The sequence below is a fragment of the Chaetodon auriga genome, chromosome 17, assembly GCF_051107435.1.
Source record: "Chaetodon auriga isolate fChaAug3 chromosome 17, fChaAug3.hap1, whole genome shotgun sequence".
NCBI lineage: Eukaryota > Metazoa > Chordata > Actinopteri > Chaetodontiformes > Chaetodontidae > Chaetodon > Chaetodon auriga.
The window spans coordinates 2,949,023-3,082,596 of NC_135090.1; the positions used below are offsets into that span (position 1 = coordinate 2,949,023).

At 40.0% G+C, this 133,574-nt stretch overlaps 2 protein-coding genes across 6 annotated transcripts; one reads left to right on the top strand and one right to left on the bottom strand.

Annotated features, from left to right (window-relative positions):
- Positions 1–5,987: 5,987 nt before the first annotated feature.
- Positions 5,988–8,024, bottom strand: LOC143334792 (uncharacterized). Its single transcript, XM_076753701.1, has 5 exons — positions 7,847–8,024; positions 7,490–7,665; positions 7,284–7,380; positions 6,549–6,702; positions 5,988–6,323 (listed from the first exon to the last, which is right to left on the bottom strand). Exons 1-5 carry the CDS (start codon positions 7,958–7,960, stop codon positions 6,097–6,099), a joined length of 768 nt encoding a protein of 255 aa, XP_076609816.1. The 5' UTR covers positions 7,961–8,024; the 3' UTR covers positions 5,988–6,096.
- Positions 8,025–31,505: 23,481 nt separating this feature from the next.
- On the top strand, positions 31,506–116,301 carry phf14 (PHD finger protein 14). Of its 5 annotated transcripts, none has more exons than XM_076754197.1 (18): positions 31,506–31,604; positions 36,388–36,498; positions 37,830–38,593; positions 39,659–39,791; positions 48,192–48,351; positions 49,171–49,282; positions 50,620–50,757; positions 52,404–52,550; positions 53,688–53,958; positions 55,708–55,814; positions 58,758–58,853; positions 66,900–67,006; positions 67,228–67,359; positions 71,852–72,014; positions 78,728–78,790; positions 81,133–81,254; positions 97,235–97,352; positions 114,952–116,301. In XM_076754197.1, coding segments are annotated over exons 1-18 (2,823 nt in total). In that variant the 5' UTR covers positions 31,506–31,603; the 3' UTR covers positions 115,030–116,301. The 5 variants fall into 5 exon arrangements, with proteins under 5 accessions (XP_076610312.1, XP_076610314.1, XP_076610315.1 ...); XM_076754199.1 differs by having other exon boundaries at positions 71,852–72,002; XM_076754198.1 differs by having other exon boundaries at positions 31,514–31,604; positions 37,836–38,593.
- Positions 116,302–133,574: the final 17,273 nt, after the last annotated feature.

Sequence of the window (133,574 nt, forward strand, 5' to 3'; positions counted from 1 at the left end):
AATCTTGGGTTTTATGATCTTGAACACTGCACTAGTCCTGCTCCCACTCAGCAAGTCAGAGATTCTGGGGTAAATTGCTTCCAGAATTAAAGAAGTGACTGGTATACCTTAGTGTGCTGTGATATGAATCAGTCCACGAGTCCCAACATGTTCATCATCATCTCACTTGTTTAAAAAAATGTTTTTCTTTTTTTTTTTTTTGCTCAAATGTTCATGATATCTCTAATATCGATCATAGTGATGATCACATTATTCAAATTATGGAAAGTCATACAATCTTATAGTTTTGCTGGTTGTCTTCTTTTACAGAGGTCTCTTGGTTTTCCTAAGGTGCTTGGCCCCTTGGGACCATGAATACAGCAAAATTAATATTAATCTGTTCACTGGATTGTGAGATATCACATGTGTAAAGCAGACATTTTCTTCTGATGGGGGCACGGGAGGAAAGCTTCAAAGTATTACAATTATAATTAATTATCATGGAATAATTAATTCTCTCATGAGCATGCATGTAAAGTAACTCATGGCAATCTGTCCATTAGATATTTATAGTTCGTGTATACAAGAGGAAATTTTGACCTGATCCACAGCAAATCTTAGGAACTTTATTTTTCTGGGAATTTGGGGATTTTAGCAATCTTGGGGCAGTTAGGTACAGTGAGTACTAATTGGCAATGCCAACAATGCGAACAACAACAATGCTGATATTTACCAGGTATAATGTTTAGCATTTTATTTTAGCATGCTAATATATCATAAGAATAAAGTACAGCTGAGGCTAACAGGAATGTCATTTCTTTTGCTTGTATTTGGTCAGAAATCACAGTATTGGATAAATTTATTTCTTAACCTGATGGTGGCAGTTTAGCTGGCTGAGTTATGAGCAGCTTTGTTTATTTTTCTCTGTTGGAACTGCTCCACATAAATGCAACTTCTAGAAAATATAACTTAACGGCTCATTATACAAAAAATGATATCCTAAAATCATGATTAACTCCTAAGACGACTTGTTCTGGACCAAAGTGATGGATGAATGCATAGAGAGAACTCATGTGCTTTAGGCCCAAAAAACAATTTAGAGAGCAAGAGTTTTTTGAAATTGCAAATGCTATATGTACACTGCTTAATCATTACCATACTCATTCGGGGATTTGTAATACAATTACTGTAATCAAACAGATTATCACAATGACAACTGACTGTCTGGTCAGTTTAAACAGTTTAAACTCCATGTTAGCTCCTACCAAGATCCTACCAATATTTCGCAACATGGTCTTTTAAGCACATCTCAGTCATTGAATTTATTGCTACATGTTTCAGGGCAACCCACAATCATTGCCACACTCCTGATGATTAGTTTTTACTTTGCATCTGAACATTATTGTTCTATGCGATGGTGACTTTTTCCTTTGTTTGACTACAGATGTATCATTTCCTGTCTTTAATGCTGACACCCAACCCATCAAACACACAACCCACTCTTGCACTCTTAAAAGCCATGACTATAGACACTGCAGTCAACTTTGCCATTGTCTTTGCAGACCTTTGTAAAGATATGTCTTTCCCTGCCCAGACCAATGACTTAGTCTGCTGGTTTAATAATCTCTTTTTGTCAACCCTAGATTTTCTAAATGTGCATTTATGCAGCCACTCTTAAAAAAGCCAAACTTTGACTGCTCTGGCCAGGGTTTCAAGTGATATTTTAATGTGTACTGATGCAGGGGAATATTCAGGTGTGTTGCTACTTAAGCAAAGTGCAACTTTCGACACTGTTCATCACTCTGTTTTCCTTCGTAAACTTGAGCAATGGACGGGTGTAACAGGGTCTGCCCTCGCTGGTTTGCCTCTGATTTGTCAGACAGGAGTTTTTCAGTGACCACTGATCATTATGTCTCCTCATCTGCTCGACTGGTGCGTGGTGTACCCCAGGGATCAATGCTTGGTCCTATTGTTTTCTCCCAGTATATACTGTCCATTGGTTTCTTAATTTGTTGATTTAAGGGTATTTCTTGCTGCTGTTACACAGATGATACCTGATAACAAAGTACAGCATTTTATTAGTAGTTTGGCGGCTAATGTGAAGCGAGCCATAAAAAAACATAGGGGTGTTTTTAGGAGCGATGTCCCACCTGACAGCAGCAACCTCAGCATCCCTCCTCCTTCTCTTCGCCATGTTTAGCTGACTGTGCTCTAGAGAGAGCACCTGATTGGTAAACACTCAGGCACATGGCATAGGAGATGTTACACTAGGCGTGTCAAGACAAAAAAATTCCGACATGCTAGTGTTTTCGTCAGAGTGTCGTTGCAGATGCCGCACAACTGGTTGTTTATCATGTCAAACAATACGGGTATAGACGCCCAGTAGTCTTTCACGGTCGGCCATGACATTGGTAATTGGTTGGCCACAACCAAAATCTCAAAATCGGTCTAGCTTCATGTAGTGTGATCACAGCAACAATGCCTTTCACATTACACAAGGTAATCTGATGATTTTAAATAAGAAAATATTGAATAGTGCAGTTTTAAAGAGACAATAAAAGTTGTTAAGCTTGTTTTCCATCACCAGAAGCCTTGGAGTCATTACAAATGACGCTCCATATTGTTAATGGCTAATATCATATTAAAGTGGAAGTTGCTTTGTAAAGGTGCCTAGTTTTATGCTAGTGACATCAATGTTTAAAGCCATCACAGTGTTCACCACCCCTCTGTTCACACTGTTTCTGTTCATGCATAACCAGTGAAGATAAAAAGAAAAAAAAAACAGCAGCTAGAGACAAATTACTGCTCAGCATAATCCCTTTTCTCTGATCTCCCCCCTGATTTTTTTTGGTTATATACACACACACATGCACACACACACACACACACACACACACACACACATACATATATACATATATATAACAGGAAGGAATTATTCAAATAAAACTGCTCAGTGGAAGTCTGTTCTGTACCTGCGGGCACTTGGAGGGAAGCAGGGGAGGAGAGACGAGGGAGATAAATTGAAGGAAAGTATTGAAATGGCCTCCAAGGTTTCTCTCCCTGATATTTCCCTCTCACTCTTCTCTTACTTTCTCCCCTGCCTTCTCTCTCTCTCTCAGCCTTTCTTTTCCCGGTATGTTGGTGGAAATCTTAGCTACTTTAGCACATATCCTAGCTAAGCCTGGTAATTGACTCTGGGCTGTTTGGGTTGATCTTCTAAATCAGACACTAGAGCAGAGACCTTCAGCTTGCTGAGCTCACACCCGAGCTTTGAAGTAATAACTGATAGGCTGCTGATAGGCGGTCAGTGTGGTTAGCATTCATTTGGAGGAGCATCAAACCAACATCAACATGGTTCAGGACTCAGGCATGTCAACAGAGATAAAGAGCCGCTGCTAATCATGCAGGTACACTATGTGTATTATGTAGGAAATCTGCTCTGACAGGAATTGGTGTTATTCTATCGTGTTAACCACCACACATACAGCATATAAGAAAAATCTAATGTAATGTAATCCTTATGTATCCTAGCATATAAATCTATATAATCTAATGACACCTTGCTGACAGTATGAACGGATTAACTCCACAGGAAACTCCAGGGCAAAAACATTATGTGGGCCCACCTTAACCCTTGTTTACTGTTTGTTCCCTGTTTCTTATGATGATGTATTATCTGTTCAAAAAGTCAACATAAAGCTCAGATATCTTATGTCCAACTTCGTTCCTAGTCATCATATAAGTTCTACACAAATTCTTGGATTTTATAGTGTATAGACCTCTGAGTCATCTGAAATAATTGGTGGGGGGGAGTTTGAAGGAAACCCATAAAAATCACTTAAAATGACTATGACTAATTTTATATGTTCAAATGCCATTGTGTGGAGAGATAGGTACATGAAGCCTTTGGTCAGCCCAATGAAATTGCCATATTTATGACAGAAAGAAAGTTTTAATTGGCCAACTTTGCGTTACTCACAATGCGGCTACATAAGAAATAAAGTTTACTCACCATGCTGAGTACTACTCTGTAAAACACCTCCATGATGTCTTCTCTGGCTCTGGGGGAGCTTTATGAAGTTTGACAAATTACCCTAATGATGTCATCAGGGTTATTTTTTGCATTGGGTTTGAGGCGTAACATTTTTGACAGACAGCCTGTGAAACACATAGGAGATGTTTGAAAGGAGTGTGACTTTAAGAAGCAGAGAGATCTGCTGAAAGATGGCATTCAGTTGCATTACAGGAAATGCCGGATCCAGCATTTTTGGAAGTGAACCCAAGCTAGAGACAAAAAGCCAAGATATCTCAGCCTCCATAGCACACATTTTGATCATTTTTTATGTCTTGTGAGTCCTGTAACTTTATTTGCATGCTCTTTAAGTGAACTAAAGCCAAACATAAGGAACACGTTATGTTAGCCACATTTCCCTGTATGAACTGAATATGGGAAATGCTATGTTGTGCTAACGTGATACGTATCTCAAGCTAACATGATAAGTTTCTGGAGCCCATGTGATCTGTTGTCATGGTGACCAGAAACTTTTTTTTCTGCTTGTTTTCCTTTTTTTTCCCCTTCTCTTCATGTCCCTTTAGGGGCTCCGTACATTCGTTTTGTTTTTGTATACATACATTTGTGTCATCATTGTTAGCAATTTTACATGAATGACACTATTTCAGTTCCCCAGTCAGAAGGAAATAGAATAAAACAGACAGTGTACTGTGCTCTTCAGAACACAGCATAGACTAACAGTAGCATGCACACACAGAGGAGCACACCGCTCAACACACACACAGATGATGTGTTTAATGGTTGCTCTACATAAGTTAACTAATCATTTAAAAACTACAGTCTGTTCATGCAGCTGTGTGTAAACCTGGTGGAATGCTGCTGCTGCTGGGTGCACAATGACACTGGCAGCCAGGTACAGCGATGGTGCTGCTGGAAAGTCCTGCATAATCCCTCAGTGTGAAAAGCCCCGCCACTGGCAGCTCATTTTGCTTCTGTGGTATCAGTTTGTGCTACAGTCTCCCTCTGCAAAACACATATTGTCCCTCCAAAGCTGTTTATACAGTTAAAGCAAGTGACAACACATCCAAGCCAGTTCAGGATTAATGCAATCGAGCTAATGCCATGTATATGCTGTGATCTTTTTGATTATATTTGATGATGTTTAACCAAAAAGTAACAAGAAAGTACCTGACGGGTAAGATGGTTAGCAGGCAGTCCATCAACTTTGGTTTCTGTATTCTTCAAGTAAAGAGGAGTGAATTTCAACAGTAATATTACTTTAGATTACAGTATTTGTATGTTTCCACATACACACACACACACACACACACACACACACACACACACACACACACACGTGTATACACTCTTAGAACAGATGTGTTAAAAACAGCACATAATGTGTTAAAATTTAACACATGTGCTGCATCAGCTCAGGGACAACACATGTTGTGTCAAATTTGACAAAACTAATGTGTCCATTCTTTTAACACATCTATTGTGTTAAATGGGTCTACACAAATTGTGTTATTTTGACACAAAAAATGTGTTTAAATGGATTAATGATGTGTAAAAAAAAATTTTAAAAATCTACTTTGGTCACCAGCTAGTCACATTTCTCATCTGTTGCTTGTTATTGGACAGGCAATGGTTAATCAGATTTTTGATGAAAACAGAGTTCTTGATTTTTATCTTCTTGTCAGTCTTATTTTATTTATTACATAGACATTTGTGACAGACATTAAATTCATTTACTTTCAAAAAACAACAATGAAATAAAGGAGCCAAAACAAAAGCTTGCCAAACTCTAAATCAAGCTTACACAGAGAAGAACAAAGAAACATTTTGAACAATCAATCTACCAAATATTAACAAATTCTAATATTAAAGCATTAAATCAGGGAAATGAAAAGTCAGTAATGACCCAACTCAAACTACATTTAAGGACATTTATCAAGTGAATACAAATATGACTCAAAATTAATGATGATGCTGCTTTGTGTGTGTTTGCTCGATACAACAGTTCTGTCTGCTGACATGTTCACCATAAACGTTATAAGTAAAGCCTATTTGAGTTGAGTGGAGCTAAACAAAATGAACCACTACCAGGGAACTAAGCAGCCTACCAGACTCGGCATGTCCAAAAATCGTGGGTACTCGTTGAATATTTCTTCAAGTGTAGGGGAGTCCTTGGTAATCCAGGCTCTGCGACGGGTGTATGTTTTCTCCATGCCTGCTTTGATAGCCGAGAGATTCTCAGGAGAGGGCCGTAACCTTTTAATGAGGGTGACCCACTCATTTATGTTGCTGGCATGACCATCCTCCAGGCCTGTCACAATAATCAATAAAACAAACATATGTGAAAATGAACTCAATTTTGCCAGCCGCGATATACTGTCATTTGCATGCTTGTTTTATTACAGTGGTTTTTTGTTATCATAGACTGAAAGTCCATTTTATTTATTGTTTTGGTTGTTTTTGTTGTTTTATTTATTTAGGATATTTAAAATTACTTTTCCACAATCCAAAAACATTTCTCTTGTGACAGGCCTACCATCCTCCAAAGCATCAGAACTCTCGGGTTCGCTGCAGTCACTGGTTGCTTTTCGCTTCTTATAACGCCTCTGGCCTTGCTCAAGATTCCGTCTAAGGTTGCGCAGTTTTGTCTCCAGGAACCCACAGTGAGAGATTGGATCATAGAAATGCTCCTGAGGAGGAAAGGAGATATCAGTGAACAACAGCGTCTGGCCGTTCTCCTTAGTGGCATGTGGATCGCAGGCAACCAGATAAGACAATGCATTTTCCAGCTCATCCAGTGGACTTTTAGTGGAGCAGAAAGTGCAACATTTCCCTCTGAGATGTACTAAAGTAGAAGTATAACGTGGCATTAATTGAACATGTCAAGTACCTCCAATTTGTACATAAGTGCAGTATTCGAGAAAACGTACTTAGTTACAGTCCACCACTGTAACAGAGTTTTACATAATGATAGGTTTCTTTGGTTTTACACAGAATGGAGACTGATGCAAGAATTCAGAGGAAGATGGAGGAAATCTAAGATGATAAGAGTTTGTAGGGGAGACTGCAGGCTATTGTAACCATGTTCGGTTTTGAAGTCATTACTCAAAACACTCTGACTATTTAATTATATACAATTTTCATGTGGGTAACCTATATCTGTGTTTTACTTGTCCGAGTCATGACATGATTTTACAAGTAATGCCATAGTCAATATTTTTCACATGTCAGAGTGTCTGTCAATGAGCTGTCAATTGGTGAGTTCACTTACAAATCCTTCCCCTGTTCCTGCGACTTTGACACTCAAGGATGGGAAGGTGGTGATTATGTGTTTTGCCAAAGCAAGCTTCTCTGCACCAATAGGGTAACTGGAAAAATAACAAAAACGCAGCCACTTTCTCATTGCTTCAGTGCACTTAAAAAAATAGGTTATATATTTAATATATTTCAATTTTAAAGTCTGATAAGGTTACTTACAAACCACACCTCTCCACCAGATCTCCGACACAGGTCTTCACTAGGAGCTTCCTTGAAGGCACAGATAGGACACCCGTCTTTTCGTACTCACTAAGAATTTGTGGGGCCTTCTTCTGAAGCAGTGACAGTAGTTTGTCAGTGTTGGTTGGATCATGCTCTTCCGTGAAAGTGTTAGGCTGTGCAGAGGACAAATAGACACTTCATCTCACCAGTTCATCCAGACAGGGACAAGTCCAATTCAAGGACTCTCAAGTACTATTCAAACACTCATTTCTATTTTCATGGATGGAATTATTTTCTATATAACTATCTGCTGAAAGAGAATCGTGCTGGAAACTAAAGCAATACACACTATACCTGAATTTGATTTGTCTCCTCATGACCCTGGGACCCTCTGGCTGATTCCAGGAAGACCTGGAATCTATCAAAGTCCTTTATGTTCACACTGGTGTCGACATCAATATATTCCATGAAATCTGTGTTATATGTCAAAAATCGATCAAGCACACAGCCAGTTTGCTGCGCTAGGCTTTGATCTATTAGATCTCTGGCACTCTTAACATTGAGAAATTTTTTGCAAATCTCTTTGTTATCTTTAAAAGTAACCACAAAGACTTTGGTTGTCAGGTCTTCCTGTGTGTGCTGAAAAGAAAAAGAGGAATACATAGGTTAATAAGACGGTTAATAATGTCTGGTAAAAAACGGTCTTTGACTTGAAAATCTACCTAAGTCCTATATTTTGAAACCTCACTGGTCAAAAGGTCTGGTGGAAATAATTCCCTTTAACCCTTTGCAATGTTTCCCATACATAGACCGATGGGTGGCGCAGCGCCACAGAATCAACTCCTAGCACCACAAATTAATTCCGCTTTTTTTTCCCGACGTGATTTTGAATTACGTTGCGTTCAAATATTTACATGGCATTTTTTCCCGTCATTCACGCATCAAGCGTGAGACACAAGCATTTGACTGTCGTCACACGCCACACCGCCGATTTCTCACGTTGAAAACAGTTTATCCGCTGCTGCTGTGAGGCTCTCTAAAAGCGCCTTGATTATGGCAGGAATAAAAAACAGCAGTTGAACTATATGAAGGCTTGTCGACCGACAAACGCCCCCGCACCCGCACCCCCACTCCCCCTCCCAACTCCGCAGTGAAACCGGCGGTGTTGGGTGGCATTGACTTCAAACTTAGTTCGCTGTTAAAGTAAACTAGATGTGGGTTTCCACGGACTTTATGGAAACGGGTGAATGTTTTGCTTTACTGTCCTAAACTGCGTGGAACATGGTCTAATTTTGGTAACAAGCACGGTAGAACTTGAGCTAATGTTGGCAGCTAAGCTAGCTTACTGCTCGGCAGCCCTGCTCAACAAAACAGGAGGCCTATCTGGATATGGTTTAGCTGGTGGTTTATACACATGCCGAATTTAACAGAATAATAAACTGTTCGCTGAGACATATTAAAATAAACTGGTAATGGATAACTTACCGAACACTCCGACAGCAGCCCAGGCGAAGCAGCCTCCATCTTCCTCTCCTTTCTCTGTCCCAGAGGCGGGAGCGACCCCTTGCCGCCTCTTAAGGTAACACACCCATTGTGTTAAATTGATTGCCGCCACTCAAAGTAACACACACGTGTCAAACTGTCCAACACATTAAATGTGTTAAGCTTTCTGTGCATTTTTATACACATCTTGTTTTGAAATCCACACAAAATGTGTTACACATGTAACAACACATTTTTTTGTGTCATTTTTTAACACATCTCTTCTAAGAGTGTATATATATATATATTTATATATTTTTTCTTTGTGACCTTTAATTAGTACCAAATTACAAAGTTCTTTCAAGGAAATCCAAGCACAGCTATGCCTACGGCCGGTCAAAGTTGAAGCAGAACATGGGTCTGTAAGCTGTGATGGATGTTTGGGTCATCATTTGGTTAATATGGGGGTGTGAACCTGGGGCTTTGCCAAACCTGTCTGATCATCTGACGACTTGTGCTGCTTGTCTGACATTTTTTTCACAGTCGCAATATCTTAGCAGTTAATTTGGTGAGAACAGTGTTTTCATAACAAATAGAAATGAGTGGCCAAAGCATTAAAAGATTTGGAATAAACTATAATGTAGCTTTAACAATGCTCATTACTTTTGGTTCACAAGGGAGCATTTTCACAGCCATGTTGAAACTATGGAAATATATAACTATGGAAAACACAGCTGACCTCATAAAAGTAATGATGGATAAGTTTGATTTAGGGAAGCTAATGAGCAGATGTTAACAATAGTCAGCACTGTTTGGCAGCACTTGGCACTGGCACAGCTTAATAAAATCTTTCCATTATTGATTTGATTAGCTGCAGCTTTGATCATGGATACTATTTTTTACCCCCACACCACCATCTCAATCCCAGATAACTGTTCATTCAGTGTGCTAATTACAGTGGTTATTAATAACACTGCCAGCCACTATCTAGAGCTGTCTTGCCAGTGACAACCATGAGAATTATTCCCATCACCACCTTTCATCGCAGATGACATGAGTGTAACACAATGTGGTATGTACCCACATTTCATGTCACCTGGAAAGAGGGTGGATTTCATGTGAATATTGTAGCGTGTGGAATGAAGAAGGTTTGGTAACCTTTGCTGTGCAATCTCCACAGTACTCTATTTTCCACACTCTGTCGAAATGAATCAAGAGGGAGGACAGTGGCTTCCTGGGCATTTACCTCGATCTGATGCCAGGGCTGAGAAACAAGGGAATCAACTTCCTTTGGAAGAGCTGTCTAGCAGTCAACACATAAAGGGAGAAAACAAAGCTTAGGCTGAACCTGCTGCCAGCATCCAGCTTTGCTCAACCTGCCAATTAACTGATTGTGGGCAAGTGATCAGCAGCAGCTGGCACCACAACCACTTCCACCTCTTCCATGTTAGAGTCTGCAAAAATATTAAAGTTGTCAAGTTCAGCTCCATTTTACATACATCTGCCTTTTTATTTTGGGTCATATGCTGAAGCTGCTGCTCTTATCCAGATCAGCTGACCTGTCCAACAGAAGAATCTTCAGTCCATGAATCATCAACATACAAGCACATAACAAGTGCCTGTGTTGGCAGGTGTATTGTATGACATATTGTGTCCACACTATATGTTGTTTCAAGTGTTGCAAGATGTATAAAGATGGGCAATGCTGATCTTTTTCTTCAGGAAGCTCGATATTATTCACACTAAGCCAGTCAAAGCCACTGACTAACTGAGAGGCCACTTCAAACAAGTCAAACTCTTACTTTCCTGTTTATTTGTTGTCATAATCATAATTTTCTCCAATCTTATCATAGTGCATAATAGTGGCACCATAACCCATAATTTGCACCTAATTTGGGAGTTTGGGAGGACCATCGGGAACTGGGGGAAAGGAGAAAGAGAGTGTTTACCTTAAAGGTGCCATGTGGAATGTTTGACCACTACTACTACTACACTATAGAGTAATGTTGTGATGAGTGGGTCCCTGTGTAGTATGTATCTGGACCACATGCATGAGGATGCACATTCCAGTGATCTCACAATTGGTATTGATAATTGGTTTTAGATTGTCACCTTTCACAAAAAAATAAAAATAAAAGTGTTAAAATAATTAGTTGTGAGTAGTTTGATTTCTTAGTTTTCCTCATTTGAAGGATTTTCAGAAGCCCAAAGTGAGGAAAAGGAAGGGGAGAACAGTTTGCAAGAGTTGAAATAATCAATGTATTTTTTTAAGATAAATCTATTTTTTCATCTATTATCATCATAACATAATGTCGGGAAATACAATTTTGCAGAAGGTGTAACTGACAGGTACATGATTTAAATGTGACATTTTGTGATTTCTTTAAAATAGCCCTGACTTTAACTTTACCAGTTTTAAATTAATTTCCTCTTTGCAGTGATTTCAGTCAGTTGCTGTGCTGAACATTTGCATATTGCTAAGGTTATGTTAAAACTGTTTTCTGTGTGGTTTGCTGAACACTACATTCATCATGCAAGTAATGCTCTCTTTCAATATTACTCCAGATTACATTAAAGAACACTAAACAGCATTTTTTTAAAGCCCCAGAAAACTTTAACTATAAGGTTAGACAATCATGACTAGCAACAGTGTAAAAAAAAACATCTTTTGATGACTTTAACATTCAAAAACTCATCTTATCTGCTTCATCAGGACTGTGTGCGTGTGGTTTCATCAGATTTGATAAAGCAAACAGTCCACCAACTGTCATCAGTTTTTAACTCAGATGCCCTAAATCCTGAAGCAAGCTGGCATCACCTTTTTCTACCTGAGCCCCGCTTACTTAAAATCAGTGAGAGAAGCATAGAGTAAAACTGTTTTACAGGTCGAATTTTGGCAGAATATCTTGTGCTCATGTAGGATCTTTTTACTTGTGGTAAGAAGTTGATTGGGAAAATATGTTCTCAAGGCCTTGAAGGAGTGTGTGGATCAAATAAGCTCTGCTTAACCACCTGAAAAGATATTACCTAGTTTGAACATTGCCTAGTGTATATGAGAAACAGTTTAGGCCACAGACCACAGGGATAATGACACAATGTGGATTTTAGATGATATTTTACACTCTGTTTGCGTGTTTTATGATGTTAATATAAGGAGTTTACTGTTTATTTGCTCTGGCTTACAACAGCTTCTGTGTTTGCTGTTAGTTTTACTGCCCTCTGCAGGACATCAGTACAGGGCACACCACTCACATACACACACGCAAACAAACAAACAACTATGCCCTCTCACCCTCTTGGCAGTGGAGAGGTAGATGCACATCATCTGCAGGGTATTTGCAGTTGGATGACAGATTACATACATTAAATCACCGGTATTAGTACATAATGACACACTGCCGATCCTCTTTCCAGCGTAGATTAATATTCCAATCAACACACACAACACTCACGTATTCAGTTAACTTCACACACACACTCACACGTATACACACAAACACTCAATACACTTTTCCCTCTCATACTCAGTCTCATTCAAAGTTCTGCATAGAGGAATGACAATTAATCACACAAAGCAACATAACACACCCTGCATGGTGTTCCTTGGGCCTCTAAATGGGGAAAATAACTCCAGCACTCACCATGCAGGGAGACGTTTCGTCAAACAAATATGATCAAAACAAAACTAATGACGTGTAAATTGTTTATGATGTATTCTGAAATGAGCGGGCCCAGCCCGCTGTCTGAGAGTAATCACAGACACGAGAAAGACATAATCAGGAGGAAATGAATATGAACATAGCCGGAGCGCACTTTGACACTCAGCGCTGTGTGTTGGAGTGGTCTGAAGGTGTGTGATACAAATGTGTTGCGTTTGGCAGCAGGAAAACATGCTCTCTGCCATTTGCGCTCGATGAAAAAAAAAATCTGTTTGAAGAGTGAATGACTGACACAGATATGAAAAGTGTTCGTCCATTTCATAAAAGAGCAATCACAATGCTGAATGAGGTGTTATTCATAAGAGAGGGGAGCTCTATTGAATTTCCTGAACTGGCTGCTGTTGAACAGTGATTCAATAAATGAACATCAAGGGCATCATTACACTAAATTGCAATTAACCAACATACACTGGTTGTTCTAATGTGCAAATATGTACATTTTAGTTAGAGCCATTATTATTATTGTTGTTGTTGTTGTTTCTATTATTGGTATTGTTCTCATGGGTTTTCTCTCATTAACCTTGTTTTCAGCAGCAGGCAACTGTTGTGAGTGAAAACGTGAATTTACTGTACTTTTCCAGCACCAAAGAGCAGGCAGACAGAGTTAACAGCCATTGTGTGAACTATTTGATCAGGTTTTGAAATAAACATCTCTGAAAATCATATTTGAAAAATTCAGCAGCAATTTGTCTTTCCAGAATCAGCACCCCCATTACTCTGGTTAATCCACAGAACAAACTGTCAATAGTCTTCTTCTCTCTTTCTCTCTTTCTCTGGTAGAAGGTAGATGCAATGGAAATTGTTTGTGGTTCATTCAGGGTAACCAGGACAGTGGAAGGTAGCTGCATTTTAGATGCTGCCACAAATACGTATGAAAACATGCTTTGGTAAAACGTTATTTGAAGGGGTGTGCAAAAGACTGACATGACTCTCATGACTGTCATCTCCATGGCATGACACCTTATGACTGTTCATGAAGCGTTATTTGGTCAATTAGATCATTCTTAATGCTGAGTTGACATTATTTGAGGTGTTTATGGCAGCTTGATATTAGAAACATAGCCTGTCAGAAACATCTAATAGCAGGACTGATTATCAAAAATTATATATAATAGTTAGCTTTTTATGTTAACATTACATTTAGCTGTCATATCTGGTCAGTTGTCATGAGACCATTATAATTGTTTTATGAATAATTTCCCTTAATCCAAGCTTACAGGGTACATTCAGACCAGTAATTAAAATGTCATGAAATGGTATGAAGCCAGTTTGACGAAAGGGAATATATAAACTTTACTGAGGTGATTTACAGAGTTTCCTGATAGACAGACGTTAGCTTTACTAGTTGATAAGTAAGGTGACAGCTAAATTTTGCCAACGGCTTTGGGCTCAGCCAAGTGAATTTGGCTGGACTGGGACCAAACATAGCCTCAGAGCCAGTTTGACAACAGGGAATTTCAGCACAGAGATGATTCACAGTGTTTCTTGATTGACTGATATGTTCACTTCTTGCTAAAGTAAGCTAACTGCTAGCTGCTACTAGCCACTGTTAGCTAGTTAGCTCAGTGCAGATAGCACTCCTTTTAACATTAGCCAAATCAGCCCTGGAGTGCCAGGAGCTAAATCTTGCAACAAAACCACCTCAGTACTGTATGCTCTGTTGCCAGGCTGATATTCGTCAGTGCCTGAGGCTGTGTTCGGTCATAAAATCATGTCCTGCTCCATTCAGATTCACTTGGAGCTTTAAGAGTGCTATACAGTGATATTTAATTCAGCAAATAACGTGTTTCTATCAAAACAGGAAAATAGAGATGGTCTTGTTTCAGATATTGATTGCCATTTATAGTGTGTGACACCCCCCAGACATGCAGCTAGTGGTTTTATTAGCTGACTCTGTCCGGCAACAAGTCCCTCCCTAGCTTCCTGTTGTTACAGAAAACATGTAAAACGCAGAATCAAATAGTAGTCTGTAGGACACAGTCAGAATAGAGTCAGCCACAGTCCACAGTCCCCGACTGCAACGCAACCCCCCTGAATGTGTTAATCGGTCTACACATTTTCTTTTTCTACATTTTCTTTTATTTTAACCATTAAAATGCATTCTCTGTAAAATCCAAACCTTCCTCACAGTACCAGCAATACTATTCTGGTGGAGAAATCTGTTTTGGGCCTAAAACAATCAAATTCCAGAAATTTGTAATTTGTATGAAATTGTATGACTCCACCTCAGGTCACTAAAATGACATGATCTAAAACAATACTGAAGACATGCCCTCGATGTCCTCAGTTGTAGCTAAGTCCCTGGTGGCAGCAAAAGTAGCTTCGGTATTATTTGCCAAGAACCAAGGCCAGCCTATACCTCACTGTGAGTCCCCTCCCACAACCAATGCACTGTGGCACTGCAGCCGCTGTGAGACCTGTGCAAACCAAAGCCAGCCCCTGCCAAGGCAGTGAATAACCAGTGCTAATCCCACCAACTGAAGCTGAGGATCTTACATCAGAGAACAAAAGCTCTATTTCCACAGTCTGACAGAGGCGCAGACACAGCGGAGGTTTAGGGGGGTCCTCAGGATGCTGCCCAGGAGGTTTTCAGGACTGGATGAAGGTGCAGACATACTATGTTTTTGGAAGAGATGATAAGAAAACACTGTGGACAAGCAAACACAAACAAAAAAAAGCTGGTAAAGAATCAAAAGTCAAGTTAACTTTACTTGTTGTAGCAAGCAATAAATGACGACCCTCCCAACATACTTTTGATGGTATTAAACTTCCAGGACATGTAAAAAGAAAAAAAAATAATAGGAAACTGGATGAAAGTGTCTAATATAGAGAGGATATGTTTAGCCTAGCTTAGCCCAAAGACTGGAAGCAAGCACATCATATTGCCGCACTGGTTGCAGAGAGATTACAGTATTATCATACTTCTCGTTTGACTCTGGGTGGAGCTTAAGTATATTTACCAAAATGTTAGACTGTTCTTTTAAGTGCATAGGTAAACTTTATGGAAAAATATAGTACTTTTCTTTTATTGCAAGAGTAAGATAAGAGGATCATTGTCAATCTCATATCTGTATGTTACATACAGAGCTGGAGTCATGGCGCAGACCTGTCAACCTTTTGATTTTTCCTGGGATTATCCAGTATTTCACCTTTCTCTTCCTGTCCTCATATTTGAATATTAAATCTCCTATATTTATAACCTTTCTAAAGAAAAAAAAAGCAGGAGTAACATTAACAGAAGGCATAACTGTCTATTTGATATTTTTGCTACATTCCCCTCCAGTACATCAGGTGGCACCATGTAGAATATTACCTGTAACATCTATTGATGAGAAGCCATTCACTCAAATGGCAACAGCCAATAAAACAAGAAGAAGAAGATGGATGGAGTACCTGCCAAAAAGTATAACATTTTGTGCATGTATCTCACCAAATGGGAGTAGGCTTATCCCTGCTTAATGTAGTAATGTCAGAGTCACCCTTTTTGTAAAATATGTCACACGGATTTTAGTGGATCACACAGAGGAAAAAGTGACAAATCCACCAAGCATAAGCTCGCACAAGAGGTGCAGAAACATGCTTCGCCAATGACTGTATATTCACTATCTCTACCATTTTCATAATGATTCTCTCCTGACCAACCGTCTCCTTTGCCAGTAGCCTCTCTCAAAATCACAAGTGAATGTGATGTGTCAGTGATGTGTACACAAGTAATATACGACTTTATATGTCCCATTGTGTTTTAATTCATATAATGCAGGGATGCTCACAGCATTTCACTTTCAACCAGGTATCTGATTCTGACCACCAAACTGTAGTCACTTCAGTCACTAACCTAATCAGAATCAGAATCACCTTTATTGGTCAAGTATGTGTGCACATACAAGAATCTGATTCCGGTTTAAACATCACACTCAATGTAGTTGCATGGGAAAAAGAAAAAAGGACATACAAAAGACAAAAAACAAAAGGCCAAACAATAAGTTACACAGAACGAAATTACAAAATAGACAATAAACAATATTTACAAAGAATAATGAGGCCATAATCAATTTTACAACAAACAAAATTTGCAATGTGCAGGCATTTATGTTGACAGTTAAAAGGAATGACGAATGTACATGTTAAAAACTGTGCATTAATGGATTTTAAATGGCCAGTCAGTGGACGTTTTGGTGTCAGAGGGTTAGTGACACTGTATGACTTGCTAACTGTCCATCAGGGTGGTGGCTTGTGGGCAGAAACTGTTTTTGTTTCTGGTTGTTTTGGCATTCAGTTATTTGCAGCACCAACCACAGTGGAAAAGTTGGAACAGGTTTGTCCAGGATGTGAAGGGTCTGGAGTGATGCATCCTGCCTTTTTCTTCAGTCTTGGGGGTGGGTAAAGTCCTGAATGGAAGGCAGGTTGGCACCAGTGATTTTCTCAGCAGTCCTTATAGTCCATTGTGGTGGCACACACAGACCAGATGATGATAGATGTGCATAGAACAGACTGGATTATTCCTTAGTAGAACTGGATGGGCAGCTGTTGAAGCAGAATGAACTTCCTCAGCTGACACAGCTGCGCCTTTTTGATGATTGAGGCTATGTTTGAAGTCCACCTTAGATCCAGGAAGACACAGTGGAAACAGTCTTGTTGAGGATGGTGATAGAGCAGTATTGAGGGGCTTCTCCTGAAGTCCACTGTCATCTCCACAGCTTTGAGCGTGTTCAGGTCTCCTGAGGTGCATTTGTCTGTGTAGAGGGAGAATATCACACATCCCTGGGGGGCTCCCGTGTTGATGGTCCGGGTGCTGGATATGATTTTCCCCAGCCTCACCTGCTGCTTCCTGTCTGTAAGGAAGTTTGTTGTCCACTGACAGGTGGAGGCTGGCACAGTGAGCTCGAGTTTTGAGTGGAAGATCTTTGGGATGATAATGTTAAATGTCAAGCTGAAATCTACAAACATGATCCTTGCACATGTCCCTGGGTAGTCAAGGTGCTGTAGGATGTGGTTCAGTCCCAACCAACCTGTTTGTGTGGGGGTTCAGGGGTTTTTTTTGGTATTCTGCTGTGTTTCGGGTGTTTCATGATCTCTTTGTTTTGTGCAGGTTTGGAGGTGTGGCGGACAGGCGTGTTTAGCGGCAAGCAGCACAGCTGATCGGCATCCTGCAATTATCTCTATGAGTTTTTCAGCTCCAGTTTCTTGCCTCTGGTTGTCAGATCGTCTTGGTATCCTGAATTCAGATTGTGATCTCTGTTCCCTGTGTCATCATTCCTGGTGAGATTTGCGCTGCCATGCAGCTGCTGCTTATTGACTGTTGTGACTGTGGAGAGATTTTGGTTATTCATTTTGTTGTTACTTAATAAAACCGTTAAATGGATTACCTGTGTTTTGTGCCTTGGCATTTGAGTCATTTTTGTTGTGGTGAAGTGGTCTTCAGACCTAACAGTTTGCCCAGTGGCTTAATTAGAGGGGGGGCAGCAGGGGGCCTGTGATGTCTTTCAGCTGAGTCAACACCAGTTTCTCAAAAGATTTCATGACCACAGATGTCAGGGCAACAGGTCTGTAGTTATTTAATTCTGATATGGTGAGTATCATTGAAGAGTTTGAAGCATGAGGGAACTTCACACAGCTCCAGTGATTTGTTGAAAATCTGTGTGAAGGTGGGTGGGTGGATAATGGGTGTTGATGTGGGCCTATCAAACCTGCAGTAGAATGCATTCAGGTCATCAGACAGTTGATGTTTCTCAGCTGTGTGGGGGGATGGTCTCCTGTTGTTAGTAATGTCCTGCAGTTTCCTCCACACTGACAAAAGCTGTCTTCCAGCTTTTTGGTGTAGCATCTCTTTGCTAGTTTAATTTCCTTTGTCACTGTGCTGGCTTAGTTATACTCTGTCTCCCACCTCTGTTGGCCTCTTCCTTTGCCTGGCAAGGAGGAGGAGCAGAATCCTTGTTTTGCCGATATTTTAAAGTAATGGGTGCCAAGTGATGATTTAAGGATTTGCCGTGCGTACCGTTGTCTAAATGAAAGCGGCATGTGGACAGTGGTAATGGTGATGGGACAGCCCAGGGCAGAGCAGTGAAAATTCCAGCATTTTCAAATCCCAGTGTTGAAAGGTATGTCAAGCTGTGGTTAACCCATTTTTGCATAAAGATTGGAAACAGGGGAAAAGCGCTAGCTTAGCCCCATCCAAAGCTGATAATACCCCTAAAAACACCTTTTAAATTTTAAAACAGCTATGTGTGGTTTCTCTGTGACCGACAGCTTGGTACAGCAACTATGTCAGAGTTGTTCTGCTCGAAATGTTGCTAGATGTGTGTAAAATGACTTTTCCACTAGGTGTCTATGGCTCTATAGGTAGCTCTATGTGCTTTGGCTGTGACCAAGTGTTGTACAGTTTGGCAGTCAAGAACATATGCGACAATACATCTTTCAATAACTTTATAACTTATAACTCAGTCAAATCTTCAAACATGAAACACCATGTATCTTTCAGTGTGTTTAAAGTTCCAAAGGATGACATCTCCAATGTAAGTCGCCACTTTACACTCATATATCTACTTAGACATCAAAGAAATATTGTGCCTTAGAACTTGCCTGAGAATAATGACATTTTTAAGTCTTCTTCAGTATCAAAGTCATCTGCTAATAGCTTACTCAGCATACTCTTTAAGAGAGTACTTTTATGTTGTTGTGTAGACTGGAATTAATAGATTCAACTCACTTGGAAGCTCTGCATGTTGAGAAAAAAATAGTTACACAGCCAAGTTAAATCATTTTGAAGGAAAACAAGAAGTTCCCTAGGCAAACATTGAGGATCAGTGATTAGTCATGAATAGGTACATACATGCACAATTCATTCTCACACACATTCACACCCTAACAATGTGCCTCCAGGTGAGTATTTGTAGTTCATAGAATCTGACTGAAATTCATACATATTTTTTTAAGTGCTTGAGTATCCAATCATCACGTAATATATGTTATGCAAGCAAGCCAGTAAAAACAAATGGAACAAACAAAGTTGTCACACGACATGACATTTAAGGTCTGTCAGTTGATTCATGACCTCCGCTCATGCATTGAGTAACATGCAAGATAATATTCCACCTTGAAAGTTGCTGGAAGCTGAAAGTTTGCCTTTGAGCAACACTATAGCAAGCTAATGTTAACAAGTAAAGATGAAAATTCAGAAAAACATCCTCCTGATGGTTTCTTTATCAGTGATGTATTTGCAAAGAAATGTTCCAGAGCCAGGTTTGTACAGTTGGCCAGCTTGTTCTGCATCCACAATGCCGGCTGGAAATGAAAGCTTTATCTACATTTTCATAGCCTATATTGACCTCTGCCTGCACTGCAACTTCTCCTTAGAATGGATGCTTTGAACACGATTTCATTTGCTTGGCTACTTGTGTTCATTTGTCTATATTGCTTACAATTAATTACAACCTGCTGCCTAATACTACTTACTTTTAGTCTTACTTTTGTGAGTCAACATTTTGATGATATTCTGGAAGAAATCAATAAGGCCAAAATGAACATCAGATAACCCATAAGTGCCAGAGAATGTTTTTTGATCTAGCCAGTTATATCATATAAATGTCTCATATGTTGTATACCACAACAGTCAAGTCTTATCTCCAGTAATAAAAACTGATTCGGAGGGTGAGCCTGATTGCATCCCAGATGACCTTACTTCTTGATAACATCTTTATTAAGACTGTTCTATCAAACAGGGGTGCGTTTTTTTAAGCTCAATTAGAAGTCTCTCCACAATGTCATCTGTCATATTGAACATGAGGTCCCATAAATTTGGACTGATTGGCTGTCAGTGTTGCTTTCAGTCATCCAGTGACCCCAACGATATTGCCACTGTTAACATTGTAGATGAGGTGTGAACACGTCAATCTTCTAGAGTTGGAACTGTTTTTAAAATGATAAAAGTTTAGTTATTGTGACAGTTATCATCCTTGGTGTGTACAGCCCTTACCAGACCATTAATGTTTTCTTGGCTTAACATGAGACTGCTTGAGCCACTGCTTCAGCTTCAACCCTTTTACTGGTAAAAAATAAATAAATAAAAATCTTCATGTATCTATCAGCTAACATTTTGCAGAGTAATGACATCAATTGAGTATTTGACAGAAACCATCAAATAAGACACAGGTATTTCCACATATTTTCCTGTAACCTTCTCTGATTAATTTTGTCCGGCTACAGTTCACTAAAGATACAAAATTACAACAGTGATAATTAAAGCTGAGCTAAATTTGGGGCTATTCAGGGCTAAAGAAAAAATCCTCAGGGTTACAGCTCTGAATGACCATGCCAGGTGACGTCCATGTTCTCTCAACATGATGAAACTCTTCGTAATGTCAGTCTAACGTTTGACTGTGTGGACAGTTTCAGTTGAATAATGTATGTAAATTTTCCACTGCAGGAAGTGGTTACATATCCCTCAAAACAAACCACAATTTCACCATGTGTATGCACTCATGCATGCATGTGTCATATGTGTGGTCCAGTAAGTCTACTTAAACAACTAGCACTACACCCCATTCTACATCACTGTTCACATTTATGTCTGGCTGATGATTGGTCGATTGTAAGTGCTGTTGCCCCCCAGTGAGGACAGTCAGTCTAGAGCCATTGACACATGAGAGCACATGCACTCACAAACACTGACGACTCTATTCAAAGGAATGGAGGTTAATGGCTGGCTGAAAAGATCCTACATGCTTTGTGAAAAAAAAAAAAAAGTCTTATAAATTGCCAAATCTAGCAAGAAAATACAAAGTTGGCAACACTGGAGTGTGTGAAGCTTTGTGAACACTTATATTTACAGTGAGTTTACCAGGTTTGGTATCATTGTGCCTGCACCAGTTGTGTTCACTGAATGGATAAACTGTCCAATTTTTTTAACCGTATTGGCTACAGAGTGAAAGTACCTCAGTTTCCACCCTTACAATTGGAAGCCCTTTGTTCTGTGTTGCAGAGTGGAGCACACTGATGCTGTTTACCTGGGTGTCTTTTCACTGAAAATTTCAATGTTCTGCTTTCATTATCCTCTGCTCATTTCCTGCCTATCTCCACAAAGCTCTGAGAAGCCCATAACAGAATAGCACTGAGTAGCTAGGCAGTTCTCAGAAGACATTTACTGTAACCCAACACAACATCTTTCTATTAAATCATATTTGTAGGAAGAACTCAGTCTTTCCTTTTTTCGGCACTGTATAATAGAACATCCTCCTTATTTCACAGGAAATGTTTCACGTGCAGCATTGCCAGAAGTTAATTTACCATGGAGCAGATATCCCGCACTGCTCTACCTGTTTTGATGTCGATGTAAATGGCTGTGTTTGAGGGCTTGAGGAAACATGATTTCTCCATACAATCACTGAGTGCAACAGATGGATTTTCCCCTCCAGGAGCTGAATGAAGAAAAAGAACATTCAATATGTAATTACCTTCCATAGACATCGTCACGGTGTTGTCAGAAATTCAATATGCACCCATGACACTGGCAGTGTAACACGAAGGAAATAAATGTTTGTTTGGTTTTGTGGAGGAGGGTGAGAACCACCTTGGCTGTTCATCATGAGAAGCAGGTCGAACCCCCCATCTGACACTGGGAGATGTCTCACCATGCCAACGAGTTCTTGTCAAAGTACACACACACACACACACACACACTCCCCCCACCAGCTACGTCTCTGTGCAGTATTTGTAAGGGTTGTGTGAGACTCCGTCGCAATATATTTTTTATTCTTATTAACTGCATGGGTGCAATTTATTTTCCTCTCAGGCGATGGAGGTGGTTGGGAGTGAGGGCAACTCTGGTCGGAGCTGATAAGCTGCTGCTCACACGCAGGCCTGCTGGAGGGACCAGATTTACCAGGAAGACAATGTCCACGAGGTCAGACGCTCGCATGTGAAAAAACACACACACAGACACATAATTCATTTGTATAACTCTTCTTGTGAGGACATCAGCTACATTTCTAGCATAACCTCTAACCTTTACGCTGGATAAAATATTCCAGTGCTTTTCAAAGTGGGTCTGGGATAAAAAACAACAGGTAACTCAGAAGCTGCAGCGCAGAGATTTTGGAGATAGAGTCTTTTTTTATGTCTGTATGATTGAAAAAGCAGTTTGGGACAAATTGGATACAACAAATGAGGGAAATCATTGAAAGAAAAGTATATAGGCACGTAGGCCATACATTACTTACTATGTCAAACCTAGATGCTGGTCTTAAACTAATCCTTTAAAGAATTCTACACCATATTATTCCCCTTTTTATTGTTGTGATCTCATTTACTACTGTAACTGTTGAAATAACACGTACGTACACCTTACATACATGCTTACACACTGACATATATCCCATGCATGCGTATCACTTCAGTGTCATCAGAAACATGGAAGTCATTTCTGATGAGGTAATGAGTGATGACGATTACCTTACTTGGCATATGAGCTCCATCACCTGAGTTAAACAATTAAACAAAGTTAAACAAAGTCCTTTTTATTCAGTTGCTGCTTGTTTGTTTACATGAGGAGGCCAGAAACAGCAGTGTAACGATAAGGGAGAAAAACTACGGCTTGCAAGGCACAGTCAGGAGCACAGAGACGTCTATAAAGTGAAAGAAGCACTGCACTGTCAGAATATGACAGCCAATCCATCAGAGAAATGGAGGTTGTGTCTAAAGTGCCAAGGAGAGAGTGCCTGGAAGTTTTATAAATAGTTGTGCCTTTTAAAGAAAATTGGAAGTTGTCAGACATATGCCATCTGCATTTTTTTGAAAATATCTCCAATAGAGCCACTCTCTGAACATGACTGAAACATCATAACATACAAAGTGGCAGAGCTGAAAGCTTATCTGGAAACGATTGGATCTCCTGCTGCACTGAGAGGAGTCTATTCACATCCCACTAGCACAGTGTCAAGGTGCCAGGCCTGCCAGGGTTTCCATCACAGATATTAACCTTGCTTATATTATGCTGTGTATGTGATAGTGTGACTGATTCTGTATGTGTGACTGTGTTTTGTGAACATCTACCAGCTGACGAAAAACCTGTAACAGCCCTGATTATTGTTCAGCTAGAGGGCCCGTGTGAGAATGGGACTTAAAGACTTCGGGTCTCAGTCAAAGAATTGCAAGCTTTCAGCCAAATGGCCAGTTGGTAAATAGAGTCATGTAGATATTTTGACACCATGAACTTTTATTAAAACAAGATCAGGTAGCACCCGAAGCTGTGCCGATACTGTCTGTTTTTTTATAATCATAACATGACTGGAAATTAAGAAGAAAAAGAGAAAAATATGGAGCTGCAGAGGGTTGAAAGGTGACAGCATGGTCTGTCTTCACTTTTACGTCACAGCAGTCTCAATACTACACTTTTAGACGGCATACAGGAGGCCATTTTTTTTTACTGCAGCAATGACTTGCATTATTTTCCATGGATCATTTGGATGATTAATGGCATGTGCCAGTCACTTTTCAAAAATCCTATTTTTGTCAAACTCACTTTTATTCTTTCTAGTTTATTTCCTTTCTAAAGTCTCCGTCCATTAGATTGTGTTCAAAGCAATAAGCTTAATGAGCAGCAACTGCCAAATGGGAAATGTTAAACTATCGTACTAGAGGCTTAAAATGATCGAATTTTGAGGAAAATTATTATACGCGAGTCATGACAAATAGGTTTAATGTGTCATTTAGCAACAACAAAATCTACCCACATTAGGATCTTCTTGTTTGTTTTTTAAAGCAAGCTGACATAGCTTTGATGTGTGGAAGGTGGTGTATGTGTCCATAAGTCTGACAATTTTTGGAATAGCCTAAAAAAATGTAATTACAAGACAGCACAACTGGAAGCCTGTTCATATAACAGTTAAGGCGGTAAGCAAAGTTAATTAAACAAAGAAGTGGGATCGCAGGTGCATTAAAAACAACTCAGACTGAACAGAGACAAAAGGTTTTACTGTCACAGCCTGCAACAGGTTTTAGCCATCCAGCAAAATTGGGGTAGTGTTCCCACTCATTTCTGTATGTTTAGCTAAATGAGCATTGAGTCAAAGAGCCAGAGAGAAAATGACAGCAGTGCTTGCTCCATGTTGATCATCTTAGCCTATATATATGTGTGTGTGTTTGTGTGTGTGTGTGTGTGTGTGTGTGTGTGTGTGTGTCTGTATACACTCAACTCAGAGTCTTCTGAAACCTGAACCTAGGTTAACATCTAAGAGCAAATGTTTCATATCTGTTTGCTTTATTAACCTTACATTGTTTGTTGTTGTCCAGCCTCTTTGTGTTTATGTGTACGATTTTGGGTTTGAGTTTTGTTATTTCCTGTTTTATGTTGTAGAGTCTCATTGTATATTTTGTTCTACTTCCTGCCTTTGTGTCCTTCCCGCCCTTGTAATGTAGATTAGTTTCACCTATCCCTCAGTACTCTTCCCTCTCATGTATTGAGTCAGCGTGTTTTCCCTCTCTCAGTTGTCAGGTCGTCATCTGTTCTCTTGTCCTGCATTTATTGTTAGTTCTTCATCTGTATTCCTGCCGGTGTTCCTTATGCCATAATGTTTTGTTACTAGTTTAGTTATTTGTATTTCTTCTTTCTTTTTGGTTGCACTGCTTCCTCTATTTTTGTTGCCTGCCTGTTGTCTTTGACTGGAATCAGCTTTTGCTATTAAACCTCATTTTTTGTTTCTTCAACCTGCCTTTGTGAGTGTCTTTTGCATTTGGGTCTTTCGGAACTGCAAACATAACACCTGGACTTATTTTCATACATTCATTCAAGTTTCATACATTCATTGAACTATTTAGTGCAAAAATGTATTTTAGGAGCCATAATTGTGATTGTGATTCAGTACCTTCTAGATATGCCTGGTATCCATGTAGATCCTGGATGACCTGGACTCATCGTTTATAAAAAGGGCTTTTTAATCTTGAACATATGACTGCTAGATTAAGTGATACATTTTTATTGTGAAGAGTTAAAAAAAAAAAAAAAATCACAAAATTTCAACAAGATAAAACGTGAATACATAGCACATAATTAAGCCCTCTGAGTGCAACACTGCTTTATCTCAACCACCAGTCTCAGATATGAATCACAATCACTGTCAAATTAAAGAGCACAGAATATTATTAAAGATTCTACATGCTACACTCACAGTCTTTTCATCTTGCTGTCGTCTTGGAATTGATACTGGTCCATCCAGGCATTAGACTGTCCAACAGCTACTTCCCTGAAGCTGCTACAATTATCAATTATATGCCAGTCAGAAAAATTGATACATGATCTAATCGGTTAATCAATTGCACTTCAGTATGATATTTTCTACCCTTGGTGCCATATTTTTAGCATGCAAATGTAGACGTTTCTGCCCCCCACACAAATTTAAAGTAAGACTATTTTCTGTGAGAAAAATAACTCAGACCTTTGTAAATGAAAAGGTGAGATCAAGCAACAAAACACACCTCTGGTCAATTCAGACAGCACTCAGGGGTTTACAGCTACAACTGGTGTAACCAGTAGCTTATTGTGGCTAATGCTTGAAATATCCAAAGTATGCCAACACTGGATGTGTAATTGGGACAGCTGCCTGACTTTATTGACTCCACTCAACTTGTTCTATTGTAACACTACATGATCACATTGATCATCACAACATAATTGCCAGTTGGTCTGTGTTTCAACACTTTTGATCTTCAGTTTTTTATTCAAATGCCAGGATTCTTTTGGATTTGATGAAAAATTGTGTCATTGGATTCCAAATTATCTCAGTGGCAGAACACAAGCTGTTCTGGCTATGGCCATTAGTCCAGTTTGTCAGTCCAGAGTGTAAACAAAGGTGTGCCACAGGGCTCTAGTCTAGGACCACTATTCACAGATTTTTTAAATGAATTGGGTAAAAATGTTAGAAACAGTACAATTAATCTGTAAGATGCCATTCTATATACGACACCTCCCACACCCCTTCTCCAACTGAAAGATTGTCCTATTATAAATACCTTGGTTCCTGGCTGGATGCCAAGCAATGTTTCAACAAAAAAAAAAAAAAAAAGGCTGATTTTTGTAGAAACTAGACTTGTATTAGTCAAAACTGCAGACAACAAATTGTTCAGTCAACCTGTGTACCTGTTATGGACTATGGTGATGTAATTTCTAAGTCTCCACACTTAAACCCCTTGATGCAGTCTATCATTCTGCCCTTAGTTCATAACTGGGGGTGGTTTTAGAGCACATCAGTGTTTACTATATGAGCAAATTGGACAGCAGTCAGAAGAGAATGGCCCTACATTCTCTTCCTCTATTAAGCACTTGTTGGCAAACTACTTGGGTATCTCTCATGTCGTCTTAAATATAAATGAAGTTCACACTACATTAGGTCCCAAAACTATTTGGCCCTCATGTCAACACTGAGATTGGGAAACTGGCTCTAAAATATCTGCACCACACAAATGGAACAACCTCCAGAAACTCTTAAAACAAAAAAGTTGATCCCTTTCTAATCAATCCAAATTTCTTTTGATGGACTTAGAGCAGTGTGAATGTAGGTGTTGTATTTGAAATCACGTTATCTCTCATGTTGTTGTCCTTGGCCTGATAGTCGAGGAACTTGTTAATGTATCTTTCCTGTACCTTTATTGATTTATATGTATTGTAATTTAGTTTTATTGTTTTATATGTTGTAATTTTTAAATGTATTTTATATGTCATTATCAGGGCGTCATTGCAAAAGAAAGTTTGCTCTCATTAACTCACTTTAATGCCTTTTTTACATTTTAAAAAAGCAGCTTAATGTCACTGAGAACTGAACTGTACATGTGCAAGAGTTAGCATGCAAAGTAAAGTTTCATGTGTTGTCCCGTGCCAGATGTTAAAAATAAAAATATGAAAAAAAAAAATAAAAAAAATCACCATGCATTCTGAAAGTGTGAATCTTAAATTATGTTTTGGAGTTAATAGGAGGTTTTTGGTTGTTTGTTTGTTTGCTTATCTGCTTTTTTGTTTTGTTTCCTACTTCCAGTCTGCAAAGCAAGACAATGTCGGTTTTGAACTTCGGGTCACTTTGGACCACAATTTCCAGTATACAGTTAAAGTTACATGTCTATTTTTAAGCTAGGCTAAACAGGACGTACAACTATTTCTGCACTTAGTGCAGAGATTAAAGTTATCAGTCTTCTCAGTGTGATTCTAAATAATCTGAGTCTGGATTAATTTCAAGTACATTTTACAATCAGTGAAACTACAATTAACTAAATTGCTAATTGTCCTATCCCCAGGAACCCTCTTTCACAAAGGCTCCTTGAACCCCTGACGGACCCATGGGAGTCTCTGAGCCCCTGTTTGACAACCACTGTATTAAATAGTGAGCCATTTTATTCAATGTTCATCAAACTGCATTATCAGATTTATTTTAGTGAGAGCTGAAAATGACACTTCTTTAAATATAATTTGCCCGCATGCCTCAGAAGTAATTGGTTACTGGTGAACATTTTATTGCAAGACATCGTGGGGCACTGCCAGTGGGGTAATAATGCAATTCACTTTCTTCAGATGTAGAATGAAATGTAAAGGCAGCCCCATGAAAGATAAATGCAGAACATGGAGTCACATGATTTACACCATATGAACGGACAAATATTCCAATTTAAATGCAAAAGCTTGAGGTAGAGCGAGGCTGTAGATCAGCACAGACATTTTGGTACATTTTACCTCAGGATTCATAAATAACATCCAATGCAATTACTCCTCTTCAAATGAGGTTTTAAACCTTACTTGTCACGGTGTGTCCTTATAGTAATGTTTTTATTTCCTAAACCCTGTGTTATTCTTGCTCTCGATGTAATTGCTTCTGTCCTCTGGCTCATCAGACTGAATGATATCTGTGGTAGGACACTTTCTCAAGATCTCAGCTCTCTGCACCGAGCCTGCACAGTCTTTCCTACTGCTCCTCTTAAATCACATTAGAAAGCTGCATTTCATTCTACCTCGGACTAATGGGTTTAGGGTAATTTTCAATGTATACAGTATGTTTGTACACCTCATTTGTCCCCTTTAAATGACTCCATGACTTAAGTCTTGTACATCTGGCTTTGATTTTTCTTTTTTTCCACTACTGAGAGATTACAAACTCAAACCATTCTCCACAGGATGACAGGATGTCACTTCTTCAATGTCGCTTCAAATTATATTTGGTATTTACATTGTCCATCCAACTACAAAGTCAGTGATGGTGAAGAAAGCGTTCACACACGGGGAACATAAGACCCTTTATCGAGTTCTTATTAAGCACCATATAAATCATGGGAACAAAGGACCCTGAGCACATAGGACCCAGGCAACATAGGAATGACCATTGTTTACACAGACGCATTCAGGCACCGTATTGAATGTAGGTTACCTGTATTTTGACAACACACAATCACTGTTACTACTGCTACTTTTCAGTTTCTTCTTTTGTCATCACGCCTTGTTTTTTTAACTTCTTTTTTAATTACCACTACCTGTATCATTACTCTCTGCATCACCCACAATATACTCATACATCATTATCCAGCCCGCACTTCCAGTGATGTTTTACGTCAAAGGGATACAAAAGAAGAACAAAGAAAAGCTGTAACATTAGTGAGTTCTCTTGACTGACTGTTGTCTTTCTGTTGTTAAAGAACCTGCTTCATTCTCTTTTTTTTTAGCCGTATTAATTTCTTTGGGAGAGAAAAAAGCTGACAGATTTATTTTTCTGTTTGTTGTTCTGAGTCAGATTAAATGGTTGGATTTTAAAAGCAAGGAAAAAAATAAACTGTTGCAACTTTAAAATGCAATTCTTGATATCCAAATGCTTTCTCAGCATGATGCTTGTTCACAGATTTTACCCCTCAGGGGGGTACCCTCCAGTGGAGGTCAAAAACCACATAGTGGAATTAAATGTCTCATCTTACCTAATGTTTAGAGGTGTAGCTTTTCTTTTACTGCTCCATATCCAACTGTCCTGCTCAGGAGTTGTATGAAATGGGATTTGCTTGGAAAAAACTTACAAGTCAGTGAGTGTAATTCTGTTAAATTAACATTTGGTCTAACTAACATTATCAGTGCAATTTCAGACCCACCACTTGTCATATTCCTTCCAACACTATCTGGCTGCATCACTGGCTCTATGTTGATCAAAGCAGGGCAGGAGAGAAAACGATGAAAATGCTGATAGTGATGATGACAATGATGGCTACTGTGATATCCCCAAAGTGTTTTGATGCAAGGTGATAAAAAACTACCTCTTTCCAGCACAATACAGGGCCATTTGTCATCAAGCAAGGACAGTTGTAATCATCCCTTTTCCTTGCCTGCCCCATCAGTCTTCCCCTTACCATGTATCAGGATCAATCTAGGCTCATTTATTTTAATCGTCTCTTATTTGCTAAACTGGCAAAGTCAAAGGAGGACATGAGGAACAAAGCTCATTTTGAATATGAGCCAAAGTTCATTTTAATACAATTGCACTCTTTCAAATGAACTTCACTATTTCTTCATAAATCCAAAAGAAAGTCTAAATATAGTAACATTTGCAAAGTACTACAAACAGAAGGAAAAATAATTAGGGTCATTTTCAGCACTCGAAAGAATCCAATCTGAACTTGTTTTGGTAGCGAGTTGTTCCAAACATATTAACAGGATGAAAACAAAAAAATACATTATATTCTAATACATTTTATCCAATTTCATCATCTAGATGTTTGTATGAACACAGTTGAAAACAGGAACCATAACTCAATATGTTATTCCACACATGTTTAAATAAAACCTAGACCTTTTCATTTGGCTTTGTTCTCTCATTTCAGTTATTATATATTCAGTTTGTCTTTCTGCTGTTTTCACTGCTTTGGTTTTTACTCTTTTCTTTTACTCCTTTTCTCCATTTCTGCATGGCACAATTTTTTGTTAAAGTAATAGATCAGGAAAAACTAGCTGGCCCTATCTGAAGGAATGCCCCAGAAGCCTGGGCATATTATGTATTTGATTTCAGGGAATGGGATTTTAATGTGCTGACACCAAACACTGACTGCTAAAATTTCATCATATGTAGTTGTACAGATGTTAGGCCCTTCTACTTACACAATCAATGAGTCTATTCACAGGCTATGATTGGGTTTTTAAAGTCTCTGAGTTATCATATTCTCAGCAATTTTGGAAGAATGTGGAGCAATATTCAAGACAGTGCTCCACACCATCATCATCAAAACTCCAAATACAAGGGGAATACCTTTTAGAAGAAAGCTCTTCATTCCTCCAGAAGAATTTCACACACACTATGACAAGGAGCAGCGAAGCTGTTCTGGAGGCTCAAAGTGGAATAACACTTTACAGAGACACTTGATGTTGTTTTTTCCTGTTGATTTGGCAATGGTTGTGTTTTGCTGTCCATAACACCAGTTTGAAACTGATATAACAACAGTTAAGAGATGGTCTAACAGTAATAAGCCCTTTAATGAAACACAAATACTTTGATTCACTTTTCATTGTTTATCATAGATTTGCTTGTGATGCTTGCCACAGTGTTCTGGGTTCAGCTTTCACCCTTATATAACAGGTGAGTTCTGTCTTCTAAATACTTATAGAAAAAAAAAAACAGAAAGAAATGTTCATACCATACCAATGCAGCACTTCATTCAGGAAATCAATTACTTAAACTAAATTAAATAATACGTAGCATTATGCCTATTTATTTACACCCCCGTCTTTTTTTTTTTTTTTTAATTCTATTAATTTCTCTGTAGTTCAGCCACCCTGGACCTTCAATCTTAACTATCCCCATGGCAACAACATCCAGTCGTCTTTACGTCACTGCTGGTTTCCATTGTCCACATAGCATGCTGCTAAGGGGAGACCTGCCTCGTTCCTTGTAGTAAATACGAACTACAGAGTGAGTCCTGCATTCCACGTTGTAACTTTCCAGTGAGATTCGACACGATTTTGTTTAACAGGATTTGCCAGCACACCAATTTAATATTATTTGCCGGCGGAATAGCTACTAATTAGCAGCTATTCGGCTAAGATAGCCTAGCTACGCTCACAAGTATAGCGCTTGGTGTTGCTAACAATGCTAACTCTGGTTAGTTGTATGTGCAGTTTGGTACTTTGCTCAGTGTATTATTGCCAGTCTAACCGGGATCTTACCCTTCAATGATATTCTGATATTTATAGCTGGGCGAAGCTCACTGGAGGATTTGGGTAATAGTGCTGTAGTTTGACGTGAAAGACTAGCTAATGGTAGCTACAACCTTGCTCGATTGACATGGATGTGAGATGAGGACACAGCTACAGTAAATGTGAGGTTACTTGACGGAATTACTGCATACCGAAACTGGGCAGATTGCAGACAGTCAGTGTAGTTCACCACTGACCGAAAGAGCAATACTTCGCCAGCGTTACCGATCTCGGTAACATTAGCTTCAAAGGCGCAGCGATTCTCTTTGTTTGCTAACAGCTTGCTAATATCAAACGCAGTGTGCAGGTGAGGAACGTTCACGACTCTTACATGTCAGCATCAAGGTACCTATTATAAAAGCAGATGCTAAAAACAGATGTTTACAGTTTCACGTGTCTGTTGTCGCATCTTAGCATAATCTAGTCTTAGTGGCTGTGAAAAGATTTGCAAAATGTAAACAGATAGCAATCGCGAGGCCTTCTCTACAAGGAGGAGGGTGAATAAAACCCAAATCCGGAACGAGGACAGATGCAAAGAGAGCTGCTCTGTGTGTTAGTTTGTAGAAAAGCTGTATACGTCATGCTATTAAACAAAATCTTATAGGTACTATTTTCTTCTACAAACCCAGCACATAACTGTGTGTATATTAAACCAGGTTCAGTGGTCCCAGAGAAGTACTTTTTAGTTTCCAGTGAGATTTTGGTGGCAGACTACCCAAGTTTACTGCAATAGACTAAGACTAAGAAAATTAGAGCGATGCTGAAATCAAAATGTGACTGCTGTCATGCCTTTCATTTCATGCCGTATGTTAGTGGCATGTCACTTTTCACTATTGGTATTCTGCTGCTGTTCCACTGGCATATGGCACTTGTAAACAATACAGTATATCACTCATCATGTTCTAGTGGCACATACTTCTTGCCGTCACCATATACTGGCTCTTACTGACTCTTCCATATGCCATTACTGTTTATGGAATGTTCCTGTTGTGGGCCACTTGTGGGTAAATGGCATGTCATTGGTGTTAGACTGGTAGGTAGGAATTGTTTTCCACCGACATGTACTGATGGTGTGTCACCCTTGCGTTAGTGTCATATTCTGCTAGTTGGTGATATGCCACTCTTTGACAGGTGTTGTTCTGCTGCAGTTCACCTGGCAGAAAAAGTGTGCCACTTGCATTCCACTGAGAAGGGCCAAGTGTGATGTACAGCTGGTACCTCAGGATCAGGTTTATTGCCAATTAGGGTTTCACAGTTTTGATGCATAACAGCAAGCACAGTAACAGAAAATAACAAAGATCAACAATGCAACAAGCAACACCTTTTTGTGATGTGCATGTTGTCTATAGAACATGAGGGATGTGCTGCTTTCATGGATATATGCAAGTAGAACAGTCAGAGTGCATCCCTCGTTGAAGTGGCATAGCCCTAAGAATCCACATGTGATAATATCCAGTAGCAAATGTCAGGAAGTATTGCTGTGGGAGGTGGTATGTACCAGTGGAAGATAAGTGACATTTGGTAGTAGAAACCGGAGATGTGACGATACGTCGATATTAAGACCATGATTTGATTTTTAATGCAATATTCAAAAAAGAAAGAACAATTACTTGAAAAAAATGCCCTTTATTAACAAATTAGTGTATAATATAAAGAGCTGTTCCATCAGGTGACCACATCCATGATCAGTTTATGTCCTGGCAGATTTAACAGTCTCTGTTTAGTGGTCAGCTCAGCTGTGGTAGTTGAACTGCGGTGAAAAAGCGCTGCTGCTTGCCTCACTCAACCAAGCAGATGGCTGGAGTGGCCTATGTTCAAACGCGCTGGTGAAGCGGGGTTTAAAGTCTGTGTGAAACACTTAATGTGTAGGGACAGTGCGGCCTCTCTCACCGCTACATCCATATATCATGCATTGTCTGTAAAGACAGCAATACTGTGATGATTGAGCTCCCACTTCAAAACAGCAGATTTCAAAACCTCAGCTATGTCTGTTGGTCAAAGTTTTATATTTCACATTTGCTGGTCTTAACATGAGCTGTGCCTGTAATATAATACTGAGTAGCCCGTGACGTTCACCCATCTGTGGTTAATCAGATGCACTCTGCTCCTTTGAGGCTCTGTGTCACTTTAGCTTTCGTCTCTTGGTACAGAGCATACTTCGGCTCTAACATGTTTACTAACCTCTGAAATCCATCGTTGTCAACCACAGAAAATGGCTTTAAGTCTTTGGCTATATATTTCTCAATGCGTGGTGTTATTGTTTCAGCTGTTGAACCCTTACGCTGAAGCAGGCCTCCCAATGCTTCTTTCGGGCACCTTTAGCCTGGCTGAAGCCTTTTCTAACGGTATGTTGTTGTTGTGATTTGAGCTGGATGGTGATGCGCCAAATGGCTTCTCATGTTTGGTATATTGTCGGTATGGTGGTTGACTGTTGTCCGGCAGTATTTGTATGTTGATTTGCCTTTGTGAGTTTCCTTTTCGCCATTGTCAGTTCTTGAAAAGGGGAAACAGAAAGGCTGCACCACATCAGCTCTAAAGGTCGATGGAGCATCCTCAATTGCTTTTTTGTTATTGGCACGTTCATCCGTAACTTTCTATTTGGGTTTATTTTCAGGAGTGCTTGGCTTGCATGCAAAGGATGATGGGAGTCTTCTGGACTACTATGATTGCGCCTTTTGCTTTTCAAACAGAAACAATATCACTTTCGACAGGGAGAGATAGTAAATAACCATGTAACATTGTGGTCGATAGTGCCTCAGTTCCACGATGGCATGGGGCCATATTTCTATCATGATATCGCGAGAAATTGTTAAATTCCTAGAAGCAATTCCTGAGCGTACCACTGAAGTTTGATTTATAGCTGGACATTGAGATGTTACAGTGTATGCCAGGAGCCTGTAGCCTCTTAAGCTTGCACTGTTGCTGATGTTAGCCTCCTTAAAATGTAGCTACATGTTGGGGATACGGAGATACCATGTGGGGAACCGTAAGAACTGTGATTTGCTGTTTGTGTTTTCACCTACAAATTTCTGATACAGGCAGAAGTTGTTGATAGTGCAAACAATGTTAGGGACGTTTAAGACTCATCAGTCTCGGCTAAGACTATCCATGGAGACCTGCCTGCTCACAACGATCACTGCTTTCTATCATACAGATTGAATTCACGTAAACCTAATTGCATGGCAGCAGCCTCCTATTCAGTAATGAAACAAGGTAAAATAGAAGTTACCAGGATGTAACTGTTGCTCTGTATTCACAAAGTGAAGTGAAACAGTGACTGTGGGAATTATGATTAAAGCATGATACAGCTTGATCAAGTATGATACATCTTTCTGTGTTGTGGGGGTGCCATCAGAAGGTGAAATCTGAGGCTGAACTAAATATGAAAACCTATGACTCCCCTTAGCTCCTTATGTCAAGCATATACCTGGAAACAGACATCCACTTTTTTAGCATGGGACTTAAAATTCATGTACTTGTACTATTTATATGTATATTTTTTATGTCTGATTTTGCTTCAACACGTCTCCTCTCAGTGGTTTTGCTATTTTATTCTCTTTTTTTTATCTATATTTTCCTTTTAATACCCCGCCTTACACTTCTGGTTTTACTCACATTATTTATAGTGACTTTATTTCATTGTTTATCTATTATTTTATTAGCACTTATTTTATTTGGTTATTACAAAGTTTTACATTTTTATCCTACCTCTGGTGTTTCCCCCATGCAGATTCATGAAAGGTTATGGTAGCGTTTGCTCATTTCCTCTTTTTATTGAGTCAGTATTTCTAACATAGTCATTAAATGTTTGTGCATGGATCAGGGTGGTGTACGGGTAATGGATGTGTTGGGGGTTGGGGAGGGAATGTTTTTTTATTCTTATGATGTAAAGCACTTTGTATTGCTTTGCTTTGTGTGGAAAGTGCTATACCAATAAAGTCTGATTCATTGATTGATTGATACTGTTTCAGAAAGGGAACAACACGGTCCCGATAAAGTTACAAAAACTGATTAATGAAAAGTTTAATTGGTTTTTGAAATGATTTCCATCTATAGAAACCATCACGTAGCACAACGGCCAACCTGAGCCTGAACCAATACTTTTAGTCTAAATTTGCACATAATTTCTTTTTTTTTTTATTAGTCACTGTATGCATATATATAGAGAGAGGATGACAGAATTGATAGACTTTCAATAATTTTCCTTTGACAATCTGTATTTTATTTTTTCGTCATTGATGCATTGAGGCTAGGTCTGATTATAATATCAGTGAGTGGGAGTAATCATCTTTAGGCAACAGTTTAATTACAGGTTTTACATGATACAGAGTAACAGGATTTCTCTGATTACCTGCTTTGTGTAGGTAGTTTTTTTTATCCTTTTGTACTGCTTGTCACTGTACTCCTAAATCCACATTTGTTATCTTGCTTGATGGACATAATAGTATACTCAAATTATGTTTTCTTGTGTTGTGTTCTCTGCAACTCTCCTTTTTCAGTGGACCGCAGTTTGAAGCGCCGGCAGGTCAAGCCACTCGCTGCCTCCCTCTTAGATGCCTTGGATTATGACAGCTCAGATGACAGTGACTTTGAAGTGGGAGATGCCTCAGGTGAGCAGAATCTCTGTAACTTAACAGCCTTAAACCAAATAGTATTACATCCCAATTAAACAATTAAAGAAAGATCCAATTTAGGATTTGTTGCAGATCTTCTTAAAGTTCTCTTAGCGTGTACAACCCCCAGTATGTATGAACAACTTTTCTGTAAGAGAATATGTATTTTTCTCTCTTATTCCTTAAATATCTTATTAGCTCCTCACATTTATCTCAGACTCCTTGGGAGGGGATCCTCATCCCAGGGTTGGGAACCACTGCTATAGGGCTACATCTAAAGATTATTTTCATTATCAATTAGTCTGCCTATTATTTTTAGGATTAATCGATTAATCACATGGCCTCTAAAGTCTCTGTCAATAGTAACAAATGCCCATCACACTCACCAAAAGTGACATCAGTCCAAAATCTAAAGATATTCATTTAACAATAACACAAGAGAAAGAATAGCAGCAAGCTCTCACAAATTGTGTGGCTGGAATTATAGAATCTTTTGGATTTTTACTTGGAAAAAAATGAAAGTCAAAATAGTTGCGTGGTACCTTGGTACAAATTTGTCAAAGCCAACAGTCAAAGACTGAAATGATTGGTATTCTCAGTCTCTTCATTAGGCATTCATATGCACTCCTTTTCACCTGGGTAAGCAGCGGAATGTGAAAAATATTTTGGCACAAAGGTGTGAGTGAATGAGTTGCAGTGAGGTTGGAAAAATGCATGTATTTTTGTGTTCAAAACATTCATGTTACAGCTTCTCACTTTTAGCTGACACTGACCATCACTTTCACTGGCAGGTCATATCAGCTGTCGCTAATTATCTTTAATTTCTTGAGTAACTTGATGGCAGATCAGAATGAAACTTTGTGTCTGTGTGTATGTGTACATGCATGTATGCTTGCGTGTGCATGTGCGTGCACGCTCTTTCTCCTTGTGTGCAACTATGATGTTCAAACCAGTGTCGGACTGTGGAAGTGAAAGACCCCTGTATTTGCAAACCCAATTTCATTTGCGTGTGTGTGTGCACGTGTGTGTGAGGGAACTGGCCGTTGCAGTTCAAATGATAAGGAAACTGTTGGTGCCACCTCCCATACAGATATTGAGCCAATACTACTACTACTACTACTACTACTACTAATAATAATAATAATAATAATAATAATAATAATAAGTACGGTCCCAAAATCTTTACCAATAATTCATACGTACTGGGGAGCAAATACATAGACAAGTCCAAACAAATACCATGTCACTCAAAGTCCCTACAGATGCTATCAACCAGACCCCATTGTTCACCGTTTTGAATCTGTTGTCATTGCTTTGTGCTCTGATAGGATCAGATGGCACAGGCAATGGCAGTGATGAAGAAGGGTCTAAAGCGAGTGCTGCAGGTTCAGAAAGTGACTCAGACAACCCTGCTTCTGCCGAGGACGGTATAGATGAAGAAGAGGCCAAAGACCTGGCTGCTGAGGACAACTTGACGGAAGATGATGAGAAGACCAAACAGCAGCCTTCTTCAGACAGCTCCACCAAAGACACCCCCACTGTCACCACACCCAAAAGCAGGCGCAAGAGCAAGAAGACACCTGAGCCTGAACCTGCTGCAGCTGCTGGCACTGAGTCTACCTCAACGTCAGGGTCTGGCAGCTTGAACACAGAAGAGTCTCAGGCTGAGCCCAAGAAATGGAATTTCCGCAGGAACCGCCCGCTGCTGGACTTCACCACCATGGAGGAACTGAACGAGATGGACGACTACGACAGTGAGGATGATAACGACTGGAGGCCCACAGCAGGGAAGAAGAAAGGCAAAGCAGCTGCTCAGAAAGGAGGGACTGAGGAAGAGGACGGTGGCAGTGCTAGTGACGATGACGATGAGAACGATGATGATGACGACGACGATGATGATGATGATGATGACGATGAGGATGAAGATAAAGATAATGACAAGGAAAACAGTGATGACAACAACAACAACAACAACAACAGTAGCAGTGATAGTGACAAGGAGGTGAAGAAACCCAAGAAGAAAGCAAAGAGCACAAGTACTTTTGATGAAGAGCTGACTAATGACAGCATGTCCCAGGGAAAAGGCAATGAGGTGAGCGCAACTCCAGTCTCACACCTCTAGTCCAACTGAAATTAAATTACATATTTTCTACTACATACATTTTTGCTGTGCTCCCTTTGTGGAATCAATGACCAAAAGAAGGCTCCATGAATACACCCCATCTGTGCATTAACCGGTCAGAATGCCTCCCACTCACTGTCTATGCGAACAGATTTGTTGTGTATATGATGCTTAACATTAATGCTTCTTTGCATGAAGCATTAATGTTAAAAGTCTATCATTAGCTGCTCTGTCTTGATTTTAGCCGTAGAGTAGTCTGAGACATGACATGAGCCACAGGCTTTAAACTGCTGCTCACATTAAATTACCAGCTGATGGAAAATGATTCGGCTTCTATTTTGACTGTGTAAAATGCAACTGCCTTACAGTGTTAGCTTGCGAGGCAGACAAGCAAGTCAGTAATTCTGCAGTGTAGTGAAGGACTGGAACACATGGGTTGCTTTCAAATTAACAAAAAAAAAAAGAAAGAAAGAAAAAGAAATTATATGTTAGTTGTATACTAAGTAGAGTGGTCCTTGATCAACACCTTTGCTAATAAAAAACTGTGTGTTCTTGTTTGTAGCTACAGCTACCAGCATGAGTTTACATACACTGTGTCTGGGTGCCCCTGCCAGCTCAGCTGCCAAACGCATAAACAGTCATGGACTTTTAAGCTAAAAGGGAATTTCAGATGTAGCTCCAAAGGAAGAAAGTTTTTTTTGCTTTTCAAATGCAGTCTTCCACCTTGTCCTAGTTATGTAAAGCACTGCAGATGAATGAGGTATTCAGTTATCACTTTGGCTACTGTATGGCATTCCATAATACCAAACAACAATATGAGTCACAAAGTCACCATATAATCCAATGAGAGGTTTAGATGGTATCTGAGTGATTGCAAGAGAATTTCTGCCTTTGTTGTAATCGACTCACAGTGTCCATGAGCATTGTATACCGGATTTACTAACTGCCAGTTACTGGATCTGTGGTCAGATCCAGGGGGGGCGGCGGGACATAAGATAAGTGGCTTTACTGTGGCTCTGTCTCCTGATTCCCCAGGATGCCTTGCTGGACAGGTCCCAGACCTGGAGCACTCAGCACATCCTCATCTGCTGCGTCTGTCTGGGCGACAACAGCGAGGATGCAGATGAGATTATCCAGTGTGACAACTGTGGGGTGACCGTGCATGAAGGTAAGCTGCAGTTAGTCCAGTATATTAGTGTGCACATATATCCAGAGCTGCAAATGCCCAAACTGCCAGGCAACTGTCCAATGTCATGACTGCTTCATAGAATTATACTCTTCAGAACAACCATTAGGATCCCCAGTCAAAAACTAACAAAAAAGCTAAATTTACTAAAAAGTGAATTTTGAACTTAATCAACCAACTTTTCTGGAAGTACATTGTGCTTGGGGGCTTACTTTCCCCTGAAGTTGGCAGTATGTGCTCTCAGGCTGTGTATCACTGCCAGCAAACTCTACCAGATAGAAGTTATTTTGTACTTTGTGTATCTGCTTTACTACCACTGCATGTTAAAAGGTGATTCCACCGTACTTTTTTATTCTAAGCTACTCATTTACGTAGTGGAAATGATAATAAGACTGATGTCACTGTCATCATCATAGAGAGTTCTAGGGCCTCATTTAGCTTCAAAAGAAGTGCTTGCCTCCAATGTCACACTGCTTTCCAATATTAGAATAGAGGCAAAAGTGCAATCCAATATTGTAACTTTTCAGTGCAGACAATCTGACCATCATGGTCATTTTACCCAGCCACTGGCCAGGTGTGCAGAGGAGTTGCCAACCACTTCTGTCACTTTTTGTGTGTGCAGCCAAGTGCAAGACAGCTTCATGATGACATTTAACATAAAAATTAAGAGTTGGCCCTTTCTGACGGTGTAAAAACACTACTGGTGTGTGTCCTGACCTAGAAAACAATGTTCAGATGACGTGTCATACACTGTTGGTGGGTTTTTCCCCTTTAAACTGCATATTGTATAAGGCAAAATGGCTGCACTTGTATTGGGTCACCAGTGATCATCAGCTGGAGGCCTGTGGGCCACATCCAACCAGCCACAGCTTCCCATACAGAATATTAATGAATTCAGATAATGCACGCATCAACCGTTACTCACCAGTGGAAGAGGTCTGTCTGGCCAGTCTGTCCTGAGAATGATCGTCCGTTAGCTTGCCAGTCCCTGGCAACAAGCCAAGAAATCAGTTTTGCTCATACTTCATAGTTCACCCTCTCTACAGAAGAGGATTATTTTCCAACTCCATCCTCTCTACTTCCTGGACCCACCATCAAAACGCCTGGCTCCCAGGCTGGCCATTCCCTGGAGCTGACAGCAACTATACTACGGAGGGCAACTCAGGAGTTGTCACAGAATTACAAAGTTTGTCTAGTAGACACAAGAGGTGTCACTTGAGTTTCTTTTGTTGGCCAACTTTTGGAATGAGTCTCAAACTGAGTGTTTTTGTTTGTTCCCTGGGATCCTGAAGAGGAGTTGTTGTTGAGATAAGGACTCATTCATTGGCAGTTGAACAGTAACTTTTGTATTGAACACTGACTGCCTATTTGGTGGAGGCCTGAACTAATTTCCTAGTTAAGTATCTCATTAGTATGGATTTTACACCTTTCACACTCAACACTCATGTCGGCTAGCATTAATGTTGTAAGAAAGCGAAAATATGATACAAAGAAGGCTAATAAGGTTTAATAAGTGTTTTTTTTATTTCTTTATGCGCACCCCTAAAAAACATATTTTGGCCCTTGGACAAATGAAAGTTGATGACCCCTTTCAAAGACAGTGGCAGTTCAATGCGCTTTACAGATTTAATCATAAAATGACACTATATTACTGAAAGTGTTGACAGTTAACCAACATTGATTAGGCTACATAGTCAGCTACCCTGCTCACATATGCCTGTAATCACACATAACATCACACAGACTTGCAGCTTGCACTGCACTGGCACAGCCCAACTTCACTGTGATTGGCTGAAATGTGTCAGGGTTTAGCCTCGAAGCGGCGACCACCTTTGAGGTGCAAGCAGGACTTAGATAATCTCAGACAGTCTAGTTCGCACACTCTCTTATGATGTGCACACTCCTACAAACACACACACACACACACACACACACACTCATTCCTAATCACCAATTCTCCACAGCAGACTTGAGATATTAGAAGCAGGTCTTAAATTTATCTTGTTCCTTTGGTTGGTTGATATTTTCTTCCTTTGAGACATGTTTAATCTCCCTGAAAAGACACAGAACGGAGCCTAAGTGGTTTGCAGTAGAGGCTTGAGAGGGAGGAGGCAGTGGCAGCACTTGCGGCCAGTTCCTATCTTCTTCTCCAAGGACATCAATGGTGTTTCTTTTTTCCGTGGCAGTAAAATATGGGACTTAATTCTAGCAATATGTTTTGAGATCCTGTGTACTTGTGCTCAAATGGATAGATCTATTGTGCTATTGGAGGTTTAATTGTCATGATACATAATCTATCTGACAGCTTAGCAATTAATATATTCAATTTTCAATAGTTTTGCCAATTATTTGAAATGTATTAGTCATGTCAACATGTGGGAATAGATCCAGGAATTATAACTTTATTTTGGTGGATGGGTTTGTGTAGCTGCGTGTAGGGCTGAGAGCATTTTGTGTCATGAGGTATGTTTTTAAGTACTGCACTGTGATCTAAGGTATTGCTAACATTAATGAATTCAGGTTTTTCCGTGCATTTATTTTGCCGAGAACTGATCTGTAATCTTGTTACCTTGAGATGTAGCTATTTGATTATGAAGAACCGTGATGCCGATGCAGGCTAGTTTGACCTGGAACTGGTGTCCTGTCCTCCCATAAGCACAATTGTTGATGTGGCGACATATTGAGTAGACAGTATGTGCGCTTATATAGCGGGAGAATCTAGCTTCTCCATTAAAAATTAATTCTCCGTGTAAACGAATTATGTTGCATCATTTTTTATGTCTCTGTGCCAGCAACAGCTGTGGACAGACGCATTATGTTTTCAGGTGCCTGTTTGCCAGTTCTCATGAACGTCACATCTCACTAATGCCATGAAGGAATTTCCTCAGATTTGGCACAAACATTCACATGAACTCTAGAATTAAGTGAGCACAGTAAAGGTCACGGTTACTCTGACCTCACATCCATCCCATTATCATATATCTCAGACAGGTGCACTCAACTATGAACTGATTAGAGTTTTGTTGGTCTCATGAGACCCTAACGACTCATATGATGGCCAGCTGGGTCGGTGATCCTGCAAGAGGAGAAATGTGTTGGACTCTCCACCAGTCAGTTAGAACTGAAAAAGCTTCTTGGATGGAAAGCGTAACGTCCTCTAGAACCTCAAGCAAGTCTGGTTGCCTTTGTAAAGTACTTAGAAATGTCTCCTCATAAAATTGCCCAAAAAACACAACTCACATTTTGGATTGTTTCACTCACAATTCAATTTTCACAACAGCACATGAGCTGCAGGTGGAGAAGGCTTGTTGGTAATGATCTAGCCAGTGCAAACAGTCTAAACCAACATGATACCAGATGACATCGGCACCATCAAGTGTACTTACAAGCTTTTACAAAGTGATGGCATAATTATGCCTACATTAAGCAGGAGAGGGCACACCAGCATTTACAGGAATTGATATTGTGTGGGGTTATCTCTCCAAAAATCATAATCAATCAATATGTGGCAAAGGGTGAAATTATGGAGGGCCGCCACAAATAATGTATGTTCATTAAAAGTTAGTGTTGTTCCAGTGCTCTTCGACGGACAACGACATCAGGCTGTTGAGCTGAGCTGCAAGTGTAAAAAGTGACACTGATGTGACTTGAAACAGAAAGCAGTCAGCGTGCGCGGTGTCTGATGCAATTGACCATTACATTGTCATTGACACTGACACGAGACACTTTGAATTCCTGAAAGTGTACCTGGAAAATAGACAAGTCTGTGTTTTCAAAGAAAAACACTCTATTTATTGGCCAAAATTTGGTTTGGGGTGCCTCAGGGGTGAAATATGGGCCCTATTTTATTTTCCTTATGCATGCTGCTACTGGGCAGTATTCCTTTATTCACTGTAATGGCTTCTCATTTTATTTTTATCAAAAAAAAAACAAAAAAAAAAAACATGCTCAATGAAATAATCCTGCCCCATTAACAAATCAGTATGTTGACAACTTAATTTGGTTATTTGTGTACTTCCTTGCCAGATGAGTGATAGTTCTAAAGCTGGAGATAATATCATGCACCTCTGCTGAAAAGATGTACCTGTAACATGTGTGCTCATTTTAGAGATCACAAAGTACCTTGTTCAAGGTTAAGAAAAGGTCAAACAAGGAAGGACTTTGAGGCAGAGATGAGAGATGAGCCGTCAATATCTAGACCTCAAATGAGTCAGTCTTGCAGCTCGACTTCACTGTTCCTTTGTTCTTGCATTCACACCACTCTCCGGACACCATCACTCCCTCTCAGACAAGAAGAGAGGCTGACATGAAAGGTAGACACTCAAGACCTGGGTGAGAGATCAAAAGCTAGAGTGGGCAGAAATCCACAAAGCAAGAATCTACCCAGAGCACATAGAGGAGTCCTGTTCTTACCATCCTGTCTTTTGATTATCAGACTCTTGCCAGTCATACAGGGAGACATCATTACCAGACCACAAGTAATCCTCGATTTGCCTTTGACTGTAAATGCCAAAGAAGGCCATTTTTATTGCATACTGTATTCATGTATTAAGCTCTGCTGGTTTCTTTTAGTATTCTGTACAGCCAGGTCCCTTATTTTGTTTCCTCATATCACTGATATGTTACTTTAGAAAAGGTTAATGTTAATAGTACATCATTGTCAAACCGTCATCCTTTTCTGATCCGGTGATGTGAAAGTGATATTCCATTTTAGATAAAAATGTGAGGGAAATTATGTGTAAATGTACCGTAAATGTAATTATTTCCCCAAACATGCTCATCTCATTTATGCTGTCACCTTATTTGTTCAGTTTAACAAAATTGAAAAGCCTGATTTTATTTCTTAGTGTCAAGAAATCCTGTGACTAAGACAAAAACAGCTATGTGTCATTCTCTCAGTACGTTTGGACTTCCCCCATGTGTCTGTGGAATTCAGCCCCAAGGCCTAAATATCTATCATCTCTCACAGATTTTACTCAAATACTGCATTTGTTGGGGGCTGCTTTCAGTAGTTGATTATTAATTATTTGGTGCTTTAATGAGTATTTCTGGCAGCAGGACAGTGTATGTGGGATTGGATCAAAATAAAGTACAGTGTGTGTGATCATGGTAATGAAGGAAACGTAACCTAATGCATTGTGGCCCATCAAAATGTTTTAATAGTTTTTGAATAACAATGGAGCTCTGTGGCACAGAAAGATGGTGCATCAGGCTTAGGCATGGAATTTGTTAACAGAAAAGAAAAATATTGGGATTATTAGCCTTAAAATATTAACAAGAGTCTTTAATGTGTTAATGTGGAAAGATAGTGGGAGAAATCTACATACTCCAAAGGACCTCAGTCTTCTAAGCAGATAAAGATTCCTTTGACCCCTCCTGGACAGGACATCTGTGTTGTTTGTCCAGTCCAGTTTGCGGTTAGTGAACATCCAAGTATTTGTACACATCCACACGCTCTATGTTTAAACCTTGGATGCTGATCGGTTTAATCTGTGACACATTCCTGTTGAAATCTGTCACCATCTCCTTTGTCTTGCTGGTGTTTGCGTGCAGGTGGCTCTGTTCACATCAGTTGACAAAGTTGATGATGACTTCCCTGTATTCCAGTTCATTCCCCTGTGATACACGTCCAACAATGGCTGTATCACCGTATAAGTTGCGGATGTGCACTGTACCCTGCAGAGCCCCCATGCTGCAGACCACCACATCCGACAGCCTCATACTGTGGCCTGTTGGTGAGGTAGATGATGGTCCAGTCAGCCAGGTGACAGTCTACTCCAGCCAAATCTGTTGAAAAACAGATTCAGTTCATTTGCCCATTCCCGGTCTCTAGATTCTGGGCCCCTCCCTCTGTCACTGCTGTGGCCTGAGATGGTTTTCAGGCCTCTCAAATCCTCTCTGGCATTGTTCACCTGAAGGCGCTCCTCCAGCTTCCTGTGGCTGTCTTTATGAAGTGTAAGCATCCTTACAGTTCATTAAGTTGTGGGCCATCGATATGCTCTCAGGATAACAGATGGCTGGTACATTTATTTGAGGCGCTCATCAGTTTTCATTCCATGAAGCCCATGGGAACCCCTGTGCATTAACTTTTATCCTATGTTTTCATACAGCAGCCTTCGTTGATGGCAAGGAAACATTTCTCTCTATTAAATCTCAATACAGTTAAAAGTACTTCTTTTGGTTCAGTCAACTCTACCTTGCCCCCCCTTTTTTTCCTGCCAAGCTCGTCATTTCTGACAAGGATAATCTTTCCTTCAGGGATTATGAAGCTATCCTGTAGTCATCACTTTTTGTCAGCTTAGCTCATATTAGCCAGCAACCCGTGGCTTAACGGTCTGAGCTTTGTATCTCAGTTCAAAAGGAACACAGAAGATTTGTGCCACGGTTCAGCCATAAGTCGGTTAAACCAGCATGGTGGTCGTTCACAACCCCCCAGTTCCACGGTTCAAAGCCCAATCAGTGAAGATGAAGCGCTCAACTGTGGCCAGAGGTATTCCAGTAATACCTTTCTTTAAGAAAATAAACGCTAAGTGGAGCTATATTGGAGCTAGCAGGACTTAGCCTCCTGCCCTTTCCACATATTGTACTGTGGAGGAAATGGAGGTAGAAATCTCCAGTAGTTCTGTTCACAATTTCAGGTTGTTAGATTCCAAGTAGTTCTTCCATTTTGAAGGTCAGAACGAAGTCCAGCTGTGACTTAATTGCCCCAGTGGAATAATCAGCAACTTGATTGGTGTATCCTGCCTTTGAGTTGATCTCCAGAAGAAAAAAACAGTGGCCTGTAAAAACTGAAGATATATCCCACCAGCCTTGAAGGGCAGAGTTCAAAATTAGTGATTCACTGTGACACACAGCAAATGGTCTCTCAATCAGAAAAGGACATGCATCTACCAAACAAAGTGTAGAGCTGAATAAACAACTCCATCTGCCCCAGTGTTTGCTTTAGATGGGCTGCCTGACTCCCCAGTGTGGCACACAGTGACGGGCATGAAGAACATTGAGCTTTTGATTTGTGAGTCTTTCCCATTCCTCAAAAAGCCTGAAGGCTGGTTGACTGAATTAGGAGTTAGCGTGTTATCTCCCCAACGGAGGCAGAGTACTGATTGCTGCCCTCATTGGTAGTGAAGAGCACGTCTGCCTGGTGTAATAGCTGCCACATCAGCCAAGTAATTGTTTAGGCAACCTCAGAAAATTAAGAGGACAACATTAAAATTCTTTCGCTTGGCTTCTTCTTGCTTCATTTTTTATCAAATGTTCAATTTGGGGTGCTGCAATGTCACAGTAGATTGACAGCTTTGGACCAGAGCAGATCAGGTCTGTTTTTTTCTTTTGGCCTTCTACTTGTTTCCCAGAGTGCTAGAATAGCAACAGTACAGTCAGCCATAAGACACTGATTTTGAGTCAGTTGAATACAAGATATATAGTATAACAATGCTAGTACTGTATGTCCCTGTAGGCTGATTGGTGTCAGTTTTGTCCCTAAATTTTATAGTAACTATCTAAGAAAAGCTCTTGAATAACAAAAGCATCCTTTTGTACTGTTGGTTTTATACACAAAGCCACAAATCAAGAAATGTCCGATGGAGACAGTTTTTACCTTCTTATTGCTTTGTGTTGTTATTTCTTTTTGCAGTGAAGGGCAAAACAAATCTATGGCAGAGCCAGACGCATGTCCATGCAGTCATCTCTTCCCATTCAGTGTTGATGATTAATGGATTGTGTCATCCAATTGAAGAATGACATCAGTCAAGACAGCCTAATGTTTCTTGAAAGTGAATTCATCTGGAATGACTTCCAGAAAGAGGAAAACCTGCAGCTGTACTTTCTGACTATGGCAAATGTTGTATTTGCTATCAAGTTTCATTTTGAGCAGTGCATTTGGAGGCTTTACACCCATTCTAGAGACCAAAAAGTCAGGATATCTTGGCCTCGCTTGCTTTAGATCTGACCGTTCTTTTTTTAAATCCAAAGTCTTGCAACTTAACAAAAGTGCAATACTAAGTCATTGGTATAGCCCTTTAATTACTGCGAATGGCATTGAAATGCTGCAGCCTAAATGGAAAGATTACAATATTATTTTGAAAAGGATTAAGCATTTTTGGAAGAATGTGTAACATATAACTAAACTTTACAGAATAGAGTTGTATTTTGAGACTCCCAAATATTAGATTTTGAGGGGTACTTAGGTGTAGCCACTGAAAGGTATGGACAGTCAACTCATTGGCCTATATTTCCTGTGATTCTTGGAGGATAGTGACAAATCGTAATGTTCACGCCACTGCCCTGTATGAGGAGCGGCGACATGGACGATAAGATTACTGTTGTCTTAAATGAACAATACAGCTGATTTTACAATGTCGGTAATCTTTTCTGTGTTTCCAGGATGTTACGGTGTGGATGGAGAGAGTGACTCGATCATGAGCTCTGCCTCAGAGAATTCAACAGAGCCTTGGTTCTGTGATGCCTGTAAGAATGGAGTGACTCCCAGCTGTGAGCTGTGCCCCAACCAGGATGGCATCTTCAAAGAGACGGACGCCGGGAGGTGGGATACAGTAGCACATTGACCCGGTGGTCAGTTGCCATTTACTAGAGGCAGCGAGTGGAACGTGTTCAGAAACAAATAATGCCTTAGCTAATGACCTTAGCTGGTTAAATGCTGAAGGCAATATATGTACAAGCTAAATTGTACTTATATTCAGTAGTGGAAAGAAGAGGAAGTTGGATTAAGGAGGAGAGAGAGAACTGGCAGAGGAGCGAGAAAAGGGGATGGAGGGAAGAGAAGAGATAGAGGAAGAAAAGGAGTGAGAGAAAAGAGTGTGTTATGTGAAGCGTGGAGACTTCAGCCACGTTATCGCTGATAGTGCTCCTCAGCCAGGCTGCACCCGAATTTACTACTTCACTAGAGCATGAAAAACACAGCAAATTAAACTGTGAAGCTGTTGCTTGCTAGAGATGGATATCTTTATATTGGACTTCGGATTCCCTTCCCTAAAGTCCGCATTTGAAATTGTGTCACACCAAACTGTAGCTAGAGTCTGGGGCTACATAAATCTATGAATCCATTTCTTTTTGAAGTGTCTGAGCAGCCAATTTCATGATATTAAGCGTCTTATTGTCTGCAGTAATTCACTAGAATAAATGCAAAAATAACCGAAGCCATAGATTTTAATCAGTTTGATGGTATTCCTTGAAATCAGTGACCAGAAATCAATAAATTTTGAATGTCACCTTTTCAAAAGTACTTTTCATGTTGGAGCATTTTCAGGTCAGGATTTGTATAGTGATGTGATTTAGTTTGTTCTGCTTCTCTTCGACAAACCAGCATATCAGCTAGTCTGATTTGCTTTCTCTTTGATTTCAGATGGGTGCATGTGGTTTGTGCACTTTACGTTCCTGGAGTAGCATTTGGAGACATCGATAAACTACGACCAGTGACACTCACAGAGATGAATTATTCAAAATACGGGGCCAAGGCAAGTAATTTTACATTTGTTTTTGTTAAAGCATTTATGTAGATTGGATTCATCTTTAGCAGTTTAGCATCTTTCAGGAGCTCATTTTTAGATGTTCTTTTTGACTAGGGTATCCCTAATTTACATCTATCCAAATATATTCGTTATGTTTCATCATCATTCCTGCTTAATTATTGTTCACTAGAAAATGCTTATTTTTTCTGAAGGAAATCTAGGAGGCCCACTTCCACTAAAAAATGTTTAAACATTTCAAAATTTTCAAAGATTGTTTTAAGAACTTCCTTGCAAGGTGTTGTATGGCAGTTGATTTGAAGCTGAGTTAAAGCACTGAAGGGGTTTGAAGTGTCCATTGATGTGGAAGCATTAAAAGGAATTGAAATGTAATCACTTAAAATAATTGTTTGAAGAATGAGATGAAGTCAAAATGTCAAGTGAAGAGCAAAAGACGAAAGCAGTTGAAATGTCATTGCAAGAGCTCCAAGCAGGGGAATTGTCAGTTGAAGTGCAGCTGCTAGAGATAGTTGTTGACAGTTCATATGCAAGCACTGACAGCAGCAGATACTGTATGTCAGTGGAAGTGTAAGAGCTGAAAGATGTAGTAGTAACTGTGAGTTATAGAGGAAGAAACAGTTGTGTATACTGCTGAAATGTCTGTTGAAGTGAAAATACTGAAAGCAGTTAACAGAAACATCTTTGACAGTTATTGATTAGTGTATCCTGACTGAACTGAATATGAACTGTACTGTCCCTCTGAAGTTCTAGCTTATTTATTTCGGATGAAGTATATCTGGTACTTGGTACTGTGCAAGAACAAGTAGCATAGGAATTATCTAAACTCTGAAAGTAGTTGAGGTGTCAGTTGAAGTACAAGCAGTGAGGACAGTTGTCAACAGTCACTTCAAGAAGTGATGAAAACCCTTGAAATATCAGTTGTAGTGCAGGTGCTGAAGATTTATTTGCATCGAATGTGTCATGAGCAAGTATTGACAACATTTCATATGTCAGCAAGTATAAAAATCACTGTCATTGTGTCTTGTGAAGGCAATTTAAGTTGTGAAAGTGAAAGCACTGACTACTTTACAGTGACAGTTTTTGACACTTTTTAATGTTAAACACCACATCACTTAAAGTCAGTTTGGCCATATCGAAAGTCAGAAAGATGGCCTTTGTAAAGTCTGGCACTGAGGGAGATCTGAGCACACTTTTTAACATTTTAGCCATCCTGTTTTCACACTTAACACATTGTATTTGGTAGCTAAAGGTGATGCCCTCCGTGACTCATACATTGAATTGTTTTGGAGTAGATACACGTCTGTATTGTATTCTTTTGCATTTAGGAGTGCAGTTTCTGTGAGGATGCCCGTTTTGCCAGGACTGGTGTGTGCATAAGCTGTGACGCAGGAATGTGCCGCTCCTATTTCCATGTCACCTGTGCACAGAGGGAGGGACTCCTATCTGAGGCCGCAGCAGAGGAGGTAAGGAAAAAAACGGGATATTCAAACCACAGTGGCATATTATGACGTAATTACTTCAGTTTTCTGATGTAAGTGCTGAAAATATTCCCAATTTTAGGTGCTATGCAAGAGAAAAAAATAAACTGTTGTGTGTTTTTCCCGCATCTTATCTGTGTTCAGGGTTGAAGTAGTTCAAATATCACCCAGACTGGGTTGTGAGGCTTCATATCAAAACTTCTGCCAAACCCAGTCAAAGGTTTGGTAGATTTACATGTGACTTGTAACAAATCTAAAAATATATTTTTCCCTTTGTTTGACCATTTAAACACAATTATACTTCAACTTACAGAGACAGTTAGCTCATTTTGACTTTAGTGCGAGTTACTCATGGGTTGTGGTATTGAATCAGAATCAGAATCAGAAAAAGCTTTATTGCCAAGTACGATTTTACACATACAAGGAATTTATTGTGGTGAAATTGGTGTATGACACATGTACTAAAATAAGAGCACAAAATATAACCATTTAAATATATATACACAAGTCTGTTTTTTGTTGTTTGTTATTTTCCGGAAACACAGTCTGTTTTTTCAGAAAGAAGTCCAAGTTGAGCGTTAATGTAACACATAGAGTTGATGGATATTACAATGGCTCCAAACAGGCTAGAGCTAACAGATCGTTTCATAGCTAACAGAAACATTTTAAGTCCCAACAGCTCTGAATAACTAACAAGATGTGAGTTTTGCTCATTTTGTGTGTCAGGTCACTTCTGTTTCAGTCTGACCTGTCAAGCAAAGCAGTAGGCAGCAGCATTAGCTTCTAGACTGTAAGCAAGGCAGCACGATGCAGACAGGCTCCTCCGACGGCCTGAAGGCTCTCCAAGCAGAACAAATCATTGCAAATGCATGAGATGTCTTTTTTTGAGGATGGATAAAACTGACGTTTAAGTTTGAGCTAAATCCCGACACGCTAACCAGCAAGAGCATGCAAGCACGAATCAGTCACAGTAGCTCACCAAGTGGTCTGGCTTGCTAACTGCTAATCAGTCTCCTCCGAAATGTGACCTGACCATCAGATGGATTTATAGTATTTCTTTTAGCTTCAGCCTTTTTACTGCCATTGTTATTTGACAAACATTTGGTTTGCTAGATATCTTTAATTACAGCACATAAAGATTCAGATTATGTTTATGTCAATGCCACTACCCAGTACCATCATATAATGATATCAAAATTTAGCCGCTCAGCTTCATTATTTCACAGAATGGCTTGTGATACGCTTTTCTGATAGGGAATTATTAGCAAGAACCAGAGTATTTATAATCACTGTCATCACATACACATAACACACAATCACATACATCCTTTACTTCTGCACAAGAAAGCATCCTACACACTGCAAACCACTTAATCTAGTCAATCGCACAAAAGACTTCTATCACAATTCAAAGTGCTAATGGCCTCCACTGTGACAAGTTAGGTTTAAATGATTCCCAAAGACCAATAGTTGGAAAAACTGCTATTGCGTTTTCTATTTTTTTCCTGTGAAAGAGCAAAGAATGGAGGGGACTAGGTTGTAAAATGTCAATTTAGTAGAAGTTGTGAAATATAGTGTTCCCTTTCATTACGAATTATTCCAACTGTTGATGGCTGTTTTTGTTTCCTCAGGATATTGCTGATCCATTTTTTGCATACTGCAAACAGCATGCAGACCGCTTTGACAGGAAGTGGAAAAGGAAGAATTATCTTGCGTTACAGTCTTACTGTAAGGTCTCTCTGCAGGAGAGAGAGAAACAGCTTACTCCTGAAGCTCAGGTATGTTTCTTTCGTTCAAATCAGCGGCAGCAGCCAAATGTCAGAACAACTGTTGCACATGTGCATTAGGGTAAGGCGATGTGATGGTATATATGTGCGACAGTAGAAATGTGTCCATTGGTAGAGATTTGGCAATGCCATTCCACGGCGGGAGCTATCCCTTAAGCCGTATTTACACACTGTCATTCACAGTGTATGCACTGCTACCCTGCTACATAGCAAGTGAGTGGGTGTGTTGATGACATTACACAGAGTTTAGGTGCTTTGCACTCTCTTCTGCCTGCCTGTATATTGTTTTCCACGCTTTTGTTGATATTGTGGATACGTCCAAGTACATGTAGTAGTGATATCAATGCAAAAGCAGTCATCATCACTGTTAAGTCCTCCTCCTCCTGCACACTCTACCCAGGCGCCAACCTTTGCCTAACCCAAACAGAGTATTTTCAGTCAGTAAGAATGTGTCTTACGTGGACAAATGTGCAACATGTGTGAAAGGACAACTCTGGACAATGTCTGGACCTGATTCTGCTGACACTGTCCAGATTTCATATGTGAAAATGGCTTTAGTTTCTCTGCTATACATTCAGGGTGTGCAGCGTGATTTAGCTATCCAGACGTTCTCATGTGACGATGTGTCAAGTGGTGGTGGTGATGATAATGCACATCTGTTGCATCTCTGTTCTCATTTGCAACCTTAAAGTTCATTTTGAAAGAAAGTTAGTTTTACTGTTTCGAGTCTTTTGTTTTTCACTGAAGTGTTGTCTCATGCGAGGCAGCTGTTGTTTTTATTAAGTACGGTACGGTACAGTTATTTCAAACCATTTTTTAATTACAGTTGCACAACTATTGCTGTAAATTGATCTTTACCATGATTATGAAATTACATATACCGTGGTAGAAGATTTTGGCCATATTGGCCTTAATGTGCATTTGTGTTTGTGCCAATATTCCGATGCTGCTTCTTCAGTGGTGTGTTGAAGATTATATTATGTGTTACCTTTTTTATTCTTGATTTCATTTAGGGCTAACCAACCATGTGAAGACACTGGCAACATGCTGATGGTTTACTAACTTAAAAATGTGGATATTTATGTGTATGTATGCATGTATGTGAACATGTATGTGTCCCACCTGCAGGCCCGAATCACTACCCGCCTGCAGCAGTACAGGGCAAAAGCAGAGCTGTCCAGGAACACTCGGCCTCAGGCATGGGTGCCGCGGGAGAAGCTGCCTCGACCTCTGACCTCTAGTGCCTCAGCCATCAGGAAGCTGATGAGGAAAGCAGAGCTGATGGGCATTAGCACTGACATTTTCCCTGTGGACACATCTGATGCCAATGCCAGTATGGATGGTCGCAGGAAACATAAGCAGCCTGCCCTCACAGCAGACTTTGTCAACTACTACCTGGGTAAGGAAACTCATAATCAGATTGCTGAAGCATGCTTTTTTTCTCTCTGAGGTTGCAAAACTTTTTATTCAAACACTTGTGAGTTAAAGTGAGTTACAGTATGATAAAAAAAAAAAAAGGTTTCAACCCACCCAGTATTCCCAGATACAATTGATTTGATTCTAGTTTCAGAATTACAGGATGTGCGCGGCGTCTGAAAAAGTTTCTAAATCAATTTAGTCACAATTAAGACCCTTTAAAAGTATTAAAAAGTCTTAAACAGTATTTTCTGAGGTATTACAGTTTGTAGCTCGGCCGGCAGCCCTTAGAGAAACAGGCTGCAATGAAATCTTCACTGAAAGTGTTCAGATTGTTATTCTAAGTGTCTGACAACATTATGGAAAGGATCCTGACAAAAAGAGACCTTTTTGTGAAAGAATAAGATCCTTTTGATTAACCAGAAACAGCTGCTAAATTGCTTTTGCCAAAGCCACCAGACTCCATTTACAGAAACAATGATTTTATCATTGTAAAACATGTCATTCAAACTCAAACAAAGTAAAACTCACCAAAATCATCTTGGTTCATCCTTACACCATTCTAGCAACATTACCAACTCTGGTTTGCCTGAAATAAACCATTATTCACCAAATTGGGAGAGGAGCAAGAGAGAGGGCGGACATCAGAGAAGCAGCAGGAGAAAACAGCATGCAGTGCCAGATTTTTGTCAACGCAAGAATTATTTTCACTGGACATCAGGACTGGACAGACTTAAATATGTCGGACTTCAACAGATTTTCCCAGTGAAAAACCGTAATTAACAGATAACGGAAACCCTGCTCCCAGTCAGCGGTGATGAAGTGACAGGTTGTTGTGACGAAGCTTTTGTTAATGAGAGCTGTCCTGCAGTCAGTGATCAGAACTAGCTTGTCTGTGCTTGCTAGCTTGACTTTTAGCTCATCCTTCTCCTCCTCAAAGTGTTTTTCAATGATTGTAGTCACAGTAGCTCTTGGTGGCGCTACATACCCATCCTAAAGGTACAGGTCTAGCTTTTTGAATTCCTTGCCTTTTACCACACTGATTGGTACCGTATGGGTCTCAATCATACTGCACACCAACTGGATGAAGCCTTCAGACTGGCGTGCATCATACTGTGTGTGAATGCAAATTAAAATATAGACTGACAGGCATAACCCGTCAAAAATATTCATGGTGGTTAAACAATTAGCGGTTAACCATTGACATCCCTACTGCAAACTCGGTGTGTGTACAAGTAGTGGATGTGGTTTTGGTTGGGTAAGTCTCCAGGAAATTGATTTAATGTTCCCTTACACACCCACTGTCAAAAGGTTGCAGCCCAGAAACGGGTCAAACACAGCAAAATAAGAATGAAATAAAAAAATTCAGACAGAGGGCAGCACGAATACACTACCACACACTTCTAGTGGGTCATAAATGATGATTAAGAGGGATTACTTTTGTTTTTGTTTTGTCTATTATATTCTTTTTTTAGGAAAATCCTCAATAGTATACCCTTAACTAAGGGTTTTTGCATTTAGCTCCATATTCTCTCATGCTATATAAAGGTGCTCTTTTCCCAAATAATTGATTGTGATGCCAGATGTGTGAGGCACCATGCCGGTAACCTTGAGAGCATACTCCATTAGCCTGCAGCAGAGGGCCTATCTGCCATCAGTACACTCTCTCATGTGCGTTTTCCTGTACATAGATTGTGATCGTGCTATTGATTTTTGTCCCATTGATATTCAGAGCGGAACATGCGAATGATCCAGATCCAGGACAACATCTCAGAGCAGAAGAACTTAAAAGACAAGCTGGAAAGCGAGCAAGAAAAACTGCACGTGGAGTACAACAAGGTGAGCAGCACAATCCAAACACACAGAAAAACAGGTCGTTTCTCAGGACAGGCTGATTCATGAAATGTGCAAGTGCACTGATTGAACACATTTGTGCTTATACATTATAATATTGCATCATAATACATATGATTATGAGGTAGTAATTCAAACACCAATTATTAGACAAACAATAGACCACATGAACAAAGACTTCTCACCTCAGTAAAAAGCAACTGGTGTAACAGCACCATTTGTGATTTGTAGAAGTAAGCTGCAGCCACCAGTGTCATTCAAAAATCAAGCTAAAGAAAACTCTTACAGTGCTGTGGTAGATTAGGTTTCAGGCTTATCTTTAAAAAGGGGGTTTAATGTTCGTAAAAATATTAAAAATAAGTGTATATGTAAATACGTCAAAATATAATCCTTGCAAGACTGAATCTACAGCTATGGTAGCAGCATTTAACATTTGCAAATTAGCATTGAACTCAAAATACAGCTGAGACTGGTGGGAACGTCACTACTCATGCATGTATTTGGTCATAAATTGAGTTTTGGACAAATTTAGATTTTGACCTAATAATGGCATTAGAGGAAAATTCAGGGGATCACTGAAGTTGTTGCAGTTCATCTTTAGGGGGACATGTATGTCTGTGCTGAACTGCACCAATCAATCCTGTAGATGTTGAGAGATTTCACAGGATGGGTGAAACAGGGCAAGTCAGAGGATAACATAGTGAAAAGGATTCATCCAGAGGGAAACATGAATGTCTGAACCAAATTTCACAGCCATCCATCCAATAGTTGTTTAGGACCAGATGACCTAACAACATCCATCCCTAGAACCATTATGTTAAAATAGCATAACATAAAACCTACTGTCTATTAATAAGAAAAATAAAGTTCAAAATAGAGGACAGAGTGCATAAAATCAAGTAAAATACAACATTTTAAAAAAAGTCCTGCAGTGCATAAATGCAAGACTAAGCACAAATAAAAGATTCAGACCTGCATGAGGAAATTCAGACCAAGTTAAAGATGCATTTTTAGCTTTCTTTTAAAAATATTAAGTGGGGTTGGCTTCCCTGATACCTATAGGCAGTGTGTTCCAGAGCTTTGGGGTATAATCGACAAAGGCTGCATCCACAATTTTCTTCCGGCAGAAAAAATGGCTAATGACTTTTGAGTATCTCTGGAGTTTTCTCTTCTTTTTTATTTTCTCTTTTAGTTTTGAAGATATTCAATAGTACATGCATAGCTGTCCTCACCTTCACAGGACACCTGTGCTCCATAAGATTTTGAATGGACATTCATGATCCCCAGAGGACAAATCCTACTGACTTCCATGATTCTGCTGTACGACATTTGTGGTTCAGAGATGAGACATTCATGCCCCCCTCAGGATGAATTCTGACTAGTTATTCCATAACTTCTCATCCAACACAATCAGCTGATCAACATTTCTCTTTGTCTTATAAGTACTTTGGTTTTTGACTGAATAACTGAAAAATAACGATGTTTCCTTCAGCTTCAGACGTGGTTTGTGCTAATCAGCCAATATCAGCATGCTAGCAGACTAAACTAAAGTCCAGTAATCTTTTAAAAAGGTTAGCTGGCAAGATCAGCATTATCGCGGTGAGCATGTTAGCTGACAGTAGCCATTAGCTCAATGCACCCATGTGTCCCACAGAGCTGCGAGCATGATAGCAGAATCATAGTTTTATTTGGTAGAAATCTCTAAAACTGAAGCAGAACGAGCTTTTGTCATAAATTCATGAGTCATATTTTCATGCTGACAGTTGGCATGTCTGAAATTAGTGACAAATGTGTTTATCAGACAGAACGAAATCAATTCATGAATTTCAGGTGGTATTTGGTCATGTTGCACATTGTTTTATTAAGTAGGTGGCCATCCTCACTTGTTACCTCAGTTTTTCACAGCAATGGCCTTATGATGGTCTGTGCTAAAAACTGAATCTGTGCGTGCCTTTCTTTCATCCCTCCTCAAACATGTGACCGCTGTGAGGTCACTGGCACTCCATCCGTCAACATGAGGAAGGGAATACAACGGCAGCGTAGAAGTCACAAGAGTTAATGTTGCGTTCACTCTTCTGCCGTGCGTGTTAAGCACTATTAATGGACTGTGTGTTGCTAATTGCACTGCATGAGTTGCTCTTACATGGCTTTGGCCTTGGAGAAAATGTCCAGTGGAGGAATGTTACTACAATTCTTTCTTACATGGATGAATAAGTGGTCGAGTCCAGTACAAGGTTTACTCATGACACAAGGTTCAGCTCCATCATCATCATCATCATCATCATATGAAGTGTAGACAGTAAACAGTGACACTGGCTGCAGAATTCATTCAGAGGTTCACCTGCAGCATCAGTGGTGCAACTGGTTAGCAAATCTAGTGAACTTCAAGAAGCATTTCGCTGCTTTTCATAAAACTGTGCTGTCTGTGCTGTAGAAGGATGCAAAATTTTGAAATTGCAACATGACTAGAGAAAGCAGAGAAACAGGGCTGTGATACTCCCTTTCGCGTTGGACGGTGCTTGGTTTTGGCTCGTCCTTTCAAGCACTGGTCGCCTGGTCGTGAACTTGCTCGTATTACAGCTTCCCAGTACACTAAAATATCTTTCTGAGAACATTTCAGGTGGTAAATAGGTAGGTAGGTAAAACCACAAATAATGTTTTTTTTTTACATTTCTGCAGGTGCATGGGTCAAAGAAGACAAAGTTAAACATCATGTTGGTGTTGTTAGCCGTGTTTTTGAACTTTGAACAGAAGTCAACGAGCTGTCTCCCCCTGCTCTCAGTCTTTATGCTAAACTAAGCTTAGTGTGTCTGTGTGTGTGTGTGTGTGTGTGTGTGTGTGTGTGTGTGTGTGTGTGTTATGCCGCACGTACTCACTGATAGAAACTGTGGTGTCCTTGCCTCATGTTGTCTCCTCTCCCCCCTGCAGCTCTGTGAATCTTTGGAGGAGCTGCTGAATGTGAATGGGAAACTGCGAAGTGAAGGCCAGGCCATGTGGACTCTGCTGGGAGGCATCCTGGGCCAGGTACCACCACCATCACTGCCTCTTCACACTCCGTCTCCCTCTTTTCCTCTCCCCTCCAACCATCCTGCTCTCCATATACAGATTAATTATTTAAAAAGTTTGCGGAAGACTCCTGTTTGTAGATTTCCTTTTTTAGCATAGAAATGATTTGTGATGGAGAGTTATTCAGATTACGAGTCGCAACACACATGGCCAGCAGTGGGGTGGTACTGCAGTCTGTAATAACCCAGCTGTTTGTAAAAATCCTTTCATTTTGCGCTAACTGATTGACCTGTCATTTGCCATGAATTCAGACCTGACTGTGATGAAATAAACGCTGTCTCCCACTTCTCTTTCCTATGGCAACCAATTGCTAAGATGTGCCACTGTGGCTGATAGGTTATTAAATGAATGTGAACTGCAGTCTACAAAAATAGACTCAAATCTTTAGTTCTTTGTCGTGGCAAACTGAAACTTGAATTTACACACAAAGTCATTGTGAGGGGTTATAAGGAATGTCCCCCAGAAAGCAATGCTGACATGTAGAGCATCATCATCATCATCATCATCATCTTCCTCTTCATCCTCATCATCTTCTTCATATTCTATTTCTACTTCTTCTTCTTCTACTACCACTTCTTTTTGTGCCCTTAAAATATCTCGGTTTGTGAAAACGTAACAGCTACAGTTCCCAAACTCTGCAAATGGGTTGGAAATCTCAGACTCAGACAAAAAAAAAAAATGGATTAACTGGCCAAATTTTGGACCTATGACATTGAACTTTATGTTGTGACCTATTACTTTCTGTAAGTAATGGCAACAAATTCTTCTGTGGATCCAAATGAAGCTATGCATATAAGCCACGGCCGTTTGTGGCATGATACATTTCCAGCAACTTGAATTTCAAATCTGCTTTTTCACTACTCCTACAAATTTTTGAGCAATCGGCATTGTGGTGTTCCATATGGTTTTGACATTGTCCTTTTCAAACCTGTGTCTTTTAGTTCAATTTTACATAAAAGCTCAGAAATCAAAATTGGCTTAAGATATTTGAGCCAAAATTGCTACACTTGTTCAAATGCTTCTGCTGAGTTTTGCTGCCTGGTTCTGGAACATTCTGCAACTTGGGGTGGCCACAAATTTGAAGAGGTTAGATCTCATAATTAGCGTCACAAATTTGAGCAGACATTTTCTCCATTTTCTCAGGTCATGTTCAATTCATTGTATAAAGTTTGGTCATGATTTGGTGAAAAGGGGAGTGGTTTATTTGCATTAACTCAGATTTTCATCGATATTGCAGCTAAAGCCTCAAAAAAATCATTCAAATTTATCCAAGATATTTAATATATGTGATGGAATCTAGGAAAACCCGTTGGATGTCGCGCTGGCACTTTTCCAGGAAAACGTGAAAAAAGGGCGAAAGTTAAAATATTGGCGAAATTGGGTTTTCATTAAATTATTATTTTACAACATCTTGTCTATTATTCCTGAAAATATCTCATTATATTTCACTTGTTTAATATGTTAAAAACGTTATTTGAATTAGGCACGCTGTTTGTTGTTATCTCCTACGAATGAAAAACAAACAGCGCATGAAATCCGCCCCTAACGTGTTAGTCTACACAGCCTACGAAGACGGTTTATCTGTCATAGTTAGGTTGACCAGATGTCCCGCTTTGTGCGAGACAGTCACGCATTTCCATTACTTTTCAAATGTCCCGCAAACTGTGATGTTATTGTAAATTATTATTGACAGTGTCGCTAACGATTTGCGACATCACAATTTGCGGGACGTGTGAAAAGTAATGGAAATGCGTGACTGTCCCACATAAAGTGGAACGTGTTCACCCTAATCGTCAAAACACTATTTTGACACCTCAGTCAGATGCCACAAAATACACAGAGAGAGATGTCAAAGCTTCAGAGACGGAGAGAGTTTGAGGTAGCTGGTCGTGTTCTGATTTAGAATCCTTGTCTTTAAACCTGTTTTTCTCAAAATTCTGCTCCACAAAATCCTACTGATCAGCTGACGTTGAGTGATCATAACACTTAATACAAACCAGATATAAAAATAATGAAAACAGATTTGAAAAGAGCTTGAAATAAGCTTCTAGGTGATATTAAAATCTCCAAAAGGTAAAATTTCGATTGTGACTGGTTTTCCCAGATCCCATCACATATTGCTGTAAAAAACATTCTTTTTTTTTTTGCTCAGTGTTGAATCAAACTGCACCAAAATATTTGACAATATGCCCGAAACCACCAAAATGATGAGATTGTAGCTGGGCAACCTGTACAAATTCAAAATACAAATTGCTGGAAAGAAGAAACACTATCACTCAGGTTACTGTTACTATTACAAGGTGATGCTGTAACAACCAAGTTTACATTTTCACGATTATCTTAGAAATGGCTTGGCTTGGAGTAAAAACTCTTTCCTCATTTTATTCTCTCAAGTCATCTGCATCTGGTCCTCTGCTCTAACAATTTTCCCAAAATCATTTTTTCAGCATTTTGTCAGGAGCCACTTTGCCAATCATCCTACAACTTAGGCTCATCTAGTTGCTAAAGAAAGTTTGACATGTCCATCCATTTCAGAAAAACTGCATCAAAGGAAGATTTATATACCTCAACGGAGTGTCAGCGTATACCAATGGCCATGCTCAATTATTGTAAAGAAAATCAAGCGTTTACTTCTTGTCGGTTAAATAAGAAACAAGCATCCAAATGATCAGTTTGCTTGGAACCCGATCATTGTGGATTGCAGCCATATTTAATGACAATTTTTGCCACACAAATATAAGTGGTCAGTGTCAAATATATAACACATAAATCTTGAAATACACAATCATGGATAAATAGAGATGAATATATAAATGAACTAATACTTTGTTGAATAATTTTGGAAATTATTAGATCTCAACTCAGTTTCATGAAATCTTATTTACATACTAAAAAGCTTTACTATGAAAATGCTAAGATAGCTTTAGTTCTTTCTTTAATTATACAATTTTTAATTTCAAATTCCTTTCGCAAAAACATGTTTTGGATTTCATAATGTCACTTAAGCAGGCTAATCAACAGCTACCAAATTAAGCCTTGTAGATCCTGTTAGCTAGAACAGCAGCAATACCAATGTCATTTTGAATCAACCAACTTGCTGCTGCTTTGACACAATGCACATGTAATAATTGGCTCTTCTTTCAATTAGCTAGCTAACCAGCTAGCCATGGGTGTGAACTTGGACTTTTTCCCTTTGTATCAAAGTTAGCAACTCTTGTTAATGGCAACAGTAACATGAGATGACATAACATGTGAGATTAATGAGTTGAGATTGGGCTCATACAAGAAAGTCGGTACTAGGAAAGATGATAAGCAGCAGAGGTTACATCTCGCAAAGAACAGTCGAATAGTTCCCAGTGAATATCAAATACTGTTTTTGCAATGCAGTTTATGTCAGAAAGGATTATTGATTCTGTTTTATATATGTTTTACACAGCATCCCAACTTTTTTGGAAACAGGGTATTTAACATGCAGTGTACAACGAATCAGAAATTTTGTGCTCAAGGAGTAGAATGATAAGATAATACATCAGAGCCATGTGGTTCTAGAAGGTGTGCCTTATAGAGTCTTGTCTATAGCCATGTGTATTGTACTGTACATGCACAGGTGTTTGTCTTTTGTTGGGAATAATATTCTTAGTCGGTATTTTGTAGTCACTCATAACAATCATGTCGTGTCTTGTCCTCAAAGATTAGAGCTAACTCTGACCCCTTACCCAAAATCATTGAAGAATATTGATATTATATACACATTGGTCTCTGGACAGTATAGTCACTCATTTAAGGTTTTATGTGTATAAGTACCAGCTAAATCCATAAAAAGGCTTATTGAAAGTATGGTCGTTGAGAGTATGAGGCATGTAGATAAATGGTCAAATTATATTAATGTAGTGTTGAGGCCGCAGAATGGACAGGGACTAGAAGGAAAACTGGCAGTGAATCTGCAATGACCACCATAAATCATCTAATTATGAACACACACGGTTTAAGTAGCAACATCAGTCACAGCACTGCATGCTTTTGTGTCATCTATCTGCCACATTTTCAACTCCTATTTGTCATCCTGCCTGTGCATTTGCAGAAATTATTGATGTCCCCAACTGGGACTCTCATCCCTCTTCCAGTACACAGTCAGTGCATTTGTTCCTGATGCTCCTGGAAGTTTAGCACTGCTGGCAACTTTACAAGAAAACACTCATAAGACATTTCCCACCAACCTCTATAAAACATCATGAGGCTAAAACAGCTGCTAGACGCTAGATATTATAACAGGGATAAGTGTTAAAGTGTAGTTGTCAGTCAACAGAAAAATAATTGCACACCAGACCCACAAACAGATACAGTATATTGTACATAATTTAGAACTGAAGGTGCTTTGAGGGCACTGACCATCACAAGAGGCCAAGACCTCACTGAATCACTGAATAATGCTTAAACGGGTGATTTGTATGCTTGCTGAGACACCCTCTTGCACTCCACACTGTCAGTATTTCTATCAATGGTGAACGGTAAGGGCCTTGCAAAAACCTTCCATAGCTTCAGTAGTCAATCATTTTGCACCTGAGTCACAGGTGTTGAAGTGTCAGTTAGTGTGGTATGTTTATCAGATATACACTTAAAACCCAAAAGGAAAAAAGAAAAAGAAATCAGTTAAGAAAGCGGTTGGTACAGAAAGGATTGTGCAGTAGTAGTAGTAGTAGTTGTGAAGTTGACTTCAGCATTGAACGAAAAATACCCCAAAACTCAAAAAGAGCAGTGAATAACAGCTATTTTTATTATTGATTAATCTCTGTTATTTTATGATTGATCAGTAAGTTGGTCAAAGGGTCAGAAAAGTCAAAAATTAACATCATTCCAAAGATACTCAACAGCCAAACAATCAAGTTCTGAAATTTTGAGAAGCTGGAAATATCGTTGATAAATGACTCAAATGATTGATTATTGATGAACATAGTTGACAGAGGATTTTCTGTGGATAAAGTAGTTTAATTGACTGATTGTTTCGGCCCTAAAGTCAATGCGACAACACAGTTTCTTTCTGTTTGGTTGTAAATCTTGGCCCTTTGAGGGTTCAGTTGTTGAATCTGTTGCACAGAAGAGGCTGATGTTTGTTGGAGGCTTCAAAGATTACAAATGTGCAATTAATAACAAAATGGTAAGACTGCAAATGGGTTATGGCAGGTCAGAGGTTGTGAAGCCACTCTCAGGCAAACGTGGAAGCTAAACATACAAACATTGTGATGGACCAGTAGAGTTGGCAACTGGTTGCTCTGCTGACTGGGTTGAGCAGCACTGATCAGGAAAGGCAACAAAAAAACAAAAAAAAAATGGAAACTGGACATGGTTTAGACCACCTGTGGCCAAGACAAGTTAGAATCAAGACCTCCCTGCGACTGAAAGAGCCCAGAATGATTGTGTGCCGATTTTGCTGAGAGTGGCTGTCATTCTTGATGCCAGCCTCATGTATCCTCAGGACGTAACGCAGAGATTTTAGCATCCCTGAATCTGATATTTGATCAGAGAGCTTCAGGTGGGGCTTCAAAGGGTTTAGGGCCCAAAGGTGCCAGCAACAGTGGATTAGTTTTACAGCAGAAACACACAACTTGCACTCTGAGACATAGACATGAAAGAGCCTATGAGCTGTTTCCAAGTGACGTTTTGTGCCATTTATTGATATTCATTAATTTACTGTGTTGAATTTGGTGAACATGCTCTCAGCAGCAAGAAGTGCCCAGTTTGCTCCTGCACTGTAATGTTTTGATGAATTTTCCCTGAGGGAAGAACTGGGTGGCAAGAAGCCAGACAGCTTAAAGCTTGTCTGTGTACCTGACTGTTTCCACTCACTATTTATAATCTGTACTGCTAAACTCCTTCATCTGTCTGATAAAGCATGTTAACAATGTTGCAAGTGCTTCATATCAGGAGACGCTTCCTTGTGGCCGAATGCAGGCAGACTGCAGTCCAGGTTGAGGAGATAGCCCCAGCAGCCCCTTGTGCCTCGGTCACCCCGTCCCTCCATCTATCAGGCCTCCCTGCGGGGATGTTCCCCTGGCACTGCAGGCAGAGCGAACGCGCCCAGATTAGAACTTCTTCAGGGAAAACCTTGTCTGTTTAGTGACAGACTCAGTCCCTACGAGATAAGTTTTCTAATTAACCCGTGTGGCAGCAATGCACCTGAGATGCAGGGGAGAATAAAATGGCTGTCTGCTGCTGCTTTTCAGCTGCCACATACAACATGTTCCCTACGCCTGTCCTCACAACTCAGCTGTGAGGGAACTTTTACAGCTCTTCTTTGGCTAATACTTTGTTTGGACAGTCTAAGATCTCAGTCAACACAAAGCAGGTGTTCAATAAAGTGTCACAGGTCTGTAAGTCTGACTGCCCTTAGCAACACCAGCCTACAGTTCCATTTTTCTCTGTGGTGTAGTGGGTGTGTTAAAACTGTGGATGAATATGCTCAAAGAGAGAATAATGAACTAGGCTGTACCGTAGATGATTGACAATTTGCTCTTTTAACAACAATATGAACTCTTCATCAACTTGATTGGACGAACAGACCACTTTCTGGACTGCCGTTGGTCTGTACTTTGAAGCTGAAATGTTCTTCACTCTACATTTTATGTGTGACACAAAGTTTAAGAGGTTATCTTATCTCACTTACCTCTAGTGGTATTTAGTCATGCAGAGGTTTTATTCCCTCAGGTTTTGGGATTATCAACTATCTGCATCCACCACATTATAGGAGGTGAATGGAAATCCTGTTGTTGTGCTTCCTGTCTTGAAAGATGACGGCAAAAAAGGAAATGCTCAACATCTACGTTGGATAATCCACAGATCTCACTGTGGACAGTCAATCAATGAGGGACATCCCAATCAAGTTTTTTGGCCCTGATCTTTCATAATATGTATCTTTCAGTGTCTAATCTGACACTTCTGTTTACCCGAATGTTGACTAAATACTGTGCTGTGTGTATCTGATGCATTGAAATAGCAGCTGCAGCCTTCTAAATTTTCCAACCACTTGATCCAAATGCTGAAGTTCCTGATTCAAAACTATAAATCTGAAGTTTAAACTATTGATATGATTTGAATGAAAGATTAAGTGGGAGAATATAATTCCTGAAATTGCTGAGATGCGATCAGTTTGGGAGTTGACTATCACTCTGTTCGAGTTGTTGAAACTGCAGTTGTTCTACAGTGGTGTTATATAGTGATGCTTCTTTCACCACATAAATCTATCAAGTTACTTACACAATTAACATTCATCTACAACAGCTGACCTGATTTGCTGCCAGAAAACTTTGTCAATTTAATCTATGAAAGCAATGGTCAGGACTAGAAATCAGGACTGAAAATTCCCACATTCATACACTCTAATTTGTACTTGCATATGAAATGAAATGCTCACATTATAGAGCATGACTGTCATTAAGGAGAGCAGCACTGTAACACACCTGGCAGAGGTGGACAACACAGAGCAGAGTTCAGTAAGGAATGGATCAGATTTTGATTGGCTTTATTTTGCCAGTAGTGATCCGTAAAATATGCCCACATCTGCCCTGAGCAGCCCTAATTTCAATATTTTATAAAAAAAAAATGTTTTGAGCTGTCAAATGTGGTTTCTGATACTGGCCAGTCTCTTCTATTAAACGTCTTCTCAGACAGTGACAGATTTTAATTTAAGAACTACAACAGTAGTCCCCCCCCCCCCCGAAAGCAGTGAACAGTTCGCATACCGTTTATGTTCAGTTGTTAGGTGAGTTCGCTAACCAAAACAAAGAAAAATGTGATTTGGGGATATGTTGTTGTTGTTTGTTGTATGTTGTTTTTAACTTCAGTGTTGACAATGTTGATCAGAGCTACTGCCAACAGAAGAAACAATGTGAAAAGTGGCTCACAGCATGTTCTGTGAGTTGCCCAGAGGAACAGGGCCACTTTTTAGAGAAAGGAATGTTTCTGTTCATGGCTTTAACATGAAAACAAATGTGGAACTTGTTTTGGCAGAAACTAAACACCCCTGCTGTTCTGAAAGCCCCAAAAGAAAGGAAGCCCAGCAAGAAGGAAGGAGGAACCCCAGGGAAGTCTTCCAGCCTGCCAGCGATCCTCTACAGGTGAGCACACTGTCTGGAGAGATGCTAGGCAAATAGTAGGAAGGATTAAAGATGTAGGTTAAATCATAAAGAGAATGTTAAATATCATCAAATGCCGTTGGCGGAAATGGTGTGCCTGACTGCTCACCACTGTGTTCCAGCATTTCTACATTCCAAAGTCACGACTAAAAATAACAATAAGCAGCCTTTTCTCACTCATAACTTCACATGTTTTCCTGCAGCTGTGGCATCTGTAAGAAGAACCAGGACCAACATCTGCTGGTGCTGTGTGACACGTGCAAGCTCTACTACCATCTGGGCTGCCTGGAGCCACCACTAACACGCATGCCAAAAAAGACCAAGAACAGCTACTGGTAAGAGACATGAGGCGCGTTTGGAGGAGGTCATAGCCATACATGGGAAATTTGCTATGTAAGGACAAATGAGGATTTGTACTGAAAGTATGGGGCCTTTACCACTGTAAAAGCATGTAGGGTAAATTAATGTCAGTAGCTGACAATGAGTACAACAAAGTGTAAACTATCAAAGTCCACAGAATCACCATAAGGTTGAGGAAACAGGCACAAACCGAGACTGCTGGAGAGCCATTAGTGAAGGTTACACAGTTCAAAATTCCTCAGAAGGCACACCAGCGTATCAGTGTGGTACTCTGTCAGTCCTGAATGTCTGCTGGTTGCTGAGGCTCCATTGTACATGCTGCAAGCTTCATAACATGATTCAACATGACAGTGAAGACTGTACAGAGAATATGAGAGGAACACAATGGGTAGAGGCAGTGCTGCTGCATGTTTTCTTTCTTTAAGAAGATGACAGGTACATAAGTAACAGAACATATGCAGGTGCAGTAAAAAGCACAACACATTAAATTAAAAAAGGGAGAAAACAAAAGGAAAAAATGATAAATATACTTTACATATAAATTTGCATCAAGGAACACTGCAAATTCTTTAGCTGATTTCAACTGTGCAGGTATTTGCCATAACATACAGTAAAACAGTCATACATATATCCTGGGGATTTCTTTTATGGAAGGGAAAACAATGAGGTACAATAAAATGGAATACCATTCATGTATTACTGAAGGTGTTAGAAGTTAACCCTTTGGCCATATGATACAAGAACTGATCTATGCTCCTATCATAAATCGTGAGGACTGAATTTTTACATGAGGTCATTACAACAAAACACCTTTAACAGCATGTGGTATTACCTAATCATCCTTTAATAGGCCCTAACATAAGCGTTGGTACCTCACCAAGTGGATGAACAATTACAGACCTGCATGTAAAAGCAAAAGCCTGAAGAACGACCCACGGGTAAAAACTTAACCCTGATGAGGACCTCAGAACAAAAAACAAATACCGCCCAGAATCCCATCAGGCCTTGCATTGTATGAGACCCACCGGAACTCAGGGGAATCCCCATGACGTCGGGATGAGAGAATTAATGCTCAATGCTCCACCTCGCCTTTCCACGGCAAAGTGAAGTTGCTGCAGGAGATGTATCATTCCCAAGCAAACATTTGTACTTTAATTAGCCTAGGCAACAGTCCTTCAACTTGCTGGATGAGTAAGAGACTGTTTGTTTCGACCGAACATGTTTGAATCCTGAAACAGATCAGCTGTCTACGTATCCGGGCCATGTCACTTCACCTGCAGAAGAAAGACACAAATTGAGCGTTTTTCTTCAAGAAAGAGAAGGATAACTGGAGTGGACTTTCTGCTGTTTCCTCCGCTGATTAAGAGGACCAACTTGCTGTTATACAGCAGATGAAACAACACAATGGCCCCAGAATTGGCAGAGCTCGAAGAAACGCCACCGAACCCACCAGACAGACTGAAACACGTTAGTCCTCCCATAGTGATCTCAAGTAAGAGGCTTTCATATGGGCAAGGACAGGTTAATGATAGTGTGTTACTGTAAGCTTCAGTGTTGTATAAGCTTTACTGTGTTGTGAAGTTAACGGACTACTGAGCCCTGTTGTTGCTGTTTGAGATACCTCAGCCGTCGGACTTGCTGCTTGTTTCTGTGCGCTTAACACGTCATTTTGATTTTGTGTCCCGGCACTTAAGATCTCTTTTTGCTTCACTTTGAGTGCCATTTCCCCCTCTCCTAAGAAGTCATCTGAAAAATTTTTTGCATGAAAAAAAAAAAATCCCTCCGTGCCTTAAAATGACTCAGATGTAACTCTACACCTTTGCCTTCATTTAGGGTGCACATCGCTCTGAATGTTGAAATAGTTCCCGTCCCTGCGCTCGCCTGCAGCTGAAGCACCTTCGACTGTGCTGCTCAAACGCACAAACCTCTTCTTCTTCTTTCTCAAACTGTTTATGTGCACAGCCTTGTACCCTTGACTTTTTATCAAAAAACAGATATTTTGTAACACAGTTGTTCATCTTTTGTACGTAAATAATCATGAGAGTTCCATGATATGGTCCAAGATGTAGAAGTGCTCCAACTGTGAGACACACAACATTGTCTGTGGGGGAAAAAGGAATAGGAATAGTCAACAAGTTAGGCCAATCAAATGGCCCGTTTTAAGTTACAGTGAGAGGTGAAGATGGGATGGGATACTGTAAGGCCATCTTGGTATGAAATGTTTTATATACTGGTTATCCATTATTCCATAAAGAAAAATCAATACCTGACAATTATAGTTGGTGCTACCATCATAAAACATCTTAATCTGAATATGAACTGGGATTGCTTTTCATATTCATTCTTTGTCTGCTAGGAGCGGTAACACATTACCACAGTTTGTTTATTCATATTAGTCCTGACATTTGAGGCCAGTCGGTGGCAGCAGGATTATCAGATGACGGATGCTGAGATGGTGGAAATGTCAGAGTCGCTTCTCTCAACTACTGCTGTTCCTTATCTAGAGAGATTTAGTGTGTCTGTTGTTCCACATATGGTAGTTCTAAGATATTGTGTCGCTTATTGAAAAAGAGAGAATCTTATTCTATAGTAAATGAAGGAAATGAGGAGATGCAGCTGGTGTTACAATACAGGACATGTTTGTGTAACACAATCTGTTTGTGACTGGAGTAATTCATTTAGTATTCATTTTAAGCATGAAGCTCTTTTGGTTTATTGGGTGAAAATTAGGAAGCATTTGAGTTATTTAAGTGTGTGGATGCAGAGTCAAAACTAATTACAGAGATGCGTGCATGGAAAAAGCCACAGAGACTAAAAGGTGCTGTGCTTTTTTATATAATAAATGGAGGCAAAAGCTGCTTGTTTTTGGAAACTGTTCTGATGATTGTAAGTCAGTATCCATTCCTGTGCCTGACTTTTACTAGTTGTAGTAATTATAGGTACTATCTAATAGGACTGTGTATTGGCTAGAACCTCTGATAAGATGAATATTGTTCAGATCCACTAGATACCATCAAAGTTTAGCTTGTTAGCGTGCTTACATTAGCTAATTAGCAGTAGACATGAATGACAGCTGAGGCTGATGGGAATGCCATTCCTTTTGCAGGTATTTGCAGTATCGGACAAATACAAATTCTGACATGAGAATGTTGATGGGAGAAAATTCATTTAATTCTGTTGTTAGCAAATATCAGAAATAGTTATTGATATCAGCAAAATTATTAATAGGAATGAATAAGTATGGGACACCACCCTGAGATCCAGTGGATGTTGTCTCATAAATGGGTTAGGGTTCAGGGTTCACAAAAAATTTCAATATTTGAGGGCTTTTTTGTATTTATGAAGTGAGCAATGAAGAGTTCAATCCAAGCACTGATCATTACAACCAGCTGTTATCACAACACATGCACAAATAATCTCTGCATGGAATAGCACTATCAATGTAACATGTTTACCACAGAGAAGCAAGCAGCAAGAGCTATGATTGAGGTATTTCAAGCAGCAACAATGGGATTTGGTGGTCCGTTAACTTCACAACAATCCAGCAAAGCTTACACAACAATAAAGCTTACAGTAAAACACTGTTATTAATCTGTCTCTCCCCAGACAATACCTTCTGACTTGAGATCGCTTCAGGGACCGATTAATGCGTGTTTTAGTTTCTTGAAGCTCTGACAATGACAGGGCTGGTTTGTTGCTTCGTCGGTGGCAGGCTGGCCCTTATATGGCAGCCAGGGAAACAGCAGAAGTCAACTTAATTAAAAGAGAGCTGTGCGTAGAAGTTATCCTTCTCTTTCTTGAAGAAAAGGTGTAATCCGAGAACATGTGAACTCCAGCTGATCTCTTCCAATGGTAAACCAAGATTTGGAATCAAACCAAATCTTGCACTCGGGTGAAATTCGCTGTTCAGGCTTCTGCATGTAAAAACAAAAACCTGAGTGCGTCTCTTTGTTCATCCATGTGTTGAGGCCCCACAACGAATAGTTGCTTTTGGAAACTGGCTCATTTACGAGATGAATGTCACTCTCATGTTTGTGTCAAGTACAGCGCTGAGGTCAGGATGTGGTTAGCCTAGCTTAGCACAAAGAATGAAAACAGGGGGAAACACCTAGCTTGGCTCTGTCGGAAAAAAGGTTTGTCAAGATTTTTGCAACTGCTGTTCATCACCGAGAAAAGATTTTATTCACTTTTAAGGATACACAAGACCAACAAGCAATGTTAAGTATTGGCTGACATTTAGCAACATAACTGTTTGCAAAAACAGTTCTTTATCAGAAAGCAGTCAAACATATTGGTTCACTGATTTTCTTTTTTTCCACTCTGCCGGAGTGTCACTCATGTTTTTCACCTTTCGATCAGAAGAAGCTGCGAAGGCCTGTTTTTCTTTTACAGTAAGATTAAAGATTTGATCCTGTGATTATAAAATCAATAGAGTTCATTGAGAGAAGCTCTCCTCCGTCTCCTCAGGCAATGCTCCGAGTGTGACCAGGCCAGCAGTGATGAGGCTGATATCGCCATGGAGACGCTACCAGACGGCACCAAGAGGTCCAGAAGGCAGATCAAGGGGCCAATCAAATTCATCCCACAGGAGATGTCGCCAGAACCCAAGAAACATCAAGTGAGAGGCACGGTGTGTATTGACACACTGGAAATGTAAAATGCAATCAGTAGAATGAGATTTCACTCTGAAAACTGTTCTTGTTACAGCTCAAAATAATGAAAGATTTGTAAGCGCAACTCGTCCTCCCCTAATTCAGCTGTGACTGATGTCAGTGTTGGCTAATTGTTTGACTTCTATTGATTATAAATAATCAATTTGAGTTCTCATTAGTCTCTCCATAATGTTTCAGAAAGTTGCAACAGATGATGGTGTTTTCCCATCAGCACAAAGTCATTATTTGTAACCAAAAGCATTTTTGTGAAAGATGGCAGTGAGCCTGAATACAAACGTCAGTGGAAAAAAAACAGATGTGGATTTGCCCTTGGTGGAACTGAGGCAGGATGCATCCACTCCAACAGGAAAAAAAAAGTCAACAAATGAAAAGTGTATTATGATGCTTTGTTGTATCCTCACTTCATTTGTTAAGAGGCTAGAGATGAGAGCAGGAAGGAAAGAGCCGATGGGAAATAATTAAAACAAAAGGCTTCCTAGAGGGAAGTTTGAAAATCACTCTCGTGGCACGCTCTCCAAAAACCCTCACAAATTCTTGTGAATAAGGCTAAACTTTAAATTTGGTTTGCATTGTCTCCACAGGGAGGTCTAGTAGTTTTGAAGGTATTTTAAAAGTAGGCTCTTAGTAATACGAGGAAGCAGGAACTCAAACGGACTCAAAGTGCAGCTCAGTGAGGCAGGAAAGCATCAGGCCTCCACAGAATTAAAAGCATTGACGCCTGCATCCACTGCGCAGCGTGATGTGCATTTTGTGAAAATAATAAATTGATTTGTGTACTCATCATTAAGATAAAATCTCCAGAAGATGGAAAAAGCGAATTTAGCACAAATGCAGTTAAATGTCAGTCCCATCTTATTAACAAGTTAAATGATAGGTTCCCATTTTTCGTTTCCTTTTTTTCCAAAGCTGTTTAACCACCTTCCACAGGGAACAAATTTATCGCCTGTGAAGGTACCCAAATGAAATAACAGAATAAATAAAGTAAGAACATTAACACTAACAATGTGCTAAAATAAAAAACCTGAAAGTTTAGCTTCTGGCGATATTATGTAGTATAAGAACACTGAGAAACAGTCATTTGTCCAGAGCTAACGTTTCATGTTTTGTTCTTAATCTATTTGTTGTTGTCCTTAAAAACACATTTCCTAAAAACAAATGACAATACAAGTGCAATACACATTCACTTATTACATTTAAGCAAGTTGAGGAATACATATATTTACTTAAACGTATACTTGAGTGAAATTTTCCATGGTTTAAATGTTCTCTATCATTTCTTCGCTGTCTTGCTTGCATGGCTATAATTTTCTGTCATCTGTATTTACATATTGTAGCAGACATCTGCAGAGTTCAGAGTAAAACAATTTCAACATCAAATACAAAAGGCTTTCAAGGGTTTTCAAGGGTGTCCCAGAATGTCTTCAAGACTGTGCAAAACCCAAAAATATGACTTCATAAAGCATGATGATGAGACAGCTAATAAACAATAGATAAGTACACTTTTTCAGTAACAGCCGAGATTAATGTTCAAATGTTCAGCATCAGTGACAGTCCTTATTTATTCAGTTTGAAAGCCGTCTGGCCAGTAACCATGTCAATTTTGTGTCAATGCTGCTGTAAATCTTCTGCCTATACGACTTTTTGCTTTGACTGTAAAAGAGTGACGGCATGTGGACTGTGTACGCTTGTCGTGAAACATTTTGTGTCAGCTGTGAGGGAACTGAACCCTCTCCATTCCTGACTGGATCCTACTTATCTGTACCAACCATGCTCTGATCTGTGATAAAGAGCAGCCTCCCCGCTCCCTCAAAAAACACTCCAGATTGATATCTGACAGCTTGGTGGTGAGGAAGGGGAGCTGGGGTTGTCTTTCATTTCCCTTTTCTTTTCCCACTGTCAATATGTGACCCGGTGCCATTCACCTGGGACTTGAGGGAAGTTTCCTCTCATGACTGTGGATGCACAGACCAGAGTCAGTACCATCGAAGCTGCTCCTGACTGCAGTCTCTGTTACAAATAGAGAAATGAACAAAGAAAAGAAGGAGTGTCTCAGCCACTTCTCCGCTCTGCACTCTATCTGTCTTCGAGGGGAAATAGCGAAGTGTTGGAGCACAGTGGCAGTCTGGGTTAATGTGTTTTTCTGTTCAGGTTTGGAAACCCTGGGCCCAGACATGTGCCGAGGACCCTGCTGGAGCTCTCAGGGATTAAGCAGCTTTCTGATTTTTCTCGCAGCCACAGCCACTCGGGTGAGGCACTTCAGTTCAGCATTTATCTTCAAATGCAAGGCGTGCAATGGCAGACGCTAAAAGGGCCCTGCTTTGCATTTTTAATGCTTTTACCAGGGCACCCAAGCGCTGGCACTTCTCTAAAGCCATGTCTCAATTTATCAGGACTGGCTAATCGACCTCCTGCTGGCCTCCGAGGCTGCTGTGTGTGTGTGTGTGTGTGTGGTGTGGGTGTGTGTGTGTGGGGGGGTTCGTATGTCAAGAAGGAGCGTGTGTGCGCACGTACACACATTTACATTTGGCCAGAAGGGCTAACATGGCCCAGTGCCACCTTGATGAAGCTGAAAGTCTTGTGGCTGTTATTCATGGCCTGTAGTGGGTAGTACCTACTAGAGGAAAACCTTTACAGTCAACCTGTGAGCTGGATTTTATTTAGCATGTGTGTAATGTCGCAGAGTTGTAAAATTAATGCTCCATAGCACACTTTGTCTGATTTTACACAGCCCTGCTACAGACCATCTCAAACGCTCTTCTATTCAGACCGAGCTTCATGCTAGGACAACTCATTCAATGTGTAGTATGCAACAGAAATACACCCAGACTTTTAATATGCCTCCATGCCAGCACAAGCCAAGGCCAGAGGTGTCAGTTCTCAGGTTGTCTTTCCATTCTCGTGAATGTAATAAATCAAAGACCCCTTCCTCAGATTTGGACCAAACATTCACTTGGACTCAAGAATGAACTGATTAGATTGTGGTTGTCAAAGGTTAAAGGCCAAGGTCACTGTGACCTCACAAACACGTTCTTTACCATAGTGCAAAAAGTGATGACATTTTGTAACCAAAAGGTCAAAGGTCAACTTCACTGTGACATCATAATGTTCTTCAAAACCACTTTTCTGGCCATTATTCAACTCCATAACTCAGGAACAGGAGAGACTGTGACCATGTTTCACGTTTGATCAGATGCTGAATTGTTGCCTCTAATCTTGGGTGTTCACCTTCAAACTGTGCTGATTGTTTAGATCTTCTTTGCTGCTGAGTTGAAGATGTGTACGAAGCATCCACATTTTAGAATTTGTAGCTTCTTTGCAGCAGTATCTATATTTGAAGCATTGTAGTCAAACACAAGCTCATTGGTTCTGCTGATATTAAGCTTCAGGTGATTGTTGTTGCTCCATGTGATGAAGCTCTTTATCAATCCTCTGTACTCCCCTGGAAAAACAGTCTCTAAATGAAGACAGCATGTTTCTACCTGGGAAGTATGGTGATAAATCCAATTTCACCAAAAAAGACACTAAATACCTTCAAAGCTATAAATTGGACAAACATGGATGGAAAGTCCATCTTGACTGGTTGGTAGAGGCATACAAACTACAAGGTGATGATTGTAATTTGCCTGTGTCATTGCTCAGATTTAATACTGGCCATTGACTCCAGCCCACTGTTTCCCATTTCAGAATTTATTTGTTCCATTTGCAAATTATCAGCTTCTTTTACCACTTTACCACTTTCAGACTCTTTGAGCCTAATTGATGTAACTTGCATCGAAAATCACATCCTTTTTTCTTATAGCGTAACACTCACGTCTTACACACAAGTGATAATGTTTTCTCTAGCCATTGAGTCCATGTGTATAAACACCCACTTTGAAATCGTGTAAATCCTTAGAAATTCAGATTTTGCCTCATAATCATCAAATTTACACGGCTCATGTTGACACACTGATACCCTCCCCTCTCCATACATATACAGATCATTAATGTTGTTACAAAAAACCCAAACGGATTGTACATTTTTAGAATATTTTTCTAGTAGAGGTGCCCAATGATGTTATTCATGATGTCTTTCATTCCTTATTCTGAAAATAACAGTACATGGCATTGAGAGCTAAGACGAGCTATGACTATGACATAAACCTGTAAATTAAGGGAGAGGAGCAGCCACCCACTGCAGTCGGTGAATTTACAGTGGCTCTTATATGGGCCCAAATATAAGACAGTATTTTTGTGGAAATTACTTTTTTTTTTTTTTTCTTTTTTACTTTTAATCACTTAAAAAGGGGCGGGGTCATTGTATATCAACGGATGAGACAGTTACAACAACACAAGGTATTCTTTTTAAAGTCACAGTACCAGTGTAACTCTTTCTCCTCCAGAGAATATTTCTTTATGGGTGGTTTGTTGAAAAATTTTTGTTCCGGTTAATTAAATCAATGTCAGTTTTTGTTTTAGGATTTTTTTTATCTTCTTCTTCATAAAAATACAAATTGCTTCCATTGTCGTTTAATGTAAAAACAGTATTCTGCAAAAAAGTATGAAGTAGTGAATAATTTTACACACTCATTCATTTGATGTAATTACATTGTCATTCAAACCTTAAAGCAAATTAAGGGGAAGTTTAAGGGGAACTTTGGAGATCAAGAGGCTAACTGCAGGTGACAATAATATGCTCATGATTTACTGTTGCCTGCTACCACTACAGCACTGACATTAAAGCTCCCATATGAACATATGCCATTAATCAGATGAAAATTATGAGAATTAAGTTAATATATTTAGTTACTAGCACTTCCTATGCTCTGTTAATTTCCCTAATCCTGTGTGAAATGATTCATGCTTGTTAAAGATGCACTGATGTACTTAATTAAAAGATTGATTTTGCCTGGGACTTATAAACTGCCTGCAGTTTTAATTTCCTCACCTGAGCAGAGCCTGAGATTAGCTGTGTTGTGTGGCTGAGCATTTTTAGCTGAACCAGCGACTGAACTGCAGTCTGCTCTCTCTGGCCTTATAGATTACTTTAACAGACACTACTTTAATGCAGAAATAACTAAATAATGTCAGGCCTTTTGTTTGGCGGTGCAGTCACAGGAGAAATAGTGAAGGTCTGTAGGAGCCAATTGGCAGCATTCTTGCAGTTAGCATTCTTAATGATAAGTGCTCCATCTGGCAAGTGGTAGCAAGCCAAAGGCGACAGATGGAATTGTTTTCACAATCTGTTTAAATATGTTGTCGATTTTTCTTCCCCTTTTAAACCCTCCCCAGCATCTCCGACGCTCGCTCGCTAGCATCAAGAAGGAGATGTTTGATTTTTCTTTCCTTTCATGCTCTGTTCAATCTCCTGTGAGGAATAAGCACACTTCAGACCAGCGTAGTAGATGGGATTGTTGCTAGATGTCCATCCAGCATTGTTTAGTTTCCATAGAAAGAATGCGATTGTTGTTCTGGCATGTTGAGCTGTCATGTTTATTGCCACTGCGTGACTAGCATTGCAAGTGGTATTGGGAGGTGCTGTGAGTCAGGCTGTACAGGCGATGTATGGACCCATGCGGACATAATCCCTGTCAGTCATCACTCATGACCCACTAGTGTGTGTCGGTATCTGCAGAGACCCTGCCTTCTGTCTTTATTTTCTTATTTTGCTGTGTTCGGGACGTTTGTGGGCGTCAACCTTCAGGCAGTTGGTGTGTAACCCCCAGCAATGGCAGCACGCAGAGATTGAAGTTGGGAATCTATAAAAACATAGCCACCAGGTGCCAGATTGTAAGCCTGTTTCCAAGAGGAAGCTACGAAATTTGGGGATGAGGGATCAACTTTGAATCTTGTGTTTACAAACCACAACTGACACATCCTACTCAGTCTGTCTTTAAAGGCTGCATTTAGTTCCATTGTTAGAGAATGATCTGCAAATGACTGTTTGATGTTCAACTCTTGCACTTTGCTTCAAATCTCAATTATTTCTATATGACATTATATGCTTATCACACAAAAGAGTTTTAACAATCATAATCTCAGCAACACGCTAACCGACTCCAGAGTCTGATTCAGATAGTCCTAAACTCTGATTGGTACAGGGAAATTCGTCACATCATGTTTTTCCAACAGACCCCTGCCCCATTTTAAACAAGTAAGAAAAACAAGGACAAAAACAAAAATGCAGAAATTTCTCATGTGAAATAACCCAAACTGTTCAAACATTGGTAGAAAATTGTGTTTGTGCTGGATCCACTCCACTTAGAAGCTGATTCAGAAGGTAGGTTTTCATGGCCTTTAAAGGTGCCCTGTCCTCCCTTGTAAACAAACACAAGCTATGTTTCCAGTTAGTGTTTCTCACCAAAACACATGGTGGGCCCATATTTTCTGCTCATCAAGCTTAATGGTGTGAGTGCATTCTAGTAATTGAAGTCAACCACAATGAGAATATCAACATTTTGATCAACTCAGAGACTCTGTGATATGGATTTTGGCACCTCATCAGTGAACACTGTTTACAGAGATTTCACTCAGTGACTCAGACTGAACCCGTAAAGGCAGGAAATTACAGCCATGCTCTGATTTCAAGACTCACTCAGAAAAAAGTGGAATGAAAAAAAGAATTTCACTTCAGACTTAGTGTGCTGTGTTTCTGAGCACTGCTTAAAAGTTAAATGTTTGTTTTTCACAGAGAACCAGAGGGCAGAAGAGGAAGAGAGTTCCCATCTGTGAAGACAGAGAAGATAAAATCGAGGTTTGTCACTTAATTCTGCAACAGAAAAGTGTTGCTGTTGTTCAAACTAACATGCTACAGATATACTGTATTCAAGCTGTGTATGGACCAGCTCAGCCCTGCTCTTACCACTGATATTTGCTTTTTTTTGACCACCTTTACTTACTTCAGTAATCCGGTAATTTGTCATACACCAACTTATTATCTTGCTGCCTTACATCTTAACAACATGCGTTTTTATAACCAGAGTTTTTTATATAATACAGAAGTCAGTGTTGTGTGGGAGACATGTACTCATCACAACATAAAATTGAAAAAGAAACCTGCCTCAACCTGCTCTACAGAGCTGCTAACCTGCCTCACAGTATGGATTTCAATATAAAAATTGTAGAATGCGGGTGGCTTGTCCATGCTGGCTAGAATAAAGTTCGAAGCGAAAAAACACTCACTTGATTTATTTATTTACACCTTTGTTTTCTTTGATTCATGCATTAATCCTTTATTATCTGGCTTCATTTAGTCATTCAGAACATTTAGTGCAGTGGTTCTCAACTGGTCTGGCTTTGGGATTCACCATCACCCCTTAATGACAAGCCGTGACACAAATAGACAGCACTCCGCTGCATAAAAAAATACTCTTCAAAATAAAAGCACAGGATTTTTTTCTTCTTTTTTTTTTTTTTTGTGACCAGGCCAAGGCCAGTTTGCCAGTTCACCAGTTGGGAATCACTGATTTAGTGTAATTTCCAGAATTCAAAGTGATGTCTTCCAGTTGTTTACTTTTTCCAACCAGCAGCCAAAATGCAAAGTGTTACATTGATGGAGAAAAGCAAGCAACTTTTTGCATTCAGGATGAAGCTATACACAGTAGTTAAGAATTTTTACTTGCTGAATAGTTAAGAAACTTGGTTAATTTATGTCAATAGGCTCACTAATCATCCCACTACTGATTGGCTGCAGCAGAAAGAAGTTCATTTTGTGAATTTTGCCCTCTTTCCAAGAGTCAAAAGTGGAGCCAGGAGGTTTTTAACCTAGCTTTGAATGGACTTAAACTGACAATTTGTGGTTTTGGGGGAAGTTACGTGCTGGAACTATTTTTGGTGACAATGACTATGCTGTAGCATGGATGCCTTAAAAGGTACCAAAAAATGTAACAATAATTAATAAGCCTCAATAAAAAGTAAATAAAACAGAATGCAATCATTTGCAAATGAACCATGTATTAACTTCTGGAAGCACAGGAGACAGTGGATGAAACCTTTGACCTTAACCAGTAAAATTCACAAAATTTTACATTTAAATTCAGTTTTTCCACAATACCTGACATTAAATCCAAGTAAACGTTGCCTGTTTAGGTCAGTCATGACTTAAAGAATGTGAAATGTCAGAATAATAGTCGAGAGAATGATTTATTTCAACTTTAATTTCTTTCATCACTTTCTCAGTGGGTCAGAAGTTTACATAGACTTACTTTAGTATTTTGTAGCATCATCTTTTAATTGTTTAAGTCAGGGTTAGCCTTCCCGAAGCTTCTCACAAGTTGGTGGAATTTTGGGTCATTCCTCTTGACAGAACTGGTGCCACTAAGTCAGGTTTGTAAGCCTCCTTGGATTGGTCAGGACTTTGTGATGGCCACTCCAACACCTTGACTTCATTGTCCTTAAACCATTTTACCACCACTTTGGAAGTGTGCTTGGAGTTGTTGTCTTTGGAAGTCCATTGGTGACCTTCCTGGCTGATGTCTTGAGATGTTGTGTCAGTGTATCCACATAATTTTTCTTCCTCATGATGCCATCTATTTTGTGAAGTGCACCTGTTCCTCCTGCTCAAATCACCCAACAACATGATGCTACCACCGCTGTGCTTTTTGGTTGGGGTTGAGTTCTTCAACCTGCAAACTCCCCCTTTTTCCTCCAAACATAACGATGATCATTTTGGCCAAACAGTTCAGTTGTGTTTCATCAAACCAGAAGAAATTTCCCCAGATAGGGAGACCTTTGTTCCCATCTTCACCATCACCACCACCACCATCTTCACAAGGTCCTTTGCTGTTGTTACGGAATTTGTTTGCACCTCATGCCAAAGTACGCTAATTTCCAGGAGACAGATCACATAATAAAATATAATAATAAAATAATCTGAAAGATTCAGTAATTACATAAAACACTATATGCATCCATGCTTTGAGTCCAGAAATTCCACTGAAGAATCGAAATCAGGCTAATCCTAACAGTCACTTTCATTAATTATATTCAAGAAATACTGCTCTAGTGTACTTCTCATCTCTCCCCAGTTTAGCATTTCATTACTTTTTAGTAATGTGCCCATACAGCTCTCAATTCTAATCAGCCGTGTTTCCATAGGAACCACTGCCACGGGAACGCCGACAACGCCAGTCTGCAATGCAGAAAAAACCCAAAGCAGACGACACAAGGACTGAATGTACAACCTGCAAAGGACCGGGAGACAACGAAAACCTCGTGAGGTGAGGGAATATGTGTGCGTGCGTGCGTGCGTGCGTGCGTGTGTGTGTGCGTGCGTGTACATGCGCGTGCATGTGTGTCTGTGTGTGTGTGTGTGTGTGTGTGTGTGTGTGTGTGTGTGTTCCAGAGAGATAGCAGGGGGAGGGCTTATTAGGCGTGTGTGTGTGCATGCATGTGCGTCTGTGTGTGTGTGTGTGTGTGTGTGTGTGTGTGTGTGTGTGTGTGTGTGCGTGTGCGTGTGTGTGAGTGTGTCTGTTGGTCTCATGAGGCAGCCATATCCTCCTGATGATTAAAGTTCAGTCTTCATTAGGCTCTGGCCGCCTGGGCTCTGCAGAATGAGGGGGCTCAGGGTACCTTCTCCATAGGCCCCCTATATTGACCTGCCACATACATTTGCACAGTTCATTAAGGTGTAATGAATAGCACAATTTATTCTGCTCCTTCTTGGGATTCCAGGTGTCAGCTATCTAATAACTAGGATTCTTCTTTGACATTGGAATTCTGTGAGAAAATAAAAAACTAGATCACAGCAGGCACCATGTCAGCACATTGTCATGTGATAAATCTCTTGCATAAAATTTTTCTCCATTCTCGTATTGTCCCTCCAAACCCGTCATTGGCTCTTTTAGACTCGAACCAGTTCATGAGTGTTTGAATTGTTTTGTTGAAACAATTCAGCGCTATCCATTTAGCACGACGCTATTCCCCATCTCTTTATATTCTAACAATCGCTTACTACGTAACGTAAATTCTCAAATAGAGGAAGGAAGCCTTGAAAACGGTTTTATTCAAAATTTCATGTTTTGAATTATGTTTTATCATTTTAACAGGATATCTCCCTCATCTGCCTCCGTTTCTTATCTTCCTCCATCTTTACCTGTTGTCCTGATAAATTCAGAGTAATGTACATTCTACAGAACTAATTCCATTGCTACAACAACACTCTGCTGATTTTGGCAAGCAATACAACGGTCACTCCCCGCTTCATCCCACCTGCCTCAGCCTTGCTGCTTTTATTTTTTTTATTTTTTTGTTTTTTTTTCCCAACTATGGTCAATGACACTCAGCACTTCTGTACAGATGTTTCACAGTTGTAATACTTCCAGAGCTTAAATAATTAGTCAGCAGAAAATAAACCGCTAGCTATTTTGATAATGTCATTTTCAAACAAAAACTCCCCCAAAAATGTGAAGATTTGACTTTAGGATTTGAATACTGGGTTTTATTCAGAAATTTAGCTTTTTGATGTATTTCTTTTGCACTTCTTTTCAGACAAGAAGCATCAAGAAACTTTGTACTGTTTCATTGACATCTATGCAGTAAAATCTCCTTTTTCTTTTTTCTTTTTTTTTTTTTTAAATGATACAATATCCATGGCAAGAGCAGTATCGTGGAAATAGATGAAGGAAAGAGCTCAACACTTGTATACCAAAGTGTTTGTGTTTTATTTGTCATGCTCTTGAGACAGTGTTTAAGTTGTAAGGGTTGCTGGTCGGGGTGTGAGGTGTGCTGCCCTGACTCTTTCTATCTTTGCATTGCACAGGTTGTGAGAGCCGGGGCAGCCACCTCACCTCCCATAAAAACTCGGGACAGATGACCGTTGGCTTAGAGACAGAGAGTGGCAAATTGAGGCGTTTGAAGAATGGTGCTCGAGTCAGGCTGAAGAATGACACCGTCACGCTGCCCCGCAACCACCTCTGATCCAAACTGGACCAACAACTGTCCAACGAAAATTGAGCGGAACCGTCTAAATCTAAAACTTGGAGCATAAATGCTGAAATGTTGTTGGAGACTAAATTTTTTTTGGTTAATATTGGAAGCTTTTACACTCTTGGTTAACTATTTTAGTGACCAATGGTGGCTCCACTTGCATCAATGCAATTGTCTGCATCTGCAAAGTTTTGACCAAGTAAGAACAAGTTATGTATTTATACAGTTCATGTATCAAACCATTTTGACAAATAATTTCTATTGTGCCACTTAGGTAGCATTAAACACAAATAAGTAGAGAATGACCGAAGAGCTCACCATCGAGCCAGTTGATAGATACCTATTCCATATTTAATTTGTGAGATAATGTGTGCTGGTATCTTTAAAGATTCCATGAAATGGTGTCATTACTAATATGATGTATTCCCTTTTGAAATATGATGTTAGACAGGGAGGGATCTATCAGCTATAAAGTGGAAGTCGGTTCAATATGACAGGACAGTCAGTTTTTTGCTGACAGTATACCCACTATTGACACATTAAGACCACTGAAGAATGCACTGTTTTCCATCAAGAAGCAGGTTTCTAGATTGCTCAAACACCCATGGGATCTCAGATCTGGCTGTTCAGTTTAATAAGTTTGTGCAAAGCCTCCAAGCTTCGTGAGTGCTCACATGGTAACTGAGCTTCCCTCTGTAGGAAATGAGGGGAACACACTCAGCTTGTTGATCGTGTTGCTCGCAGTGTGGAAGCACAGCAAAAAGCTCAAAGTGCTATTAAAGGCAGAAAACTGCTGCACTCAGTTGATGTTTGCACCGTCTGACTAAGGACGAATACTTCCTCTCAATGCCTCTTGGGGCTCACCTGAATCTAGCAAGTATGTGAATTCTTTCAGATCAATATTTTTTTTGTCATTGGTACTAGGCTGGTATTCTGCACTGTTGACCTCCACATACGACTTCTCATCAGTACCAGTCAGTATTATCAATCAAAGCCATCTGCCGCCCAATCGCCATGAGCATTTCGCTGTGAATTCGGTTCATTGCAGATGCACTTGGATTTCCCAGACTTGAGTGTTGTGTTGTGTTTTCTAAGTAAATTGAGGACCAGAATTAAGAAAAGTTAGTGTTGTGTATAGAAAAGCCAGCTGTTTCTTGTGTATCAAGTGTAGCAGTTAAGTAATGCTACCATGAAGCGTCTGTAGTAGAAACCAACTAGAGTAGTTAGCGGTAATAGTACTTAAATATTAGTCAAATTGTCTCTCGTGTCTTAAGGCATTTAGAAGTCTTCCTCTGTCTGCATATCTTCAAGTGACAGTTAAACTGACACGTCCTCAGAAAGAAGCCCAGCTTTGTCTCCGTGTCCCTGGTGGCCCATAGTCAATGCTGTCAAAACAACAGCTGCTTGCTGCTCTGTCAGGGCTCATGACAAGTGTCACATTCTGCCCTCGTATGTCACTCTGTTGCCTACCGAGGGCCCTATATGCATGCTTTTGGGAGCAGTGAAACCCATGCAGTTTACTGCTTTTTGTCACTCTGGAGTGTGTCCAGAAACAACACCACACTGGGTTTGTCTTTGGAGATGAGATCTCACTGCAGAATGACTTGCTGACTCTTGACCAGTCCTTTCTCACTTCGCATACTCAAAGTCTCAAAGGCTGCGTGTCAGTTCTACAATGCATGACTATATCTATTTATTCAGATCTGTACAGTAATTTAAAACTGAACATAAGTGATGTGGTCTCGTGGAATTTGAATGCCAGGTAGCTATGTAGTGTGACGATGTGTACAGTATTTATTGAAGAGGCCAAACATACATGTCTTTCCTTTTCGTGCCTACATACTTGATTAAATATCATATGCTTGTGTTGTGAACAGAGTTCAACTGATTTGTGATGTAGTCTTAAAGTGACTACCATATTTTCTGTTAATTGCCAAACATTTCTTTACAGACATGCTATTAAGGGAATATTTCTGATTAATTGTGTACTGTATACTGTATTACTGTGATACCGTATGAAGTAAGAATGTGAATGTTGCTGCTGTTGTGTATGTGAAGTGTCTCAGCCTCTGGCCTATTGCTCTTGAAAATTAAGCAGAGCTTTAATAAACTCTTGACTTTTTCACCTTATTGCTGCAGTGATAAATGAGTGTCAGCCAGCTAATTAATTGTTCTAAAGGTGCGGCAGCGGCGGTCCGTTTGTGCGTGTAATGCCCTCTGTCATCTGTGATTTATCACCTGGGAAGTGGCCTTCTTGTTGGGGGGGGGCTCAGACGAAATGTTGCTTCTCAGCGCGGTACAGTCAAGACTGATCTGCTAGAGTCTCTTACTGCAGTAACTGACAAGGTTTGATCAGCGTAGACTTGAGAAAAAATTGAGAACTGTTTGTACACAGTATTGTAGTGGCTGATTGCAAACATCTTGACCTTTGCTTTTATCTATTTTCATGCCTAAGCACACAGAAAAAAATTCTCACGTCTGAAAAAGACCCCTTAAAAATCATTTTGAGCATAAGACCCAGAAGCTGACTACCCAGAGACCACCAATGAAGCGATGATGATTCTTATTAAAACGAAAGTCAAAAACGGGGCCTTTAAAGAGAACACAAAGGGTTCATCACCTCAGGAGTTTTATATGCTCAGCAAATTTCATTGCAATTTGTCACTTAATGTCAGTTAATGAGATATGTAAGTTTAAATTTGACATCTTGTTCTGAGGTTGGTGCTACACAACATTGTCATGCAGTGTCCAGAAAAATGGTTCATCCTCTGGAGAGGAGTGTGTGTGCTGTTACCTTTTTTGTGCAATGGTGTGTGTGGCCAAAATAGTGCTGGCGCTAACCTTGCTAACGGGAATTTTTTCATGTTTACACTTAAATCCATCATTACTCTTCCATTGTTATTGAGGTGACAGAGGTGACAGAATGCTCTACGGAAGTCACATGACACATGGCATGACAGACCCCACCGCCAATGTTCCTGGTTTTTGATAAGACCCGGATGCAAATTTACGAATCCTACTATATTGAGGACCGTTAAAAGCTTTTTTAAGGCTTCTGATTGGCCAACATGGCTTTGGTTTGAGGGCATGGGTTATATTGGTGCCTGTTGCTGTGGCCCACTCTTGACAAGGCTTCAGTTGTGTTTTGCATTTTTTGCAGGTTTTTTTCTGTTTTTATTTTCATTTTTTTGGGCTATACATCTATCGTTAACTAATATTTCTTAGTCTGGCTCTAGCCTTGATGGAGCTTGATGCTGGCATAAGGGTAAAGGTAAGGAGGGTCACTGGAACCAATGTCATCCACATCAGATTTCATTGAAGTAGTTGAGCTGTTGAGCCTTGGAATTAGTATTTGACAAAAATATTGAGCACAAAATCCACTTATTGGAATTTTGTGGAGCTTTCAGAAATTTTTTGTGGCATCCATCAGACGATTAAGTTGTTCCTTTGTTTAACTCTTTTTTTTTTTTTTTTGTCAAATTGTCAGTATTTTGTCAGTTTCTAACAAATGGAGCTGATACTGCTGTCCCCAGTGATGTAGAAAGCAAAGGTGAAATTTTTAACATATTGCAACAAAAGGCACTTTGCCTGCAGGTGGATTTCGGAAATATTGGTGAAGAAAAAGGCTGCCCCTTTGTTCTTTAGACAATTGTGGGAGACAGATAGAAAGAGAGACATGTTGGTTTTCAACATGGTGGCATCTCCATGAGATGGAACCAACTCACCGTAGCGAACTGTAGCTGCCCCAATCCCTCATTCTTGACCCTAGGGTCTTTTGGGACCGAACAGCAGTAAGCAAACAGGAGATCAGCTCGGCTACAGCTGGTTTCTGGTTATTGGATGAGACTGAGGCCAGGAGGCACAGGAAGGGGAGGGGCCGAGAGATAAAGAGAGAGAAAAGCTAGCAGGGAGGTTCTGGAAAGCAGTAACCTTTCTGATGATGAGTGCGTTTCCCATTACTGCTCTGACACTGGATCCGGGGAGATGATTTAATGGCGGCATTTTGTTTTTGCTGACTTCACCTTTTTTCCCCCTATTAAAACAGAAAACACAAGAGCTCAGACTGGGGCTGAGTGGGAAGTGCGGCCAAGCAGCTAAAATCTATTACTCCTCAACTTCTTCCCCTGTCTCTTTATCCCACTGATTCCTCCACAGTGTGGGTGCTCTCAAATGTTTCCTGAGGTACACGCTCTCCCCTCTCCTCCTCCTCCTCGGCTGCTTTCCATCTTCTCTTCTTATAACTGCACTGTGGTGCCTCCTAACCCATTTTTTAATCATTACACACCGTATACAAACCACAAAGCTCTTCGGGTGCCTTATATCTATTGATTACCTCGTCATGGTCTTGTTTTAATGAAGTTGTAGTGTACTACAAGCTGTTTGTATCTCTAGTAGAATTTACGTAGCTAGTAGACTTGCTGGCCTGGTCAGACGCCACAAGGCGCCAGTTTGTCCCACAGAAGTGATGGCAGAGACCTGCTGCTGAAATCCACTCTTCTCCAGGGTTGTGCCCAGTTCACTGGGGCCCCCTGCTGGAAAATATGAAAAACCTCAGACACATTAAAAGCACCTAGTGAGAGCGGTAGAGATCACTCCCCTTCCTTTCCATCCCAGCTGTGAATAAGTTGTGTTCAGATGAGCTAATAAAAGCAGCCCCTCTCACTTGGCTTTCTCCATAGGTGTGACTTCAGCAGTCCATTCATTACTTCCCTCTCTTGTAAAACAATGGCTCTTTTATAATGTTGCAGTGACCCAACAGTAAATCAAAAAAGTAGGAGGCTCACAAAGTCCAATAATCCACTCCTTTCTATGGAAAGACACCGGCACACTTTGTCATGGATGAGAGTCAATGGCTGAGCGCTTTGTGTCATATTGATTTCTGTCACGTGGACACTCCCAAGATAATTGCATTGCCCACTTGTGATAAATTCACTGCCTTGTTTCAGTCACTTGGGCTCAGACACCAGAGCTGGTGGAGAGAAAGGAAGTTTTCGAGGCCACAAACCCACTGTCAATACATGGACCCGTGACTGTGGATACAAAGCAGTTGGGAAGCAACATCAATAACCCTACAGGTCCTGTGTCTCATCATTAAGGTTATTTAGCTCAGTGCCTCATTTCTGTGTTTTTGATTTTTGTCATTGTTTTTGTCATCTGGTTTGGTTTTGATAAGGAAAGGAGAACATGGGAGCTGATGCCTATCTAAATAGCTGCTCCTCAAGGGGTTCAACCACAGAGAAGCTAATCAAAATAGACTAAATGATTACACCCTAAAGTAAACAACAGTTATTCACTGATATTAACACTTGAAGCAAGGCTATGTCATAAATAAAAAAGCTGAATTCAAAAGAACAAAAGCAGCAGCTTGTGGTTGCTAATGTTGTCAAACCTTCTGTCCTTATTGCTGTATAACAGACATTACAAAATCAGTTTGCTGTCTTAAGACTTGTTACAGCATTTACCATTACCGCGTGATTGTTACATTTGGCCGCAGTGACAAAGGTGGGTCAGTGTTAAGGCTGGGGTATGCTTGAAACAAACTTTTCATTATGACCTGTTGCCAAACATGTCTGAAGGAAAAGTGTTTTTATGCCTGTCATCATAGAGAGGGACAAGATGTGATAATCCTTCAAAGTGGAGTTAACATACACGCTCTTTGATAGTCATTCAAGGTGTGGCTCAAAAGCCGTCCACCTATCAGAAGGTCGGTGGCTCGATCTCTGGCCTCAGCAGTCCACATGCAGCGTCTTTGGGCATGATACTGAACCCCAAAATAGCCCCGATGCTGTTGTGTGAGTGTGTTTGAATGGGTAATGCTCTTCATGAGGAGGTTTAGCCACCATCCGAATGCGTGTGAATGGATGAATGCAGACTTTTACAAAAAAGTGCTTTGAATGGCCGTCAGACTAGAAAAGCGCTATACAAATACAGTCCATTTACCATTTATGGTGTTTCACTGTGGCGTAAATATGAATGACAGAAATTGTGAGAGTTTGAGAGAAAAGCTCAGACCCTGTCTACTCTCTTGTACCTTTCCTCGGAAGTGAGCTGATTGATTTTCAATTGAATTTGATTTCATTTTTATACCATTTTTATAGCCCTGTATCTTATGATACTGTTCATATGGAGCAGGTCTACATTCTTTACTACAGGACTTTCAGACTTGGCTTTTTCCATCATCGGAAAGGCGTGGAATGAGAGGATTACACTGTTGACTATCCAACAAGCACTTCAGGTGAACCTTTACTGAACCTTACACAAGGTCTCATGAGCAGTAGCTTATGTTCAGTGATTTAGCAAGCTTAACTGGAATCATCAGTTTTGCTGACTTGTATCTCTTCTCAACTTGCACTACTGCTTTGCTGCATTTTAGCATTTACCATCATCTCCTAATTGACACATGTAGCTATAGTGACAAGGGTGGGTCAGGGTTACTGCTGCCTTTCAGAAGTTGTGTAGGCTTGCTTTAATTGCTTTTGAGCTGGTTTCTCAACTGTTTACAAAACACAGCATGCTTTGCACTGATCATTTCCCACTGATCAAGAGACTTAATGAGTAAAATTCTGTTATGTGGCATCATATCTTGGTCTAGATATGAATTAAATACAGACTGTTCTGATTGATAAGGTTATTCTCTGACACTACAACACAAAAACCACAAACATTTGTGAAGAAATCAGTATGCTTCGAGTTCTAACTACTCTTTTTGAAATCGACTCATAAAAGTAATCAAGTACATTAGGAAATCAGTAAGATTTGTTGCTGTCCTCTGCTTTGACATGGTTCACTTCACTTGAATTATCTTGCTACATTTTCAAGTCTAAAGACTTCACATTTAGGCTCAATTTAAAATTGTGTCATACATGTCCTCATCAGTTTGATTTAATTTAGTTGTGGTGATACGTCACTGAATATTGCTGCACGCTTTGTGGATGAATGGCGGATCTTTGTGGTTCCTTGAGTAATGGTGCTTCCTCTTCACCATATGAGACCCAGACAGAAATGTGACAGCAATTTTGAAGAGGTGGATGAGATCAAACGAAGCCAGCTTAGAACTGTGGGCCATCAGCCTTGCTTGGCGAGGACAGGTTCTGGGGTGACACCCGAGGGGAGGAGGGGAACTGAGAATTTTGCACAGAGATTAAATACCAGATGAAAGTGGACACAAATCGCCAACTGAGAGCGACACGTGTAGCAGACAAAAGCAATCAATCATGTCCCCTCCACCACCTCACCTCCAATAAGATTACATCAATCAATAACCTCTCTTATGAGTGATTGGATTTTGTCTGGTTCCAAAGTACAAGGGAAGGGGAGGGGGGCTGCTCAATTTTTCCAATGATTAAAGCAGGGCCAAATTGCTTTGATAACATCAAGGACCTTGCTAAGGCTGGGTGTGTAAGGGCAGTTTTGGGAGCAGATTGGCTGGTGGTAGCAGGTGGCTCAGACAGTGAAGCGACTGAACACTGGCTACATTACGAAGATCAGCCATTGAGGGTCTAAGTTCACCATCCTCCAAGGGCCCAATGCAGCCCAAGAGAGTGAATATTGGGCTTAAATTTGCCAGGAGGTCAGAAATAAGAATGAATGATAATGTTGTTCTGTAACTGCTGGATGTGTAAATACACAGCTGTTAAAATGTTTTGTCTTTGTACTTTTTTCAGCTGAGAAAGGATTAACGATTTACAACATTCTCTTTCATTTATGTTTTACACAGCATCCCAACTTTTTTGGAATCACACTTGTAGTTGTGAAAGGAGGAAGCCAGATTACTGTGGTGATCCCCTTGATTTTTCTTAAACAGACCAGCAGGTGAAAGTTCTTCTTACCAGTGAAATATCTTAACATCTACTGGATGGATTGGTACAACTTTCTATAGAGACATTCATGGTTCCAGGCAATGTATCCTACTGACTTTTGTGATTAACTTTTCTGTGGCATCAGCCTTTAGTTCATGTGTGGTATTGACTGAAATGACAGAGCATAGTTCTTTAGTCAGAATCCTCAACAAACTTCTTGTGCAAAATTGAGTTTTACTGACAGGAGCATTGGAGCGAAAACTATGTAAACTGAGGAACCAGAAATCCTACACACTGTAAATCATTTGCACTCACTGGAATTTAACAGATAATAAGTAAACGACCATCAGAGTTTTCTGGCGTCCTCAGCTAGTGGCTATGCAGTGGTACTGCATCTTAAGGAACTTTGGCCCTCAGTGTCAAGCCATAGTGGTCGTTTAGTAGCTACTGCATTAAAGTGTGGATCAAATCTCTTTCCTGAACATACATCAATCTGTGACAGAATGTACATTGCCAATGAAAATATTGTTGTCAGGTTCTTTTTGGATACAAGCCCATAGCAGGTGAGACAACGTTTAGTTTTTGATGCTACATCCAGCTGACAGACCAAACTTGCCAAACACAACAGTCCAGTTAGATAGTTGGTTGATTGCTGACATGAATACCAGCATTGAGTGGTGGAATGAATGGATGACACTCCCCTTTCCCCAGCAGAAGACAGACTACTGAATCCTTAAAGGAACAGTTGGGCATTTGGGGAAATTAGTAACAAGTAAAACAGCTTTGGATTTGTTTTTGTTTTGTTTGTTTTTTTTCATTCTGGAGGGGTTTCCGTGTTTTTATGAGCCATTTTTTCCTACTTGGAGTCTTTGAACTAAACTCCTCTTTGTGCTCAAAACACATTACAGGTGAAATTGATTAATTTAATGACTTGGATTGATGGCAAAAGAGAACATTTCCCAAAATATTTTAACCAGCCTCGATGCTTTGTGCTGTTCCGGACCAGATGGTGGCACAGCAAAAACTGTGTGTATATGATTATCCTCACCAGTGGATATGGTTGCTGATTAAGTACTTGAGCAGTTAGTTGACAAGCCACTGTGGCTGGCAAGCTCATCAGTAACGTGCTAGTGCTAGTGAGCCACAATAGTACACCAAGCTAGCTGGCTTGCTTGCACTACTCCTGTTTCCTAGTTAATGGAGAGAGAAATCTAATATCATCAACTCCTGTTTTGTAGTATTAGCGTGCATGACACAGGTAATACTATGACAGTTTCTTTCACTGGGGGCTCTCACCTTTCTTTTCCTCAAAAGTCGACACTGTCAAGATGTTTGGCTATTGGTCCATATGAAGTACTGTGCCGTAGTTCACCAACATTGATCACTACATGAAAGCTCATTGTGCCTTTACTTTGATTCCAAGAGCAATTATTCTGACTGCACTGAACATAATCTATTTCTGTCATAAAAGTGTTACTGGGCCTTTACAGCAGTGGTGTGTGGTTGTGTTGGTCAGCGTGAATATAAGAAACTGTCCGAAATTAAAGCTCACTTTTGCTGAAACATAGCTGAGTTTAACCCACCTGCCATGGATAAATGAAGATTAAAAACCACATTATCACACACAGACACAGAAAGTGGTGCGTCTGCATCAGTGAGCACTGCTTTAATTCAAAGATTTTCCACACAATACACACCAAACATTACAACAGGGTTCATTAAGGTAAAGTAATTATGGAAGCATGTGTGCAGCCGTCACAGTCTTGCTAAATAAAAAGAGCCCTCCTGTGTGTTTGGAAGGTCTTCAAGAGTCTCCAGCAGCGAAACTGAAGAGTATGCTTCTTCCTTTTTGCCTTAGTTGGAGATTCATGTGAAATCAATTGGCGGTTTGTGTGCAACAAAAGGAGTGTGCTCATTAGAGAGGCACACACACTTTGGTCATTTGTCTTCTATTCACTAGGTGGCCGGAGGGCACTTTAAACTCCCATCGTTTATGAGGCAGATATGCCTGCTCAGCCTATCCAAGATTCCTTGGTGTGCATGTTTGCATGCCTGTGTGTGTGTGTGTGTGTGTGTGTGTGTGTGTGTGTGTGTGTGTGTGTGTGTGTGTGTGTGTGTGTGTGTGTGGTGTGTGTGTGTGTGAGTGAGTGAGTGAGTGTGAGTGAGTAAGAGAGAGACAGAGAGAGAGAGAGAGATAGATCCACCTGCCTCGACATATTTGTGCTAATGTGCAGCAGCTGGTAGCTTATGCCCCTACAACTCATAAGATGCCAATTATCTATGCCAATTAAATTTCTACTCTGATTTGAGTAAATCTACCATGCTTAATGTGTAAACACTACAGGTATATTATTAGACCTATTTCACAGATTTTCTTAGTCTAGTGCCAGAGGGCTACCTTCCATAATGTTATCCTAGCTGGTAGAGTTTAGCCCTTCTCACTCTGAATGCAGGTGGAGTCTCCACTGTGTTTTGTTGGTTGCTTATACAGTAGGATGACTCTGGTTTATTACAACTTGGGTCTTATGTTTATGTATGTTTGTGTGTTTGTTCTTTGGCCATCATTTCCAGTGACAAACAAGTCAGCAAATTAATTTCTGACATCCAGAATCGCGGTGACATTGTCTGAAAAGTCAGTCAATCACACAGGTTGGAAACAAAATGCAGTGGATAGCCAAATATAATTGTTAGTCACTGGTAAACTAATTACCTAAACTCTTCTCATCCATCACAGTTCACAGACTGACTCCCTGGATCAACTTTGACCTATTGTAGTTGGACAAAACCAGAGTTTTCCTATATAATGAAGGATTATTACAAAAAACTAATACCAAAAACTTGTGAAGCATTTATATTGAAAACAGTTCCAAACCCTTTTCTAGTATGTAGGGCAGCCTTTATGCTACTGTGTCATGTTTTGTCCACTGGAAGGACCCATTGGACCACAGTAGAGGGCTCTTGTGCAGCATTGATTTTGGACACAGTGGTTTTTGTTTAGCAGGAGAAAAATACTTTGTACTTCCTGAATTCAAACTGGTTACAGGCAGACAAGTCGGTTACTAGTATATTCAGAAAATAGCTCAAACTGTATTCACAGAATCTATTTTGTACCTTGATTGACTGTTGTGGGTATGTGATGAAAATTGAAAATTATTTCAATATCATTAGCAAGATGAAATAAGAGAAATTCACTCTTGGTTTGTTCATGGATACTATCCTCCATGGATACAAATTCTGAATAAATTGAACAAAAGAATGCAGAATGACCCTCTCCAAGCACATGATTCCTTCATGTTCAGACCAGAAGTGCTCTCAGCCCCTTTCTGTGGAACATCAGCCTCTTCATATTTTGCCTCAGTCAAAGCCTGAGGCATACTTGCCATCTATCATATTGCATTTGTAGTGCCATCAGATCCGATACCATCAAACTGCCTAATTCCTTTCAACACACACATCCAACACAAAGCTGGCTTCATTGTCGAGACTAGTAATTGATATCCAAACACTGGCTGCCACAAATCATGCACAGATAGCTTTGTGGACTGAGTGTATAAATTCATCCTGAAACCACAGCATGAAAAGACAGAACAGTCCTGACCAAATGAGACAGAATCAGTACGTAAAATGCATTAAAAGCATGGGTGTATCTGAGCCAGGATAGACTGACCTGTGTCTGTCGCACAAAGAGAGTAGACTTTTCTTTTAATCATTTATGAGGCTGACTGCCCTTCAACAAGCCCCTGCCTGGTAAACACACACACACACGCACTCCTCAATTAGAGCCAATTATGTCCTAATCAATGAAGGAGATTCACATTCTCCAATGAAAATCTGATAACAGCTTAACAGCCAGAGAGGTCAACCTGAACCCGCTCTATTCGTCTCCATTATGGAGGAAAGAAGGACAGCTTGAGAGGTTGGAAGACAGGGAGAGAAACATGAGACAAAAATGACAGATGTACCCTGTATCTATTTCACTGACCACAGACATCTTTATTTCTACAACTTTTGAAGTGAATAGCAAACAATTTTGAAAATCTTTTTATGGATGGCAATGTCTGTCAGTCTACCACTTGGATGAACACAACTGTTGGATGAATTGTAATCAGTTTTTGGTGATCCCCCAGATTTTCCCATAGTGCATCATCAACTCAAAATTTCAATTTGTTCATTAAATGACCAAATACCTGCAACACCTCAGCTGTACTTGATTAAACCCCTACAACACGAAACAGTCCGGTGCACTGACAGTTTCCCAGAGCAGCCTGGTTGTTACATGGAGTTTCATGAAGTTTGGTACCATGCCTGTAAAGAGACCAAAACTTGTGTGCATTGACTTATGAGAAAATAGATAAACTATTGTTTGCCAAGAAATAATTCCAGCGCACAGCTCTCACTGAAGCACAAATTGTTGTTTTCACATTTATTTTTCTTTCGAAGTTCATCTTCAAGTTCAGTTCAGCTTTGGTTTATTTAAAATGCAAATCAGTAAGCAGAAAAGAAAACATAAGATATTTTATGAAAGTACACATACACTGGTAAAATGGTCTATATCATATAAAGTGGTGGCCTGCAGGTCACATCTAGCCCACCACATTCCCATCCAGCCCGCAGAATATTAATGAATTCAGAAAATGTGTGAATGTAATGTTACTCACCAGTGGAAAAGGTCCAGTCCGTCTTGAGAGTGATGGTCGAAAAAGTCCATAATTCATAATTTACCTGCTCTACAGATAGTCATGGAGAATTACAAAGCATGTCTATTAGATACAAGGGACATCACTTGGGTTAATTTTTGTTGGCCACCTGTTGTGTTGCATCTCAAACTGAATATTTTTGTTTGCCTCCTGGGATTCTGAAGAGGAGTTTTCATTGAGGTTAGGACTCGTGTTGATGGTTGAACTGTGGATTTTGTTTTGAAAAAAGTCAGTAATTCATAGTTCACCAGTTCTACAGAAACAGATACTGACGGAGAATGACAAAGCTCACCTATTAGACGCAGGAGGCATCACTTCTGTTTATTTTGACTGGCCAGCTGAGTCCCAGAAGAGGAGTTGTTAGTCGCGATTAGGACTCACTCATTGGTAGTTGAACTACGGGTTTTGTATGAAGCTCTGAGGTCTTTTCTAGTTCAGTATCTAGTTATCATTATGGATTTTTTTTAGACTCTGTTCACATTGATATAGACTCATAAAATAACATTATTTTTGAAAGAAAGTGAAAATATTAATAAATAATAGACTAATTAAGCCTAAATATTATTACTTTTTTTTTTTGTTGTTGTTTTTTTTTTGTCTGGCCCCAGAGAAATATTCCTTGGCCCTTGGATAAAAATGCACTCCTGCCATACCTCATGCTATGAATAGGCTGTAACACATTATGAAGCATAAAGTTTTCTATTTTGAAATAGACAGTGAATATTCAGCGTAGCTGGAGATCATTCACAGTGACCCTGTCACCACATGAATGTGGTTTTAACAAAGCATATTTCCCTATCATTGACATTGTTGTCATGGTGTTGCTAACTGCTGGAGAGAGTGTTGTGTGTTTCTGCTCCTGAATTCACACATTAACATGACACCAGAGAGTTTGCTACCAGCTCCTAAATCACTGAAACAGAATGTATTTTTTTTTCCCAGCACACAATAATTAGTGTAAATGTAGTTATAAGAATATTTCTAAGTCAGAAATGAATATGGACTAACTGTCTGAGCCTTGTCTGTCTTGGTTTGGTGCTACCGCAATCACTAGAGATGAGACAGTAATTATTTGATTGAATATTATTCTGTTATCCCAATTGTTCCAGACCTCTGACCTTAAGTAAAAATTAGATGTGGACCTTTTGAGTATGAAGTTTAAGAACCCCTGGCATAGAGATTTGTTCACTGTGATGATCCACTTGTATGATTGGCTGTTTGCATGGTTGCTCCAGCATGTGATTGGTAACTCAGTTCCACACTCATATCTGCTTACAGCTAAACAGTTTAGAATAACATGCTGGCTTATTTCAGCAGCTAAACCCGCTTGTCAATTGTGGTGTCAGTCTGCTCATTTATTTGAATATTTTTTATATTATGTGAATAATAACACTTATTTTTACCATTAAAAAAATTAGGTATAACTTGGTAGTCATTATCTAGGAGTGTATCCTCTGTGCTGTTTAACCATTGTTACCGCACCTGAGGACACAGGGCTAGTCTAGCTTTAGAGACCTAGCAGGCATTTATCTGACACTAACAAGGCCTGTATTTATCTGGCTGCCGATATGAACCATTGGACAGTCAATGGCTGTGTAAGGTCAAGGGAGTGGAGTGATTAGAGGGACTTTGGAATGCATGAGCAAAGTCTCATGACTGACAACTAGCTGCCTTGTCATCATCCATCACGGCTTCTGAGCTGACCTCATCATTGTAGGAAGACGGTGGATTTATTTATGTGAGGAGCAACACATGCCCTTCCTGTCTGTGCCTCAGGTGTGACGAGTGCCGGCTCTGCTATCACTTCGGGTGTCTGGATCCCCCGCTGAAGAAATCCCCCAAGCAGACGGGATATGGCTGGATCTGCCAGGAGTGTGACACATCCTCCTCCAAGGTGAGTGTGTGTGTGTGTATGTATGAAAGCAACAAAGCAGGGGTGGAGAGTTAACATCTCTCCTCATGAGAGTATGTTGCTAAGATATAATTTTGTTTATGCTTGGTGTTTTTTTTTTTTTGGGGGGGGGGGGGGGGGGGGCGGGCGGGTTGGTTTTTTTTTTCATACTGTAACTACTGATTTGGTCAAAATTACTGAATATTTTCTTATTCCAAGATGGAGATCCACATTTGACAACATTGTTTTCAAACCATTTACCAAACCATTTCAAACATTTATTCAACCAACTGAATTCTTATCAATATTGGATTTCATTTCAATGTAACTGCCAACAATGGTGGTTTTACAGCCATTTTGTCACTGGTTTGTTGGCATATCTGTTATACTTATAATAGCAGGCTCAAATGTCAATATCTCTGACTCTAAATTACAACTTGGAGACTGACATGAGTCTGTACGATATTACCTGATCAAGGCATTACAAATTACAGGAGAATGTAAAGTAAAGTAATGTTAAGTGCTGTGGTCGCAGATAGAGCAACCAGTTTTGACAGCCCGGTCTTGTGCCATCATCCAAGTTGGACTCCCAAAAGAGAGACAGCTAATGCTAGTTTAAATTTCCTTTTTGAAATGCAGGAATAACACTCTCTGAGTTGAGGAGATTGACAGCTTAGCAGGCGTTGAAACACCTTGCACAAAAAGTAATGTCAAGTGAGATTCAGTGCAAACATTAGAAAGGAAGGCTAACTAGCTTCCACTTTTTGAGTGCAGTATAAATTTAACAGCACAGTATGTTCTCCAAATGTTGGATTTCGTAAAGGGACAGACAGATTAAATTACTAATGGTCACGAAGGCTAAATACAGTAATTTAGTCAAACAGCACTGATGGAGCACATTTTAGGGATACTGTTTAAAGGAAGGACACATTGAATTGCAACTCAAACCTAAAAAATCTAAGTTTGTATGCAATAAATGGTTTCAAACTAACCTTATGTTTGTATACAGGAAGACTCCACTGTGAGGTTTCCTGTGAACTGTCATCCTTGCAGAGTTATTTCATTTTTTTTCTTTTGTTTACTTTTTTTGCTTGTTTTTATTAGATTATATTGCAATAAAGGTTAACATTTGGTCGCCTCTCAACCTAATTGATAAATGTATCCCCATTTCCATTTCTCTAGAAACTAGTAATCTGTCCTGCTAGGCTCCATCTGTGTGGAAAATGGGGGCTGATTGATGCTGCTGCAGAGGAAGTGAATTATAAAAGCCATAGTGAAAATGCTGAATCAAAGGAATCAAGCATTCAATTATCAAGAAAACCAAAGGTTAAAGCTCTCGTTTAATATTAAGTGGTCCCCATGAAAAAATCTATAAGAATCAAATTTATTTACAATGTACCTTTAGTTTTTTTTTATATTCAGTACTGTACATGCTGCAAATACACACAAAACACGAACATTTGGTGCTGTATTAAGTAACATATTGAACAGATTAAATTACTCTAACTTCAGCCAACCTGATGGTCTGATCTGTGCTCTTTTGACTTGTAGTTTTCACAGGAATGAAAAACACATGAAGAAAAGCTGAATATGAGTATTAGTCCATGCAGCATGTTCCAGTATCAGATATGAACATCTGTCTTCTTATATGCATAAAGGGACTTTGGGTTAGCTCCAGTCCATTGGGATTCCGCTCTAACTTCTAACGAGTCTCAGCACAGTTCTGTTGAGAAAAAGCATGCCCAGAGTTTTCAGGCATCTTGATGGTTTTATATCTTCAGTCTTACTTTCTGTTGATGATTGGAATTCACTTCATTCAGTTAGTAAATTATGTTTACAGTCATATTTTTATATTCTGGTTCTAGTCAACAGTACTCCTTGCAACAGCATTTCTTTTGTCCAACAGCTAAAGTTATTCTCTCCTAAAGACAAAACAAAGAATGTGATAAATCCTTGACATTATCTTGTACTCAATGGCCCCAGTGTACTCAACAACATCGTATTCACTCTTATCTGGGCAAAGCCCGTATGACCAGGTCATAAAGACAAAAGTCAGCTCTCTGTCATGGTCATCCAGATTTCATACTACCTTAGCTGCATAAATAACCTGTTGCCAGTTGTTTGCAAATCTTTGAGAACTTGTGTGATGATGACTAGAAAAAAATGCAAATACAGTCTAATATCTGGTAAGTTGCAAAATCCTTGCATGTAGAATTGGCGTTCTGTCAGTCGGATGTGATTTTTAGAGGAAACTGTGGCCTTGAATGGCAACTACAGAAAATGTCAGAAGGTCACCAAAAACTTTAGGATTCATCATCTGTTCATCAATGTTAATAACCACTTTAATGAAAACTTGACCAAATGTTCTCAATGTTGTGTAAAAAAGAGGCTAAACCTCCAAAATAGAAAGGTTGCATCCTCTTCGGATTATGGCAGCAAATATCATGGCAAGTTCAGGCTGTTAGTTTTCAAGATCTTTTAATAGAGCTGATGGATGGATCAAAGTATTGGATGTACAGATGGACTTCCTTAAGTTGTAGTCGCACTAGCACCAGTCTCTGTGAATATCTGCAATCAATTCAGTAGAAGTCCCACACAATCGACAAATCAATCAAGAATATATTTAATGTTTTGATGCAAACTTTAACTGGCTCCGACAGTTGTTCAACTTTAATCAAACTTCCTAGTCAGCCAATAGAAGCTGTGTCTGGAAATGGGGAATTCAGTATTACATTACAGTACACCAGTGGTATTAACCGGTTTTGTTCAGTGTAACGCTATTAGGCTGCATCAGTCTCATAGACTGTTTGTAGTCTATGATCATTCTGTGTAATATTAATGAAGTAACGATGGCTAAAGAGAGTGATGACTTCGTGACTGTAATTCCATTGCAGTCCTTAGTTTCCACAGACTTCTAAATCAGAGGAAAAGAGAGCACTAGTTTTATATCAGCACCCTGTATTTGACAGATACCATAAATTGAGATAGAAAAAAACAGACTTAGACTTAGACTTGACTTTATTGATCCCAATTTGGGAAATTCTTTTGTTGCAGCAGCAGGTTAAACAATACACATAAACATGGAATAAATGGAAGAGAAAAGAGTGTTCTTGAAAAATATAATAAAGTATATAAACATAGAATAGCAGCAATTCTTAAAATATAACTCAGGATATTAAATATATAAAAAAATAACTAAGTATATAAATAAATATGCACTTCTTAAAGAGCGAGAGAGCCAGAGCGATAAACTATGTACCAGAAAAAATATGTGCAAGTGGGAAGTGATAAATAAATGTAAACAATAAATAGTATTGAATTGTTGGATCCCCAAACTTAAGGCTAATGTGACTGTACCTGAAGGCCTAGTTCCTAGCGAGGCCAAAACTATAGTAGTCCCAACACATTTTTCATTGCCTTCCAAAGCAATTCATTTTAATGTTTTTGAATCTGGACCACATAACGTTGTTTGCCAGTGCCTTCAGAGCAATCCTTATACCTGTTACAAGCCAGCAATGCCTGACAGTTTTCTGATTCACCACCTCTGTGGTTAACTTTGGATACATTTAGCTTACTAAAACTACTTGATAAAGTTTAGTGAAAGGTCATGGTAATGCCGATGGGAAGCAAACAGTGGTTTCTGTGTCAAAGACAGATGTGCACCTGACTGAACTTCTAGACTACCACTACATCACACTACTTTAACCTTTGCTTTCAAGAAAGACCAAACTTTAGTCTCACAACTGTCATAGGTTGCTCGTCAGGAAAAACTGATAAGCCCATGCTGCTGTTTTTCTGGTGTGGACAGTATCAGTCAAGTACGATGTTCACTTCATTAATTCAAATCCTCATTCTTTCAAATCCTGTCAAATGAAATCTATTGCATTGTATGCACTGTATTTTCCCCTTTTAATCATTGATTCATGAGTATATACTTTATCCACATATTCTAGTGAGTATCGTGAGTAGCTAGTATTAAGCCCATCTCTGTGGCTTTTCCTCCTAAACTTTTTATGTCATCTCCATTGTCCCACCATCTCATTCTCTCTGGAGTATCATATCCATATGAAGTTGCTCCCATCCTCCTCCACCTCCCTCTGTCTTGTTAACATCAAATGGGAGAACCTCTGGGCTCTCTGTCCCAAAGCAGGGCGACATTTCAGTGGTGACAGGAGAATAGTGTTTGCTGCTTTGAAGTGACAAATTAGTGTGAGCATTTTTCTCTCCATTCCTTTAGCAAGCAAAGATCACTCCTGTTCAATAACTGCAAGCCTGTTCAAAGCATGGGTTATACCAATCTATTTATGTTCTACTTTGCTACTTTGAAAAGTCTCTCATACATATACGAAAGGGCTGCATGGTTTCCGATTCTGAAGATTTTTACTATTCGATTTGAGTTTATCCGGCACATTTAAGAGGCATGTTTAAGCAACAAATGGATGAAAGAAGCCAACACGTGTACGCCATTTCTAATATTGCAGGGTCTACATTTTGAGAGGCAGTTAAGAATGTGACATTTTTGAGAAAGCATGGTGTACAGACCTTTTAAGGCGCAAGGTGCTCAGAGTGTCTCAGTAATAGCAAGTGTGGGGAGATAATTGACTCCACTAAGGGCATCTAAAAAGCACTCTGAGATGAGAGCTGTATTTAAGGAAAGTTTTATTATCTGCTTTTAAATGCCAAGCCATGCACCGTTTTTGCCTGTGGGGAGAGAATGTTTCTTAAATGCCAGCATTAAGTGCAGAATATTACCTGATCGTTGCGACTGAGATTCAGCTGCTGGCAGAGATAGCTTGCGGTCAACTCCTCTGCCTGACAGTCTGTTACATAGAATGGCACAGGAAGTGATTTGTCAAAGCTCCCTGCAGCCACTGCTCTTATCTAAGAGGAAGATGTATGACATCTGAAGGAAGAGGTACGCAAGAAGCGGCACAGAGTATCTTACTGTGTCTTACTAGTGTGTGATTCTGACCACAGTTTTGGTTAAATGTCTTGTTTGAAAGCCAGCCTGTTTGTGCATTGCACTAGATTCCAGAGGTTCGCTTGAAATAAAACATGAGCAAAGAATTGTTAGAGTTTCAGACATTAAGGTCTGACATCTGGCCATGTCCAAAGACAAAAGTGTTAATACCTGTTCCAGATGGCCACAGTCAAGGTGGGACGATAAGCCTGCTGTCATGAAGAGAGGCTAGATGCAATAAATCATACAAATGGAGATAACAGCTCACCAGTTGTGGGCGATATGAAAAAAATCCTCCGTCACATTATATGTAGTATTAGATCACAATATCATTATATGTCAGATAATTTGAGAAAATCCTAATGGACAAAAAGCCAAACACGAGTGTTTGCTTTTGGTTAATCTAGCAATTAAATACGTGACAAATCAGAGAACTTCATGACATTGATGCAAAAATCATATAACAGGATTAAGAGTCTACTGCTTTGCTAGCAGCTCTATGAGGCTGTATGTAGGCACAGGTTTTGAAGTCTGTTCTCTTCAACATTTATGTTTTTTCTACACGTGGACAGTGATGGAAGTAGCTGTGTGAGGAACAACAGGGAGAGAGCTTGAGACACAAGTTCAAATCCTTCCTACTTTCACACATTTGAATGCTTGGCCAATCACTGCATGAAGCGGGCTTGAGTGACATAATGTTTATTTTTTTAGATGAGTTCTTTTGGACTGATGAGAACACTGACAATCAAATTGGGTGTCAAGCAATAAAGCAAAAACTGAACAAATATTCATTATAGCCAGAATGTGCCCTGATGTTGCTACGCAAAGAAACAGAATCCCTCACCTCCTCTTTCAAACAGAACTACGTCTTAACTGGCATTTATTTGGCTGTTGCTTTCACCATGGAGATTATGTTTTTGGTCTGCATCTGTTTGTCTGGTAGTTATCAGAAATATGCTTAACAGATATTATTGAAGAGTACTTGAAAGGTCGCTGGCCCCAGTAGCAATTTGACACTATTTTTCATGGATGTACACCAGCTATACATAGGAAGATGACATCCCCATTCTATATCTGTCTGCACAAAACTCAAAAATCAGTGGTTTGCTTGGTGATTCAGAGGTCTAGAACCAAACTATTAATAAGTGGACACATTGTAGGAAATTGTCCTAATATATTGATCTCTTGGCCTACCTGAGAGGGATTGGAGGTTTGCAAAACTTAATTCTTAATTCTTTTTGTGATCCTCAGTTCATTTGTATTTTGGCTGTGTGACCAAACCAAATACATATGTACCACAAAGTTAATACTTAGTTCTTGCCAAGGAAAAACAAACCCAAAGACACAAGTGCTTTTGTTGCCATCTGTCTGGGATTCTGTCTGTTAGGTCCTGATTAATAGCAAATATATTTTTGATGATGATTTGTCCCTGTGATTTGCTTGTATTGTTGAGATGTTTGTAGAGCAGTAGTCATTACGGAGAAGCTGTTGGTTAACAGCGGTGCGGGAGCTGAGCGTTGGTGAGGTTGCAGACATGTTTCTGTTGTGCAAAGGGGCAATAAAAGGCTTTATTTGACAGGCTTGAGTTCATTATAGACGCTGTGTTTCTCTCGGCCTGCTCAGCTTAGATAAACCTCGCTCTGACCAAGGCCACATCCCTCCCGCTGTCGCCCCAGGCCCTCGCTGAATTGATTTCAGTAATAAAGTGACAGTCTTGCTGTAATATACGGATGGCCTTTAATTCAAGCCTGTTACCGTGCCAAGGGGTGCTTGTTTAAGGCTTTATTTACACCCTTGCAGCGTTGCCTAGCGTGGTTGGCTCCACGGTAAATCAGACCAGAAGACTTGGATAAAAGGTTTGAAATGCCAAAAGCTCTTAAAGTTGCTCAGGCAGTGTTTAAAGTACTCAACTGTGAACTTGTGTGGGATGCACTACTTTAGTTGCACTCAGACTTGTTGTCATCAAAAGGATTGCAACTGTTGAAATTACAGTGCGTAAAAGTTTAATTTTCTTCACTTCCTCCACAGCCATAGGCCTACTCCTACTCAGCAAACAGTTTGTATTTGAAGTTCTTTTATGACCTCAGAGTATTCAGCTCTGTTTATGTGTAAATAATAGTTAGGTGTATAAGGCTAGTTGTGCATTTTTCCGTTACAGGTTGTTTATGAGGCAACTTGATCATTTTTGATGGTTTGAAGTAGCTAATGTTCGTTTTGATGTCATTCCCAATTCAGAGGAAGATTACCTTTACAAGCTGTGCCATCAATCAGAAGCTTCATCACTTGACCTGTGAAAGATTGTAATTAAGTTAGCCTAATTAACTTAATGAAGTGTCACACTTGGCTGACTTAACTATATCGAGTAAATTGAAAGAAAAATAGGCATCATTACTCATCAGATGCTCTGGTATTTAGAGTGAGGCAGAGGAAATGCATTTTTTTACCAACTCCTCATCCAGTGGGTGTCTATCTTAGTGGAAAAATCTAACCTTTAGCCTGTTTTTATTTTCTCAATGAGGCATCTTTCATTAGCAGTCTGATTGGTTTAATCAGTATCATTGGTGCATTTATAGAATGAAGATAAATCCCTGAGTGTGATTTGAATGTGTTGCTCTCATCCTCTTATCTGTATTCAAGTTTAATCTTAATGCCGTAAGGACTGCGCGATCAATAAGACCAACAGTCGAGGCTTTTACTAAAGCGTATGAGGTGCTTAAAGCATGATAACCTCATCAATGATGGTTGTCTTTTAGACATGGCCAAAGTTTAATCACAGTTTAATGTGATTTAAAGGCAAGCAGTGGCAGCTAAACAGGAGCAGCTAGCTAAAGTAGCCTGCAGGGAGCACAGGACATGGTCAAGGGTGGCCAGGCGGGACGCTGAAGACGAAGAGAAAATCAATGGCGAGAAGTCACCTCAATCACTTTAACTAGGTGCTACAGATGCCCATGCCCCTCTCAGGGGCCAATTTGTGGAGTAAACAGGAGTGTGTGATTGCTGTCGGGATCCCCAGTGACTCCAGCAGTCCATTTCTCTGGACCTAGCTCATTCTAATAACCCTCTTCGTGGAGAGCGTACATGAGGCCACTTTTCAGAACCCCTCAGTATTTTATGGCCATAAACAGTGTAGCAGACACTGAGCAGCAGCACTACCAGCCTTCGTTAAGATAACATTCCCACAAGTCCCTTGCTCCTGCTGCGTGGGCAGAAAGCATGCTATATTCTAATGGCATTCTGAATAGAGACACCACCGTTTCCTCCCATAAATATACACAATAAACTTTAGTTTAACATTTCTGTTGGTGAACCACAGTTGAACGTACGGCTACTGTACGGAGTGTTGACCTGACAAAAATACTCTACATAATCACATACTGACTTGTTTTGATTTACTTTCATATAACAGTAAGTGTAATTGCTGTCATGTACAAACCCCAAGTTCATTTAAGTCCGACTTTGTTTCCATGTCAGAACTTCAGCTGAAGTACTGCACCTATTAGTGTTGTGTTGATAAAGCCAAACCTTAACCCACTGGAATGATGCTTCTACAACAATACATGTAAACTAAAGATATTGTTAGTGCTTTCTTTTCTGAAATTATTTTCAGTGAGACCAATTTCTTTTCCCTCACAAATGATCTTTTGCGAAGGACAGACACCAACTTTCAGTGAGCACATTCATCACACTACAGCAAAAAGTTGTTTTAACTTTCTCACAAAATGTATTTTAATTATCTATAATTGATATAATCTGTCACTGGTTTATGTATTATTATTGTATTATTATGATTATGGTTGAAGTCCCAAAGGGGCAGAACTCATCGTGTTTGTTCCAATTTATTATTGTTATTATTATCATTATTATTCAGTGATTTTTTTCCTGCCACAACAGCTCTAATTGCCATGAGCTGGAGTGAGCTACAAACATGGAATAATGGAATAGTGGAAATTATGCTTCCCAAGAAACATGAGCTCAGTTGGCAGGATGGTGATACTGTAATTAAGGCCCAAAAATTCAATTTTGGAAAGGCTACGCCCCTCACACCGTATGGCCGATTGACTTGAAATTAGACACGGGAGTCCAGCTCAACGGGCTCTGCAAAAAAGCCTCCTGAACCATTAAAGTCTGCCATGATGGATTTTCTGCCATTTTGAATTTTTTGAAAAACACATTTTAAACATCTCCTCCTAAACGGTATGTCTGGCTGCTACCAAATTATCCGTTGGTCACTGTTGGACCAAACTTATCCAAAGTTACATAAAACTTGTTGATATCTAATTTAGTTTTCAGGATATTGACCAGTAAACTTCACAAAGGGCAGATCTTAGCAGGAAAATGCCCATATGTTGTTAAGAATTTGTCCACTCATCATAAATTTCTGTAAATATCTTCAGGCCATATTTGGGAATAAGCCTCCTGAAGCATTACCAATAGGGGATCTCAGGTACTGAAAACTTGTACCTAAAACCCCAGATGAACTGAATTTCACCAGTTTTGGTGTGCAAGCATTCACAGCAAACATGATTGGTCTCAGTTCTTCTGTTAAACACTGATAAAGTAGCTTAAGCCGATTGAGCTACTTCCGTTGAATGCAAAAGGTCTAGAAAACAGAAACTGGAACTATAGTTCTTATTATTTATTATTTCAAATTCTGTAGTGGGAGGGCACCCTTTGGTGGTGTGCCACATGACTCAATGTAAAGGAAACACAGCAATGCTCAGTAAGCGTAATTATGCTGTGAGTTTGCTGTGCAGGCCTTGTCATTTGCATTCGTGTGCTTGTATAGTGAATGTTCTGGAGGAACCTGCATCCTTCCTCTTTGTTTTCATTTTACAAGATATTTCTGGCATTTTCTCTTTAACATGTTGTGTCCTCCCTGCCTTGTTCAGAATAAAGCAAAGATAAACAACCTGTTTTCCCACAGTCCTAAGAACTCAGACCTGTACGTGACTCTCTACTTCATTCTAAGTGCTTTAAATTGGAAACAGAGAGAAAGCAGCTCTCCTTTCCCCGACTGTATATCCTCTTCCAGGAGGCACCTGTAGTTATCTGACGAGGCAATAAAAAGAAAAACCTGCTTGTGAATTTTACCTCTGATTAAATTAGGTGTTGCCTGGTAACTTCACCTCAGTATCAGTCATGCCTCACTAAAATGGAAATATGTTTCTTAGAAAAAAAATGGACATTAAAGAATGCCCTTTGTAATAAATGAAATGGGAATTGCAAATATGCGCAGTCATGAAATTTAATTGTGCACTCCGGTGACTGGTTTGTGGGTGCTGAGGAGCAGAGGTGCAGGAGAAGCGCTGTGGGCAGAGGTGGTTAAATGTAGCGCGTAACGCACTGCCTGAACAGGCTAATGAAGCCGCTGTTTATGACCCACTGCAATTGTGTCATCTCTTGAATGGCAACAAGATGCCAGTACACACATAGAGCCACTCAGACACACACATACTTGGAGCCACAACACACACACACATACTCCAGGATGTGCTTCTAGCTGCCAAAATGTGCTATTGTGTTGGTAAATTTTATTAATGTCTTGTTTTTTAGAGGAAAAAGGGGAGAATGTGCTCAAGTAAAATTCTTGTCAAGTGCTGAGAAGAGGACACACACGTACAGAACAACACAACAGTCTGCTGCACAACATGTACAACATTAGAGCCAGGTATAACGACTTTATAATGTCAGTAAAAGAAAAGGTGCAAATCAAAGCACTAGGAAAAAATACAATGTAAATAAATACAGTCCCACATAAATCAATCTGTATAGTCCCTGTAGTGATTTTGATCAGAACAGCAAAATGGCCCATAGTAAATAAATAAATCCATAAGCATTTCTGGAAGAAAAAGTGTGTGATTTTTGCAGCCTTTCATGTTATTTCAATCATTGGCATGATTTTCCAAGGAATTTCTAATCATACGAAAACTAATTGACCTTCATGTATTGGCTGGATTACAGATGCAGTGGGAGGGACTGGTGGCTTTAAAACGCTTTTGAACTTCACTGGAGTATAATGCTGTATTTAACTGATAAACTGAACATGTCATCATAATGAGCGTATGTACAGTTGATCAGTGTGCAGTACCGGAAATTTTGCAATATGAATCCAGTTCATACTGTATACGTGACTGAGATATGCACATAATGGATGGCGTGGAACTGAGTTTGAAACATTAATTAAAAAAATGAAATCCATGATAGTTTACAGTTATTAATAACAGTTAAATATAACAGTTAGAAAAGAAGAGCAATGACGTACAATTACCATACTTACTTTGGATATATTTTTTTGGCCTTACCTACATAATCACATATTGGCTTATTATCAGAAGTGTATTTTAAAAAATCATAAACCTAAAGAAATATGCAAATTCTGAAATTAAAGCATAACTGGCCAAAATCTAATCATAAATATATACTATAGAGTGAAAATGTCATTTTTAAAGTAAACAATGAAATTATGTCCAGTAAGTTATGATAGATGAGTACATAATTTTAGATTTTATTTATTTATTTTTGTTTGTTTGTTTGTTTGTTTTGCTTAATTTATTATTTTTGGCACCTTACTGTTTCATGATGTGTAATTAATTTTAATTTTGGAATTCTGTATTTCTGTAGTGGCCCATGTAAAAAATGTGGGATTCTCTAAAAATAGCCTACAAAATAGCTTAGATGGAGTTATCTCCAAGACAACTGAACACACTGAGGAAGACCATTAGACGTGTTTGAAAGCTGTCACTAGTCAGAATGAGCTCTTTTACACTCCTGTGATTGTTGCTTCAGATGTAACTGCTTGAGCTTGTGCCAGTATTTAGCTGTGAAGTTATTTTTCCATAATGATCATTTAAGCCTCAATCATTTATGAGCATTTAAACTGTTATGTAAGCAATTAAACATATTTTTAATAAACTAGGATGTAATGAAGGTTTTTTAAACCTAGTTTAAGCTCATATAACCCTGCATGAATTTTAATTTACATGAAAGCTTAATGGCTGTGCCTTCTCCTCATGTTTGGAGCAGCACACACAAAATGTGCATGACTCTCATTATCTGTGCAACTGAACATTCATCTAACTGTAGGGGCAGTGAATCCATCAAAGGTGATAGGACACTATAAATCAGAGCCTCTTCTGCATACACACATTGTGCAGTGTAAGACACACTCATAAATATATACAGTGAAAGCAGAAAATCAGTCACACTAATTCACTGCTAATTCTTTTGAGGACTGTATGGGCTTGATAAAGGAAGGAGAAGCTTATTAAAGTGCATGCTGTGTTGTACATTATGATCCCTTTGCAGTGTAAATTTAATCCAAGTTTAGGAGGTTGATTGCATAGGTTGTGCGGTTGGTGGATCGCTTTTCTGTTTGTTTGTGTGTGTGTGTGTGTGTGTGTGTGTGTGTGTGTGTGAAATTAGTGGTGCCAGCAGTAGTGATGTGAGGCTGTGCGGTGGTAGAGCTTGACTGGTCTTTGTTGCCACCTAGGGCTCAGTCTGAGCTCTCCTCCTCTCTCTGCATCATATGACAGACATGATGCTCTGCTCCTGCCCTTTAAAACACGGGCCTCAACTCAAATGAAAAATGTGGCATTTCATTATCATATATGTATATGTTAGTGCCAGAGGGCCTGCCAGCCTATGGAAAGCAAGCGATGAAAACAAACCCGGCCCCTCCTCCCCTCTCCTCTCCTCTCCCTTGTCTCCCCAGAGGGAATTGATGGAGATATCCCACAATGCCAGAGCCCATCAGCTCCTGCAGGCTCGTCAGAGGGGGAGCATCTGCCTCTCCGCTCTCCACAAAGCAAATGTCTCTAGCAGGGGCCACTGATGCAAAACGCAGCTCCGTACCTCAACCTCTGTAGTCCACAGTGAGAGAACAGAGGAGGCAGAACATTGCTGCTTCCCCTCCGTCCTCTTTCTCTGGATCAGTGGCTGTAGCTGCGCTTTCAAACGTGCTACAAATTTTAATACAGCAAGAATAACTCACATCTTCAAGGCATTAATGTGTTCAGTTTAGAGTAATAAGTATGGCTAAAACAGGATTTTGGATACGTCGACCACCACTGATGTGATGGACATAATGCAGTTTGGTTGATATTTAGTGTAGTTCTGATAAATACACAGGTCTGAATTTGACATGTATTGCTACAACATAAAATGTTTTCATTGCTCCATGTCATAACAATATATTTGTTTACAGTGGTCAGGACTATTTGAGTACATCGTACTTTATGTCTTACATCCAGTCAGCGTAATATTTGTAATTGATATAATCTTAGTTTCATCTTTGATATAGCCCAATACTAGTTTAGGTTTACATATACAGTACATAAGATAATTTTGTCTTCCTGTTCCTTCCTGGAAGAGCATAATTGTTGCTTCAGTGAAAGCTGTTATTGAGGGCCGAGCATTTTGGGTCCAAATTTCCAAGGCTCATCAAGCTATTTATGGGTGTGGATGGTACATTTCAGTCATATCTGGAGGTATTAGTGGGTCAGTAAATTGAGACAAACACACACTTTGGTTTCATTTGTATTACTGTGTGTGTGTGTGTGTGTGTGTGTGTCTGTGTGTGTGTGTGAGTGATGTTTTTGAACCGTTGAAACACTGGGGCAGCCATTCCATGTAGAAAAGTGAGAAATTTAATTTGCTCACTTTGTGCACCAATATGGACACTAAGAGTCACACAGAACAGCAGAGCAGCAGCTGCTGTGGTTGGTTACTGTGGTGTATCAAATCTGGCATTTCTCGAGCAGCATCAGAGGCTTCATACTGATAAGTCTCAAGAGAGAAAGAAAAGGGGAAGTGATGTCATAAAGTGATGTTACAATTACATCATTGTATAGCTGGAAATGCAAAACATAACAACAGCAGTGTGATGCTTCCACTGCTTGTAAACTTAAATAAAATATGAAATGGGTCACTCATCGTGACAGACACAGCTACCAACTCTGCAGGTCTCTTCAGCGCTAGAGAAAGTCTTACCATCTTTTTAGATAATTGTTTTGGTCTTCGATTCGCTGTCACCGCTCTCATCAGCTTTGTTTCCAGATGCAAGAAATCGCTGTCTGTTGGCAGGATAACATGTCACAATAATGTTCTGGTATCCCCAAGTGGCCAAAAAGTCAATGAATGCCACTTCAAATAATGCTTTCTTTCTCAAAAAGGTTTCAATCACCTTTTAATTGCAGCACAGATATTTCAGTGCAGCTCAATAAAGCTCCGACACACGAAGGAGCTGGTTTACAGAATTACTGTGTAATGACAGACTTCTCTGCACTGTCTCGATCAGGAATTACACCCTCCCCAAACAACTTGTCGGATACTCCCCAGGTGATTTGTGCATTTCAAATATGATTAACACCTCGTCTTCTCCATCTCTCCTACACTTTAAATTGCATGCTGCACAGGCAATTTCTGTAGACTCACTCCATAAGCCTGACTATGAGGGCAGATAAATGAGGAGTGGGCCATAACGGAAGCCAATTTTCAGCTGTAGTATCACTTCTAGCGCGGCATTTCACCAAAATTCAAAGAAAGATGAAAACAGATGAAGATTGGGCCATGTCTCTCCCTGCTTCTGCCCGCCTACCCAGACTGGAGGACGAGGATCTGTAGGCAGTCAGACAGCAGCATAATGGCAGCAACAGTGAAGTTGTGAAGCGCTGACACCCATCTGCTTTCCCTCAGGCCGAGACAGCAGTGATAGGTGGCTGAGGTGTTGGAGAGGGGAGGATAAAGAGCACATGAGAATTCTGTGAAGGCCCTGAGAGGCCAGGAGGACTGGTGTCACCCCTCTCCCCAGGGACACACACTAAATCAGTGGAGGAGGAGGCACTGGAGGCACATCTCTGGCTTTATGACATAGTTAGCATGCGCTGGCCCCTCCTCCCCTCTTGTTTCCCATTTAAGAGCTGACTGGCCCTCCGATAACGGATGGCGCCACAGGTAATTGGAAAATTGGCAGGCTTGTCAGGGAGATTTGGTGGATGACATGAATGTATACGGTGGCGGAGTTCATGAGGTGTCACCCCACAGCAAGATTTATATCAGCCCTATGGACCGGCACCAGAAAGTATCCAGAGTTCAGGAAAAAGTAGCACATTTTTCTCCAGGGGAGACTGCATATCTAGAGGCACCGACAAGGTTCCTGTTAGTAAAGAGATGATATATGGGCGGTCTTTTGCATTAACCCTAACCTTAATTTACTGTTTCTACACATGCCTTAACATCTGCTGCAATTTGCTCCGCACATCCTCCACTCTGATTTATTTACACTAAGATCCAGGAAATACATGAGTCATCTTTATCCCAGGTTATCTGACATTTTAAATTTCAATATCAAACAATAGACAAGGCCAACATGAATTTTTAGTAAAGGCTTCAGAATGAGCTATTGCTCGAAGTCTTCGCCAGTGAATTTCTGAAAAATGTCATCCACAGTTTGCTCATCACAGGTCATTAGCAGAGGAAAAGGGGGCCTGTGGGGGCCACAGCCCTCTGCAGTCAAGTGACAACATTTCTCACAGTTACACAAACCTCATAATGTGTTCTGAAAACATAATGGGTGGATGTTGTGTTTAGTGCTAAGAAGCAAATGTTACCATGCTAGCATGCTAAAATTAGATGGGCACATGGGAACCCTGCTAAACATCACCATGTTAGCTTTGTTTTTGTGAGCATATTAGCTTGCTGTCGACTTTAGACCAAATTTTTTGGCAAGTTGTTGTTCTTAAAATAGCACTGAGTCTGCCAGTGACCCCCCCCCCCCCCCCCCCCCCCCCAACACAAACACACACACACACACACACACACACACACACACACAATCTGGTGTTAAAAGAAGTATTCTGACACTCATCTTTTCAAAGATGTGTTTTTTTTTAATCAGCAGGCACACAGTCAGGACATACTGCAGTATTAAACACAGCATCCCTTGGGTCTGGCTTTGCAGGGCAACAATCACATATAGTGTGCTTTTGTTTTTTTGAAATTAGCTTTGAATTAATGTTTTTATGTCGGCATGCAGCAGATTGTGCCAGGATCAGTCTATCTGGAAGGGTTTACAGTATTTAAGGTGTATTATCTCTACATTGATGTGAGTACACAAGAGTGAAACCACGCTTGATTGACAGAGAATTAGAGCTTAACTAATGTCCACTCTGAGCCAGCTGGAGGAATGTGGATTCATGAGGTGTTGTGAGCTGCTGATCCAAAACTAGTGATCACACATTCTGGTGTGTAGATGTGTTCATTAACCTCTGGAGGGGGTATAATTGTATCTGTCAGAGTCATTTAATCACCACCGCAGCTCTCACCACTGTCACTTTCACTTTGTCTGCTTTACTAAATCAGCTGGCTCCTTGGCTGGCCCACCATGACTCCTGCTCTCTGGGTGTCACTTTCCTTTTGTTGCCTTTAAACCCACATGTACACATGGGGGCTGCTTTGTCATTTACAAAAAGAATGAATGGTCTGTTCTTTGTATAACATATACAACCAGTCATACCATAGAGCAGAATAATGGTGAAAACACTCAAAGACACAGTTTAAGGTGGGAAATAAAACAGTTGTTGCATTGTTCATACAGTTCATTATTTATTTATTTTGAAATGTAATCAGAGGATGCATCTTAACACTGTGGTCCAGCATTTTTATTGTTATTAAATAGGTGATATTAGATGATATCGAATGGCAACCAGTAAAGATTACAGCACCAGCATACTTGCAGTCACAGCCTTCATCAGCTCCACCCTACATTCCCATGATGGATGCTTGTGCTACAGTGGCCGGTAACTGTCCACCACCACAAAACTTGTAAAGCCACATAGAGTGCTGTTGTCCTGCTGGCTGGTGAATAGCATCTGTAACCCAGTGGGTTTTCCTATAGAAGCTGAAAAGCTGAAACATGTTTGTCGGGCACTTTCTCTGAATTATACGCTAATGGCTATCTACAGCTCCCATGGAGCTTTGAGTCCTGAAAGAGACTCAAGATTCATGGGACCTGTTTTGTTAAACGTTGTCATTTTATCATGGCTAAAATGATTAGGTGTTAAAATTTTACTGTCCAATCCAGTTACAGATACTCATTGAGCTCAGAATGCCAATGAAAACCAGGCGTATATGTGTAGCTTTTCACAAACATTAATGAACATAAACGACTAAAACCAACCGGCTGCTGAAAAGAAACATAAAGTTTGAGTTTTTTTGCTCCTTCTGGTTTTTGCAGAATGGACTGCATTACCCAGAATCCTATACACATGATCTATAGTTCATGTGGCAGATTCTGTGTTCAACATCAGTTTATACATGTTGATTTGATTCGTGGGGCTAGTGAGCAGCAACATTGAACCTGTGAACCTGTTTACCTGTGGAATGTTCCAAACAAGTGTTTTTGGGGCATTCCACAACTTTCTCAGTCTTTAGTTGCTCCTGTCCCAACTTGTTTGAAACATGTTGCTGCATCCAATTCACAATAATCATATATTTAGAAAAATCTAAGTTGAAAGTTGAAACATTAAATATATTGCCCTTGTTGAGCGATAAAGGATCAGTTTAGTTTGTTTTGTTCATCACTAATGTGACATGTTTAACAGTGCCTTCTATTGTGTGATGGTATGAGGTGTCATGTGTTTGCAGGAGGAAGAGGAAGAGCAGCTGGAGGAAGACAACTCTGTTAAAGAGGAAACAGCGGAGCAGGAGATTCCAAACGAATGAACCTGAGCGAGAGGACACAAACACACCACTGCTCTACGGCTTCACCTCCAGTCTTAGCATTTCTGTTCAGACTATAGCACACGTAACTTTCTACTAGCCTCCCAAAGTTCCTAGACAGCCAGCAGTTAGCTTCCACTCCAAATAGTTTAGCAGCCAGAGTTGTATTTTAGAAAACACAGTTTAAAGGGTGATATCTTTAGTTTCAAGGGTAGAGTTTGTACTTTTTATGGACAGGGCTGGACAGACGGACAGACAGATTTCAGACAGATCCTCATGAAGCAGCACATCAAAGCATCCAGCCACAGGAGCACACACCACTGTGCTTCCTCGACAGCAGAGATATGTCTAACTGTTAACGCCCAGCCACCTGATGTATTTATGACACTTTCCATGTAATCTATTTTCATACACTAATGACCATGAGACAGCGTGTCCACACAGAGTATCCTCAGCGTCCTGTTTACAAGATGAACTAGCAGAGTGGGTGTGAGCTTTTCTCTCTGAGTCCACAGAACACTTCTTCTTCCCTGCCGAGCACGCTCACACCGGTCAGCAGCGATGAGCTTTCCACCGGCGTCGAGCGCATTTCACTTGACATTTGACTGGAGGATTTTATTTTTATATTTCACACATATCTTCGTACTTCCCCCATTTTAAATATCTACTTATTTTCTCACTTACCTATTAATGCTTGTGTAAAGTATTGAGTTTTGTTTTTGTGTTGAACGACTTTTTTTTTACCTTTGATTTACAGTATCTTTAAGTGCTACATGCCAATCTATGTTGTCAATGGATTTGTTCTAAAAATCTTCCATGTGTAGGAGATGTGTTACTCAGAGATTGTATTTACATACTTTGTAAAGTAGAATTAGTTTTGGGTTGTTTTTCTTCTTTTTATTAGCCAGATGGTTCTATGACCTGTTGGTAGTCTGTGGTCCAGACTGAGTCTCTAAGCTCCCTTGGCATCATCACTCACTTGTGGGCAAAGTTTAGCAACTGAAAAGTAATTGAAGCCACAGAGGCAGCAAATGTTTGTGGTTTAAAGATCTCAATCACTTTCCACATGTAATTTGATACCAAATATGGCTGATTTGACCCGAAATTAGAAATCAAGTTCATCTGAAGTGATGATTCCATTTGGTTTATATGCGTGTTATCAGCGAGTTTAAACATCATTAGATTTGACCAGAGACTACTGTCAAGCCAAAGCACTGTCAGCCTCACACAGTACGTCTGGAATTATCCCTTAAAGTGCCAATAAATCTGAACTGCAAAAAAAAAAAAAAAAAAAAGTGTACTTCTCTGTCACTGCATTTCAAATGTTTGAAATCTCTTCATCATAGTGGTTCTTGGTCTATTGGGTGTCTGACTGTAGTGACACAACCATAGCAGTCAGTATGTGTTATAGAAAGCCAGAAAAACCCCACAGCCCTCAGATTACCTCCATGCTTGTCAGTGATTTTGATCCTGTCTGGAACACATATGTTTGTGATTTTTCATCCCTCACTCCAGTAATTATCACAGCCCCAGTTACCTGCTGTTCTTCAGTGAACATTCTGGTCCTCCTGTTTAGGAGGATTTAATTCAATTTGAGTCCAGTCCACAGAGACGCATTTTGAGGGTGTCTCTACGTTTATAGACATAGAACTACAGGGTTTCATCAGCCCGACTCAGTCTGACCGCTGATGAAGGAGAAAAACTGATAGAATACTTGTCAACATCAGTCAGCTGATTTAATGAAAGCAAAAGTAAAAATAAACTTTAGATGACCAAGACCCTGCCAGCTCTTCAGTGTCATGTTGATTCTGTCTCTGCTGGTCTACCTTTGAACAGCCACACTGTTTTCAGAAGCAGTGATAGTGTTGATTGAATTACAGAGAAATAATTACGGGTAGCTATTACTAATATTAAAAGTAAGTCCACTAATAAAGGGTCATATCTGTCTATTTCAGACCCACTTACTGTAATTTACCAACTTTCATTATATTAATATCAAACCTGTCTGAAAGGGCCACTCATGAATAGCTGGCAACTGTGACTGTAAGCTAACTGCATCACTGTGTAACTGCTAACTGTGCTTCAAATGTCAGCACTGCAGAAAGGCTTTGCAGTTTGTGTGTTAACCTTCATCAAAATTGAATTCAAAGAAAGCTGTGAAAGACATAGCTAACAAAGAAAGATGCTTCCAGTTGCATTGTGGGAAATGTAATATCCAGAGACATGCTAACATGCTAAGGACTTGTCCTCCAGTTTCATGGAAGTGCAATACTAAACTACTGGAGTTCTCCTTTCAAAAAGAGCAAAGTATTCTAGGTTTAGGGTTTTTTAACTACAACCTCAGCATAAAGTATGTGCCGTCTTAAGAAGTTTAGAAACTACAATGACATTTCAGAGAAAGAAGAATTGAGAAGAATTGACAACGGTATGTAGGATAGTATTAATCCTCAAACGAGGATCAAGGATCCTCAAGAATGTCCATAAAAAGAACAGAATAAAAACATGGTACAGGCTGCAAAAGATTTAGCAACTTTGTTGCTATGTACACAGCTCTGTAAAAAATGTTCTAAAGTTAGACAGAACTGGATAATGTCATGGGATTCTTCAGTCTCAGTGTCTCATGGGGCCAAAGAGTTTCTCTCTTAATGCTGAGGTTTAAACACTTCCAACCTTCCCTTCACACAGACAACAGTATTGCAGTATTGTACAGGTCCATGCTGAGCAGGGAGGGAGGAATACGTGTGTGTGTGTGTGTGTGTGTGTGTGTGTGTGTGTGTTGGGGGAGTTGGGGGGGGGTCCTGCATATCTTTACACCCCTTCACACTGTCCTCCCCTCCAGTGTGTTTCTCAGATCTTAATATTCCATCAGCAGTCAGATCCGGGACATCAACGCATTCGCATTCTGACATTAAGGCATCGAGGGGTGTAATTCCAATTTGTTTCAAAGGAACTATTAATTTGCCCATTTCAAGGCCAGGCAGGAGGGAAACCCTGTAAGACTGCTGAACCGTGAAAGACATTATCTGGAGGCCTCAGATTTTGGTGAAGAGACATGTAGAATTGATGACGGGAGACGTCGGTGCCTGCAGACGTTTGAGCCGGGCTCCCCGCGGTCGAGCTCCCAGCATGCCATCTGAGAACGATGCCATTAGGCGTATGATAACAGCGATGGGCACATTAATGACAGAGTGGCCTGCTCTGCCACCCAGTGCCCCGCCAATCTCCCATTTACAGCCGCAGCATACTAAACAGCTCCTGATGAAGAGAACAATACGCAGAGCAGGAGCGGTGCTTAACAAGCAGCTCTCACAACAACAGAGGAAACACTGCCTGCTTTGTTGTGTCTTTACAGCCTCACCATCACTGCACACACACACACACTCATGATGATGATGGTGCCAGTGTAGTAATGCAAATCACAGCAGTTTCTAAGATTCTGGACTGAAGCTGCGCATTTACAAGGCTTAAACACATGGAAATTGTGACTGGGGTTGTGAGCAATACTCACACTCTCATTCCATTTTTATTATTAATCACGATTGTATCACTGTCATCTTTGCATTTACTGTTGCATCTGGACTTATAAATGCAGTAGTGTAAGTAATTGTGGAAGAAATTGTCTAGTCATTTTGTCTTGTTATGTCCACAGGCTTGTACCTTTGACTTCTTAGAAGCAGATATTAAAGAAGTTGTTCATCCTTTGTACCAATGATTGAACCAGAAGAGCTTCATGTCCATCCAAACTGTTAAAGTGCTCTAATATTCAGAAGATGAGCAGGGTTTGTACATCCAGAACCCTGGACATCTGAAATACCCTATACTGCATCTGACTAAACAGGTCTCCGAATTAGAAGCATGGTTCAATTCCAGGCACCTTATAGCAATTTAGCAAAAAATGAAAGTATGAAGGCTCACGAGAAGCTGCTGTGTTCAGAACAGATGAAAGGTCAAGGGATTAAAAATCATGGAGTAAAGCCAAGTTCATGTAGCCCAACATCACAAATCACAGTTAGCGTCAAAGGGCTTTACAATCTGTGCAGCCTACGACACCCTCTGTGCTTACACCCTTGATTCAGATAGAGGAAAACTCAGCAAGACAAATCATCCTCTTGGAACCATGAACATCCACATTCAATTTCACAGCAATCAGGCCAGTAGCTGTTGAGATATCTTGTTCTACACCGAAGTGATGTACAAACAGACCAACTGACATCACTGTCCAAAACTGCGAGTCCAGCGCTTTGCTAATCCTGTTTGGTCCAGCACAAAGCATAGAAAATGAGCCAGTAATGAACAAATGAGTAATAAATTGCAGATTATTGTGCTTATTAAGAAAGATAGAGAGCAAAGTGAGAATGTTGCAGCTTGATCACACTGCTGCACCTCATCAAATGTGTGTGTTCTTACGTTCACCCCAGCTCACTCTGTGCCAGGGGAGCATGTCGCCCGCGAGTTACAGCAGCAGAAAAGTAAGATTTGCTTTCACGGTGACATTTACCAGAAGATTTGAGTGTTTTCTCCTTCTGTTTTCTCTGTTTTAATTGCAGAAGATAATTCCTGAGATAACATCTCTTCCATGTGGTGAAGATGTTTGGGTGACCTTTTCCAGCTTTATTTTAATGACAAACTGCTGCTTCATCGCTCCGACTGCTGTCTGTGGTGTGCATGTACATCAGTGTGTTCTGTAGAGCGTAACAGTACGCAGACATGTATCTGTGCTGTATATTCTAATGTGTCCTGTTTTTCCAGACATATTTAAATGAGCCTCTGACAGTAGCCTGCCTGCCTCCATGGACACACATTAATGACCATATCAAATCACTACAGAGCAGTAATAAGCAAGTGTCCAAAGAATCAGTGAGGCATTGGTATTGACAAGTGATCGATAACAATACCGACAGGAATATCCACAGACACAGCAAGTGATGCTTCATTTGTGCACAAGGACAGCAAAAAATCTTTGTTAATGCACTTTTTAGAATGCTGATAGTACGGACAAACTGTGTTGCGTGTCAAAACTGAAGCAAAATTTATGTCACACATAAAGTTCACCAGGACAGTCAAGGCTCTCTACTGATGATCAGTGGCAGCGCTGCTTTGCGCTGTTGTAAGCTTTTTTTTTGATAGAACAATCTAAGACATTCAGTCACTGTGTGTTCCTCTAATTTTACACATCAAGTTTAAGTGGGTTTCAAGTTTGACCTTGTTTGTTGGTGACATTTCAAGAGACAGAGAACGCTTTCAGGTTACATTGTGGGAACTCTCTGTGGACCCACAGCAGACTCTTTTGTCTGAAGGCCTGGTCTCATCACTGAAGCTAGTCTGCATCCTCCCCCACACTGCAGTTGCTGGAAGCCTGGTGAAATAATGTTAGCTCACAGGGCCAGTTCTGGAAAGCTAACTGTTAACACACTAGCCAGCAGAGCACATGCTAGCACTAGTCAGAAACAATAGCTCTCCAAGCTAACTGCTGCAAGGTAGCTGAGTCCCTAAGCGGACAATAAAGGACAATATTCACTCAAGAGAAATATTTGTACCATCGACACCTCTCCATCTGCAGACAATGCTTCAAGTTTATCTCTCCTGCAACAATTCACACAAATTTACTTTGGCTGAACAAGCAAGTACACTGAATGCAGCAGTGCCGTTACAATAAAATGATTTTGAATGTTGCTGTTTTAATGTTGAAATATCTCATTTACAAAATGGTGTTCACTAGGTTTTTTTTTTTCTTTTCTTTTTTTCAAATTTCCCAACACTTTCATGTTACCTGAACACATTGATGACCATGCTGCATTTTTGCCTCTCCACTGTGCTCAACACCTCACTTTGCATTAAATACAGCTTATCATGTGTTTAGTCCTAATAGAAGTTCATGTCAGCTCCAGATCCCAGTCCCCTTTGTGCAGACACTCCAACCAGACAGCAGGAGTCAATTTGACTCGAGCACGACATGATCCTTTACCAGCCGGCTCTGCCTTCTAGACATTACATTTATATACAGTTGATTTGCAACAGGAAATATGTTTTCAGGGAAATCTCATGCCAACTGAAACACATTTTCAAAAATGTTGATACTGTACAGATACTCTTTAACATTGTATTTCATTTTTTCATTCATTCATGTGACAGCAGGTTTCATCCACTTAAAGAAACATTTTCCCTGAACATAGCCCAGGCAGTGACTACATTGTTACCATAGTTCAATTATATTTCTAGGAGACAGGGCTGCACCAGCTTCCCATCGGTGATCATGGTGAGTAATGATCATTGTATGTCCAAGTTGGACTGCTTGAAGTTGAAGCCTTGGTGTTTTGCCTCAGCACCACTGATCCACTCCTCAAGAATAAATCTAGTATTATTGACTGTGAATGAAAGACTTGCTCATGTGATGCCTTTCTGCTCTGACTGGGCCAGAAGTGTACGTGAAAGGCAGTGCTGACCTGCTGTTAACTGTGATGGAATAGAAAATGACTGCAAAGCAATGGCAGCCTGCAAGGTGGGAAAACAACTAACAAAACGAAGCACTGTGACATGCTTTGAAAGTAATTAGCAGTCATCTGTACATCATTGATAGAAATGGGACTAAGAACACGGGCATTGTCCTTTAGGATTGGGAACATTTTTTTAAACATATTTTTTTCTGAATTACTTTGTGCATTGCACTGTACATCAGGTTGTAAGTATATTTATACAACTGTGTGTGCTGTCTTATATATGAGGTTTTAATAACCTGGATCTGAAGAAAGTGTATTTTGATTTCAGCTGTATATTTTATTGTTGCAATGACTTTTGAGCTACTGCAGAAGTGGCTAAATTAGAATTAACAGTATGTGTTGCTTCTCTGAATATATTTCTACTTTGGCAGAGTTAGAGCCAGTTCACAAAGGTTTTACATGTTGTCACTAGTGCAAAGCATCTTGTATAGGTACAAGTTGTTGCAGGAATTATGTATGCTTCCAGATGAGACTGCTCATTGCTTCAGTCAGTGATTGATTTGTGTGTTGTCTCTGGGAAGTAGAGCCCAAAAAACAGGGAGGTAAGCTTATCGCACCAGAATTGTGAGCAAATGTTTCACAGATTTGAGTCTGAAAATGTCAAGTTTGAAAAAGTCCTTGTCCACGTGTACATCAACCACATGCTGGATAGGACCCTTTAATGTTCACCCACCTCTGTTCTTTCTGTCATCAGACCAACAAGCCATAATTCAGTCTGTTCCTGTAGCTGCAGCTGTTATGACAAATTCAACAAGCAGCAGTCAGTTTACAGCTTTGGACTTATGATATAGTCATTATGTTGCTTGTCCCTTACTCACTGTACAGCTGGCAGTTCATTTTAATGGTTCAAAGAGAAGCAAATAAGTTAATTTCATAATAATAGGCCACTTTTCCCCTTGCATGTTAAATAATTGATTCCCTCCTACTTGTGTGGATTTGGGGGTGCAATAAAATATATTTGCTCGAGTTTGACCGTTTGTGTTATAATGGCAGACTCTGCTTCACATCTGTAATGTTCTTTCAATTTGACCACTGTATTTATATTTTGCCTCTGAAACAGCATTTAGACCATCATAAATGACCCAGCTGGCCCAGATATTTCTGTTTGTTCTGGCATGGCTATGTGTTTGTACTATATGTGGCCCTATGAGCCAATACAAAAAGGAAAGACATCTGGAAAGAGGCTTGTCCTTGGCACATGTAAAATTTACACCCACATAAAAAGGTAAATACCCTGCAAGGCTGCACAGATACAAGCTGCTGATTGTCCTTCCTATTACAGCTTTATGGAAGGTGTAATTCATACAGACATCACCCACCAGTGAGCCTTAACTGAGAATTGTCTCCCTTCTGAAAATTATCAGCCCATATACAGTACCTCCAAAATACCTCAACCAGTAAAAGACCCTATAAAGGAGTGGATAAGATGATGGAAAATTATATGCTGCTCACGTTATCTGTTGCTGCAAGTGGAGGTTCCGTCTATCTTTACTTCTGTTACATGGGGAAAACACTGTGGTTAGTCTGATGTGTTTGGCCGCATTCTTATTTTCAATTAAACATGTTCAAACATACCTGTAAATTCACAGTCTGAAGAGCACATATCAGCAGTAAAGTGTATCATGCACACACACCCTCAGTGTATCTGATAGATGGATGTGTCGCTGAGTGTGTGTGGTAGGGCAGAGGCTCATGGCTGGGGGTCAGCCCACAGTCACAGTTTCCTTCTGCCTCATAAAACATCCACTTCAGAGGACAGTGCTGCTGAGCTCTGCAGACCACCCTGTGCCATTCTTCTCAATCCTCCAAGGACACACACATCACTTATGCCCATGCAGGTAAACAGTTAGTGTGGAGAGCAAGAGAGGCAGAATGCATTGGTCAAAATGCAATCTCAGAACCCACCAGCTTTTCTCTGATGAAAATTTAGCCTTTTATTCGCTTTTTTATTTTATTTTTCTGCATTTCTATACAGGTAGCTGTTGATACACATTAGCCAAAATATCGACTTCATGTCTGATGTTGCTAAACTGACTGCACCCAGACGAGGAAGTCTTGGCCTGGTTATCCTTTATCCATTATCTAATACGTGCTGGCTACACCATGTGCTCCATTGAAACATCACTGTTTCATCCCAAAGGTTAAATCATCATCAGACAAATGCTGATGATCAACTAATCAATTAAATGAATAACTAAATGTTTCACCTCTATTGGTTATCCACTTCCTTTCCCAGAAAGAGATGAAACAATCACACAGGCTTGAAACTTGATCTGAAATTTCCCGGGACTTGACCTGGATTGTCTGTGAAGACTTTAAACTTGACTGCAGACTTGTCTAAAAATTACTGGAGACTTGACTTTGACTTCGTTTTGAATTACTTTAAAATTGAGTGGGAGAGAAGGAGAAAGAGACGTGACCGAACAGACCTAAAGTTAGACTTGGCTTCAATGAATTAAGACTAGGTTTGACTTGATAATACTGTGTTTTAAATAGGATGTTTTCATTGTTTTATTGAAGTACAGGGACTCATACTTCTACAGCCGCATATGGTTGTTTTACAGCTATCATGTTAAAATAATCATTAATACCTTGGCCATCAACTACAGTGCACTCACAGCATTATGGAACTTTAGTGTAGCCTTCAGAGTGTGCAGTGTCTCATATAAATGTCCTTTTGTACCTTTTGTTTTGTTTTTTATAACTGTGTGTAATTATGTAATTTTCATAATTGTGAATTATGAATATGATGTAACTAAATTCGGTGGTTTCAATACAAAAACATGAGGTCAAGGTGTTCCAAAATGCAGCTGGATTAATATCTCAAAGCCAATTACAAGTCCCTGTTAAACTGTAATGAAGGTTTAGGTTGATAGAGTGCACATAGACACTTTAATTGGCTCACCTCTCTCCAGGTAAAGGCTTTCAATTGTTTTAAACGCACATGTACACATGGATGTTTTTTTCATTCCAAACAGGTAAATGTCTGGTCATTATATTTCCAGAACATGTAGAACCTTCAGGAGTGTCTGTTTGGAGATTGCATTCCTTGTATCTTTGCTCTATGAAAATATAAGAGGCTGCAGAGTTTTTCAGTCCACCTTGTGCATCCAAATATACACAATTTGCCAGAGTAAACAAGTTGGTGGCTTCAGGCTTGTTTCAGAGTCAAGCTGAGGTTACTCTCTCTCACTTAAGTCTTGTCCTGCCAGAGTTTGTTTGAGCACTCTTATTAAATCGCCATACTGTTGTAGCTCTCTCCATGACCTGCCAAGGATAAAAAATCTGTTTACTGTAAATTGCACCCCACTCCCTCTCAAATACCATCTGCTGCCCGAACTGCACTGCACTCACAGTCTCTAAAAATAGACCTCCTGATTGGCTTCTGAGGAGACGGGGGGTCCACATCAGGCTGAAACCCCTCAATGCTTGTTTATGAGTCTGGATTTGACTTATTGCTGTTTTCATCTGCTCTAGCCCAACAATACACGCAAGCTACCGTAGTTCACCAATCTGCTCGATGTCAAATGAAACTGGTGTGTTTGCATTCAGGTTGGACTGACACGTTTTGAAGCCAAGTACTGACACAGTTGAGTATTTGCTCATATTTTGTAAACATTCTTTACTTTTGCAGTAATTTATAACTAATTACTCTTGCAAATTTAATAACAGGAGTTTAATTCCTAAAGTTTGTATGGACTTCTTTCTTTCATCCTCAGATTAGCAGTCCATTATATTGGAATATACTTACAGCTAAGACATGGATGAGGTCAAGAAATGTAACAGTCATCTCACTAATTACAACTAAAAACCAGCACAAAAATGATAATTACTAAAATAAACCACCACGTTCTGAACAAACACATTACAAACACAACAAAAAGTAGCTTATCCATTTTGGAACATAAAGCAGCAAACAGAAAAACTACTCAGTTCAACCTTTGCATGCTTGATGGGAAATGTTTCATCATTTGGATGATGTTTTGTGCTCCTCTGTATGGCACTGATACAAGCAGGGAAGAAGCAAACATGGACGAGAGATAACGTGACACCGAATGGGGTAATTTTGAGGAAGAGAAGGATAAACCAAGGAGCTTGTACATTAAAGAGGGGGTGCTTCTGTTCCATGGACATGGTTTAGGTACGAAAAGTCTGGCACAGACCAGTTCCCACAACACACTGAAACACCACTTGCCTCTTTTACCACCTGTGCAAGAATCATGTCAAACAGTACGGAGAAAGTCAGAGGATGAGAGCCTTAAAAGTACAGACTCGGACGATGGGTTATGTTGTTTGCAGGTATAGTTGATACATAAGTAAAAAAAATGCACAAAGGTTTTATATCAAAGAAGAAAAATAATAATAATAAAAAAAAACCTTTTCATTTTCCATGTGGTGATATGTATTGTTTCCTGGATATGAAATCACCAATATTGCAATATGACTCTTTGCTCAAATCACATAGCACCATTACCTGTTAGGGAGCCGGAGCAGGGCAGACGGTATTGCAGGGAGATGGGAATAGGATTAGACAAATAAGGCAAATAAGTGCAAGAGTGGCTGGAAACACGGACTGACTGAGCAGGAACTACAGTCTGGCAGGGTGGACGTGGCAGAGCTGAGTCTTGATTATAGAATAGGATGCAGCTGGACATGTTAGGAGACGTCAGACAGTAATGGTAGGATTGTCATCTGTCTTCCGGGGTGGTGAAGGAGCTGTGGCCGGAGGGGACTTGGAACTGGAGCAGACGAGTTTAATTAGGGAAACATGGAAAGTGCAGAGGCCAGAAATTTCCATGGCACGGTGGAACGGTGGTAACACTGTCGCCTCACAGCTAGAAGGTCCCAGGTTTGATTCTCGCTGTGAGCGCCGGGGGCATGTCCTCCACCATGCCTTCAGTGCCTGCTGTTCGAGGAAAAAGGGCCTTTCTGTGTGGAGTTTGCATGTTCTCCCCATGTACACCTGGGTTATCCTCCATAAAATTCCCCCCACCAAAAACATGCAAGAAGATCACCACCTGACCAATGGTAACAAAAAGAACTGGGTCCCCGGGCGCCGGTCAGATGGCAGCCCACCGCTCCTGGTCTGCCGAGGAGGAAGGACGACCAGGATGGGTTAAAGGCGGGGGACAAATTTCACCAGTGCATGGTGTGTGTGTGCATGTGGATGTGACTGTGTGACAAATAAAGGGGATTGTCCCTCTGATTCTTCTTCTTCTTCTTCTTCTTCTTCTTTCAAATGCACAACAGAGGAATTGACGGTTCTTTCGAATTTCAAAAGGAGCAATGGACTGCAGGGAAAGTGTCCTATATTCCACTTTCAGGGGGAGCTCTTTGGAAGAAAGCCATACCTCTTGGCTAAGGGTGTAAGATGGGGCAGGGGTGTGGCAGTGGTTGGCTTGGGACTGGGACTAGGCGGTAGCCTCAAGAAGGGCACCTCAGGCCTTCTTTTAAGTTCACTGGCAGCGGCACAGACGATCCTGGACAGAGGGAACTGCAATGTCTGCCTCTTGAGAGGGAAACAAGGAGGGGTTAGTAACCAAGAGTGCACTCAAAAGGTGACAGATCCAGGAAGGTTTGACAAGAGTGCTGTGAGCATATTCAACCCAGGGATGTTTGGTGCTCCTGGAGGTTGGCCAAAGTCACACATCATAGAGTGGTCTTCATCTCTCTGGTTGACCTGCTCGGTCCGGGCATTGGACTGTGGATGATATCCAGAAGACAGGCTGATGTTAATATCAAGGGCTGAGCAAAATGATTTCCATTCCTGGGATGTAAACTGGGGTGCTCTGTCTCAGACTATGCCAGTAGGCTGCAGAGCAGGCGAAGCACATTTTTAATGTGCAGGTCTTCAGTCTCTTAAGACGATGACCTAGCTTGGGCAGAGGAATAAAGTGAGCAGCATTTCAAAGTAGACATTTAAAAAGTAACTGAAAAGTTACTTACCACAGACTTATTTCACCATATCCATCAGATGACAGATGATGTAGGGCTGTCAAAATGACCCTCAGTTCAACCAATACAAGAGACATACTTCTTGTATATTATTTGAACATAAGAGTGTCCTTTAAAAGATCTGCATACCTACACATAACAAAATAACCAAAATAATGTCCTCCAGTGTGTTGTTGAACTATTTGCTCATTTCAGCTTGTCCTACTTTATGTCCTTTTATTGACATTTTAAGTCAATAAAAGTGACATTGTGTGAACAGAGTTTGAAACTGCTGCTGGTCCACATGTCCTAGAAGATTTGTACCAGACAAACAGGAGAAGTACTGGTCACTTATAATCTAATTATGAGCCCTATTTTGCCATGTTTTTGTATCAAAGTGACTGACAGAGTCAACATTTTTTAAGTTTTTGAACAAAAGCACTGCCGCATGGCTCTTGAAATACCCTCTCTCAGATGTAATTCAGCATTGATAACAGTAGTGCAAAACAAAAGTGGGTTTATGATGTAGAATTTGGGAAAGATGCATCAGTACAGTGCTACATTACATGATGTTGGAGTTAAACAGTCTGACAGCTTACACACTGGATGCAGCAGTCTGTTACTGAAGGAGCTGCTTAATGGATGGGTTGTCCATGATCAATGTGAGCCTGGCTAACATCCTCCCCTCACCCACCTCCTCGATGGTATGCAGATGTTATACAATGGAGTCATCTCATTCAGCATTCCATGCTGAATGTCAATTTATGTTTTCTATTAGACAATATTGATAGTAAGAAAACAGCAGACAAATTTGGATTATTGACTGATCTATGCCTTCAATGTTGGTCAGCACAGGCCTTGATGCTGTGTGAATCTGCCTCCCTCTCAGGCATGTTGATGGTGTCTTTGCTTCTGGTACCTCATTGTGTGGGTCTATGTCCTACTTACTGACAGTTTTGCTCAAGAATACTTTGTTGGTGACCCCTGACTATGGAAGCTGTTGTATGGTATGTGTCCCATGAGCTCATGTAATGGATTTGATTTATCATTATCAACAAACTGCTGGCACTATGTTAACAAGCAAGATACTGTAAGGATTGTAAGACTTGCCTGTGCTGTACTGGGTTCCCTTTACACCCTGGAGAAACAGTTAACCCCCCACCCACTATTAATATTATAATATTCACATGTACTATTCACAAATTCTAACACAGTTGCCTCTAAGGCCTCCCTCTGTTCAGAGGGTGGGGCACAGTGTTAAAAATCACAGATACTAGAAAATGCCCTCTGAAGTGCAGAACTTTTCCACCGCTGCAGATAACATAGCTCGTAGAAAAAAAGGAAAGCTGAGGAATCCATAATAATCTTCCAGAGGCAGAGCCCGTATCTCCAGCTCCGCACATATTTAAAGGTCATCGGTGGTTTTACAAGGGGAGGTAATGGTGTTCCTATATTTCCATGAATTGGCTGATCTGTCACTGAAGGCTTGTTTATGAGCGGTTTGTTCCTCTCTGCGCTCTTCTCCAACCACAGTGCTCATTTCAGCCGCCATAAAATACACAATTGCTCTGATTCATCACTGAATTAGTAGGACGCTGACAGTTCCCAACATGCTGCTGTTTGATCGCTGATCCAGGTGCAGCCATGAGCTATTATTGTATTAGCAGAGACTGTCATTTTAGGCTGATTAGAGCGAGGTCTTACATTGCACTGTCCCTCTGCCTGTACACACACAGCTACAGTACAGCTCATGTAGAGGTCTGATGATGAGATGGTAATGTGTCACAGGTTACACCCTCACTGACAGCCTCCATTCTGAAACACTTGCCAAAGCTCTTTACGTGAGTGTCAATATATATTTTGAAGATTTGGCGCTGGAGGTATTCGATACCATTATGATCTGGCAGCAGTAAAATGTCTGTTTTCTAATTTGAACACATTTCCATTATTGTTGGTTTTCATGAAACTGAGGCACCTCCTGACAGCATCAGCAGAAAATACTAAAGTGAAGGTATATGAGAGCAAAAAAGAGGACGGGATGGGGAAAAGGGTTATGCTGACTTGGTGTGGCCAAGCGATGCCACTATTATGGATTGATTCTGGTTCCAGTCTATTGTGTTCATTACAACAGCTAGTCTTTTACTTTTTACGAAGAAAATTAGCAACCCCCCACAACTCAACTCTTTGTGTTTGCGTTGTATTTAAGCCGTCCTGGCTGACTGAAATCCAGGTATTAAGAGTGCAGATTTCCATGTCAGTAGAAATGGCACTTTTGGTTGCTGTCACATGTGTGTGAAACACAAGCTGTTATGCATCTGGTGTAAACAACTATATATGTTTAAACAGAGGCACTCTAGCACTACTCTTTACTCTACACTGATGCAATGAGGCAGAGAACTGCTGTGCAATAGAGGCATTTTGGCTGCATTCATACCCCAACCAGATATCTGCATAAGTCTGAAGAAAATTATGAGTAAAACTATCTTCCAAATTCAGGGTATAAGATGCTCTTTGAAGGATAACTTTGGATTTTAATACAATAGTCACATACCACAGATATGCTGCAAGAGTTATCGGTCGTTTAACATTCCTATTTTCGTAACTGGCTGTAAAGCTTGACTACACTAAGAAATGGAGGAGAAAATCCATGCAATCTAGAGTTAAGGCTGTTGGAACGTTAACAATCTTAAGTATTTCTCTGTAACATTAAAGACTCATCCATGAAACAGAGACAAAGTAGAAAGAGCAGAAAAATAAACCCTGCTTCTTCACAACTATCTGGGTGGGGGTTGATCACATTTTGTGGACAGTAGTCATTATATATTGATTGTAATACTGTATTGCTGAATCCTGATTAGTGTACCACCCACAGACAGCACAGACAGAAATCTCATCTCATATAACAGAAACAAAACCTATGCCAGAAAATTGTGTGTTCCTGTAGGAGCCCATCACTCATAGTAAGAAGATGACTAAGAAAATATGTCACTGAGTCCAGTATTTTTAACTCCTTTTAGCTCTTCTTTGGTCTCCACCAACATCCTGAAAAAAATATTTGGTTCTTTAGTTGCTAAATGCTCTAGTTTCTAGACAAGTTAGTTGTCAGGTGTTGTGGGTAGGCAGTGGAGAAACAGCTTCCTGCTGCAGGTGAAAATGAGGTTGATGAGAACACTGTCAAGCAAAACACTGAATGCGTCGTAAAACCAACAGTGAGCTGAATGAGGCCAAAGGCTCATATCTTTGGATATGCCATTTTGAGTGACCCTTCCACATTATATGATGGCATTTTAGTCAGTGAATATTCACAATGTTGATTAATGCAGGTTTAAAGCAGCTATTATCAGTATTTTTATAGTAACAATGTATCAAATGACATGTGAAAACATGTTATGTGAGATGAGTTAATCTTAGTGATGAACCTACCGTGAATTATCACTTCAATCTACAGCTTCCTTAAAATTTACAGAGCTTTATAGTGGCGTTCAGTTCATTGTTTATCACTGCTTTCATAGTATGATTTTCTGCCACAGCAGGCAGCTGCTTTCAGAGAAAAAGCTCCAAAACACTGCACACTATCTCTTCAGCAGCAAACAGCAGGCCAGCACAGTTAGAGACTAGCTGGTGAACACAGCTGGTGGAGCATTTAGCAGCTGAAGAAGCTCAGGAGTCGGTAGAGACCAAAACTGAGCAAAAGGAGATAATGCTAAGGAGTAATGCTGCTCTGTTACTGCTGGATGTGTAAATAACAGTTTGCTAACAAATTCACTGCTAATGTAAAAGGTGACGATATGTTCATGTCGTGTTCACGGTTTGTTTCTGTGACACAAAGTGGTCAAAATAAAAATAAAAAAAATCAGGTATTATAGTGGAGAAGCAAAGAGGAGAGGCCCTCTCACTTTTAAAATCTGGATGAGCAGTGAGAATGTATTTGGTGGCTACACTTGTTCTAAGAATAATTAAATGTGGTATTCAGGACCTTTCAAAACCATTAGAGAAAAAAAAAAAGAAATCTCCATCTCCTCAACAAGATGGCTTTAATAACATTCAAAGTAACGGATGCGTTTTGTTTCCGTGGTGTCTTTACAGCAAAACTCACAGCACTGACATTGAGGAAAAACAGCCATTTAAGCAGAGCGCTGTGCTGAGGCCAGATACTGATGCTCAGCTTGTTGCCTGTGTATAATATTGTGAAAGGTCGTTCTTCTCTGCCCAGCGCTTTTAGTACAGTTCTATCTCTCACCTCCAGCTCTGCCGCGGGGTGATAGCACCAAGGTGCGCTGTAATTTTCCTGCGTTTTCTCATCTTTATCTTCTTGGCTGGTTTGGCTCTGTATGAGCGGAGCGTGTCCTACACACACCCCGGAGTGTAATCTCACATTGTGTTGCAGCTTCATTTAAATGAGGCTCTTCTCAGGGTCGTCACCCCACTCTCTCACTCAAACACTCCCCTCCAAAGAGTGACTCAGGTCTGAAACCTACACTGGCCCTTACACACAGCACACACAGCCAGTGAAGGCAATGCACCATCTGTATTCACATCCTGCTGGCTGTGCCAACACAACACTGTCCTGCATGTTTATTAGCCTGTTTAACACTTTTCACTTAATTTGGCATCAATGGCTGTTTGGGGAGTTAATGAAGAAAGTAACAGCTACACACTGACTCCAGGCCATGAAATGCTTTAAAATAAACAACACTTTAATCCAAGTTAGATCTTATTCAGACCAAAAAGGAAAAGAAAAACCTTTGTTTTGAACGCTGTCAGTCTAAATACAAGAAGAATTATGTATTCTGTCACAGGATGAAATGACTTTTAAAGAGATATGTCTTTTAATATTTTATTATTATTTATTATTATTACTTATTGATAGTCAATAATATGACCAGACATTAGTGTTAAGTATGAAATTTGTGAATCTATTTATTACTAGAAATTGCATTAAGTTTTAACCCTTATATTGTGTGTTGTTCATACTGTGTTTTTTCACAACGTGAAAACTGATCATTTTTCACATGCATCCACTCTTAATTCGTCCTTATCCTAAATTTTGAATCACAAATCTATGTTAAATTTATAGCCACCCTGCCAGGAACCAGGTTTCCATCCAATTGGAGCAGAAATTTTTACTGAAGCGTTTCATTACTATTGTTATGTGGAATGTTCCAATCAGGGTTTGAGGGTCAGTCCTGAACCCTAACAGTATAAAACATGTGTTAACATCTCTAAAAATAACAAGTAGTAGTAGCCTCCCTGCACCAGCAACAGAACAAGATATATCCACTCAGTGGTAAATCCATAAATGTGTGCTCTCATTTCACATTTATTTTCAATTGGCAGTGTTTCACTTGTCTCTTACCATAATGGGTTATACTTATTGTAAGATAGCATAAAGTTAAGTGACTGTTCTGACACTAAGTTAAGATAACACGTCAGGTAAGGGAAAAAAAAAACAAAAAAAACAAAACAAAACTATAGCTATAAAGCTGTCAAATCAGCATGCAGAAAATGATGATCATCAGCTTTTTAATACATTTATATGAGATTAGCCTTAAACGTGTATTGTTCATCTCTCTTGTAAAAAACATGCAGCCATAAATCATTTATTTTCACTTGAATGAAACTGTGAGATTATTTGATCAGAAAATGTAACTGTTACTAGATATTCTGTTTATTTTTGATGCATAATGTGTAACTTAAAATCTAATGAACAAAATGTGAATATTTCATCTTAAATGTAAATGACTTCCTGCCTTGATAGACTTAGATGTATTAGGACGTGTGGCTTACCTGTATCAATATAGCTGCTGTTTCCTAGGAACTGTGGAAATTGGTGTTGGATGTATGGACTCAACACCTGGGGACATGATTTTCATGCACACAATAGATTACAACCACCAAGTAGCATAGCAATGCACCGCACACACAAACAAGCAGCTCTACATCTACACTAACATTTTTACCAGCATTCATATTTGAACTAATTTCATCTTCATTGGTAAATATAGCTTTCTGTTATCCTTTTATGTGTTGTGCCCTCTCCACTTCTGAAACCAAATCTATGCCGTTGAAAGTAACAGTCCATCTCTTATCCATCCATAATAATGTCTAAATCAAATA

Bases quoted from the DNA above. Each gene is read 5' to 3' on its own strand.
- phf14 (XM_076754197.1), top strand. The intron at 67,360-71,851 runs GTAAGAGACATG...CCGTCTCCTCAG, and splicing joins AAGACCAAGAACAGCTACTG to GCAATGCTCCGAGTGTGACC. The intron at 72,015-78,727 runs GTGTGTATTGAC...TGTTTTTCACAG, and splicing joins AACATCAAGTGAGAGGCACG to AGAACCAGAGGGCAGAAGAG.
- LOC143334792 (XM_076753701.1), bottom strand. From the start codon at position 7,960: ATGGAATATATTGATGTCGACACCAGTGTGAACATAAAGGACTTTGAT. The intron at 6,703-7,283 runs GTAAGTGAACTC...TTTCCTCCTCAG, and splicing joins CAGGAACAGGGGAAGGATTT to GAGCATTTCTATGATCCAAT. The intron at 6,324-6,548 runs GTAGGCCTGTCA...TTATTGTGACAG, and splicing joins TTCTGATGCTTTGGAGGATG to GCCTGGAGGATGGTCATGCC.